Source organism: Aricia agestis, chromosome 3 (genome assembly GCF_905147365.1).
Source record: "Aricia agestis chromosome 3, ilAriAges1.1, whole genome shotgun sequence".
NCBI classification, from domain to species: Eukaryota; Metazoa; Arthropoda; class Insecta; order Lepidoptera; family Lycaenidae; genus Aricia; species Aricia agestis.
In genome coordinates, this window is record NC_056408.1 from 7,269,974 (window position 1) to 7,414,152 (window position 144,179).

A 144,179-nucleotide genomic window follows, 5' to 3' on the forward strand; every position below is an offset into this window, starting at 1 on the left:
ACCCATCGCTTTTTAACCGACTTCCAAAAAGGAGGAAGTTTCTCAATTCGACCGTATAACATTATATTATGTTCTTTTTTTATTGTGCATAAAGGTCAGATCACACTACGCGGTTTGACCATGATGCTGTATCCACACATTATACCGGCGGCACGGTCGGCGGCCCTGCCATGCAGCCGGCTAATCACACATGCCGCCGGCTTCGGTGGCAAGGCAGTCTGAAAGCCGGCGACAAACCCGGCGGTATAAGCCGGCGGCATGTGTGGATGCGCCATGACGTGACTTACTCGCGTCGCAAGCTACTTTCTGTATGAAATCGTATACGCGGGGCGGAACTACGCAACACGGTACCACAGTACTATTGAATATGAAGTTTCGCGTAGCGGAAGCAGCTCATAATATCTTACAATTAAAATTTAAAAGTACACATTCCAACACACAAAAATTCTAAGGCAATTCAGACATAAGTACACAAATATAAAATCTTACTCGAATACTCCAGTACCCTAAATCCTTGGGTTTTCACAAACAATGAGCGGATTTCGCTCGATTTCGAAAGCCATTTTTCATAGTTTAGTTACACGGTAAATTGGTTTTTACTAACAGTATAAGAAATATGATATTATTATGTATTGAGCTCTGTATCGGAGCTCGGTTGGCCATTCGGGGAAGCTGCCGCTGACAGGTAATCGATGTGGTTTCTAGTTTATTTGGCTATCAGTTGTGAGCCCAACATGAGTACGTGCACCGGAGATACTCAAACGAGATTGTAAACGTTCAAAAATGCTCTTTCCGTAGATATTTTAGTATGTAATTTTTATTTTAAAAAGACGAAAAAATTGGAGGAGGTTCTTTATTTAAATTGGTGGGCCGATTTTAAGGTAAAAGCACTAATGGCAGACGCTTTAAGGAAACATGGAACATTTGAATGTTGTAAAATATATGTTTATTAAAATAAAGGATTGATAACTTCTTCCATGTCTTCAGTAACTCTTACAAAATAAAACTATTATGATTATTCACTGACAAATCAATTAAAAAATAAATTATTGGTCTTTTTGTAAACTTAGTCATAACAACTAATAGATGACATCACAGTAAACGAACATCACTAATAGTAGACACCAATATGAACTAATAGTTGACATAGAACATTACATTACATTTAACATTTTTATTAGGTCTTTTTTTGCCGTTTTTTCAAAAGATTTCATTTACTTCATCATAGTAACTACATGCATATGAAATATTATCCACGTTGTCTCTCTTCTTCCATGCTAAAACTATCTTTCCTTTTATTTTTATTTTTCATATATTTTTTCCTAGCAAATTTATTTTCAGTCTTTTTTTTTATGAAATAAGGGGGCAAACGAGCAAACGGGTCACCTGATGGAAAGCAACTTCCGTCGTCCATGGACACTCGCAGCATCAGAAGAGTTGCAAGTGTGTTGCCGGCCTTTTAAGAGGGAATAGGTAGGGGAGGGTAGGGAAGGGAAGGGAATAGGGGAGGGTAGGGAAGGGAATGGGGTAGGGGATTGGGCCTCCGGTAAACTCACTCACTCGGCGAAACACAGCGCAAGCGCTGTTTCACGCCGGTTTTTTGTGAGAACGTGGTATTTCTCCGGTTGAGCCGGCCCATTTGTGCCGAAGCATGGCTCTCCCACGTACGTCTTTAGTCTCCATGCTTCTCTTGCCTCTTCTTTTTTCTTCTTTCTTTTCTCAGCTCTCCTTTTTCTTCTTTTTACTGCTAAAAAACTAAAGCAATCGATTTTTAGATCAGACAAGGTCTAATATGTCAATTTTTAGGTACAGTACTTCTAATTTGTTAGCTTGTTAATAGAATTATATTTTCAGAGAATATTGATGATATTTGCAGTAGAATAAACTACAAAATAACTTTAGTATGTATTGCAAAATGATGATATGAGTTCCATGTCATCTATTAGGTTTTTTACATTTTCAAGAACTAATAGTAGACACCCTTTATATTGTTAGGGAAAATGGATAAAAAAATCATAAATAAACATTAATTGGTGTAAACAACATAACCTTAATCCAATGAAATCAATAGAAATTACAAAAAATCAAATAAATGTATTGAAAACTTACGTGCAAAATTTCGCCTTCCTTAACCTATTTGCTAAGAAATTGCCGAGCGCGTGTTGACGCGGTCACATTTTGTACGAAAACTGATCCCATTTAAAAATTTTGTTCCTGAAGGCGTCCCTAATATATTTTTTCACGTCAACAGATAGCTTGAGAAGCTTATAAAATTTATAGTGTTGAGAAAAAATTAGACTAATTCTTATTTTTATGGTATTTTTGTCGTAAGTGTCATCTATTAGTTCCGAGTCTACCATTAGTGCTTTTACCTTATATTTTTTTTTAACTAAATGACATGACGTCCTCAACTCTGTTGCTCCAAAATTCGTTTATCGCGTGGGAATCGTAAATTTTTCTGGCATAAAAAGCATCATAATATGTCCTTTCTTAGGACTTCAAGTGTCTTCATACCAAACTTCAGCGATATCGGTTTCGTGGGTTTGGGTGTGAAGAGGTAAACAGACATACCTACTGACAGACAGACTGATAGACAGACACACTTTCGCATTTTAATACTAGCCTAAAGCCTTTAAAAAGAGCATCCATAGATGGGATTGCTAATGGGATTCACAAAGCATCGAGGGATCTGCTCGAAATTTATAGGAGCGCCTAGGTAGGTATAGTAATTTTTACCTCAGTCAATAAAATATTAACGAAGGAGTGCCTAAAGAGGATACCTACTTCTTACTGGATCCACGTAGGACAAAACCTTTACACGGCATAGCTTTATTATTTTTACATACTACATAATATTTAAATCGTATCGCATTTCGCAATAATCTTAGCCGCACAAAAGCAACTTGGCCTTTATGAAGAAAGTTCTCTATACTTTTATTAAGAAGCCTATTCATTGCATTTCGTTTATGGCCAAAGGGAAGGCTTATCGCAGCTCGCGACAGAAAATTAAAAGTGCGCCGTCACGGCTGGGCTATCTTAGAAAATAGGGTGACTGGGCTGTTAAAAGCTTAATTAATTGACACGTCAACCAAAACGGAAGTCTTGGCCGCTGGCAATGTTGAGGTTTAAAAGTACTTGAAAAGTAATTGTTTTAAACTTACGCAGCCTTCGAAAGTTGCAAAAAAGCGTCGTAACAATGAGTATAATATAAAACTGCACTAAAATTAGTAGCTTTTGCGAGATCGGAATAAGTTTATCTTAGAAATATCAGCGCAAGTATTCTGAAACAGGCGATGTTTAAATGTTAAATGTTTTTTTTTTACTTCTGCCACCTTCTGCTCAGCGAATCACATACTAACTAATTGCAAGGGCGTCGCCAGCCGATGGCGCAGGGGCGGGCAAGTTGACTTTACCTACTACAATTCATACTTTTCTCATACTCTTGAGAAAACACACTACATTTCATGAGAAAAGTAGGTATGAATAATTGTAGGTAAAGTCGACAGCACATGAAGGTTTTCATTTGTACTACGAGCCTTACCCTTATCTACAGCGATTGTAAAAACAGTATCTTAGTACTATACAAATATATATTTTGTGACAGTACAGAGTCCAATGTGTAAAGCTACGAGCACGAGCTCTTGACATTGTATTTTTTTTAATTATCAGATTTTAATTTATATAGTGGTCGTTGTTTGCATTATATTTGGCAACTTTTTTAGAATCTCTAGGGGGGGGCAGCTGCCCCTCTTTGCCCCCCCCTTGGCGACGCCCTTGACTAATTGACTGAAAGTTTGCACAGACTACGTAAATATAATATTAGATAATAATAATCATACCTCAATATAGGTACAATTATGGCCAGTGTGGACCTAGTCAAGCGTGGACCTAGTTCTGGCCATCCGCCCAGTACTCGGACAGTGGCTGGATCGCAAAGAAGGACCTCTATGAGTCGCCTCACACAGGTGCACAGAGGTGCTGACGGCATCGAGTGCTTCGGTCAGGATATGTCAGTAGCGACACAGAAAGGAACACGGTCGGGTTTTAGTGGGTAGAGCTGCGGTCACTACCATCTCATCGGCACATACCCCGGTTGCCCTCCCCAGCGCTGCCGGAGATGTACTATAATGGCATTTCCCGACCAAAAAAAAATTGTATGTAGGAAAGATCCAAGTTAGGATACTTGGATCTTTCCATGAAGCTAATACAAAGGATCTTTCCTATAAGTACACAAAAATAAACTCAAAAACATTTAACCAACAAGCTCTAAACTCGCATGTTTTATGATAATATTATCACTTATTTATACTCAATCCACAGTGAATAGTCCGTGTATGATATAACAGTAAGTCCCGAACTTAATTTAGTCTCACTTCTCAGTTCTCTCTGGTTTTGCGGTCACCAGCGAAAAGTTTTCGCAAACTGTACTAATAAAATAACTAAAACTTTGTTAGAAATGTAGCAATCGTAGAGCGCTAGCATTTCGTGCAATTTCACTGTCAACACTATGGAGCGTATATTAGTTTTAATTCAAAAACTGTACCTACCTATCTATCTACGTTGATACTCGTTACTAACAGAGTAACAAGCACCGTAACAACGTACCTACCTATGTATTCGGTATTCCACAATAAAAAGGCTATGTTTAGGAGGAAAACATTTTGTAACATAATATTCTTTAGGTATCGGAATTGCTGACTGAAAACTGCTAAAAGTATAGAAAGATTACTCAATAAGATTAATAATGCAAAGTCTACGTTTAACTCTTAAGGGTGGGTTGCATCAACTTACTTTAGCTATAACTGTAACTTTGACTACTTATAACTTTAACTATAACTAGTAACTACAATGCAAAATGACAAATTTTTGGTTAAAGTCAAAAATGGACGCCATATTGATATTGATTTTTTTTTCTATGGACGCTTCACACCACGTCAGTCTGGCCCCGTGCTAAGTACCCAAAGGACTTGTGTTACAGGTACCAGACAACGGAAATATATTTAATACTTTTATACCATACATATATTTAAGATTTTTATTATATCATACACATATTTAATAGGTACACATCCAGACCCGGGAACATTGAAAACTTTTTGTTCCGTCGGCGGGATTCGAACCCGCGACCCTCGGCTTGAGCTACCAACGCGCTCACCACTGAGCCACAGAGGTCGTATATATTGATAACCATAATCTTAAACACATGATTATAGTTACAAAGAAAAGAAAATATGATGCTCCATCTATACAACTGGATAATATTAATATACCCACAACACCAACAGTACATTTGCTAGGGTTGACACTTGATCCGAAACTGAATTTCAAACAGCATCTTAAGAATAAAGCAAACAAAGTATTGAATATATACAAAATTATTGGCAAAGCTGCTAAAGCCACATGGGGCCTCAACCCGGAAATTCTCCGCATACTGTACATCTCAATAATAGAGCCAATCTTGCTCTATGCGGCCAACGTTTGGCAGCCTGTTGTCTGCAAAAAATATGCCAAAACCATACTCAACAAAATAACGAGGATATTTGCCCTAAAAATATGTAAAGCCCATAGAACTGTATCATTAAACTCCAGTATTCTACTCAGCGGGATTCTACCACTTACAATGAGAGCAAAAGAGGTAGCCGAAATATATAAAATAAAACATGGAAAATCCACAGACACATTTCCAGGGGAGGAAGTAGAACAGCTGACCAACTACTTCGCTCTACCACACCCAGCCGATAGAAAAGAAATTAAATTTGATTTAATTACAAACTCAGATGACCTGAAAGCGATACAAAATACATGGCCATGTGTGTACACAGATGGTAGCAAAATAGAGGGAAAAGTAAGAGCAGCCTTATCTTGGTGGGAAAGCGGCGAAGAGAAAGAAAATCGTATGATAAAATTAGGCGACAAATGTTCTCTTTTCCAAGCGGAACTTTGCGCAATATTAAATGCCCTACTAGCTTTGAAAGAAAAGTTACAAAACATACAAATAAACATCCTTTCAGATTTAAAATCCGCTCTCGAAGCCATCAAAGATCCAGATAATTTACATCCACTGGTATTTAACATAAGGAAAACGCTAAAAGAGGTGCAGGCCACGGCCGTAGCTACCAAACTTTTCTTTCCCAACATAAAAGAGGCCTATAAAAGTTTTAAAAAGATAAAGCTAGATAATACCTTTAGCCAAATAATGACTGGACACGGAGGCCTTGCCCACTACTTACATAGATTTAAGATCAAAAACAGTCCTAGCTGCAGATGTAACCCAGACACGGAAGAAACCATTATGCATGTTTTAAATGAATGTCCGCTATACGCCAAGGAAAGACTAGATCTAGAGATACTCTGCGGGGTAGCTGTTAAAGAATCAAATTTAAGACAGTTAATCAATTCAGAGAGAAACAGAAAGGACTTCTTAAATTACGCTAGAAATATATCTATTAAAAACTGTAAATAAATATAACAGCTAACAAGTGAATGGAGAATAGATTTGTAAATGATAATAATAATCAATGTAAAGATTCAAAGTTGTTGCAATCTTAATAGCAACAGTTGTTATTAGACGAAATAAAAAAAAAACCATAACCTTGAGATCGACAAGGCTTTGAATGCACGTGGCGTAAAATGGCGTTTTTGTATGATGATCATACAAAAACGCCATTTTTGACAGTTCTCCTTTAGCAGCAGCGCCCCGCCCACGTTCATTTCAAGCTTTGTCGGACCAGCTGTCATCTGTCAAATTCTGTGGTCAAAGTGGTTAAAGTTAAAGTTAGCCTTAACTATAACCATAACTTTGACCATAACTTTGACCAGAAAATAAATCGATTTGCCGAAGACCCTCGAAAATTACTTTTAAAATAGACAATGTATAAGTACTTACCTGGTTAAAGAAATTATATAAATAAAATCGGCCAAGTGCGCGCACGAAGGGTTCCGTACCGTTATAGAGAAAAAATCGGCCAAAAATTGTGTCTTTTGTATGGGACCCCCCCTTAGTTATTTATTTTATTTAAATATTATAATTAAGTATTAAAGTAAACATATTAGAGTTCGACAAGGCTGTTTATGAACGTGGCGAGAAAAGGAACTAACTGTTACGTAGTATATGACATTCTCTTTGGAACTAACGCTTCTATCACACAAAAACGTAATTTTTGACAGTTCTCCTTTACCAGCAGCGCACATTGACTGACATTGACACATTCAATTAAAACCTTGTCGAACATATTAAAGGCCTTGTTAAAATGTCAAGTGCCTACTTCTTATCATTATTGATTACGAGTAAAAAATGCCAAAAAAATCACGTTTGTTGTATGGGGCCGCCCTTAAATATTCATATTATTTTATTTTTAGTATTTCTTGAAAACGGGCCCTACCCCAGGCACAGAACCTGGGTACGCCCATGGATTTCCGATTCCCAAATTATAATATTTTGTTTATTTGATAACTTTATAGGTCAGAAAAATATCAGTATCCCGAGGAAAAAAATCTCAAAAACTTATTTAAGGTCATAAATTATTTTATGAGACGGTTAAACAACAAAATGATGAATAAAACCACAATAATGATATTAATTACTTAGGTAATATGTTTAAAAGATTATTTTGATGTACAAGAAACACCTAAGAGGTAAACTTACATGTATAAAATAAAAAACCGTATCGTGGAACGCCTAATATGGAAAAACCATGGAAAAACGCTTTAACAGCGCCATCTAGTTTAACAATAAAATGCTATAATGCCATCTATTATAGATTAAAGCTGTAAAAGTGTAAAAGTAACGAAAAAAGCGTACCCGTATGTATTCGGTACTTTAACCAGGGCCCGATCTAAGGGGGGGCGAGCCGGGCATTTGCCCAGAGCGGCAAAATTGAGGAGCGGCAAAATGACTCATTCCTACCTTCCAACCTAGCCATTACCCATCCATCTACCCAAGTTTGAAAATTATACCTTCCAATCTACTTTAGGATGGATAGTGGAAATATATTTTAAGTATTTTACAGTATACTTAAATATTCCCCCATTATCCCCCAACAAAACTAGCTTATGACTTGTATGGTTTTCTGTATGTAAGGGGCGGCAAAAATTATCTTTGTCCGGAGCGGATTGTTAGCTAGATCAGGCAGGATCAGCTAACTTTAACTGTTAGTACTCGTTACTATCGTATCGTTACTCGTTACTTGATACTTTACTCGATACCTCATAGACATAACAACCAAGTTTTGTTGGGGTAACTTATGAAATAATATGCAGACAGACTCCTTTGTTATGTCCTAGTAAGTAGGACATAACATTACACGCTTTTGTATCCAGGTTTGCTACATCTATAGATTGCCATTAAAATAAGTTGAAGAAGGAGGAAAGAAATAAAACGACGCGCCGCCTGCTTTGTCTGACATATAAAGATTTCTGATTCTATTGTAATTTGTAAAAACAATAAAAATTCATGTTGTATTTACCAAAAGTAAGTGAAATTTTGTGTATTTTTATAATAAAATTCGTTTTTATTTACCTGGTGAAATGATAGCGAAGTGTACATAAGTTTTTCAAACTAATTATCTGACATGAAGATTGTAAGAATAAATCTTTTATTGTTTATTTACTGCACAAATGCAGCACAAACCAAATATTTTTGTTAAATACACACATACAATTTTACTTAATATGATAAAGAATGGCTTTCTGAGTCAATAAACAAAATTATGAGTCCACTCCTTATGGCTCAATACAACTCGTTACATTACGAAACGGAGTGATTACTGCATTAGCTTCAATTGATGTTGTCGGTCTTATATTGATATATATTGATAGTATAATTTCGATAGACAAAATCGTATGAGTGTTAAACATACTTACATTTTGTTTCTAGATGGATATAAGTGATTAAAAATGGACCAACAGTTTTCACTATCTTGGAATAACTTTCATGGCAATTTGAGTAACGGATTCGCCGGCTTGCTGGGCAATGGTGAATTCGTAGATGTAACAATTGCAGTCGAGGGTCACCTTCTACAAGCGCACAAAGTTATACTTTCAATATGCTCACCATACTTCAAGAAAATGTTTCAATTGAATCCGTGTCAACATCCCATAGGTATTGTACTTTAATTTGTTGATTTATAGCAATAAGTTTTTGTTTACAAATAGCGGTTGTGATTTTATTAAGTTGAAAATAATTTTGCATCTTAAATTTCATGTATAAAAATTTGCCACAGCTACTAAGTTGCTGACATTGAAGTCTAGCTTTTAGGCCTGTTTTAATTTTTTAAATGTATTTGTTATGACTAAAGTGTATTTTGGAATTACAGTTGTACTAAGGGATGTAACACACAAGGCAATGAGAGATTTACTTCAGTTTATGTATCATGGTGAGGTTAGTGTGAAGAGAGAAGATCTCACTAGTTTCATTAGCACAGCTGAAGTATTGCAAATCAAAGGCTTAACAAATAAAGAGGTATAATAATTTTTACTCCCACTATTATTTGCTGGTTTTAATAAGTTTTTATCAAATGTAAAAAATTGTACATTTGGTACAAGGGATCAAATAATTTTGAGAGTGTTGAGGTATTATGTTTTTGTAGTTAAAAACGCTTATACTTACTATGTATTTAAAAATCCCCATATTATGCAGATTTTGTTACTAGTACTGTTGTTATAATTGCACAATGTTTTGCCCTGATACATTAGAAAAGTTGCTTATATATACATACTTATATTATAAAATATAAACCTAAGAGTTTGTTTGAACACTCTAATCTCAGAAACAAAAAAAATAGAGAGTTTTACAATTTTAACATGCTAATTTCATAAAGTACTTGCCACAGATATAGATATGCCACAGATATGTAGAATACGAGGAATTATATTTACGAAGGTAGAGCCGCACGGAACATCAAGTAAAAGTGCATTATTATAAGGCGTATTTTAATATAATTAACTAAATATATTGCTGTTTCAGACTGATGAAGAAAACTTTGAAGCTGAGAAGGAGGTGCCTAAGCAAAGCTTGGATGTACAAAGAAGTCCAGAGGCGGAAACAGGCTCAGATGTGTACAACACAAACAGTGAAGCTTCCGATCACTGTGAAACCGAATTATTGAAACAGAGAGAATTCATTGAGAAATTACAAAGAATCAGCAATTTAAAACGAAAATCTGATGAGTACCTTCAAAAAAAGTATTACACTGAAACACATAATTTAGAAAAGAGGCCTAAACCCACAGAGAAGTATGTGAAAATCAATCAAGCACACCAGAAAAATAATTTTGAAAATATTAAAAGTATTTTTGAAGACAATTCTTTGAATATCACAAAATCAATCAATACTAATATACTACAGAATAATACGGACAAGGAATGTAATGACAAAAATCACAGTGAAACTTCTGTGGAAAGCCCAATTGATTTAAAAATGGAATGTGATGACAATGATATTATTGTATCTGACCCAGCAGTTTGTACTACACCTAAGTCCTATGACTCCAGGGAGGTTAACAAAGTTACTACGCCAGTTGAATATCAGTCTCCACAAGACAGTAAGTATTTATCTTTACATTCTTCTGTTTTCAATACAAGAACATTAAGGGCCTGTTTCACCGCTTCCTGATAAAGTGCCTAATAGTGCCTATTCACAACTTTTTTGACAGATTCTCCATACTTGATCTGTCAAGTTAATTAGTGGATAGCCTTATCAGGAAGTGGTGAAACAGGCCCTTTAACTTTAAAATTAAGCGTAGGATTTAATTCACATACATATCACACTATGAAAAACTTATTATTTTTAATGCTTTGCTTTAGTTTTATCATAATTGAGTAATAGATTGTGTTGAAAATGCAATCATTTTCGTATTCTAAATTTACTGTGGTTTTCTGTTGCAATTTTTTTATGCTATGAAAACACGATGGCATTTTCAACATTTCTAGCTCTTTGTAACTTTTGTTTTGCATATTGTATTGAAAATGCCCATCGTGATTTCAGATTGTACCGGTTTGAGCGCATTGTTTATGGATCTTAAGAATTTAGTTAACGGTAAATTTACTAACACGTTCGGGACTAACGGCACCGAAGAGATGCCGAAACATATATCCGAACATCGTCTGGTGACCATACCGCAAAAGGAAGACGGGAAGAAGAAGTATCCTCAGCGTTCCTGTAGATTGTGCTGGAGAATCGGTAAACGTCGCGACACCAGGTTCATGTGCAGCTGCTGTGAACTTCCATTCTGTAAAGCGCCATGCTTTGAAATACACTTTCACGATGTGTTCAGGGTGTCTCAGTTACAAGGAGATTATTATGCTACTTAAATATTTTTATACCTAAATACTTACCTCTAAGAGGCAATATATATTTTTATACGACTAGTGAATAGTGATACACAATCTGAATCCAAGATTCGTTAAATTCGGGACCAAAATTATATATTCGTAAATTAACAGAGATGTATTGTGTCTTACTTGATAAATAGTATATTTGCATTTTGTATGTGTAAGCACAAAAATTACCTGTGATAAAAATAAGAATCTGCTCTCAAGTGCCAATAACATAATATTTAGAGTTCTGTGAGAAATATAAGCACTCTTAGAAATGTGCCATTTTGTCCTTCTGCCATATTTTAAAATCAAGACTTTTTATTGCTCATATTCTAGTCTATTTATTATGTTTAAGAATATTGTAAGCTTTTATATATGATGCTGTGTACCTATGTATTAACTTTGTGACAATATAAAAGGCAAAATGATGTATGCCCTAATACTTAAATATTATATTGAATATTTCTAACGCGAGTGAAAAAGCAATAAGATGTAATATGTATTTTTAGTTGATCATCACAAAGCAAAACATGAAAATATTTTTTTTCATTTTGATGTCAAGTTCGCCTTATTAGCATTTTGGCTTTGGCCCTAATAATAATAATTTTTTGGCCTTTGGCCTTATTGCTAGCTGCATTATGACTAAGAAGTTTGTTCTCTTCCTGATATTATAAGAAATATTTTTCGATAAATTTACAACCCAGTCTACACAACAAATCAACAATTCCAAATTAAAAGTCAAATAAATACCTATTGATAAAAAAATAACGCACAAAATATAATTTATTGTGCTAAGTATAGGTTATTTTGTCAACGTTTTATAGTTTAGTCCCTATAATTTGTAATTATCTAGTTCTTATCTATCATCGAGCATATTAACATAGAGGTGTAATGTGAACCATAATATTATTTTTTTATTAGACATGTCAGTGATGACTGATGTTTCACTGGTAAGGTAAAACCGTAAGGGACTTATCAGACAGACAGTGTTCACGCGGTCAAGCGTTGAAGAGGTCAGTTCTGGTTTCTTTATGTTGTCACTTGTCACACAGAAGGCATTCTGACGAGGTCAGAACGCCTCCTGTGTGAATAAATTTATGTAACGTAATAATATAACAAAAATAACGCAAAACTGACCGCGTGACGCTTTCTTGCGTTAGGTCCCTTAGGGACCTATTAGACAGAGTGGTCACGCGTTCAAGCATTCTGCGATCGCATTTTGCGTTCTAGCGGTCAGTCACACAGGTGGAATTTGGACGCGGTCAGAACGCCCCCTGTGTGAGTATCTCTACATATAACGTAATTCAACACAACGCAATACTGACCGCGTGACCATTCTGTCTGATAGGTCCCTTAGATGAGAAATTATGCTGAAACAGTTAGCGGCACACCGCACAACATTTTGACGATATTTAATTGGATACAAATACATAACAAAACATTACCTCTCTATTAGGTTATATGTATACTCGATGCTATATTTTTTACCAGATTGTCAGACAAGAGTGTACTATTAATATTGAATATGGTGTTATACCTACTTTAAGTACTCTTTGACAAAAAAATGCAACTGATCTCCTAAGAACATTGCGTATACCTATAATGAAATTATAATTTTACATTCCCTTATTATAAATGCTCGTATGTCGTGATTTATAAAATGTTGCATTTAAATATATAGTGATAAAAATATAAAGTTTTGTGTGATGAAAAAATTAAATGTATTTTATGTAAGTGTGATTTATAATAAAATTATGAAAATAAGACTAATTTTTTATATTCTAATAACTTTAAACTATTAAAAACATGATAACCAACCCTGCTTAGTTTTTACTGTAAAACAATACAATTTATAATAGCCAGTTTACATAATTCCAATCCAGATCTGGATTTATAATAATAATAATAATCGTTTATTTGCATAGAATGTTTTTAACAAAAGATCTTAAAGTATAGGTGTAGTAGCAAACATTTTGCTTTTGAAGCATGCAAAATATATTTTAGCTTATACAACTATTTTACATTTTAAGTTCACAAATTAATTGCATTATGCAAGACAACAATCTATATTTTGTTGAATAATCATATTTCCAGCAATGCTTTGAATAATGTAAACCTGCTATTACAGTCTGTCAAGAAAGTAAAGAAATTCATCCCTTTTTTCTAGATTGATTTGAAAGGGATGACACTACGATGTTGCCACTTTTTAATTTCTTCACTTTCTTGACAGACTACTTTTTATAAAGTCAGGCCACAAGATAGAGCGACATTTTGAAAAAGGCCTAACGCTACTTGCCTTGCGCACTAAAACATTGATGTCTCATTCTTTATGCAAACCTGTGGAAACAATTCGTGAGCGAGTGAAAGAGAAAATTAATGTTAGGCCATTTTCAAATTTCTGTCTCTCATCGCCTATTGTTAGATTTTTCATTGGCCATAAACATGTGAAAATTGTACACGATGTTTTAAGTAAATTACACGTCCAAATATTATGTATTTATAATAAAATAATTTAATAAACTCGAAAGTCTTAAAATACCGCCATCTAGTGACACAAAATGTTTTTTTTTTTCAGATGCTTTATCCCTGGTAATGAATGGAACATGCGACAGCCAGCTACCAGTACGTTATAAGTACATATACAGTAGAAAAGGCCACAAACAACTCGTGCACATGAACTTCGTATACACCAAACACTCCACGACGCACGGCAAGACTTCTTGGAGGTGTGTTCAGTACTTCTCACTAAACCGGTGTCCAGCAACTGTGGAGACGATAGATTCGATGATATACGCCGTCAACCACCAACATAATCATGAGGACTGCTACGAGAAATTGTCACGGAATAACATCTATGAGATGAATGTGTCTCCCGAATAATTTTAGGGTATTATGTCCAATTGCGAAAGCGAAAAGACTCACAAGTTATAGAGCGATAAATAAAGGGCAATGCTGGCAACGCTGAATGCACTTTCATCAAGCGATCCGTTTCCCTCCTGTAAGTGTTTAAACACACTAGGCAGAAAAAACGTGGCTGAAGTTCCGATGATTACGCCTGCAATGTATTTTAAATTATCGATGATACACAATGCCGAAATTACGTCGCGTAATGCTTAGTACTCACATGCGGTTTTGCTCGATAGTTTTACTCCAAATCGAGTAATAATTACTGTGTGGACCGCAAAACTGACAGCTCGAAGGCTCGCATCGAGTCACTCGAAGGCTCGGATCGAGCCGGCTTGATGAAATTAAATATTATATCGATTTAGAATAAAACTATCGAGCAATGCTGAATGTGTGGACGAAATCCCGAGCCGCGGGTTTTGCTCGACGTTATTGCTCGATCGAGCAAAACCGTATGTGAGTACTTAGCATTATATTAAATTGTATGCGTTTGACATTGCTGACGTAATCATGCCGAACTTCCGCCGCGGAACTTTGGCATGGTGTGTTTAGACACTAAGGCAGAAATTATAAAGATCTAATCTAGCGTTGAGAAGCCTTCTCGGTGAGATGATTCACAATTCCCGTTCTACTCTAATTCGGTAATTTCCTGCGCTGTTATTGGTCAACGCTAGGCGCGGCGACCTTTTATTGGCTGTTGCGAATGCGCAATTTGCAAATCGGAGCCGAATCTTGTATTGTGAATAAGACCCAGGAATATATTCCAAAATTGTCTATTTAGAATAATTAAAATAACGTAACACAAGCAATTGGACACGGCCATATAAAAATGTGTAAAGTTCCTATATCACATTCGATTTATATTTTTTTCTAAAGCTGTACAAATTAATTCCTCTAATATAACTTTATAGCTGTTAAGTGTAGACATTTTCATAGTATATCTATACAAAAATTATTTTTGTCTTTATTGAGTAGTATTCATCTAGTCACGGGAAACGGTATTGTAATTTTTAAGGAAAACATGTAAATGAATAGTGTAAGGCAAAGTATGATTATAGATATTCATTTAAATATATAATTTATATTAGTAAAGCCTTCTTTTATTGACTATTTCTTGTTTTAGCAAAAAGGTTCAGTAAGAAAAATATAATTTTAAACAAATAAATTTTATTATTAATATTAGGTAAAATTTTGTCTAATACAAATTTCAATTTAACAAGATTACGTCGAGCCATTGAATCTTCTGTCTTGCTGCTTGAAGTATTTTCTTTTGTCTGGGTTCCTATTAAAGTTATTCTTCTTTGGATGTTTACCACCCTTTTTCTGTCCCTTCTGTGGGCCTCCTAGTTCTACGTCTGGTGGTGAGGAAAATCCAAATGATTTGGCAGCTTTTGCTACATTCATTGTGTTGATATCAAAGATTGTTTTTAGACGATGTGCATCATAAGCTCTGAGATAGCTCTGGAAAGCTTCAGTAGCTGACTTTCTCAGATGAAAATTCCTTGCAATTAATTTCTCCAACTGTAAATAAAGATATTTAAAGAGTCTTTCAGAGTTCTGCATATTTTTTAACTGCATAATGGTAACAAAAAGGTTAAGGACCTGTTTCACCACTTCCTGATAAGGTACCGGATAGGCCATAAACAACTTTTATGACAGATTCTCCATGCATGTGGGAGAACCATGCTTCGGCACGAATGGGCCGGCTCGATCGGAGAAATACCACGTTCTCAAAGAAAACCGGCGTGAAACAGCGCCGGCGCTGTGTTTCGCCGAGTGAGTGAGTTTACCGGAGGCCCAATCCCCTACCCTATTCCCATCGCTACCCTCCCCTATTCCCTTCCCTTCCCATCCCTACCCTCCCCTATTACACTATTCCCTCTTAAAAGGCCGGCAACGCACCTGCAGCTCTCCCGATGCTGCGAGTGTCCATGGGCGACGGAAGTTGCTTTCCATCAGGTGACCCGTTTGCTCGTTTGCCCCCTTATTTCATAAATAAAAAAAAACTATCTGTCAGTAGGCTATCCACCATTTAACCTGACAGACAGAGTATGGAGAATCAGTAAAAAAAGTTCGGCACTTATCAGCAAGTGGTGAAACAGGCCCAAAATGTTTTATTTATGACAGAGAGACCATGCTATTATCGTCACCTTCAGCAATATTTAGCTCTTTGTGTTAGCATACTTAAGATTTGTCTTTAAATAAAATCACATAACTTTATGTTTTGGGTATAAAATTAAAAACAAAAAATTGTGTAGCTACCTCTTCTTGAATGTTCGCAATTTTAGTCCATGAACATTCATACTCATTCAACGTGACCTTAGCCTGCTGTAGTAAACCAAGAAAGCCTTTTTCTTCCGGCCGTAAGAATAAAACTGCATTTCCACTGGTACCCAAACCTCTTGCTGTCCTGCCGACGCGATGTATGTATTCCTAAAAATTAAAATTACTGGAATAAAGGCACCATCTACCAAATAGAATAATTAACTCCCTTCAAGACTTGAAGAAATATTACTAATCCCACAAAACTTATCTTTTTAATTTCAACAAGTAAAGTGTATTAACCGATTCAGTGCGGATGACACGGGAGCCGTGTCATACGCGTTTTTAACGTGTGGCGTATGACACGGGAGCCGTGTCATTTGAAAAACGATTATATCTCCCTCAAATTACACTTTAGAAGGTTCTACTCTGAACAAAATCATCTTAATTTTCCACGTAGAACATGCCTATAGGCTTCGCCTCTGAATATTCTGTGAATTGAAAAAAGTAGGTGCCGTCAACCTTTTTTAAAAGGTTCATTCATTGCGGATTATACGGCAGCCGCGTCTTACGGGTTTTTAACGTGTGGCGTATGACACGTGAGCCGTGTCATTTAAAAAACGATTGTATGTCCCTCAAATTACACTTTAGAAAGTTCTACTCCGAACAAAACCGTCTAAATTTTCTACGTAAAACAAGCTTATTATTTAGGCTTCCTCTCTGAATATTCTGTGAATAGAAAAAAAAAGGTGCTGTCTCCTTTTTTAGCCCACCGTACATTACCTATCCGAAATTTCTGATCACCAAAATTTCGACGCCCGCCGGAACGTAGGTACAGCTCTGTTCATACATTTTGTTGTGGACCCCGCATATTATCAGAATTCTAACGTGTCAAAATGTATGAGCGTCCGAACTTTTCTGATCATAAATTCGGATAATGTGCGGCTGGGCTTTTTAGTAGTAAACTTTTATTTAAGACTTTCAAGTTCAAAATAACCATATGTTCCCATTTGATTTTCAAGAAGTCCCCTGGATTCCTCATGGTTCCCATCATCAGATCACAACTTTTGTGAACATGTTACCAACTCGGAACCAGATCAATCGGAACAAATACCCTATACAACAAAAGAAAAATTTTGAAAATCGGTTCCGTCAACAACAATGGTTTGGGCTCAACTAAATAAATCAAGTGTTTTTATATATATATACTTAGTAGAATAGACTATAATTTATTATACATATAATAAATAAATATATATTTATTGTTTTATAAATTACATAATAATAATATTAATTTTTATTATGTAATTTAATAATATTAGTTTTGAACGGTGAGGTCCTAGTCGGCGTGGCGGCCAGTAGGCCAAGCGTAAAAACCAAAAAAAACCATAAAGCTTTTTGAACGTGGCAGATGACACGGTAGCCGTATCATCTACTTCAATGGCGTATGACACGGCTCACGTGTCACGGGAAAATTGTATACCGCCACGACTGAAAGTCTTCAAAAAGGTGCGCCGCATTGAATCGGTTAAATATCTATCTCTAAATAATATTAATAAAAAGTAACTTACAATATCAGACCATAAAAATGTGTGATTTTTTTTATTACAAAAAAGGAAAGAGTAGAGAAGTGTCTTAATGTTTCTTAATGTGATTATATTTTAATACCAGTGCATCAGCTGGCATCAGTGCAATATACGAAATGCTTTTGCATACCTACTCGCTTAGCGCTTACACGAACGGCACTTGTCGGCAGCACGCGTCGACAGCAGCTGTCAACAGACAACAGCTGCCGTCGACAAGTGCCGTTCGTCTGTAAGAAGCCTTACAATATTAATAAAATAGTCTTCTATAGTCTACAAATAGAATTTATTAAGTACCTTAGGATCATCGGGTGGGTCATACTGTACTATCCAGTCCACCGCGGGTATGTCTAGACCGCGCGCCGCCACGTCCGTACACAGAAGTATACCACTCTTGGCATTACCAAAATGAAAGAAAGTAGTTGTACGGTCCTTTTGCTCTTGTTTACCCTGCAAGTTAAATTAATCATTTTAATAAAATGTATGAACTGCTCGTATTGTCTGTTGCAGACGTAATAAAGACTTCTGTGTCTACTAGTGTTGCTAAAAATAGCATTAGCAATAATTATTAATTGTTAAATGCCCATTAGCAATAATTAAATTAATCGTACTTGCTAAAAATGCTATTCCTAATATTATCGTGCGTAGCAATAGTCTGCGATCATGATAATAATTCACGTCTGCGCTGTTAGGGGGATATTAGATTATCATATATATTGGATCAGAGATCATTGAGTCAATGATATTGGATAATGTAATATAGACATATGATTCATTTCTTCCTTGATCATAGATTTTTGACATTTGCTGAGAGATTGGATCCAATACGGTCATAGAAATAGGTGTTGCCAGTTATTTAATATAAAAAAAGAGTTTTTAATTTCTTGTTCGTTAATATGTTTCAAATAATGTAATGTAATTATTTTTCTAATTATATACTTCGATAATCTTGCTGAAATAGCAAAAAACAAGCCATATTAAAAATGACGATGTCTTTTGACAAATCGAATTCTCTGAGATCTAGTAACCCTGACGTTAATACCTGTCAGCGTTAGCGCTCTCCATTGGCTATTGAAACCACATATGACGTAAAATAGGATCAATGAAATATGATAATGTAATAAGCAGATATGATCAAATGATCATATATATTGGATCCTATATATGATCATAGAAATGATCCAATATATATGATAATGTAATACCCCCCTTACGCACCGCAGCGCTAACTGTAAATGAATTGCTATTTTTCACTCGATGCAAAATAGTACTCAACGGGAGCGGTGCGATGCGAACTGATAATTCACGATGCCGAGTTTTTAGCAAATAGCAAATTAATGACACTTAGCATGCTGTGACATCAAAATTAGCATGTTAATGAAATAAATAGAAAATAGCATAAATTCCCAGTACTAGTGTCTACTGAATAAACTAGTTCTATATAATCCTACATTCCCGATGACTATTCAAATTAAAGCTGATCGCACATTTTTCAACGCACATTACACGAAATGCGGCGCGTACGGTGCGGACGAATGTGCCAGGTGGCGTTCTAAGTTGCCGCGCTTTTTGTTATTCCGTGAACTCCCGGTTTACCTAGTTTCAATATAATAACGAAGTGTTAAAAAATATGAGATATAAAGAACAATATTTAAAATACCTTAAACCATAAACATTTTAATAAAACGTAATACTTTGGCTGTAACTAATTTACAAACTCACCTCCGATAAAAATATATTTCATGGAAAGTATTAACTAGGATATAAGTATTATCTAGGATAATTATACATTTTATTTGAATAAATTGTAAGTAAATCTATATTAAAATGTCCTTAACCGAACAATTTTGTTTCTTAATGTTTATTTCCAAAGATATTTAAAAAAACATGAAAAATAGAGAAGATCCGCCCGAGTAACTACAGTTTTATGCTAAGCTAAAATGAATCTTATTGCGATGCGTATACGCTTGGTCTTTGGTTGTGTCAAGGTTATGGTTTTGGATTGAGATCACTGACCTCTATAATACACTGGACAGGCTATGCCGTACAAAATGACAGCTATTTCTTATGCCGATTTGAAGCGCCGCGGGGAGTGTACTGTGAACTAATTTATATAGAAAATGACAACCGCCATTTGCAAAATCGTAGTTCCAAGTACACTCACTACTGCTTTCACATAGCAATCAGCGCCAATATGGCGACTTTCAAATAGGCATATTTTATTGATAGCGATCGCCTGTCCAGTGTATTATAGAGGTCAGTGATTGAGATTAATCCCCGCCTTAATAGTACTTCCCGCATATAATGCGGCGCTCCCTACAACTCTAATTGGCTGATACTGTAGCGGCCGCGACAACGAAAACAAGGCTTGGGGTGATACAACACAGATCAGTTTCGGACTTATGAACCTTATTGTTCTCTTTTCAATAAGATGCTATAAAGCTACATATTTTAAACTAGGTACTTAGAACTTACATGTATCGACATAACAGGCAAGTCAATATAGTTGAAAAGCTCATGATGATATTTAACTGATTTACAAGTTGATAGGAACACCATCACTTTCTTATTTCTATTCTTTCGTAAAAATGAAAACAAGACCAACAAACGTTTATCTGATGGGCACAAGAAGAATCTGCAAAAAAAATTAAGAAATCTATACATCTATAAGTACATACATATAAATAAAATTGGAGTGTCTGTTTGTAATATTGAAAGAATCATTTTTTTTTAATTTTTGTCTGTATGTCTGTCTGTTTTTTTGTTCGCGCTAATCTCTGAAACGGCTGGAGTGTAACTTAGGCTACTTTTTAACCGACTTCCAAAAAGGAGAAATTATATTTTACTTTTATCTTATTTGCTAGCCGACTATCCATCTTTGTTATTATACTATGTTGACGAGGACGAAGTCGCGGGCAACAGCTAGTTAATAATATCGTGTGTACTTCATTATGCTAATGAAACCACTGCATTCATATTTAATTATTAGCTGTTTGACCGAGCTCAATATCCAATGAAAATGACATTTACTAGCTAGATCGATTTATCGCCTCTGAAACCCCCTATATACTAAATTTCATGAAAGGCCTTGGAGTAACATTAGGTTTAGTACATTTATTGCAGCAAAATGCATGGTTCCATTCTTACCCTTGCTCCAAACTCTCCACTGTAGCTTGTTCCTTATGATCATCAACACCAACATATATCGGCTCATGATCCATAGCCAAAGCTTTAAGTGCTTCTGTCTTTTCATTCTGAGTAGCACTGAAAAGAACTGTCTGACGATATTCTGAAAGAAAATAAATCACAACCTTTTGAAAGGGCCTTAGTTTTTGAAGCTATTGAAATGAGTTTTCTAAGTCAAAAAAGAGGCCAATAACATAATATTATCAACAGTAAACTACTTACTGGGTAGAAGTCTTATAATTTGTTTAACTTCTTCTTCAAAACCTATCTCTAATATTCTATCGCCTTCATCAATTATAAGGCAGTAACAGTTCTTGTAGACAAAATCTGGAGTATTTTGCATGTGATCCAACAATCTACCAGGTGTTGCCACTAATATATTTACTCCTGTAAAAAAATATCTTAAATTAAGAGGATACACCAGGGGCTAGAGAAATGAAAAAAAAGTACGTGTAATATCTATAGCTGTCTCTCTTACCTCAAGCCTATACCGCAGAATGCGATAGAGACAACTGCAGAAAATCAACAATTTGTTGTCCCCTGATTCCTTAACCGATTTAAGTACTTTTTTCATTCAAGATTAAAGAAAGGCTTGAGCTGTGTTCCTATGTTTTATTATTTTTTGTATAATCTAGCCAAATCTGTTTTCTGGATGTTTGAACACAGCGGAAAATCTGGCCATTTTTTGGGTTTTTGAACGTTCATATCTTATTAATTAATTAAATTATGAAAAAAAAAGAAAACATAGGGACATTGTATTGGTGGCCGTAGATATTCAGGAAGAAAATTATAGCTCTACTAGCATTATCCAGGGAGGAAACAGGGGACAATGTTTGTATGGCAAAAACACTGTGGACTCCTCTTAAGTATAACATTATCTTCAAAATAACAATAAAAACATAGCATAAATAGATCCTCATTCCACTTTTTTTCTACTCTTCTCGGTCTTTTGCAAGATTTGATAATAATTACATAGCATAATAACTTTACCTCTAGAAAGTTTACGAGCTTCATTATTTTTGTTGGCACCACCCATAACTAAGCCATATGTGTGGTTATGATATTTCATTAGTTCCATAAGGACACCAAATGTTTGCATTGATAATTCTCTGGTGGGTGACAAAATGATGACCCCAGTTCCTAGAAAAGTAAAAATCACCATGATACATACTTAACTATTTCAAAATATATAAGCTACTTTACAAGTTAGGCATCAGGCAGACTGCGGTCCGTTTGCGGACTGCAAAAGGTCGAATCTCGGACCCCCAAATATTGTAATGTATTTTATACCAATTATCAATTAATACATAGATAAGGTATATGTATACCTTTATTAATTAAAATAATATTTTTAAGCTACATCGGACAAGTGTTGTTTATGGACCTTGTTAAAAATTTCCCACAGTATCCGGACCCCACCTAAAATTACTTGCCGACCCCTGACCTAGAGCAACATTTTAAAACTTTTAAAAGATATTTTTTTCCAGGCTATGATTGGAATTTGTAAGACAATAAATAAGTTTTTGCTTTTGTTATTTATTATAGTATGATTATTACATACCATTTCTAGGTTTGAACTGCACTTTATAAATAAGTTCAATAGCAGGTATAAGGAAAGCCAGTGTCTTTCCGGAGCCTGTTTTAGCAGCACCAACAAGGTCTTTTCCGTCCAACAAATAAGGGATAGCTTTTGCCTGTATCTCAGTCATAGTTGTGAACCCCATTTCATTTATACTCTTCAATGTAGCCTCACAGATTTTCCCTTCGAATGATGCAAAAGTTTTGTCCGATAAGTGTCCTGGATTAAGGCTTGAACTTGCTAGAATAAAAAAAATACTTGTATTTTAAATCTGGATAGATTTGTTTAGCAATAATTGCTGTTAGAGGTAAAAAATTGATTTAGAAAATTTACTTACACTGCTTTGATTTAATTTCTAATTCCTTGTCTTCATCATCACTATCTGAAGTTTCAGTTTCATTTACAGATTTCTCTTCATCTTCTTCTAATTGAACATTTTCTTGCTTCTTTTTCTTTGCTAGAATTGTAAAGCAAAACTATGTTGATATATATGACATATAAATCTTAAAAAATAGAAGTTCTGACAAAAGAGACTTATGGTGAATTTACACCTGGATGAGATGAAATGTGATGCGGTAAAGCATCACAATAGCTCATGTCTATGAAACACCAATAAACATTGTGCCAGGTGACAACTGGCAGAAGTCACTTACATTTAGATAGTGTATCTTCAGTCCTCGCCTTTCTTTTTGTTGGAATAGGAGTACTATCTGAAAAAGTTTTAGGAAAGATTCATACAAATTTAGTACAAATTTAGCAGGCCTTTTCTATAGGAAAAGTTCTTTATTTTCAATTCCTACAAAATATCTAAATTTTTTATCACCTTCATTTTCCCTATTTGTCTTAGATTTGGCAGTCATCAGTTGAAGTTTCATTTTTTCTCGTTTCCTTATTTTTCTTAGAAGGATCTTCTCAGGAGTCAACATTTTGTTAAATTTATGTTCCTTTTAGCTTCTCAATAAATCTAATATGACACTGAAATTGAGTACAAATTATGCTCAATTTATAGTTGTTTTATAATTCATAATTGGTGTATCCACTAGACAATATTATACATATTAGAAAGTACTCCGTGATATTAAGTTTTATAAATAAAATTCTCATGATAGGTCACACCAAAATACAAAACAAAACAGCATGGTCTTCTTCTTCTTCTTCTTCTTTTGGCGTAAGCCTCTTTTTTTTTTTTTTTTTTTTTAATTTATTGGGAGCTGGAAACGAGTCCTTTGCTCCAAAAAAAATACAATAATAATACAAAATACAAAGACTCAAGGTCCCACCGAGATAGGCGTAAGCCTCCCCATTATGGAGTTGCCAGCGTCAGAGTTGAGGCGAAAAATGTGAACAGTTATAACCATAGACTTAATCATAGACATAATATGGTTATAACCACAAATTACTAGTACCGTATATATATTTTGTAGAGTTTTAACAGCATGGTCAAATGAATGAATGATGGTCAATGACAAATGACAATGACATTGGTGTAAAATGACATATATTTTTTTTACAGATTGCTCAAAAGGCGTAACACTTAAAAATTCCGTGCTACATCCAATTAAATTATGAAAGTACTAAATATGTAAAAAATTGGACACCCAGACACTTATTATTAATGATTTTTTATAAAAGATTTTTAAAGAACTATTCGATATTTAATTATTATTGAACAAAATTTTGTTGTAATTTGACTACCGCAAATGGCGGCCAAGAAAGCTCGGCAAAGCTTTAAATGCAGGTGACGAAAAAAGGAACTAACGCTGGCACATACAAAAACGATATATTTGACAGTTCTTCTTTACCAGCAGCGGCCCCGCCCAAGTTCATGTAAAGTTCTCAAAAAACATTACGTATGATAAATGGAAATTTTAAAATGAATTATTTCACGTAACTTGTCGGTAAGGTATTGATTTTTTGATATCAATCGATGCAGGATGTTTTATTCTACTATATATTTCGAATTTAGGTCAGAAGCTTTGAATTTATAAATGTTATATACATCCTTAAATAATACAAAATAGTTTTTAGGGTTCCATACCCAAAGGGTAAAAATGGGACCCTATTACTAAGACTTCGATGTCTGTCAGTCTGTCAGGCTAGACTTCTTAATCACAGATTGTGTATATCTGTTGCCGCTATAAAACAACAAATACTAAATTTTTTTTTCAATATATTCCTTGCTGATGTCAGTGTCAGCTTATATATTAAGTCTATGAACTAGCCCCTGCCCACTCACCACTGCACTGGGCACTCAGTATAGTAATATGTCATATCCCTATATTATATTGCTAATTGCTATACTGTGGTGACCAATGACCACTGACCAGTGATCACTGAGCTGGGTGTTTTGCCGGGAATGTGAAAGAGTGATGTTGTGTTTTTGTATTATTTTTCCTAAAATTGTGTTAGCTGTGTAATATTGGTAGATCATTAACCATTAGATATTAGTTGTCGTGCACAAGTGTAGGAAAGTGATGTTCCAGAAACGTGCTATTTTGTGTTTCCTCCAAAACTCCATCGAAAGTTTCAGTAAAGCGTCTACCACTCGACCGACTTGACTTCTTAAACTGTATTAACTTTTACACTAAACTTAGACTTTAGACCTGACAATATTAGAAAAACGATACTGGAATATTGTTTTCCCACCATGATAATATAATATATACTCAACACTGGCCATGGTTAAATAAGAAAAAAAAGCACTGAGCTGTCTTTTCATTTCTGTCAGTCAATCTGTCAAGTGTCAGTTGTCAAAAATATCCATATTCCATGCTGGTTTGTTGACAAATCTTGAATTTTCTTTATTTTCTTCTACACAAAAATAAAATAATAAACTTGACAAGAATCTAAATACCTTCAGCATGAAGAAAACGAAAAAAACTAAGTTAATAATGGAAGATACAAGCGACACAGGAAATAATTCCGGTATTTTTTATTATACAAACAGGCTTCAGTATTTTTTCTTTAATTACAATATTTTCAGTACGCTTTCTATAACTAATAACTAGGAACAATAACAACAGCCAATATTGTTCTATACAATGGTCCTAAACACCCCAAATTTTGCAGAAACTGCTATGAAAAGGCCACTCGAACACAAGGAGGAAAAAACAGAACCAAAGATTAAAAGTAAGTTTTTTTTAATAATGAAAATGTAAAATATGGTTATGTATATAAAAAGCACTAACAATATTATTTTCTTTTAGAAAAGAAAAAGAAACAAAAGGCTGAGAAGAACTCTGATTTGAATAAAGTGCAACAAAACAAAAATGCTAGTAATACTTCTGACAATACCAGTGCTGATGCCAATTTATGTAAGTTTAGTTTAATTTTATGTATTAAGTATTCAGTAATGTAAAATATTTAAGGTTACATGAGGCTTCTATGTATGGGACTATTACATATAGTTCTAAATTCTATACTTCACACTAGAATAGGCATGTAGGAGAAGTAGATAGGTAAAAGCCAGGCCACAACACTGCGTTGCGGCGTCGTATCGCAAAACAACATCTCACAGAAATGCGATGCGTTGTTACAATGCAAAAATTTCATCGGAAATTTTGCTGATGCATTGCAAAATTTCCATGATGCGTTCTGCGAAGTCGTAGATTTCTACAATGCGGAGCCGCAACTCGTTGTGGCCTGGCCCTTACAAAATAGAGTTCTACAGGAACTAAACATTTTACTAAAATAGTCTAATACTAATGCCTATTCAATGTAAAAAAAAAAGCATCTTTTCTCTATAATTATTGAAAATCTATGAAACAATTGAATTACTTTTGATGAATAAATTACTATACTATTTATATACAAAATATAGATTAAAATAATACAAAAATTATTTTACTTTGCAGTGCCTGGTTCCAGTGTGAGTCTAGGAATTTTGTCCAACAACAAGTTTTCATCATTAAAAGAAAAAGTCTGTGAAGCTACTCTCAAAAGTATCAATGAAATGGGTTTCACCACAATGACGGAGATACAAGCAAAGTCAATACCACACCTGCTTGAAGGGCGGGATCTAGTTGGCTCCGCTAGGACAGGGTCAGGAAAGACCTTAGCTTTTCTTATTCCAGCCATTGAATTAGTTTATAAAGCTAAACTAACACCAAGAAGTGGTAAGTGTCTTTAATGTAAAAATTGTCTCTTCCCTTCGGAAGGGGGAACAAGAGGTCCCATAATAGGGGCCGCAAAAAAAGTGTCTTTATGGTAACTTTTCCGATTACTTTTATAAAGATAGTCCCTGGTTACATGTTAAGTTATTACTTCCTTATTTTTAGTGCCCCTTTGGGTGCAGTGGGGCAAAAGACTTAAGTGACACTAATCATGCATAACAAGAACAGTCATTTAAGTGTTTTTTTTATAATATCAATAAACTTACCCTAACTCTTTAATTCATCATCAATTTCAGGCACTGGTGTTATTATTTTATCACCAACCAGAGAATTATCAATGCAGACTTTTGGTGTACTTGTTGATCTTATGAAATACCACAGCAATACCTATGGCTTAGTCATGGGTGGAGCAAACAGAAGCACTGAAGCTGAAAAACTTTCTGTCGGTAAGTAAAAAGTAAATATAGTGAATTTGTAAAAAAGGGCACACTAGATACCAGCATCTAAGAAATGTAAAACTAAGTATGGGATGTAATTTTTGATCAGCAGAGGGGTGTTCTTAGTTTGATATTTCTTTTTAATTTTGTTTATTGTATGGTTCTTAATAAACATATCGCTGGCCCCGGGCAACAAAGCGGTAAACGCCGGTTACGCCCTTTTTAATGTTATTTGATTTTTGGCGTCTCTGAGTATTAGTCTATCACCCCTATTTAATTCATATTTTTAAAATAATATTTGGGTATAATAAATGACAAAAACTTTATTGAATCGAAAATTCTCTTACGGCTAAAACTGTATTCTTGCATTACTCTATGAAACATAACTAAAAAAACCGGTGAAGATACGATACAACTAAGCTTTCGTTGTAAGATTCCCCAGAAGAACGGAGTAATCGGCTGGTACGCTCGAAATCTAAAGCGAAAAATACGTCGTATTATGTTCTTACAGCCGTAAATCTCAAGCGGTTTGGTGTTTCTATAAAGTCAATAAACAATGTTACAATTGAAACAATATCGCTTATTAGTTGTATTATACTTTTTTCAATTATTCAATAATTTTTTATACTATTACAATTATTTTGATATGGTTAAATAGGTAAAAATATTAACTTTCATATGAGAGATCACACATTTGTTTTGGACCACTGTACGCTGCACTATAAACAAAATAGCTTATTTTGTCACTCCTGAACAAAACGATTTTTGATATTACGCCTTTATTGCCCGGGGCCAGCGATATAATTTTTGTATTTGGTTGTGCTATTTAAAATTCTACCATTGTAGATATTGATAGTTTTATTAATTATTACAGGTATTAATATACTGGTGGCTACTCCAGGCAGACTTTTGGATCATCTGCAAAATACACCTTCATTTTTGTTTAAAAATCTGCAATGTTTGGTAATTGATGAAGTGGATAGAATATTGGAAATTGGTTTTGAAGAGGAGGTGAAACAAATAATCACACTTTTGCCCAGTAAGTTTGTTTGTCCTACCAGTACTTTGTCTGCACACAAATAACACCAACACCTGTCTGTGTTTATAAATTATATAATTACATAGCTGGGCATTAACTCGTTAATCCGTTAATCGTTAATTAACGAAGTTAACATTTTGATTAACGGATTAACTTTTAAGTTAACTTTTAAAAATATTAACGGACTTCCGTTAATATGCAGAAGTCCGTTAATCGTTAATCCAATGCCTACTATTTACTGCACGGAATCGCGGCGCGGCGCAAAAACAGGTTCAGACAGTATGAAACGACAAGTGCCTGGCGGGCGGGCAGCGCGGCGCCGCGGCACGGCAGCAGCGGGTGAAACAAAAACAATACTCGATATATTTTCGGGCGCGTGCGAGTGAAAAGAGATTTGTTTCGTTTTATTATTTCATTACTCAGCCCCGGTGCTTAAAGAGTGAAGAGTGATTTGTTTATAAATGTTAAAAATCATTTGCATGTTGATAAAGAGTAGTGTAATTTAATTAGGTAGAATACAATCATTATAAAAGTATTTTGTTTTGTCCCTAACCTGTTAACTTCCAGAACCTAAACCAACAGGTTTTGTATGTACACTAACACAATGATATAAGTTATAACAAGGCCATATTAACGGATTAACGATTGACGTTAACTTCGTTAATTCGTCCGAAATGTAACGCTTTAACGTTTAACGAAGCTAACTTTTTTTTAACGGATTAACGATTAACGAAGTTAACTATTTGATTAGCGGTGCCCGGCTATGTATAATTATTATGATGCCTTCTTTTTCTTCAGTCAAAGAACGAGTAAGATGGCATTATTATAATATTTTTAGCGGTTGAATAATTTATCAAACCTCTGTCTGTAGAACTGTCTCTGTTTTATTGACTAATTTTGGAAACTTGACTATGTTTGTCTAAACTGCTGAAACTGCTCACAAATCCTACATCATATTCTGTAATTTCCATAGAAAAAAATAGAAGAAAGTCAAAGTAAAGTGCGACAAGGCTTTATATGAACGCTGCTAGTAAAGGTAGCCTTTCGAAGCGAGCGTCTATATAGCGTCAGTGACGCCGCGACTATGAAAATTGTATAGTTTGGAGTCGAGCACAGCGACATTAACGCGTCTGTGACGTCAATTTACCACAAAATATTTAAACTTAAAAAAATATTTTAGTACTTATTTAAAATTTTGTAGTAAATTTACTTTTTATTTATATATTTTTTAGTGTTTAAATATTTAGTAGTAAATTTAAACACAAGAACCTAGGTAATTACTATTTTAAGCTGAAAAATAACTCAAACATGTTAAGTATTTTCGTATGAGAAAATGATTTTGGTATTACGTATGTATGAGAATTTCGATGGCACCTGGCCTCTTAAGGAGAACTGTCAAAAATGACGTTTTTGTATGATGGCAGCGTTAGTTCCTTTTTTCGCCACGTTCATTTAAAGCCTTGTCGAGCTGTATTCACACACTGAAATAATCGGCTAAGTGCGAGTTGGACTCGCGCACGCAAGGTTCCGTACCATTACATTGCAAAAATAGTAAAAAAAATGTAATTTTTGTATGGGAGCCCCCCTTAATTATTAATTTCATTTAAAATTTATTATTAATTATTAAAGTATTCTCAGCTGTACGAGTATTTTCCGAATATTTCAAGTGCCAATCTGTTGTCATCATTGATACCGAGCAAAAAATGTTTTAAAAATTTATCCCCCCTTATATATATATATTAATAGCCCCCCTTAAATATTTATTTTGTTTTTAGTTTTTGTTGTTATAGCAGCAACAGACATACTTACATAATCTGTGACAATTTCAACTTTCTAACCGTTCTTGAGTTACAGCCTGGAGACAGACAGACAAACAGATAGACATCGAAGCCTTAGTAATAGGGTCCCGTTTTTACCCTTTGAGTACGGAACTCTTGTTATTTTTTTTAGAAAAACGGCAAACGGTGCTATTCAGCGCGACTCAAACTAAAAAGATGGAGTCATTGAAAGCACTGGCGATAAAACAAGAGCCAATCTATGTCGGCGTCGACGATAATAAAGAACAAGCAACAGTCGAATCTTTGGAGCAAGGGTAAAACTTTTTAGCATTTCATATTTTTAGAATACATATTTTCAGTTTCATAAGGCAAACTGAACTTGTTTTCTTAACTTGTTGCTTTTAGACAGCATCCAATAATAAAATAAATCTCTCGTAAAAGAAACTTACTTTAAACTTTTCACAACTATTATACATTTCATAAAATAATGTGTAACCTTTTATCTCTTTTAGATACATAGTTTGTCCGTCTGAGTACCGATTGCTAGTTCTTTACACATTCCTGAAAAACAATAAAAACAAAAAGGTGATGGTGTTCTTCTCTACCTGCATGTCCGTGAAATATCACCATGAGCTGTTCAACTATATTGACCTGCCGGTTCTATGTATCCATGTAAGTAAAGGTATTTTTAGGCCCTTATCATACTTATTAGTTACTAGATGACGCCCGCAACTCCGTTGCACAAAAATTCGTTCATCGCGCGGGAACCGTACATTTTTCGGAGATAAAAAGTATCCCATCCCACTTTCCTGGCATCCAAAGTATGTCCATACTCCATACCAAGTTTTAGCAAAATCGGTTTGGGCGTGAAGAGGTAACAGACAGACAGACACACTTTCGCATTTATAATATTAGTATTGATTATTATTATATTAGTTATTACGCACCAAATACGTCGCCGACGTGCAACGAATTCGCTGCGCCTGCGTCGGCTACGCGCAGTCATATAGGAGCGCTCTGTGCTTTATATAATCACTGCAAAGACATGCAAAGTCGCGTTGAAAAGGTTGCGTATCCGCGACGTGAGGACGTCGCCAGCCGCGGCGTATTCGCTTCGTGCACACTTTAGCCGCTCGCAACTATTTACAAATGCTATAAAAATTTTAATTTAACTTTTCTGATGTTTTCTTATGTTGAACTTGCTGCAGTGAGAACTCAGAAACGAACATTACTGTTATGTATAATGTGGGTACTTGTAGTATTGTGGGTAATTGTGAATAATTAATAAATCAGTCTGCTCGGGATCTCGGCGTTTCATTGACGTAACATTGGCGCAGTCGGTATTTGCTATAAATTATAAGTGCAATTCGTGGTAATAATGCCTATCGGTAAAATTAAACCGTTTTCCGTGGAATCACAAAATTGGGACAGTTATGTGCGTCGCGTAAATCAGTTTATCTCGCTAAACAAAATCGATGACAGTCTCAAGGTGGCCACGTTGTTAACCTTAGTAGGTAGTGAGTGCTACAATCTATTGTGCGATTTGTGTTCCCCCGCTCATCCTGAAAATAAAACGTTCGATGAACTCGTTACTCTTCTCAAAGTTCATCTGGAGCCTGAGAAGTCTGAGATAGCCGAGAGACATATTCTTCGACAAAGAACGCAGCAGCAGGGAGAAAGCATTCGCTTGTACCTTCAAGGATTAAAGCATTTGGCTAAAACCTGTAACTTCGGGGCGAAGCTCGAAGAGAACCTTCGAGATCAGTTCGTTTCCGGATTATACAGCGAGGAAATGCGTTCGAGATTGTTCGCGGAGAAAAACATCGACTACAAGAGGGCCGTGGAACTGGCGAGCGCGCTCGAGGCGGCAGAGAGGCACGCGATCACGGCGAGCTCTTCGGCAAGCGGAGGAGGCGCGGGACACGACGCGCTGCACCGCGTCAGCGGCGGCGGCCAGGTGCGGGTGCGAGCGCCCGGGCGCGGCGGAGCGGGCGGCGGTGGTGGTGCGGCGCCGGGCGGCGGCCGCGCGGGTTCGAGTTCCGGCGGTGCGGGGCTGAGCGGTGCGCGGGCGCCGTGTGCACGCTGCGGGAAGGCTACTCACGCGCCGAATAAGTGTCGATATAAAAACTTTACGTGTGATTTGTGCGGTGTCAAAGGTCACTTAAAGGTGATGTGCCTGAACAGGAGTGATAACGATCGATCCTCCGGTATGTCGACTTCGAAAGGTCAGTACTTTATTAATAATGTTGACAGTGATAGCGAGGAGGAAGAAAACTACTTTTATAACTTAGTGTCGGGGGGCGACAGCGACGGGCCCTACTATATTAAATTAATCGTTAATGATAATTTTAAGTGTAAATTTGAAATCGATACGGGAAGTAGAATATCTGCTATATCGCAAAAGTTTTACGATAAATATTTTCGAAACATAAAATTGCATAAAAATGTTTTAATTTTAAAATCTTATACTGGAGATACTATCGAGACTCTCGGATATATTAATGTTAATGTGCGCTGCGGACGTAACTCGGCGGAGCTTCAGCTGTACGTCGTGGCGAACGGTGGCCCGCCTCTGATGGGTCGGACGTGGATTAAAAAATTTAAATTAAGTATCGTAGAATGTCACAACATTAATACGACCGATAGCGACTCGATAGCTTTGAAATTAAAACAAGAATTTCCTGAAGTCTTTGCGGAGGGATTAGGTACTTTTAAATCGCGTATTCGCTTACATTTAAAAGATAGCAAACCGGTTTTTATAAAAGCCCGGCCCCTGCCGTTGGCGCTGCGCGCGCGCGTTGAGAACGAGCTCGATCGGCTGCAGCGCGAGGACGTTATCTATAAGGTAGAACGCTCGGACTACGGGACTCCTATCGTACCTGTCGTTAAATCAAACGGGGGTATTCGTATTTGCGGCGATTATAAAATTACTATTAACCCGATTCTTAAAGATTTCCACTATCCGCTCCCGCGAATCGAGGAAATATTTTCTGCTTTAGGCGGCGGGGAGCAGTACACGAAGCTCGATTTGTCCAATGCTTTCCAGCAGTGTCTCCTCGATGAGGAGTCTCAGGCGATGACTGCCATCACTACGCACGTAGGAACGTTCGTATATCGTCGGGTACCTTTCGGCATAAAATGTATTCCCGAGTATTTTCAAAAAATCATGGAGGAGACGCTGAGTGGATTGTCGTCTACTGCCGTGTTCGCTGATGACATATGCGTCACAGGGAAAGACCGAGAAAGTCATCTTAAAAATTTAAGGGCGGTTCTACACCGACTCCGAGAAAACGGACTCCGTATTAATTTTGACAAATGTCAATTCTTTAAAGATAGCGTAACGTACCTAGGGTACAATATAGATAAGCACGGTCTGCACACTGACTTCAAAAAGATCAAAGCGATCGTTGAGGCGCCCCGGCCCGTCAGCGTCACGCAGTTGAAGAGCTTCATGGGTCTCGTCAATTTTTATGCGAAGTTTAGTGCAAATATGAGTGACATCTTAAAACCGTTGTATGACCTGCTTAAGAAAGACGCTGAGTGGTCGTGGACCGACGACTGCGAGACGGCTTTCAATAGGGTAAAACGGGTGCTGAGTAGCGCCCCGGTGCTAGCTCATTACGATCCGGCGTTGCCGCTGGTCCTCTCGGTGGATAGCAGCGCGTACGGTCTAGGCGCGGTGCTGGCGCAGCGCGGCGCGGACGGTCGCGAGCGACCCGTCAGCTGCGCCTCGCGGACGCTCAACGCGGCCGAGCGCAATTACTCCCAACTCGATAAGGAAGCTCTCGCTATCGTGTTCGGGGTGACGAAGCACCATCAATATTTATACGGGAGACATTTCATATTACGGAGCGATCATAAGCCGCTCAGTTATATCTTCGGTCAGAAGAAGGGCATTCCGACGACCGCAGCTAGTAGGCTTCAACGTTACTCAGTGATACTAGCCGCCTACAATTTCACTATAGAATTCGTGCGATCGGCTGATAACTGTCAGGCCGACGCGCTGTCATGTCTCCCCTTGAGTTCGTCGAGCGGTCGAAACGAGCGGGAGGCCGAGGCGGCTAGCTACTTAAATTTCGTCGAAGAAGATTTCCCGCTCAGTTTTAAGGATATTAAAATTGAGACGGCGAAAGACGACATACTGAGTAAGGTATGCGGCTATGCTATGTACGGCTGGCCCACGACGGTCGATAAAAAATTTCAATCTTTCTTTTTGCGAAAAGAAAATATCAGTATGGATCAGGGTTGCCTAGTTTGGGGCTACAGGGTGATAATACCTACAGTTTTGCAAGGTTCCGTTCTACAGGAGGTTCACGAAGGGCATCCTGGTATAGTAAAGATGAAACAGATAGCTCGTAATTACGTGTGGTGGAGTACGTTGGACGAGGACATCGAGCGTACGGCGCGGGAGTGCGCCGCGTGCCGCGCGGTCCGGCCCGCGCCGCCGCCCGCGCCGCTGCACTCGTGGTCCTGGCCGGCCGAGCCGTGGTCGCGTCTCAACGTCGATTATTTAGGACCGTTCAATAACAAGTACTATCTTATTATTATCGATGCGCATTCCAAGTGGATCGAGGCCGAGAGAGTCGGTAGCACGTCCGCGGCGATGCTCATTTCTAGTTTTAGAAAAATATTTGCTCGTTTCGGCCTTCCGAAAAGAGTCGTTAGCGACAACGGGCCTCCTTTTACTTCGGCGGAGTTGGCGGTTTATTTTAAAAGAAACGGAATCAGGCACACGCTTACCGCTCCGTACCACCCCGCCAGCAACGGCGCGGCCGAGAATGCCGTGCGGTCGGTAAAACGAGCGTTAAAAACGGCTATCGTCGATAACGTAGATGATGATACCGCTCTCAGTAGGTTTTTATTTACGTATAGGAATACTGTGCACAGCACGACCGGTCGCGAGCCGGCCGTGGCACTGCTGGGGCGGCGGTTGCGCGGGCGCCTCGACCTGCTGCGCCCCGACACGGAGGAGCTGGTCCGGGACCGGCAGCTCGTCAGCGAGCGGCGCCGCGACGCCCGCCCGCGGGGTGTCGCGCCCGGGGATGCCGTCCTGTTTAGAGATTACTCCCGCCGCAACCGGAAATGGTCCGAGGGCGTCGTGCTCGACCGAGAGAGCCCCGTGTCTTATGCGGTTAAGGCGAACGACGGCCAGGTGCATAAGAGGCACATCGACCAATTAGTGGCCAATAAAAGTCGTCCATCGCGTTTTTCTTTGACCAAAATTAAAACACCCGATGGGCCGGAAGTGAACGTCGAGGGGGAGGATAGTGGAGATGAATACGAGGAGGCGTCTGCGACCGGTGTTCGGTCCCCGCCGGTGTCCAACTTGGCGAGGGATGACCTAGATGAGGTCCCGTCACCTCCGGGAGAATCTAGGGGTCGCATCCGACGGCAGGCGGCTATGCAATGCTTGCAAAAAATAAATAAAAATATAACATAAGTTAATAAACAGTACTCTAATATCTTTGCAATGACAACAGTATTAAAAAATATTTACTTAGATAGAATAGATAAAGTTAGGTAAATAAGTATAAAATAAAATTGTTATTTGTAAAAGTTGTAAAGGTAATTAAAATAATATTATGCATAAGACATAAGTTTCATATAAGTATTGTACGTCTAATCTACCCTTTTTTTGGTACCTTCGTGCTGTTTAATAATTATATGTATTAACTTTTCGCTGGTAAATAACCTACATTAATAATTATAAACAGTTGTAATTCCTGTATTTGTTATCTTTTACTGTTATTTCACTTTATGATATTTTATTGAAAAACCTAGTGTTTATGAAACTGATATGGTTGTTAAACTTTATAACTTCTAACGTTAATCTTACAATTAGTTTTTATGTTTAAGTGTAGTGTATAATAAGAAGGGAGGTGTTATGTATAATGTGGGTACTTGTAGTATTGTGGGTAATTGTGAATAATTAATAAATCAGTCTGCTCGGGATCTCGGCGTTTCATTGACGTAACAATTACTTATTTAGTAAATTGAAGCTTAATCCTTCTGACTGCGGCCGTTACGACTCTAGAATAACAATAACACATTTCTAGGGCAAGCAACAACAGACAAAACGTACGACAAGGTTCTTTGAGTTCTGCAATGCTGAGAGTGGTATACTGCTGTGTACGGACGTGGCGGCGCGCGGTCTGGACATACCCGCGGTGGACTGGATAGTGCAGTACGACCCACCTGATGATCCTAAGGTACCTAACGTAGTTTGTGCGGCTGTCCGCCTACACATCTATCACAATAAACAGAATAAATTACAAATCAGTAGGTCGACTTGAAACAAGTTGAAAAATCGGCAAACGCTGTATAAGCATGCTATTAACGGCTGAGCAACGCAGTCTTAGCTCGCGCCGGCCTATAGGTATAACATACTAGATGTTCCGCGCGCATGGGCGTAGCCAGGCTTGGGCTCAGGGTGGGGCAGCAGTCAACCTATCAAAAATGTCGTTTTTGTATGATGGCAGCGTTAGTTCCTTTTTTCGCCACGTATATTTAAAACCTTGTCGAGCTATTATGATTGTAGTTAGTTGAAATATACGGATATTATGATTGTAGTTAGTTGAAAATTTTTTTTTGTTTAGTTAGGCACCTTATAAGTCAGAGCCAGGGTGAGGCAAGCGCCCCAGCTTGCCCCAGTGTGGCTACGCCCATGTCCGCGCGGCTTCGCCCGCGTAATTTAGGAATGTCATGGAAACCGTACACTTTCCGCACAAAAAGGCCTATAGCCTTTCTCGGATAAATGGGCTATCTAACACTGAAAGAATTTTTCTAATCGGACCAGTAGTTCCTGAGATTAGCGCGTTCAAATAAGTCCTTTCAAATAATTTCCCCCCTGTTTTTCCACATTTTCCTCTATTTCTTCTCTCCTATTATTATTAGCGTGATAAAATATAGCCTAACCTTCCTCGATAAATGGGCTATCTAATACTGAAAGATTTTTTTCAAATCGGACCGTTAGTTAGTATATATTATGTTTTAAATCATTATAATTTTAGCAAAAAAACTGACTTCAAACAGTATTTCGTTCATGGGACCAACTGTGAGGTAGGTATCCAATAAAAAATATCGAAATCAGTTCATAAACAGTTTTTACTTAGTTAACAACTTTTTAGAAGTTGGTTAAAAAACGATATCTAAAGTCTAAACTATTATGTCACCGTCTTTGTTTGTATCAACTCAGTTTGTATCGCGATTTGCAAGATACTTGTGCGAATGAGACATGAATTACTTATTACGATAACTTTTAAATATAACCTTCTTTTTATTTAAGGAATACATCCATCGTGTAGGCAGGACTGCTCGAGGCTTGGGGACATCGGGCAGCGCTCTCCTGTTTTTGAGGCCTGAGGAACTTGGCTTCCTGAGATTCCTGCAGCAGTCCAAAGTCGCCTTAAACGAGTACAAGATCTCTTGGAAGAAAATTTCCAATATCCAATTACAGGTAACCTAGTATATATGCTAATATTAAACACATGTAATAAATTATTACATATATTTGAAGTTTAGTATAGGCAAATAACAACTTTAAAGCGTCACCGTCTGGCCTACCAATAACGACACCCACACACGTGTACACGCGCTTCCGCCCCGCACACTCTTCGCCCAACCAAATAGACCTAAAAATCATACAGCGGGCCATCTTTTTCTATTTTTGCCTAGCGGCCAATGTATTATCTACTACCCTTTGGTTGATGATTTGTACTCTTGCATCATTTGTTTATTTTGAATTAACAGAAAAAACTAACTTCGTGTTAATTTGTTTCAGCTGGAGAAATTGATTTCTAAAAACTACTATCTAAAGAGCGCAGCAAAAGAAGCATTGAAGACATACCTAAAAGCGTATGACTCACATCATCTTAAAATTATATTTGATATTGACACGTTAGATTTGGCTAAAGTATCAAAATCGTTTGGATTCGCAGAACCACCCGATGTAGAGTTAAAAGTGAATAAGAAAGGAGCGCCAATCAAAAGTAAAGGGGGCAAGGGAAACTTTAAAAAATCAGACAATCATAAAAAAAAATATAGGCCAAGTTAGTGCTAAAATTGCTTAGTATTGTACAGTTATTTAATAAATAATGATGTTATACAAAAATATTTTGTTTCCTTAAATCTGTACTAATCAAAAAGAGTAAAAGTATGTTTGATTGCATTGAATAGGGTACGAAACTTCTGGGCCGATTTTAATGAAATTCGACAGATTTAAGAGCAAACCACTGGAATGGACGTAGGAAACTTTACGTGAAAATGTACGATTCTGTTTTAAACAGGTATGTGTTCATTACCTTTTTTTTTCGTTTAAGAGCCTGCTGTCAGAAATATCAAAGCACGCTAGCCCCCTAGCCCTTGCATGAATCGTGCCACCGAGCATTGAGCTGCAGCTAATATAGTGAACAATATCGCGTAAAAACGGTTTCCGCATTATAGCACAAAAGTAAAGGTCGTAAGTCGTAAAAATTGTACGTAATTGATGAAACTTGTAGTATTCCCTAAGTTGAACAATACCCAGTATTTATACAAATAAAAATAATTACTGAAATCGGACTTACAGTTCCGGAGATAGGTATATAACTAGGAGGTATGCGAACACAAACATAAAAACATACATACCTACATACATACACTTTTGAAATTTGGCACATTTGTTCAGACACTGAAATAGACTAACATATACAAAAACTGGGCAGTTTTGGAAATATTACATACATACGCGTGACGCGTCGAATTGATAACCTCCTTTCTTGTAGTCGGTTAAAATATAACTATCGAGTCAAAATAAGTGAATCGTGTTTACCGTTAGGCAAATATCAGATAAACATACAATGATTAAATAAATCTCAATTTCATTTAAGTCAATCGTCTTCCGGGATCGTAATACTTACATGGTGGTAGGCAACGTAGTTTCTTCGTTCGACTTTCAAAAAGTGTATCATGATACACTGTCTTTTGAATAAAAAGATATTTTATTTTATTTTATTTTAAGCATAAAATAAAAAATACAAATAAATAATCGACCAAGTGCGAGTCGGACTGGCGCACGAAGAGTTCCGTACCCCTGCAGTGATTTTTGTATGTGAGCCGTCCTTAATTTTTTATTTTATCATAATATTATTATTAATTATTAAAGTACACATATAATTAAGAACTTGGTGAAAATTTCAAGTGCCTACCTGTTGCCGTTGTTGAGACAGAGCAAAAAATCACGTTTATTGTATGGGGCCCGCGCGGCAGAATTGTGCTATGACGTCACAAGCGGTCGCGGGACTGTTAGCGGGAATTGATATTTTTCGAAACTTTGAATCCCTATGAAATCAAAACTACTAGGTATTTTTGACTGCAACAAAAACTAATGTATTTGTATACACACAGGCTTTACTGTGACAAAATTTCAAGCAATTTGGCATACCTAGTAACATTCTCCATTCTTCTATAGTCTTAAGTTTTCGAGACTTTTGTTGGAATATTTCCTTTCTCGTCCATCATTGCTAGCATTCTTTTTCTCGGCCTATGCTTCTTACTGAATCCTACTCCTGTAAATAAATTATTTTATGAATTCCTCATTGTTTCCAATTTCCACAAGCGTCCATAGATAAAATAGAAAAAATTAATCCCAAAAAAAAATGGGAACAAATATAATGACCACCAAAAAATGCACTGATACCCTAAACTTATTTACCAAAAAAATAAAGTCCAAAATTGCAATACTACCAGCTATTTTAGTCATGACAACACTTCAAATTGTAATCGAACACCAAATATAGTAAATGATCACCAAATATAGTAAATGATCACCAAATAAAGTATTTGATCACCAAATATAGTAAATGACCACCAAATATAGTAAATGATCACCAAATATAGTAAATGATCACCAAATCCTTGTGAGCAAATCAATGCGATATTTCCACGGAGCTAATACTAAGAGGAGGTGTTGTAATCAAGTTTCCTTATGAAACGACGCGTGACAATTTGCGGGGTGAGGGGGTGTCAAGCTCCGCCCACTTCTCAATATTTCATCTATCGGCTAAAAGCCAAACTACTAGCTTAGGTCGATGTTAATGTTACTACGTAGTTCAACTATCTTACACTAGATGTCATTTTGTCTTGAATATTATAGGACGTACTACGGCCCTGGATACTTTTTACGTTTCAAATAGTTATCTTAGGTGACGACAGATGGCGGTTTATAAGTAATATCATAATAAAAGCTATATAATCACGGTTTTAGCTATTAAATGTGTTTAAGACTAAGTGTATAACGGTTTTCAGTATTCAAGTATGATTATTGTTATAAAATTATGCAAAATTAAACGCATTTACGTCTGTATTATCTTTCAAAGGTTTGGCCACCTAGTGTCAAGTAGTATAATTAACGCTGAAAGCTGAAATTTTCTAGAACTTTTATATTTAAATTACATTTAAAATTATTTCCAAATGAAATGTGATGGTATTTATATTATCAGAACGTCTGTCTGAGTGTTTTCGACATTGTAAAACACAATACTTCATCCTTTCCTTGTTAAATACGCAGAAAACACCAATTTATTGGGAGTCTCGTTACGTGTGCACCTGACAAACGCTGAAAGTGTACTGACTTAAGCCCCGCCCACAATGATGACGTCAGGACCTAGTTGAAAATCACAGTGCACAGTTGCTTAGGTCAGCTCCTCTTTGTATGAGCTCCGTGGATATTTCTGTCCCAATAAATCACTACGATTGACAAAACATGTAAGCATATTTTTAACAAAATAGTCGGCCAAGTGTAAGTCGGACATGGAGGGTTTCGTACCGTTATAGAACAAAATTAGACCTAACATTGTGTTTTTATATGGGAGCACCTTTTTAAATAATTTTTTTTATTATTATTATTACCTAATTATTGAAGTTAACATAATACAATCAAGGCCTTTGCGAAAATATCAACGTGCCTACCGGTTGCCATTATTGATATCGAGCAAAAAAGGTAAAAAAAATAACGTTTGATGTATGGGAGCCCCCCTTAAATAATAATTTTATTTTGTTTTAGTACTTGTTGTTATAGCGGCAACAGATATACACAATCTGTGAAATTTTTAGAAGTCTAGCTAGAGCGGTTCTTGAGATACAGCTTAGGCCCTAGAGAAAGACAGACAGACGGACAGACATCGAAGTCTCAGTAATAGAGTCCCGTTGTTAGGGTTCCGTACCCAAAGGGTACAAACGGGACTCTTTTACTAAGACTTCGATGTCTGTCTGTCCGTCTATATGTCTTCTTCTCTTTAATAGGATATTTGCTCAATAAAAATATATTTGGTTATAATTTTACATTAAAATGCTAATGTATAATGTTGGTGATCATTTACTACTTTTGGTTTAAGTAACAATGATTTATTTGGACTCATTTTGCATAAATAGGATAGCGAGATAATACATCTTTGGTGATCATTTTACATTAAAATGCTAGTATAATGTTGGTGATCATTTACTAATTTTGCTGATCATTTTACTTTAAAATGCCTGTATAATATTGGTGATCATTTACTAATTTTGGTGATCATTTACTATATTTGGTTTTAAGATGTTAAATCTTTGGTTATCATTTTACATTAAAATAGTAGTCTGTATTTTGGTGATCGTTTACTATTTTTGTCTGTGAAATGTTACTATTTCTGGTGATTATAAGCCAAAAAAAATCCGAATAGGCGTAACTTACGTATATCCACATCTGGTTTTTTCTTCAAACCAAAAGATCTTGCTACAGCATCTAAGTTCATGTTAAGCAAATTAAAAACGTGTTTCAACTTTTTCACTTCAAACGCCCTTATGTACCCTTCAAATGCTTCTACAGCCAGTTTTTCAAATTCCGTATCTTTCATTGCACTTTCTATCTGAAAATATTATCATCAATTATACACAAAGTGCTATTGACGTCACAAATCCAAAACATAATATTTAATAGACATGTGCATTGTGCGATGTGCATGCAGTCAAAGATAGTATGATTCAAATAATTTTCTTGCAAGCTTCGAGTTTGAGGCCGGTATAAATAGTCAGTACTTAAGATGTGACCCGGTCTCAAGAGGCGGTTCGGCTCTGTGATTGGTCCAAATTTTGACAGCCAACCAATCACAGAGCCTGAACCGTGTCTTGAGACCGAGATGCATCTTGAGTACTGACTATTTATACCGGCCTGAGTCTAGCAACTACTTGAAACTAGCAAGTACTTGCAAACAAAGCAACTGGCAAGTAGTTGCATACAAACTTGCAAGTTGCAACTAGTAAGGATCCATGCTAGACTCAAAGCTCAAGTAAATCTGGCTTCATTTTCACTTATTATGTAGCAATTTTATGTAATACCTTTGGTTGTAGATTGCTATACTTGTCCCATAATTCATATTTATCTAAGTATACCTTTGCTTCATTCAGGTAATCAATAAATTCTTTCTCTTCAGGCCTCAGTAGCAATACTGCTTTACCCTCGGCACCTAAACCTCTTGCAGTTCTACCCACCCTATGGATATATTCCTGTAAATAATGCATATTTATATCATACTTATAATGACACTCATATGTTAACCCTGGAACGAGCTGTCACCAGCAGTAAATCCGAACCAAAACGACCTGCAAAACTTCAAGGAGAGAGCGTATTTCCCCTCTTAAAAGGCCGGCAACGCACCTGCAGCTCTAACGTTGCGAGTGTCCATGGGCGACGGTAGTTTTCCATCAGGTGACCCGTTTGCTCGTTGGCCCCCTTATTTTATAAAAACAAGGTCGACTGCTTAGAAACAAATAAATATTTACTAACTTACGTTTGTATCAGAGGGAGGATCAAACTGGACTATCCAATCCACGGCTGGTATATCCAAACCTCTGGCTGCCAAATCTGTACAAAGTAGTGCCATTTTCTTTGCGCTGTAAAAAGTATTGATGGTTTCTGTTCTTTCAGATTGGCTCATTTTACCCTGGAAAATAAATTAGTGCTTTATTAGATATTGCATAAATATGTCGATTGCCACCTCCAGTTTTGTCAAGCAATCTTAAAATTGCGGCCTAAATATTGAATAGTTAGTACTTACATGAATACACAGAACAGCTGATAATCCACAATGTTTGTATAAAAACTCATAATGAAATACCACAGATTTACAACTTGAGAAAAACACCATAATCTTAGAGTTTTGTGTTTTCTTCAACAGTTTATGTAGCCAATACAATCTGTACTCTGTTTCGCATATAACATACCTAAAGAAATAAATATTTTAAAGATTGTATTGAAGGCTATGAAGGCATTAAAATAAAATTTGGTACTGATATAGTGATCACTGGGAAAGGCTACTAGATTTTAATTGAAGAGCTTGATTGTACATTTTGCCACAATCAATCCTTCCGTGGGATATCCTTTTGCACGAATAAAGTCAAAGGCAACATAAAACAAAACTACATACCCTTGCTTCAATCCTTCTACAGTGGCTCTGTCATTATCCTCTGTGGTACTTATTGAGTGCAAGTCATCTTTCATAGCTGACTTGATCAATGCTTCTGTTGCTTCTGATCTTGTTGCACTAAACAACATGGTTTGTCTTTCCTCTGCAAACATCAATGATATGATTTGAAATATAAAGATTTATAACTAAGTGATCTACTTAAAAAAGTAGTAAGTTATTATTATGTGACTTAATATTAATAGAAACATTTGCAGTGCAGTTCTTTAGCATTTTGTTACACTTACACTTGATGTGAGAAAAGAGTTTATTAAAGAAAATTACGCTAAGTTACCAAAATTCTGCGTTTTTAATTTGATAATATTATGATAACTTACTAGGAAGTCTGTTTATAATCTGTTTGATGTCCTCTTCAAATCCATACTGGAATATTTTATCTGCTTCATCTAGCACCAAGCAACTCACTTGGGAGTAGTCAAACTCTTTGGTCCTCATGTGATCAAAAAGACGGCCAGGTGTTGAAACAACAATATGAGCACCTGTGGAAAATAATAATATGCTTAAATATTTTCTAGTATTTTTTATGTAATGTAGATTTCTCAGTTGTTAGAAATTACTGCCTTGGCTTAAGTTGGCATCTGGTAGAACTAGTTGGGAAACGGTTTTCCAGTCCTTGGAATCTACAACTCCTGTTGTGTCCCAAACTATAAAGGTAATCCCATATGAATTATTATTCTTATTACATCTTGCTATTTCCAGGAACAATTTTTATGGATTTTGTTTGCTAAATTAGTCAAATGTGTTGGCCATTAATAATTTTAAGGCTTTTAATCCTGTATTTACAAGAATTAAATACACCTATACCTTGGTATAGAATATTACTCTGCATCTTTCTGCTTTCACCTCCAATTATAAGAGCTGTTCTTATAGATTCATTTTGTGATATCAAATCTTGTAGAACACTGTATGTCTGTGAGGCTAGTTCTCTAGTAGGCGATATTACTACACAGAATGTGCCTGAAATAAAAAAAAATTTAGAGAATTTTAATCTTCGTATAAGTTCTGGATCCGCATGTAATGTGATTTTTTTATAAATAGCAAGCGTTTTATTTGTACACTGCAGTATGAGCTACAGTACATTTCAAAAGGATTTTTGCTATAGCTCTTGTGCCAGATCGTGACTTGATTTTGATTGAACACAAATTTTCAACAATTTCAAAACCTTTTTTACTTCTGTCAGGACCTCTTTAGGGGTAATTCCGATACAATATCGTATTAAAACTGTACGAACTGTAAATGTTGAGTACCTTGTGATTGTCCATTTAGGTGTTTGTTTACCAATTCAACTATTGGAATTAAAAATGCTAATGTTTTGCCCGAGCCAGTTTTTGCAGTTGCCACTATATCAGATCCACTTAATGCTTTAGGTAAAACTTCAGCCTGAATATCCGTCAACTGTTTAAATCCCATTGTTTTTATTGCTCTTAATGTTGGTTTTGATATTTTCCCTCTAAATTCCTTAAACTTAGGGTTGTGGCCCTGTGATGCCATTTTAATGAAACTAAATCTTGCCTAATATAATGAAATATATAAATACAATAATAAGTAATTCAGGAACTAATTAAAATAAGATAATGACTATTGAACAGTCCAACATGTGAGCATGTTTACAAACTTTAAAATGTCATTTGTCAACTGTCATAACTCATAATAGAAAATGACACAAGTCTGACGTGACAACCATAGAGTTTTTTTCTTTAATTCGTCCCGGTCGAGAGTTGAGACAGGCAAAGGGAGACCTGCACAAATTTAGCACCCCATCGAAGGATTTTTGACATCAAAATGACCTTAATCGATAGGTCTACGTTAGGTCCTTATAGGTCCACCATAATTTTCGTTAGGTTCCTATAGTTTTTTAATAAATATTTTTTTAAATTTTGCAAAAAAAAAAAAGGTATCTTAGCACCTCATCTAAACCGAAACTGATTATTTTTTATATTTTTGCATTCTTTATCGTTAGGTCTGTATAGGTCCACAATAATTTTTGTAAGGTCCCCTATAGTTTTTTAATAAATATTTTTTTTAATTTTATAAAAAAAATTGCATCTTAGCATCTCATCTAAACCGAAACTGATTAATTTTTATATTTTTGCATTCTTTATCGTTAGGTCAGTATGGTTTTGCTTTTATATTATTCTCAACTTAATATTATACTCAACGCACCAAGTAAATTAATCTAGCAACCCAGTGATGTTTATACGATAAAGGGCCCATTCACGGGCCACGGCAGGACTGCACGGCAGTCCTGCATTGAATGGGCCTCACTGATTGGTTCACACTCGGTGTTGCCGGCCGGAAACACCGAGTGTGAAGCAATCAGTGAGGCCCATATCAATGCAGGACTGCCGTGCAGTCCTGCCGTGAATGGGCCCCTTTACTCACGCAGCTAAAAGCGCTTATTCCACTTGTCCTAGAAGTCCTAGCTAGGATCCTACATAGGAGACTAATTAGTTCGCTTCTTATTCCACTTGTCCTAATTTAGTGACTAAATCAGTTGTCATTTTGGTCAGACGTCTTCTTAATTGCTCCAGTTCTTTTTTTTTATGAAATAAGGGGGCAAACGAGCAAACGGGTCACCTGATGGAAAGCAACTTCCGTCGACCATGGACACTCGCAGCGTCAGAAGTGCTGCAGGTGCGTTGCCAGCCTTTTAAGAGGGAATAGGGTAATAGGGGAGGGTAGGGATGGGAAGGGAAGGGAATAGGGGAGGGTAGGGAAGGGATTAGGATAGGGGATTGGGCCTCCGGTAAACTCACTTACTCGGTGAAACACAGCGCAAGCGCTGTTTCACGCCGGTTTTCTGTGAGAACGTGGTATTTCTCCGGTCGAGCCGGCCCATTCGTGCCGAACCATGGCTTCTATCAAAGCAACAAAAAATTGGTCTTCTCATAGGCTTAGCTGTTGGCTCAATGAAAATAAAAATAAATGAAAGGCGAAAAAGATGGTTGAAAGAATTTTTGCTCCACGTAAAATTATGAATTATGAACTTTCTGAACTACTTGGTACCAGCAGACTTAAGAAATTACTACGAATGGATTCCAGATCTTATAACATAATATAAATTGACTTTCATACAGATTTAGAAGTTCCCACTACGGATAAAAGGTTGAAACCATCTGGCAACACTGATTTAGTCATTCAGGAGCCACATTTTTTTCCGATTTAGGATCCTAGCAAGGATCCTTGCTTTCTAAATGTTATTCCACTTGACTAAATTATTCAGGTTCCTAGCTAGGACTTCCTAAATAGGACAAGTGGAAAAGTGCTTTAGGTAAATAAAAAGTGAAAATGTTTTCGGAAAAATGACCTTTTTGACTACTTTTAACAACTTAAATCTATTGGTTTTTTCTTGGCACCATATTATTCTGTTAATTTTATCTTATACGAGCTTTTGTCCGCGGCTTCGCTCGCGTTAAGAAGTATTATTATATACAAACTTTCATCCCCTATTTCAATCCCTTGGGGTTGGAATTTCTCTAAATCCTTTCTTAGCGGATGCCTACGTCATAACATCTACCCGCATGCCAAATTTCAGCCCGATCCGTCCAGTGGTTTGGGCTGTGCGTTTATAGATCACCATGTCAGTCAGTCACCTTCGAATTTTATATATATAGATTGAAAGTTATTTCGTTAAAAGCTACAAAGTTTAACACTTTGTAGCTTTTAACTTATAACAATTTTAAAATTATTATTTTTGTTGCATGTAGGTATATAGGTAGTTGCTCACTGCTCTGTCGCGTCATGTCAGGACCTAGTTGAAAATCACAGTGCACAGTTGCTTAGGCCAGCTCCTCTCTGTATTAGCTTCATGGTCACGAGACTCGACTGTCGAGTCGACAGTTGACACTTGACATTCGAGTTTCGACAAATATATACTAGATAATCTGTGGTTTCGACGTTCAGACCTGTGATGGCTTACGCCAAAAGAAGAAGAAGAAGAAGAAGATTCAGACGGTCTGTCACCTCCTTGTGAGTATAGTATTCGTTGTCTGTCACTGTCAGAATAACGAAAGACCACGCTGGTTTGTTATTAAAAATCTTGTGGTCTGTTTATAATAAATAAGGGTAATTTTGTGACAGAATTTATTAAAATGTCGATGTCTGAAAATCAAGTTAAAAAGAAAAATAAGAAGCGTAATAAAAAGAAGACACAATTATTAGACTCGCAAAAATCCGCCGAAGAAGGTAAAGTAACCTCAAAAGCTCATGTTTTCTTAGTAAAATTATTAGCAAGGGTAATTTCTGGTGCTATAAATAACCTTTGTTTTCTTTTAGCTGTACAAATTACGACCACCATAAAGAGATCTGCAGAAGAGTCTGCAAATAACCATGAAAACCAACCTAAAAGTAAGTATCTTTAGTCTTCGTTTCTTTATTATAACTTAGCTGGATTTAGCTAAACCTTAATACCTCCTTATTATCTATGTCAGAAACAAGTTTTAGATTAAATTTTTGCTGGATTTGAAAACCTTTTACTATGTAAGTAACAATTATTATACATACTTTGTTTTCAGAAAAGAAAAAGAAACAAAAAGATGTTAAGGTAGAAAAAATAGAAGTAAAAGAAGAAGTCGTGGAAAGTGAAGAAAATTACTCTGCTGCGGATGATACTGAAAATAAACCATGTATGTTATGATTATGTTTTTTGATATAATGATAATGTTCAAAAACATTACATCATAAAATCTCTTTATTCAGGTACAACTTTATGTTCGGGCATATTATCGGACCAAAAATTCTCTTCATTGGAGGGAAAAGTATGTGAACCAACATTGATGGGCATCAAAGACATGGGATTCACCACTATGACAGAAATACAAGCTAAGGCCATTCCACACCTTCTAGAAGGGAAAGACTTAGTTGGTTCAGCTAGGACAGGCTCTGGAAAAACTTTGGCATTTTTAATACCAGCCATTGAGCTGATTTACAAGCTTCAATTTAAGCCAAGAAATGGTAAGAAATCAGAATTCTTTTTTTATTATTTAAACATATCTTTACTCATTTCTTATATTTAATGATGACAAAAGGCGAATGTGAAAATTGTGCTCCATACTGTTTAGATTCAGGATATGATATCCAGTTTACTGTTGAGGCTTATCCTAGGTCTATACATAAGTATGTGCAGCGCAGAGTTTTTTAATGAACACAGAATGGATATCTGAAATATTGTACTTACCATATTATTTAATTACTTTTATCTTGCCAGGAAATACATTTTTAAATTTATTCTACAGGCACAGGGGTCATCATACTATCTCCAACTCGAGAGTTGTCTATGCAAACCTTTGGTGTTCTCATGGAGTTGATGAAATACCACCACCATACTTATGCCTTGGTGATGGGAGGTTCAAATAGAGGTACTGAAGCACAAAAACTTTCAAAGGGTAAGTGTTCAACATGGTTTACAATATTGTCTAATTTGTGAATGTAGTGTAACTTTTTCTAAATCTTTAACAATACAATCTTTTGTTACATATTTGTAAAGTTTTATCCCTACAAATGTGCATTATTGATTATAGAATGTTATTTATTTCTTTGAGTTCTAGTTCAAGGCTAAATATCTTTTGACAGTTGGTCCTTCAAATAATAGAAAACATCTTAATAATAATGTTACAGGTATTAATATACTAGTGGCAACACCTGGTAGACTTCTGGATCATCTGCAGAATACACCTGACTTTTTATACAAAAACCTGCAATGTCTTATCATTGATGAGGGAGATAGGATGTTGGAAATTGGTTTTGAGGAGGAAGTTAAACAAATCATCAAGCTTTTGCCCAGTAAGTTATAACCCATTTTAAAAATACAACTAACCTAAAAATTGTATAAAAATGTACTAGCCAAACATAAAGTTAATATACCTAGCGGAATAGAGAAACAAATACATAAAATAAAATAAATAAAATAAAATATCTTTTTATTCAAAATGGGTATCATGATACACTTTTTGAAAGTCGAACGAAGAAACTACGTTGCCTACCACCGGTTCGGGAACTACCCCGCCGAGAAGAACCGGCGTAAGAAACTCGCACGGGGCCATCTTTTGCAAAAAAAAATGGAAAATTACAATGTTATGGCTTACAGCTATGTAACAAAATTAAAAGAAAAGTAACCTGCATGGAGCCACCCTATTCCCAAGGTGTGCTGTCCTCGAAGAAATCATTGACTTTATAATACGCTTTAGCACACAAACGTTCTTTAACTGCTTTTTTAAATTTGTTTAAAGGTAGATTTTGAACATTTTCTGGGATTTTATTGTATAGGCGTATACATTGGCCTTTAAAGGATTTGCTTATTTTGGCTAGTCTGAACATTGGTATTGCTAACTTGTTCTTATTTCTAGTATTTACATTATGATTATCACTTTTCTTTTTGAAAATATTTATGTTCTTTCTAACATATAAGAGATTTTCCAAAATGTATTGAGATGTGACGGTCAGAATTCTTATTTCTTTAAATTTTTCTCTTAGAGATTCCAAAGACGACATCTTATAAATAGAACGAATAGCTCGCTTCTGCAGCACAAATATTGTATTAATGTCCGCCGCGTTTCCCCACAAGAGGATGCCGTAAGACATTATGCTATGAAAGTAGCTAAAGTAAACTAATCGCGCGGTCTCTACATCAGTGATTTCACGAATTTTTTTTAACAGCATATGCTGCAGAACTAAGCTTATCTGCCATGACATGACAGCAGCACTCTTTTTTTGACGTCCAGTTAGCATGTGCCGCACATTGACAATTTAATCTCATAGAATTCATATTCAATCACGCTTGTGTAAGTGTATGTACGTACACATATTTTTCACACAGATGGAAACCAATTTTGGTTTCGTTTGACAGCTCGAGATTGTTGCTCTATTCCTTTAGGTATATTAACTTTATGAAGCCAAACAAAATTAAATGATTCATTCTTAATTGCTTGGTTTTATGAGTACCTCTATTTTTTTGACCTAGTATTAAATTTAGTATACTCAGAAACAATTCGGAAAAATTGGGTACCTCGAAACAACACAAAAAGAAAACGAGGTAGACCAAGGAAAAGATGGTCTGATGACTTCAGAAGAGTTGCAGGCCACCTCTGGCAAAGACTTACCCAGGATAGGGAGAAGTGGAAGCATCTAGGGGAGACCTATGTGTCATCAGGATACGCTGATACCTAAAACATACAAAAGTGCAGTGATAATAAGCACAAGAATGTCATAACTACCTAACTATTGTATCAGCAAGTGGGTTAATAAATAAATAAAAAAGTATTAAATTTAAATTTTATTACAGAAAAACGACAGACAATGCTCTTCAGTGCTACACAAACTAAAAAAGTGGATGCTTTGAAAGCTCTGGCAGTGAAAAAAGATCCCATCTATGTTGGAGTAGACGACCACAGGGAACAGGCTACTGTAGAATCTTTGGAGCAAGGGTAAAAATCTTAATTTAATCCACACTTCCACACTAGTGTTATAAATGCGAAAGTCTGTCTGTCTGTTACCTCTTCACGCCCAAATCGGTTAACCAATTTTGCTGAAATTTTGTATGGAGATAATTTAATTTTAAGTGTATGAGTATCCAAAAATACTTTCTGTCTTTGTATTCAATTTTAAAACTTCACAGCAATCTTTATCACCACCATAAAAATGATTAACATGAAAATGTACCCATTTAATGACACTGATAAATGGAATCTGCAATTTTATCCCTATGAACTTATCAGTATTTCTATCCTTATGTAACCAAATATAATATTTTTATCTATAACTAGATGCACCGTGCGGCTTCGCCCGCGTAATTTAGGAATGTCATGGAAACCGTACATTTTTCTGCAAAAAAAGAAACCTATGTCCTTACACGTGGTCTATTCTTCATGTGTGCTAAATAACTTAAAAGTTGCTCCAGTACGTATCGCAGTCAAATAAGCCCTTTCAAATAATTTCCCCCGTTTTTTACACACTTTCCTCTATTTCTTCGCTCCTATTAGTCTTAGCATGATAAAATATAGCCTCTAGCCTTTCTCAATAAGTAGGCTATCTAACACTGAAATAATTTTTCAAATCGGACCAGTAGTTCCAGAGGATTAGCAACAAATAAACAAACTCTTCCCAATTAAAATATTAGTATAGATATGTAACAGCAGCAGCTGCAGTGGTTATATTATGTCTAATAATAATAACATTTTTCTTTTTCAGATACATAGTGTGTCCATCTGAAAAACGAATGATGGTTCTATTTACCTTCTTGAAAAAGAACAGAAAGAAGAAGGTGATGGTTTTCCTCTCAACATGCATGTCGGTGAAGTTCCACCATGAACTTTTCAACTATATAGATCTCCCCGTCATGTCTATACATGTAAGTAAAGATGTTTGCTTCTTCTCGTGCGTATGGACGATAAAAGTGTATTACACCAGAATTTTGATAATGGACTAACATACATAAAATAAACGTGTGGCACTCGAGTACTGCCGCGGTAAGCTATTGCAGAGCATTTTTCGTTAACTTATCCTACTTCCTACTAACATTATAAAGGCGAAAGTTTGTTTGGATGTATGGATGTATGGATGTGTGGATGTATGGATGTTTGTTACTCTTTCAAGCAAAAACTACTGAACGGATTTTAATGAAACTTTACAATAATATAGCTTATACATCAGAATAACACATAGGCTACAATTTTAACGGATTTTCAAAATTTTTCTTTTGGTATACAGGGTGTAACAAAAATAAGTGATAATACTTTAGGGTGTGTACATGTTCCCTGTAGAGAGTTCACTGTGAAGCACTGTGAAGAAGTTTCAGCAGCGCTGAAAGACCAAAAATTTTTTTCACTTTTGTATGGGGAAACTCGTGACGCTCGGGCCCTTGCCCATACAAAAGTTAAAAAAAAATTCGTCTTTCTGAGCTGCTACTTTCACAGTAAACTCTCCACAAGGAACACGTACACACCCTAAAGTATTATCACTTATTTTTGTTACACACTGTATAGGGTATCATCCCAATTTGGTATTATATTCACAAAAGTGGTGATCTGATGAAGGATCTATAAGTAATCGAGGGAACTCCTCAAAACTTATAGGGAAACATGTGGTGACTTTGGTTTCGTGAGAAGTATTCTAAGCATATGCTACCAACAAGTAAGATTTTGCACGGAGATATACCTGGTATACCGTGGTTCGGAAGGTGCTGAGAGAACTCCTGATTCTTTATAGATACAAGTTTGGGAGTTTCGGCGTTGTTTTAAGAACAGAAAGCATATTATGCTACTATGCAAATTACATTCATCATCATCACTATCATATTATACCATTTCATAGTCTTTTAGATCGAGACTCGAGTTTGTCAAGCGATAATTAAAAAAAATCTATACCTACCTAATATTAACCTACTGTACCGTAATTCAAAGCCAAATAATGAGAGTGGCAACACTATTTTTCGTATGTGTGGCGGAAATAGTACCTAAACGACTTCTATATCCTCCTACGTCACCCGCTTTCTGCCTCCCTATTAGTTGACGTTTAGTTCTAAGTTTTTCCACCAGGTGGCAGAGTTGAGCTTTTAGCAGCACAACGGATTTGGAACCATTGGCGGTTATTTTTCGTGCTGTGCGGACGTATATTAGATTACGCGTAATTTAAATTTGTGCACGTGGCACATCAATTTTACTTTTCGGTTTACCGAACGACTTCTTAATAATTCTTATAATTAGAAATAATGGGTTCGGATAAAAATATTAGCTCGAGTTCCGAATCCGACTCTCCTGCGCGAAACAAAAGGAAGGCCGAAACGTCGAGGAGCAGAGACCAACGTAAGCGTCGCCGGACATCCGACATTGAGTTAAGTAAACTCGCTGAGCAGGTGAGTCAAATTCAAAGTTTTTTGGCTCAATCGTATTTTCAATCGACAGGCTATAATAATTACTTTCCAGCTTGGCAGCCGCTCAAAAATATACACTCGCATAATAATTCCGATGACAACCGGTGTTTAGATGTTAGCGGCGAATTATTTTCCGATAATGATAATGAAAATTTAGCATCGAGCTCCAAACAAGTTAAAAACTGTGTAAATTTTTCGATTAATGCAATATTAAAAGAGTCCTCGTTGCCGAGGTCATTGCAAGATCATTTAGATTTGCTAATATCGGCGCAACACTTCGACACTCCCGAATGGAGTGACGTGCGCTATTCCGATGTTAAATTATAATGTTCTACGCCCGGATTTCTCGAAGTCGAATGTAACGACGAAATAAAACCTTTCGAGAAATAGGTACCCTAATTTGTGTATTGCCGAACGCAGCTATGCGACTATTTCGCAGGCAGTACAAAAACAAAAAGATGCCGCGCAGGCAGGTTTTGAATCGTTTTTAAATTGGGTCGTGGAAAATTCCGTCGAATTGACTGTGTCTTCTATAAAAGATAAAAGTAATGAGATTTTTGTGGAAGGTATGTACGCAATAAAATTTCTTGCGATATGTTTCAACTCGCTTGCGGGCTCAGGGCAGATATGATAGGACAAAGAAGGGATGCTATTTTAAGATCTGTTAAAGATAAGTTTTTACGAGCGAGTTTACGCAAAATAGCTCCGTCTTGCCATAATTTGTTCAAAAAAGAACAGTTTGTGATTGGCTGTTGAAAAACCGGGCGGTAGTAGTAAAATTTTTTGGCCGATACGACCTACAATGCAAAGAACGGCCGCGCAGGCTAGCTCGAGCTCAGATTATAAAACACCCGCGCAGGGTGCTCGCTTTCACCCACCGTGGGGTTCATACGACAGATTAACATCTGTTTTTGCACAAAATGCACACCCGTATCAATATCAACCGAAATTCAAACTACCCACAACATGGGTACACACAAAATAAAAGGTTCGCGCAGAACCAAAATAAGTCGAGGGCCGATGCGAACGGATCTCGCCAGAAATCTAATTTTGACAATGCTAAAGGGTCAATCTAAGACCACACAAAATAAAAATAGTTTCAAATCGAAACGTAGTTTTTGACACGGACGAACGTGTTGCATGTCGCTTGCATGTTGCATTTTGTTCACGCTTGGCAAATTTTGTTCATCTCGGTGCTCCAAAAACTGTACTAAAAATTATCCAGGGATACAGGATTCCTCTAAAGAAAAAGCCACCGCTGTGGGTACCTTCTTCGACTTGTCAAAGATTTCACACTCGAAATTCAACTCAAATGTCGCTCGCTATAAGTAAAAACTTTACTAGAAAACAGTGCCTTGGAGAGAGTACGCAACTCCCCGAGCTTTGTCTCCCCGATTTGTTTTTGACATCCAAGAACGACGGCAACCTGATATTCAATCTGCGATTTTTAAACAAATTTTTAAACAAAGTTCAAATTAATAAACATGCAAAAAGTGCCCAATTTCTTACAACCATACGATTACCTTGTCCCCGTTGCGGCCTCTCACAGGAGGTTCCTGAGGGTGATTTACGAGCAAAAATTGTATCAAATGACCTGCCTCCCTTTCGGTTTGGCGACGGCGCCTCATGTTTTTGCGATGTTGAGCAATTGGGTCGCGCAGACCTTGCGAAACCGGGGAATAAGAACAATATCTTATTTGGACGATTATCTAATAGCCAATCAAGACAAGACCGTACTTTCGAGTCAAATTCATTATACAGTAAATTTACTGAAAAGCTTAGAATGGCAAATCAATTTCAAAAAATCTGTTTTAACTCCTCAAAAGGCCCTGGAATTTCTCGGGATCTGTTGGGATCCATGGCTCGGCCTCAAATGGCTTCCTGTAAAAAAGACGCAAACTATTATCGACAAGTGTCGACCTATAATACAGCGAAAAACTGCGCATTTACAAGAAATCCAAAGCCTAGTCGGTCTAATAAATTTTGCCAGCTTCACGGTCCCTCGAGGCCGCTTGAATTTTCGGGAGCTTCTGCGATTTTGCAATTACCTTTTAAAACTTCGCTCCTGTCGTCGCTATGCAGTAGTACCAGGCCTCCGTCACTCCATGTACTTGCGCGCTATAATTACCTACCGCCCGACCGAGCGGTCTCGGGCCACCGGAGGCCCAAGCTCAGTGCGGTTGTCGCGAGCGAAGCGCACGGGTGTTTTTACATTTTAATTCGTTCGTACGCGCCTTACGATGCCTTCTGGTACTTTATGTGCTGTAGATGGGTGCAAATCAAGTAAAAGAAGGGATAAACACCTATCATTTTTCTATTTACCTGGCAATGACGAAAGCTAAGTGATAAATTATATTATTATATTTGTCGTAATAAGCATTAGCTTGCCTTTCAGACACATGTTTACATATTTTCGTTACATAGAAACGTTATACCTATCTTAAACACTATTTTAACGTTTTAACTACTTTTATTAGAATAAAATTGTAATAATATTTGATAAGCAGTCGCTCAAATCAATACCTACATACGAAACTTCCAACACAAATCGCGCGGCGGCCGGACTTGTCTCAACTTGTCGTGCTGTTAATGTAAACAAACAAAATTTGATACTTACTATCGGGTGATTCGATTTTAATGCGATTTGTAAACAATATACGTGTTAATGATAAGCGTAAAACCTCAGACACTCCAACTTATATATATTTTAAACCAATTTTGTAAATTATTAAATTTAATTTTCTAGGATTATTTACGAAGATAAGCCTTTTTAGGGTTCCTTACCTAAAACTAAAAGGTAAAAAAACGGGACCCTATTCCTATGACTTCGCTGTCCATCTGTCCGTCTATCTGTCTGTCACCAGGCTGTATCTCATGAACCGTGATAGCTAGAGAGTCGAAATTTTCACAAATTGTATTATTTATATTGCCGCTGTAACAAAAAATACTAAAACCTAAATAAAACAAATGTTCAAGGGGGCTCCCATAAAACAAATATGTTTTTTTGCACTTTTCGTATAAAGACAGATATCGATACAGGGTAAACTAAAAGTAAGACCTGTCCTATTTTATAATTCTTATTTTTTTTTCAGGCGTAAAACATGGGCTGAATTGATTGGTAGGCCCGATTTAGCAAGACCAAATATCAAGCCAAAAAGTCATTTTGTGTGTTGTCTACATTTTGAAAAGTCGGCGATTATTCATAAACCCCAATTTTTGCTACACTCAAATTTAATAATAGAGAATTTAGAAAGGGTAAGAAATTTATAAAAAATTATATTAAAATAAAACATATGTAACTTTAATTTTTTTATTTTATTTTACCTACACACTGACGTCTATAATAATTATGTTCTATCTAGATTGCACAGTACAGCACTAATTTAGGACTGCCACATATAAGTCAGAACATATTCACAGTTCTCAATAACATCGACACAAAAAGTTATGTTAATTTAATTTTATCAAAGAGGCAGCCCTGCGATTGCTACGTGATCGCGCGGTGCGAAGCAATCACAGCTATACGCTTGAGCATTAAGGCACAGTTTAGCATGCAGTGGTGGCTGACGCGACGGAGTAGGCTATTATAGCAGTAGGTATTGGAAATTTTCTATTGAGTGAAGTATCTGGTACTATTTAGTAATCTGTGGTAGTACTCCGCGATCTAGAATGGTGGATAATGAATTGCAATGTTCAATCTCGCCTGCATTACCCCGCGGCCGAGCATTTTCTCTCGACGGACGCTTCTGAAATAGCATGGGGCGCCCGAATAGACAATCACGAAGTTTGCGGTCCCTGGACATCTCACGAGATGATCTTGCACTCCAACCAGAAGGAGATGCTCGCAGTGCTTTACACATCAAAAGATCATTGTCTTTACCTAGCCACCAGGCGATATCAGACAGCTCTCATTATTTGGCTTTGAATTACGGTACAGTAAGTTAATAACAGCGTTTTACCCTGCAATAAAACGCTTATTAACTATACTTACCTAATTCAAAGCCAACTTTAAATTCTGCCTGGAATTTTCAACGCAATGGTTCCAAATCCGTTGTGCTGCTAAAAGCTCAACTCTGCAACCTGGTGGAAAAACTTAGAACTAAACGTCAACCAATAGGCAGGCAGAAAGCGGGTGACGTAGGAGGATATAGAAGTCGTTTAGGTACTATTTCCGCCACACATATGAAAAATAGTGTTGCCACTCTCATTATTTGGCTTTGAATTAGGTAAGTATAGTTAATAAGCGTTTTATTGCAGGGTAAAACGCTGTTATTATAAACTTGAAGAGTATGTTTGCTTGAACGCGTCAATCTCAGGAACTACAGGTCCGATTTAAAAACTTATCTCAGTATTAGATAGATCATTTATCGAGTAAGGCTATAGGCTATATTATATTATCACGCTAAGACTAATACGACCGAAGAAACTCAGGAAAATGTGGGAAAAACGGGGGAAATATTTTTTATGAGAAAATGTACGGTTTCTATAAAATTCCTAATCTACGAAACTTCACTGAACAGGGAAAAATCAAATGGAAAGAAGACTATTTTGATTTTGTGTTTACTAGAATTGATAATATCAAAATGCATATAGTACGTACGGATATTTTTCCGTCTGTGTGCGACTGGGTTTAGATCAGCCTTTCCCAAAGTGGGCGATAACGCCCCCTTGAAGGTCTGAATGGGGGTGGTGTGGGACCCAGAAAAAATGGAGGCCTTGTGTAGAGGCTTGGGGAGTGATTTATTTCATCAGGATGCATTACAAATTGAAACAATGGGGGCGCTAAAATATAATTTGTTCTTAAAGTGGGTGGTAGACAAAATAAGTTTGGGAACCTCTGTTTTAGATGTTAGAAAAACTAAGCAGTTATTGAAAGTGAAGTCAAATAGTCATATTAGCAACAAAGTCTAATGTAAAATATTTCATTTTAGGGTAAACAACAACAAACTAAGCGTACTGCAACATTCTTCCAATTCTGTAATGCTGAGAGTGGTATACTGCTGTGTACGGACGTGGCGGCGCGCGGTCTGGACATACCCGCGGTGGACTGGATAGTGCAGTACGACCCACCTGATGATCCTAAGGTATGAATCGTAATTACTAACTTACAAGCCACAAGGCCATGTCTAAAACCGGCCAAGTGCGAGTCGGACTCGCGCACGAAGGGTTCCGTACCGTTATAGAGCAAACTTAAATACAGTGTAAACTCCATGTAACTTCACTCTATTTAACGACAAACTCTAAAATGTCGAAATCTTTGGTTGGTTTAGCTTGTCTACCATACAATGGTACACTCTACATAGCATCACACCAACTCTCAACAACATCAGCATTACAACAATTGAACAATAAAAAGTACAGGCTTTTAAATTACTAAAATAAGTAGTACTAAAACTGCGCAGCTGTGTACGTTTTCTTGTCGCATTGTTATTCTAGCTCATGCATACAAAACGTTCTAAGATTTTAGTCCTTTTGTTTACAAATTGAGATTAATTGCACATGTAGGCTGTTTTAGACCCTAGTCCCTAACTAATAATAAGGAGTCATAGATTATTAATATCTATTCGTTATCATATTCTCAGTTAAGCTTATATAGCATAAGCTTTCAAACTGTAAATACGGTTACTAAAAGAAAATCACTGTATATTGACGAAAAAGTATTAATTTTTCTTCTCTCCATTTAACGACAACTCTATATAACGTCATAAAATGCACGGTCCCTTCAGTGTCGTTATATAGAGTTTACACTGTATAAATTTTATTTTTAGTATTTGTTGTTATAACAGCAACAGAAATACACAATCTGCAAAAATGTTAGAACTAGACTTCTAACATTTTTCAGATTGTGTATACTATAGCGGTTCTTGAGATACAGCCTGGAGATAGACAGACAATGAAGTCTTAGTAATAGGGACCCGTTTTTACCCTATATGAATGTTATAAAATTAAATATAATACTGAATTTTGACTAAAACTAGTTTTTACATATTTCTTTCGTATTTTACAGGAGTACATTCACAGAGTAGGCAGAACGGCCCGCGGTTTGGGCACAAGCGGCAACGCGTTATTATTTTTGCGCCCTGAAGAGCTTGGATTCCTCAGATACTTGCAGCAATCGAAAGTCACTCTCAATGAGTATGATTGTTCTTGGAATAAAGTTGCTAATATTCAGTTACAGGTGAGATATTTATAAATTACTAGATGACGCCCGCAACTCCGTTGCGCCAAAATTTGTTTATCGTGACGGAATCGTACATTTTTTCGGGATGAAAACTATCCCATGTCCTTTCCCGGGGCTCAAGGCATCTCCGTGACAAATTTCAGCAAAATCGTTACAGCGGTTTAGGCGTTAAGAGGTAACAGGCAGACAGACGGACATACAGACAGACATACTTTCGCATTCATAATATTAGTATGGATATAAAGTAAATTGTCACAAATCTCTTGAAATTAAAGGTACAATTCCATGCATCGCGATCGATCGCGGCCTACGACTGTCGTCGGCCGCTCGCGACAATAGTCAGAGTATGACAATGTTGAATTTGGCGTCAGTTCCCTCTAGATAAGTGTGTGTGACGTGTGTCTACCGAAGTCAAAATCATGGTCGAAATGCTGATTGACATTTTTGAAGAAGAGGAGGATGACGAGTTGTTGTTGCTATATTATGAAAACTAGACGTTCCGCGCGGCTTCGCCCGCGTAAATTAAATATTTCAGACAAATTAGTCCACAAAAATAGCTCATGATCCTTCACGTGGTCTACTTCTTATCTGTGCCAAATGACAGAAAAATTGTCCCAGTAGTTCGTGAGATGAGCTCTTTCAAATAATTTCAACCGTTTTTTTCACATTTTCCTCTATTTATTCGCTCCTAATAGTCTAAGCGTGATAAAATATAGCCTATAGCCTTCCTCGATAAATGAGCTGTCTAACACTAAAATAATTTTTCAAATCGGACCAGTAGTTCCTGAGATTAGCCGCGTTCAAATTTTTCCCCCCCCGTTTTTTTCACATTCCTCTATTTCTTCGCTGTTATTAGTCTTAGCGTGATAAAATATAGCTTATAGCCTTCCTCGATACATGGGCTATCTAACACTGAAATAGTTTTTTAAATCGGACCAGTAGTTCCTGAGATTAGCGCGTTCAAACAAACAGTTTATCTCTTCCACTTTAAAATATTTATAATATTAGTATAGACTACCCTATCTTTCAAAGCAGAAACGTAGAAGGATACTACCAAAATATATTGATTCAAAATCATTTGTATTGTGATGAAAAAATGTTTCGGAAGTTTTGTCGACTAAACAAAAAGCAATTTAATTTTATGTTATCGTTAATTATGGAAGAAATGAAGCCAAAAATTTAATATAGACCATTACTTTGACTTCGGCAGACACACGTCTACACTCTACAGGGAACAACGAACAACACCGATTAACTTCAAGGCGGCCGCGCGCGGCTCACGACATGCGTCGGCCGCGCGCGTCTGTCGCGCGCCTCGGAAGCGGTGCCATACATTGTCAAACACTGACTATTGTCGCGAGCGGCCGACGACAGTCGTAGGCCGCGATCGATCACGATGCACGGAATTGTACCTTTAACATAATATTGGGTACTTCATATTTCATAACTACTGGTACAATGTTACTATTATAAACATCGAGTGAGGGAGGCTATTTTTAAGGATTTTTGTTATGTGCTCAGAGATTGACGCCAAATTAATTGTCTTAATCAACGAATAAACAACATTAAACTTGGTGCTAAATACTAGAGTTCTAAGTCATTATTTTGTATTTCAGCTGGAGAAATTAATATCGAAGAATTACTATCTCCACCAATCGGCCAAAGAAGCGTTCAAAAGCTACCTTAGAGCGTATGACTCGCATCATCTAAAAACAATATTCGATATTGACACAATAGATTTGGCTCTGGTATCGAAATCATTCGGTTTCACTGTGCCACCAGCTGTTGAACTAAAAGTGACACACAAAGGACCAACTCAGAAGAGAAAAGGTGGTGGTGGTTTTGGATATTTCAAAACCTTGAATAAAAATAATAACAAGAACACAGAAAAGACGAAAATATTTAGACAAAAAGGCAAAAACAAGAGGCCAATGAGCTGAAAGGCTGAAAGGATTCAAATAAGAAACTTAAAACCTTAAATAAAATTATTAGCATTTTTGCTATAATAGGTACTTTAAAATGTCACATTGTACTTTCAGTTATCAATAACATTTATTTATCATTTAATAAATTTTATTTTAAGGAAGCATATTTTTATTTTACTGGGTAAATTTTGGTAAAATCAATTAAAAATATACTTTGTTTGAAAAAGTCCTTTTAAATAAGTTTTTTTACTAAAAAATGGGTAGATTAAAAAACGGAATTGTAAAAATCAACTATTTATTCCTGAACTTAACATGATTGCTCCTTTTTCGTTTTCTGATGTTTTGTAGTTTTAACTGAGTAGTGTATTAAGAAAAATATTCTGCTTAATCTATAGCTAATTAATTGTCATGCCATTTTTGCTCTTAATAAGCTAAATCATAAGCTCATAATAAGCTAAATAAAATGGCAAAATATCGCGTTTGTTGTATAGTAGCTAAAATCAATCTTACTTTTAAAAGGATACGAAAATCGACGTGTGGTTGTTCCAGAAAACCAAAACCTTTGGCAGCCAATTTTAAGTCCATATTTTTAATATTGAATATTTTACATAAAGGATGTTTTTTATAACATCTAAGATATGACAAGTAAGCTTTCCTTGCCAATACTTTCAATGTTCCATCTCTGCTTATAAGATTTTCTAACTGAAAAAAAAACATAGTTGTGTATTCAGATTCAGACAATCAGCTTGAAATGACTAAAGTCGAGTCACAAGTCTAAGAAAGTTTTGTAGTTTAGTCGCATTGTTATAAAAAAAAAATACTCTGTGTATATGTTTTATCCACATTTTATACTTTAGAAAACAATGTAACTAAAGTCTCTTAAGAATATACAGCATGGATCTTTGAATTAAGTAGAATATTAGTCTATGGTGATAATGTCTGTGGGGAGCCAATGTTTTAAAAAGCAAACAACAAAAATATGGAATTACCATATCCTGTACTTCTCCTGAGGGTTCATCAAAGTTATATTTATCGAGATAAACTTTCTCCCTCTTTAAATAATCTATGAATACTTCTTCCTCTGGCCTCAACAGTATCACAGCATTTCCAACACTACTTAGACCTCTGGCTGTTCTTCCAACTCTATGTATGTAATCCTGAAAGTTGAAAGTGATAAAATATTATAGTATTTGTTTGTTTTTTTTTAATAAGGCAACAGGACTCAGACCCATATTTAAAGTTATTATTATGGGTGCTTGGCAAAAACGCTATCAGATGATGGCAATTATTGCATGAACGCGCCAAGTGTCCTCTTTGGTTTCGCCGAGCGATTATATAAAGCTTTGTACTGCTCATAGCTTAGTATTACATGGTATTGCGTATTTGTTTGTAATAATAATAGTTACAGTTTTCGATATGAGGTTAAAGTTTCAATTCTAAGACAACCAACACACTCTGTTGGTTGTCTAATGCCATAATAATGGCCGTGTTCGTCGGCGTATTTTTGGACAAACCTTTTATTGCGCATGTCCAAAAGATGTCATGGCAACGCCATAACAAGTTGCTGGTCAAGTCGTAAACAACGTCTTAATTGTTTATACATGATTAAAATAATAAAAGCTAAACATAAATACATAAGCCTAAATTGTCTAACAGCCGCACAAATAATTTATTTAACACTATGATAGTGTTTGATTATTTTATTTTGGAAAATATGGATATGGAAGACTTGGAAATATTTAAAAATTTAATTGTTTTTTTATGAAATAAGAGGGCAAACGAGCAAACGGGTCACCTGATGGAAAGCAACTTCCGTCACCCATGGACACTCGTAGCATCAGAAGAGTTGCAGGTGCGTTCCCGGCCTTTTAAGAGGGAATAGGGTAACAGGGGAGGGTAGGGATGGGAAGGGAAGGGAATAGGGGAAGGTAGAGAAGGGAATAGGGTAGAGGATTGGGCCTCCGGTAAACTCACTCACTCGGTGAAACACAGCGCAAGCGCTGTTTCACGCCGGTTTTCTGTGAGAGCGTGGTATTTCTCCGGTCGAGCCGGCCCATTCGTGCCGAAGCATGGCTCTCCCACTGGTTTGTTCATTGCAACGCCACCAACAAATTGCAATTGGGTTAAATGTCAAGTCGTAAACAGTTGTCGTTGCCATGGCATGATATGATTTGGACATGCGCAATAACTAGGTTTTGCAGCGAATGCGCTAAAAATTACGCCGACGAACACGGCCAATATTATGTTCAAAATACAAACTTTAATATCAGTTGGGGGATCAAACTGTATAATCCAATTGACTGCTGGTATATCTAGTCCTCTTGCTGCAACGTCTGTACAAAATAATACACCTTTTTCTGCATCCACAAAATTCTGATATGTTTCCTTTCGCCTTGGTTGACTTTGTTTACCCTGAAACAGACAATATGTAATTAAAATGAAAAATTCAAATAATAATCATAAAAGATAAACAATAAAAAATATACAAACATGAATACTTAGCACCGGAGCCTTGCAATGAACCTTAAAAAATTCATAATGATAGTCAACTGACTTACATGAAGAAAAGAACACCATTACTTTGAATTTTTTACACTTCTTTAACATTTTGTATAGCCAGCATATTCTTTTTTCTATGGGACAGAGAAAGTATCTGAAACAAAAATAAAGATAATTGTTATGTTGTGTTGAGTTGTTGTTTTAGGCAAATTAAAAAATGCTTGATACATATTATCTAAACGAAACAATGATTAATTTACTATTATTTCATGACAAAATCATTGATTTATGTTATTTATATCAACTTCTTAGTAACTGATAGCAATATTGTTGCAACTTGCACTTATCTAATAGGGACAAAACTGTTATCGCTGAACATAAATAATTATTATTATTGGACCTGCAAATTCATGTCTTGTTACAATCTAGAAGTTTATAATATTTTATTTAAGGTAATGTACTATATTTAGATATAAATATAGAAAACTTTAACTTATCTATTTAAAGAAAATAATATACTAGATATTTCTTGCAACTCTGTTGAACTTCATTGCACCAAAATTTTTATATCAGCATGAATTTTACCCTTGTTGTAATCTTGTTGCTGTTGGTTGCTTATCATTCTTTACAGAAACAATTGTTGCATCAGGTTTCAATGCCACTCTAGCAAGGTTCTGCACTTTCTCATCTATTGTTGCACTGAATAATGCTGTTTGTCTCTTTTCTGAAAAAATCCCATACATTGAAATATAATAGCATTATAATGAATTTAACTTATTAATTTTAATGACAAGATTCCAAGGTAATAAACGCAAATAATAAGCATTTAAGCTATGGGTAATATGTCACTACTCTGGAAGAAAATGTTTATTTTCGTTTTAAAAATTGAAACATTACAGCGTTCTTATAATTTATATTATAGCTATAATTTATCATCGGCTTAGGGATTTTAAAATTTATTAATTTTATGCTTTAGGATCAACAAGTATACCGTTGATCCTGTCTAAATTATAGCCTAGATTGTACTTAGTTAAAGCTATGCAGGGCCCCCGCTACCATATGTGCAATGTGTGCAATGCACACGGGCGCCATCCTCTATGGGCGCCAAATCGCCATCTTTAGGGGCGCCAAAACCAAGTCCCCAAAAAATTTGCCTAAAGGGGCGCCAAAATCCTTTTTTTGCACACAAGCGCCAGTAGCCCTTATGGGGGCCCTGAAGCTATGTAATATGTATACATATAATGTATATTGATACTTACTTGGTAACTTTTTAAGAATGCCAGTTAAATGTTTCTCAAATCCTGACTCAAGTAATTTATCAGCTTCATCCAATATCAAATGTTTTAAATTGCCACAAAACAGTGTTGTATTTTGTATATGGTCAAGCAACCTTCCAGGAGTTCCTACTACTATATTGACACCTGCAAATGTAATGTTTAAAATTGTGTGATAAAAAGTCTACAAATTGTATATGGTCGCTGTAATAACATAACTGCATTCATAACTCAATACATATTTTTTTTTGGGATGTCTAGCTGACTAGCCCGGCAAACATTGTTTTACTATGTAAATTATTTCTAGTATCAATATAAAAAGTAGATAAAAACCTATTCTCAAGCCTAACAAATTTACATACAAAATTTTATTAAAATTGGTTGAGCCGTTTTGGAGGAGTTCACACATAAACACTGTCACATGAGAATTTTATATATTAGAAGAATTTAGATGATTCACAAATGCTTTAATAATATTAATTCTATTTTAAGACTTTGCAAAATAAATACAGTCTTGAATATCCAGGTTTTTTCTCAACTCCGGGCGGAAAACATCAACTTTCTTCCCACTGCGCTTACCGATGTTGACGTTTTCCACCTTGGTCAATGAGAAAAATAGTATATGCACCATGGGCAGTAAATAAGAAAGCCACTGATCACATGTTTGTTGACCTCGGTTACATGAGATCTGAGACATTTCTTATTTTCCTGCCCTAGGTGCGTAATGTACTATTCATCCTTTATTTTCAGTCTCAATTACCTCTCAATTTCTTTTGTAACCAGAAATTACTGAGTTGTATAAAATAAATACCTTTCTTTAAGCATGCCACTTCTTTCAATTTTTTTTCTCCACCAACAAGTAGTATGTGAGACAAATCGATGTGTGTCAATAACTTCTTTAACACCTCATAAATCTGTAGAGACAACTCTCTTGCGGGTGAAATAATTAAGCAACCCATACCTAGAAAAATAAATCTATTATTTTCAATCAAGTCGTTCAGACGTTTCATAAGTAACATAAATTCAGCCACATGTCTTTTAAATTCATTATAAACTTATCTACAGTAACAACTAACAACATTCTAATAACTTGTGTTAAACCATTTAGAATGTTTGGAGCATTACCATCTTTTCTTTTCATCCCACATTTAAGCAAGTTTTCAATGGTTGGAATCAGGAACGCCAATGTCTTTCCGCTTCCTGTTTCTGCAGCACCTATTAGATCACGTCCTAGGAGCATATGTGGAAGAACTTGAAATTGTATTCTGGTTGGTCTTTCGAACCCATGTTCTAGTAAGGATTCCAAAAGTCTATCATCTATTTTGCCTTTTAGTTTGGCAAAGCTAGTTTCAGTTATGAGATCTTCGATACTCATTCTGATAATATTAGGGAAATAAAATCAAACTAAATTATTCTTGGAGGTTAGTTTTAAACCTTCGTTTTTTTAGTTTTTGCCGTAATATTTATACTTCATGAAAACTTTCCACTAATGTTTGGTTTATAATGTTTATATTATTTATTTAGTACATATCAGCATGTTTAATTTTTTAAATTGTGATAAAAAATAAAAATAATACTCAATTCAAATTAAAATGATTGAAAGTTGAAATTGTAACCTATTAAAGATGTGTTCCTGAACTCTAAGCAGTACCAGCCAGTACCATTTGACGTCTTAGTAGCCAATCAAAACTCGTCAAATCACCCAGACCAATAAACTGATAGGAAGAGGAACACGCCTGCTTTGACAATCTTTTTTTTACAAATAGCTGAAATAGAATATTCAAATGCGTAGTGGTCTGAAATATGAAATATTAGATAAAATATCAGCCAAACAGAGTAAAATCTGTGAGAAATGGGAAAGGAAATATAAATTATTTTTTTATTTAGAAAAATATTTAGTATTTCTCTATAAATTATGTATTTTATCTCATAAACTTGCAACATTTTTGATCCCAAATGCAAGTATTCAGATTTTTGACGTCACTGAAATTGATGTCATTTGACATTTCATGATCCGTCAATCATTGCTCGTCTGTCGTCAGCGATCGGTAGGTATCTGTAAACTGGCTGTCATTCTACAAATATATACTAGTAATCTGTGCTGTCATTTTTCGAGTGTATCTTATCAATTTGCTATCTAAATGCTTATTATTTTATTAGGTTTGCTCTAAATTAGAAGTATCTTCATCATGATTCATTTGTCGTGTATTAAACAAATCCAAGGGTTCCTATTAATCATTTTAACATTTGTGATTTCGGCTTCGTCTGATGTGCCGAGACCGCGCGGTGTTTCTCTAACGAAAGCATCATTGTATTCGCCGACTAAAGACTTTACTTGTTTTGATGGAACAAGTACAATTCCATTTAGTTACGTGAACGACGATTATTGTGATTGTTTCGACGGCAGTGACGAACCGGGCACCTCAGCTTGTCTGAACGGAGTTTTTCATTGCACAAATGCGGGTCACCAATCTCTGAACATTCCCAGTTCCCGTGTCAACGATGGTGTTTGCGACTGCTGCGATGGCACAGACGAGTACACCGTACCAGACGCGTGTCCTAATATCTGCGAGCAGCTAGGAAAGGAAGCCAGAATCAAGGCGCAACAATTGGCAGAGTTGCACAAAGCTGGTAGCGTCGTAAGGATGGAGTTAATTGAAAAGGGTAATAAGAAACGAAGTGAGATGGCGGATCAGCTTACACAACTTGAAAAGGATAAACAGGAAGCCCTTCAGATCAAACAGGAAAAGGAGAGGCTAAAATCAGAAGTGGAAGCTAAAGAAAATGCAGCTCTTCAAGTGTATAGAGATGCAGAAGAGAAGGAGAGACAGAGGAAAGCGGAAATAGAAAAGCAGCAACTTGAAAAAGAGGGTAGGGATCTATTTGCAAAATATGACTCAAACCAAGATGGCAAGTTAAGTGTTGATGAGATCAAAGTTGTTAATGTATTTGATAAAAATAAGGATGGAGAGGTTGACACGGAGGAACTGCAATATTTCTTAGGAGAGGGCGAGAGTGTTGAAGTGGAAGAGTTCCTATCTAAGACATGGCCTCTAGTGAAACCTCTAATAATGCTAGAACAGGGAATGTTTAAGGCATCTGAGCCAGAGGAAGCAAGTGAACATGAGGAAGAAGAGGAGCATTTCCAGCATGAAGAAGTTGATGACATGGGTGCTGAAGAAGAGAATGTTGATGAGGAGCAACCAGATGTTGAAGAAATTGAGCTCGAAAAAGATGAAGATAATTCAAAGACCTATGATGAAGAAACGCAAAGAATCATAGATGAAGCGACTGAAGCACGCAAACAATTCACTGATGCGGAGCGGGCAGTTCGAGAAATTGAATCAAATATAAGAACTTACCAGGAAAGTCTCGAAAAGGATTATGGTCTGCAGCAGGAGTATGCAACTCTTGATGGACAATGCTTAGAGTATGAAGACAAGGAATATATTTACAAACTTTGCTTATTCCAGAAAGTGACCCAGAAATCTAAAAATGGTGGTATGGAAGTTGGTCTTGGTAACTGGGGTGAATGGGCTGGAGAGGAAGGCAATAAATACTCTGTAATGAAATATACAAACGGTATAGCCTGCTGGAACGGGCCAAACCGAATGACTACAGTAGAAATAAGCTGTGGAATGGAAACAAAGTTGATGTCGGTCACAGAACCTTTCCGTTGCGAATACAGAATAGAACTTATGACACCTGCCGCTTGTGACGAGTCATATCAAGCGAGGCAGTCCTCACACGATGAGCTTTGAGAGGGTTAGAGAGGGAATGAAGATCAATGTGTGTAGTTAGTAGATCAAGCATTTTTGTCACATTTAAGCTAAAGTGGTGAGGTATGCAACTAGTGTTAATTTTAAATGCAAGATTGTGACGTGTAAATTTTTGATTTTATATGTAAAATTGTAGTGAATATTTATTTTCATGAATTGTTTTCGAAACAATCAGAGATAATTTTAAAATAAATTGTGTTTTGTCATACTATATCATTTTTCTTAAGTTTCACACTATTCCAGTACATGTACAAGCAAAGACTGAATTGCATATTTCTTTACACATTCCTCGTATTAAGGCTGTACTTTCATACAACAATTTCAAGAAATAAAGAAGTGAACAAAACATTGTATGTAATTAATAAATATTGTTTTTGATTCCTTGTTTTAATGTATTTTTATATTTAAATAGAATGTATGATTGAAGAAAATAACTTTTATTCCTAGTAGTGAGTACTGTGTAATAAATTATAAATGCAAGTTTAAAGGAGTGAGCACACTGAGACGGGCCGTGCCGGGGCTCATCGCAAAAATCCGCCTCCATACAATTTGTATGGAAGCGGAAATCCGCTGCGCCCCGACACAGTGTGCGATACGCGCATGCGCTTCCATACAAATTGTATAGAGGCCGATTTTTGCGATGGGGCCCCGGCACGGCCCGTCTCAGTGTGCTCACTCTTTTAGCCGGAGAGACTTTTTAGTTGAAATGCAATTAGGATTTAGGAGGCGTGAAAACTTTTCGCTGGGCGAAAAGTGAATCCATACTAATATTATAAATGCGAAAGTATCTCTGTCTGTCTGTCTGTCTGTCTGTCTGTCTGTCTGTCTGTCTTGCTTTCACGCCAAAACTACTGAACCGATTGCAATGAAATTTTGTATACAGTTATTCTAGAGTCTGAGAAAGGACATAGGCTACATTTTGATGTGGGAAAATATCTTATTTCCATGAAAATATCGATGAAAATGAATTCGCATTGCGCGTGGCCAGCGCTCATCCCGGGGGTCCTGGGTTCGAGTCCCGCAGGCGGAACAAAAAGTTTTCAATGTTCCTGGGTCTTGACTCTTGGATGTGTATTAAAATAAAATTTCAAAAATCTTAAACATATTTTATGTACTTATAATATTATAAAATCCATACTAATATTATAAATGCGAAAGTATCTCTGTCTGTCTGTCTTGCTTTCACGCCAAAACTACTGAACCGATTGCAATGAAATTTTGTATACAGTTATTCTAGAGTCTGAGAAAGGACATAGGCTACATTTTGATGTGGGAAAATATCTTATTTCCATGAAAATACCGATGAAAATGAATTCGCATTGCGTGTGGCCAGCGCTCATCCCGGGGGTCCTGGGTTCGAGTCCCGCAGGCGGAACAAAAAGTTTTCAATGTTCCTGGGTCTTGGATGTGTATTAAAATAAAATTTCAAAAATCTTAAACATATTTTATGTATACTTAATATTATAAAAAATCCAGAAATATATCGATGCAATGAACATTTTAGTTCTAATACGATTCAACAGATGGCGTTTTATTTTTTACTTTATTGTAACACTAGCTGTTGCCCGCGACTTCGTCCGCGTGGACTTTAGTTTATAGCGCGCGGTGTCAACAAAATGTGTGTCAAATTTAAAAACTTTTTAAAACCCTGGTAAGTGGTACCCCTCTTAGGGCCGCGCTACACCGGAATGGCAGCGCTGAAAGTGCTCGCCTCGCCGCTGCCATTCCGGTGTAGCGCGGCCCTTAATTAATCAAAATACCCAAAAACAGCTGTGCAGTGTGCACATAATCTATACTAACATTGTAAATGCGAAAGTATCTCTGTCTGTCTGTCTGTCTGTCTGTCTGTCTGTCAGTCTCGCTTTCACGCCAAACGCCAAAAGCATCTCTGTATGTCTGTCTGTCTGTCTGTCAGTCTCGCTTTCACGCCAAACGCCAAAACTACCGAACCGATTGTAATGAAATTTTGTATACAGATAGTCTAAAGCCTGAGAAAGGACATAGGCTACTTTTTTACTGGAAAAAAGGGTTGTAAGGGGGTGAAAATGCGTAAATTTGTTCAAATTAAGTTAGTTCCAACAGTTCATAATAGATGGCGCCGTGCGTCTTCTACATCGCGCTGACGCTTGCTCAAAAGTCTTTCTATAAGACGTGGTATCATCTTACATTTAAGTTTCGATTTTTTTCGATTGTTATATCTATTCTACGGTATTAAATAAGTCAGTACTTTATCTGTGCAGTGACGTAACCTTAAATCTATCAATGATAAATAGTTTATGGGTAAAGTTGTGAAATTGGAGGGCTAAATAAGCTTTAAAATTTGGCATAAAATATAAAGTTTAATATAAAAAAATGAAATACTTATTGTGTGCACACTGCACAGCTGTATTGATTTAAGGGGTACCAGGATTTTTTTATAAAAGCTTTTGACACCAATTTTGTTGACATCGCGCGCTACGAGTATAAACTGAAGTCCACGCGGACGAAGTCGCGGGCAACAGCTAGTAATATATAATGCTAAAACCAACACTTATATTCGCTAAACCTTAGTAGACCTGCACAAATTTAGCACCCCATCGAAGGATTTTTGAAATCAAAATGACCTTAATCGATAGGTCTACGTTAGGTCATCTAAATATCTGTATTATCTATGCGTTAGGTCCGTATAGATCCACCACATAGACTTAATATATTTATGGTCCACCATAATTTTCGCTAGGTCCCCTATAGTTTTTTAATAAATATTTTTTTAAATTTTATAATAAAAAAATAATTGCATCTTAGCATCTCATTTAAACCGAAACTGATTAATTTTTATATTTTTGCATTCTTTATCGTTAGGTCTGTATAGGTCCACACACAGATTACTAGTATTTATGGGTCCCATTGACTTTTATAAGTGGACTCGGCCTAATGGTCTTCTACCAAATCAAAATACTGTGGCCGGTCCGCCATTTTATGTTCCGGTTCTCCGAGGTACATAAACTGTCAAAGTGTCGTATTATAGGGATGTCGAAATTGAAAGAAAATATCGATATATCGATACATCGATATTCGAAAAAATATCAATATCGGTCTCGATATATCGCGAAAAAAATAGGCACTTGAAATGTTCACAAAATACTCAGTTGTGTACATACTTTAATAATAATAATAATTGATGGTAAAATTAAAATAAACTGTAAACACTTCGTGCGCGAGTACTACTAGTATTTGTCCCATTTTTTGGTAATTTTTGCCCGATATCAATAATGGCCACTTAAATAATAATTAATAAACTTAAAATAAATTAAATAGTTTTATTAAAATTAAGGAGGCTCCTATATCAAAAAAAAAAAACATATTTGCCTATTTAGTCTCTATGTACTATAATACATAGAGACAAAATAGGCAAAAATGATATTTTTTTATATAATATTATAAAAATCATTTTTGATATCAATATTATATATAATTTATCAGCGTAGCTAGCACGGGGTTTCCCAGTCGATTCTTCGGAAGAAAGTAATGGCAGTTTCTTTCCCGTGTCTACATATCTTATTCCCGAGCATGGCACCACCCATCGACTTGAGTTTCAGGGGACAAAGACAAGAAACTCTTTCCATAGCAACCAATAAAGCAACGGCAATTATTTTTTTTTGACATTTGGTTTCTTGGTTCTTTTTTTTTAATTATGGCACCTCGGCTATAAAACCATAGCCAGTGTCGAGTAAATGGCGGCAAATTAAAAAAATCGACGTGTAGCAACCTTGTCTATAGCCGGAATTATAGTTTTGATCTACGAAATACGAATAATAAAAACTAAGGAACTTTATTATTCGTAGTTTGTAGATCAAAACTATAATTCCAGCTATAGACAGGGTTGCTATTCATCGATTTTTTGAATTTGCCGCCATTTACTCGACACTGGCCATGGTTTTATAGCCAAGTGCCATAATAAAAATAAAAACAGAATCAAGAAACTAAATGTCAAAAGCGGATCGTCATGCTTGACATATAGATTTTCAAAAGCGAAAGTTATCGAGATACGAAAGAAACTTTTACTCCAATGTTTTTCCGGTAAAACTGTCAAAATTTAGTTTCTTTCGTTTGTCTACGTGCTTGTGCTAGCTATGCTAGACGCTCACTTATAACATGTTAGTTTATCGATGTCTTCTTCTTCTTCTTTTAAAATATGGCTCCTTGGTGAATCGCCAATGTCAGAGTGCGTTGACGAATACTCTGCCTAAAGAGAGGTTTTGTGGAAAAACAAGGGTACGGTAATTATGAAACGCGTACGGTGTCTGTTGACAATTCCTTAACCTAAAACAAACACAAACATGAAGAGTTAGTACCACACCTTATAATTTAATTTGGTTAGTATGTATATATTATGTACACAAAGTTTTTACGAAGGGAGTATTTACAAAGGATAAGACGGTTTTTAAATTGCTAGGGCGAGGGATGTTCAATAATGGCCACTTAAATAATAATTAATAAACTTAAAATAAATTAAATAGTTTTATTAAAATTAAGGAGGCTCCTATATAAAAAAAAAAACATATTTGCCTATTTAGTCTCTATGTACTATAATACATAGAGACAAAATAGGCAGAAATTATATTTTTTTTATATAATAAAAAATATATATTTTTGATATCAATATAATATATATTATAACAGGACGCTCACTTATAACATGTTAGTTTATCGATGTCCTCGACAAATATCAACCGAGTGTCCCATCACTATAGACCGCCATGTTTAGTTCTTGGCAATATGGCGCCGGCCACACTTTTTTGTAGTTATTTTTTTTTTTTATTTAAAACACTTTATGCAAATATTTACATAGGCGGGCTTAATGCCGTGTGGCATTCTCTACCAGCCAACCTTAGGGTGATGATGAAAGTGTAGAATAGGCGCATTCTAAGACTGAATTGGTTTAGACATTAAATAAATAGTTATATAATTATTTTATACATATTTTATCATAATAGACCTACATAAACCGTAATTTTTTGCAAAATTTAAAAAAATATTAATTAAAAAACTATATAATAGGCGACCTAACAAAAATTATTGTGGACCTATACAGACCTAACGATATAGAATGCAAAAATATAAAAAATAATAAGTTTCGGTTTAGATGAGATGTTAAGATTTCATCTATCAAAGATTGCCACCTAATACAGGAGGATTTGAATAGGTTTAGTCATTATTGCAAAATAAATAAACTCATGCTTCATGATGACGTTTTCTCGCAATGCAAATTTAATTAAGTTCTCATATACTATTAATAATACCAATCTTGAGCCCACTGATAAAATGAGAGACCTAGGTGTTATTATGGATTCAAAGTTAATTTTCGACAAACATATTAATCATATAAGTAGTAAATAAATCTTCGAAGGCACTTGGTTTCGTCATAAGGATGAGCAAAGCATTCACAGGAATTAAGGTTATTAAAATTCTGTTTTGCTCTCTTGTGCGCAGTGTACTCGAATATTGCTCGGAGGTATGGAACCCCGTATGACATATATATAAATAGGATTGAGTCTGTTCAAAAGCGTTTTCTACGATACCTGCAGTTTAGAAGTAATTATTATTTATCCAATTATGAAGAAAGATGTAGACATTTCCACTTTTTACCATTGAAACTTAGACGAAATATAACTGATCTTTCCTACTTAGTTAAAATTATCAATATTAACATTGACAACACATATTTGTTAGAGAAATTAAATTTTAGTATCCCCACCAAGTATTTTAGAAATTTCGTTCCATTTTTACTAAGGGCTAGTTCTCAACTTAATGAGTTTTTAAAAATAAATCCTTCCTTTGACATATTTTCTACTAAGCCTTATAAGATTAGACAGTCGGTAACTAGCTCGTTTTTCAAAGCTGATAATTTGTCACTAAACTAGAATCTAGATACTAATCCATTTTAGTTTTTAACTAGTGATAAGTGTAGACTACTAATTAATAGTAACTATAAGCCATTTAAAAGTTTTCGCAAATAGTTCAAAAATGTAAGTGCACAAAAAGTAACAGAGAAAAAACATAAAAATTATTTTATATATATATATATATATATACATATATAAGAATGTGAAAGAGTGATGTTGTGTTTTTATATCATTTTCCTAAAATTGTGTTATCTGGGTTTTTAATGTGTAATATTGGTAGGATTTTAGCCATTAAATATTCGTTATCGTGCACAAGTGCAGGAAAGTGATGTAATAACCAGAAACGTGCTCTTTTGTGTTCCGTCCAAAACTCCATCAAAATTTTCAGTAAAGCGTCCTACCACTTTACTGAATCGACCGACTTGACTTCTTGACTGTATTGACTTTATACTTAGACTTTGACTAGACTTTAGACCTGACTGACCTGACGATAATATAGAAAAAATTGTATAAAGAATATTGTTTTCCCGCCATAATATTATACTCGACACTACCCATGGTTATAGCCGAAGTGCCATTATATGAAAAAAAAAAAAAGAAGAAGAAGAAGTCAATTCTTGATAGAGCAGCGTTCTTGTTGTACCTATGTACCTATTGTAGTTGTTTTTCTTTTGGGTTATTACTTATTCATCGTGTTTATTGCAATAAAAACTTAATTAACTCAAAGTAATTAAGGTTCAAGCACAAGTAGTAAGATGGAGACGATTTTGGAACAGCAAAGAAGTTATCATGAAGAGAGAGAACGGACCATGGATGCTATGGTGAAGGAGATTCTTCATAAGAAAACAGGGGTTAGTACATTATATTGTATCAGCGTCTTATTTGATTTTAAAAGCAAATAAGACGCATTTATTTGTCATAATATTATTTTACAATTCATCGTCACAATAATGATAAGTCCAAATCCTAAAATCATAATTTCATCAACTCAATCTTAGTAATAGCACAATAGTAATAGCCATACACTCATACAGTGACTTTTTATTCGGTCTGAGCATATAGCATACTCATTTATAAATTTCTTTTTTTTACAGCATCGAGAGACTATCAACGCCGATCATCGACTTAAAAACTTACATGATGTAAGTTAATAAATTAATATACACACAAAATATATATATATATTTTTTTCTCCCCTTGGACATCTGCAATCGGCTAATTATAACCATAATCAGATATTATCTATTATTGGGTTTTATTTGTCCAAACTCCATTAAGTAAGTCCAAGTTTGCTGTATTGGCCATTTTCGCCCTATCTTTTGTCAATATCCAGTATATTCCACAAACACAAAATATATTTGTCAAAAAAAAATATTATGTGTATACAGAAAATATACTATTTAAATTTGAGATTTTTAAAGTTAAAGATGCACGTTTGTATGATTCCAGAGATACATTGAATCAACGATCAGATTGAAAGAGTTGTATGAAGACAAGGATGGACTAAGAAAAGAGGAAATTGCTGCATTGTCCGGTCCAAATGAGTTTCAGGAGTTTTATATTAGGCTCAAGCAAATAAAAGAATTTCATCGGAAACATCCTCATGAGGTAATAACTTACTCTGTTATTTATCTAAGTCTTACCCTAGATTACGTAAGATGTTATATAGATGGTTTATGTCTGGGCACTACTAGTTGTTACTCTGAATGAACTTTTTTGTATTTCCATATGGGAAACAGCATTTTATATTGTTTTAAATAAGTGTTCTTATAATAAAGTTTATTGCAGATTTGTGTTCCAATGTCAGTTGAGTTTGAAGCATTAGCCAAAGTTCGGGAAAACCCTGGAGAAGATACGTCAAGTAAGTACTTGTGCTGTTCTGGAGAATTCTAAGTGAGAGAATAAGAGCAACGTAAATGTCACTATTATGGAGTTAAGTAAATGATCATGCTCTGGTCTCCCACACTAACTTTTCATTTACCTTAATTTTGCTATTTATTTTGACTACCAAATATTACATTTTTCAGCTTTAGTTGAATTTACTGATGAAGAAGGATATGGAAAGTATTTGGATTTGCATGAATGCTATGAAAAGTATATAAACTTAAAGGGAATTGAGGTAAGAATATTATATGATTATCATTTTACACAGAATAAACTTACAATATTATTTTGGTTTGTCTCCGTCTAGAACAAAATGTGAAAATTATGGGGAATTATAGGTTCATAATAATATGTCTATTTCATGTCACTATTTTTATTAGTACTCATTCTAATGTAATACTGGGAAGTTAATAAAAAGAGAGTCAATGTTGCTATTGAGATACTAAAAAAACTTGCCAGTACATTTAATAATCAAAACCTTTTATTTTTCAGAAAATAGATTACATCACTTATTTGAGCATATTTGATCATTTATTTGATATACCAAGGGAAAGGAAGAACAGCGAATACAGAAACTACATCAGGGCATTACTTACTTATCTGAAAGACTTTGTGAGCCGAGTCAAGCCCCTGCAGGACCAAGCTCAAGAGATGGCTTTGGCTCATCAGGAGTTCTTAAAACAATGGGAGGCAGGCACTTTCCCTGGATGGCCGGTATGTATTATCGGAATGCCTATGAATCATTATAGCCACATGACCTGCGTAATTTGGTTCATCATCATCATATCAGCCTATAGTCGTCCACTGCTGGACATAGGCCTCTCTCAATGAACGCCAAGATGACCGATCTCCTGCATAATTTGGTTGCCTTATGTTAAACCCACGGAATATATAACACTAAAGGAAGGGCCATAGCAAGTAAGTTTCATTGAAACTGCTGTCGCCAAACTCACACAGTAACATTTTACGCACACAAAAGAAATAACCAATCACAAAGAGATTTCTCTTTTAATTACAATGTCGAAGAAACAACCCTAACCCTTTTGAAATAAAGAAGAATTTAAATTTAGCAATACCGGCTCTGACTACCGAGTTCAGTTATTCAACGCGGCGCAACAACAAATAGATGGCGCTTGACAGCTAAATATGATAAGACTTGAAGTTGTACGCAATTTTACAACTTACGTCAACTAACGTAAGGTTTAAATCCGTACTCACGAATTTCCTTTTGCGTGCGAGTTAAGTTATGTCCAGCAGGACATAACTTATAACTTTCCTGTAGTGTTATATATTCCGTGGCTAAACCTATCAGGGAGATCACTCAGATGAATTGTCATAATCAAACGAAATGGCGTAGGGAATAGGTAAGGAGGTGTTGACGAAGTAGTGAAAACATGACATATATTTGTTATTGATTCACTCAGAATTTACTTAAAGAACTGTCTAAAGGACTTTTTGTTTCATATTATCTTAGAGTATGTTAGATTATGCTTTGTATGAATAATAACAAACAACCTAAGAAATGTGGATTGAGCAGGCAAGACTGAATGTATGTATGATTTACCTACCACCTGATCTTACCTCTCAAAAAGTTTTCATGCCACGCGTTCCATTTAGCGTTAAAAACGATCAAAACGCTCAAAATAGGAGGCATTTTAAGAGCCAATGGATAGCATGTGTGATGTTTTGAAATTGGTGTTTTGAAATCTGTTCCGTTTCAAGTTACTTTTGATTCGTAATTTTTGTAAAAAAAACAATATTTTATAAAATATTAACCTTGCATTGGCCCTTCTTTTATATTTCTTAACATTTTAATAGCAAAATTTTCATAAATATTACATTTGCATGTTCCCTATTGTTTTGCTTTCATTCTTACAGTATCATTAATCAAATGTTCATTATTGATTTTAGAAAGAAACTGGTGGTGCATTGACCAATATTGGTGCACATTTGGATCTGTCAGCCTTTTCATCATGGGAGGAGTTGGCGTCTTTGGGTCTGGACAGACTTAAGTCTGCTCTGATGGCTTTGGGGTTGAAATGCGGTGGGACTTTGGAAGAGAGAGCACAAAGGTATATAATTATGACCTTTTTTTTTATTTGCATAGTTCAAATATTAAAATTGTAAATACTAAATATAATATATGTTTTTTTAATTTAACATAAACAACTCTAAAATATTAAACTATTGCTAAATTTATTACAGATTGTTCAGTACCAAAGGACAAACGGCTCTTGATAAATCATTGGTCGCTAAAAAGGGTGGCAACAAAGCAAAGGCCTCCACTCAACAGCGTCATAAAGATATTGCTGCAATAGAAGCACAAGTGTACAGGTATAAAAATATTCTATTTTACATATTTAGGTGTCTTTGGGTCCTGACTCCAGCCCCTTAATTTTATTACTTTGATGAACATGAAGTTCATGGCCAATGGTCACAATTTTGACCGCATTTTATCATATATTATAAAGTAGCTTTCTCTAGTTTAGTGGTGAACTCTAAGGGGGATATTACATTATCATTTATATTGGATCATTTCTATGATCATATATAGGATCCAATATATATGATTATTTGATCATATCTACATATTACATTATCATATTTAATTGATCCTATTTTACGTCATATGTGGTTTCAATAGCCAATGGAGAGCGCTAACGCTGACAGGTATTGACGTCAGGGTTACTAGATCTCAGAGAATTCGATTTGTCAAAAGACATCGTCATTTTTAATATGGCTTGTTTTTTGTTATTTAAGCAAGATTATCCAAGTATATATTTAGAAAAATAATTACATTACATTATTTGAAACATATTAACGAACAAGAAATTAAAAACTCTTTTTTATATTAAATAACTGGCAACACCTATTTCTATGATCATATTGGATCCAATCTCTCAGCAAATGTCAAAAATCTATGATCAAGGAAGAAATGAATCATATGTCTATATTACATTATCCAATATCATTGACTCAATGATCTCGGATCCAATATATATGATAATCTAATATCCCCCTAAGTGCCTAAAATTCGTATAAATCGCCTCATTCGTTTCTTCTTCTTCTTTTTTTTTCTTATAATGGCACTTCAGCTATAACTGGAGGATTTTTAAATGTGTTAGTCGCGCTAAAACTCGAAAACGGCTGAACGGATTGGGCTGATTTTAGTCTTAAAATATTCGTAGAAGTCCAGGGAAGGTTTTAAAGTGACACGAAGTTCACCGGGACAGCTAGTATAATATAAATCTCATTCGTTTCGCATGTTTTTGATGCAAAAATATAAAAATAGATTGGCTATTTTTTTAATAAGCTGGATGCTGTTGACAGATTCGCCAATATAGTGAGTAGTACACGGTCAGCGACCATAGAGAACGTGACGCGACGGGCAGCCCGCGCGGCCGGCGAGCGACGCGACGAAAGCGAAGATGAGAGTGACGCGTCTGTTGGTGCTGATGTCGACTCTGATGATGATGAGGTGCCATACAATCCCAAAAACCTACCACTTGGATGGGATGGAAAGGTAACATTTAAACTTAATCTTTGCCTACCTTGACAATTGATATTAGATGTAAGGCAAAGTCATCTTTGCAGTTGTTGTTAGGTGAATTATAATCTTTTACTTTGTTAAGAGCCTAAGCACTAGCAGTAACCAGTAACGGCTTTGGCGATGGTTATAGAATTCAATTTTTTTTTCAAAAGCAGTTCTTATTATAGTTGATATTTTTGTTGTAGCCCATACCCTACTGGCTGTACAAACTTCACGGCTTGAACATCAGTTACTCCTGCGAGATTTGCGGTAACTACACGTATAAGGGACCAAAGGCCTTCCAACGCCACTTTGCAGAGTGGCGCCACGCCCACGGCATGAGGTGTCTGGGAATACCGAATACCGCTCATTTTGCCAATGTCACTCAAATCGAAGATGCCCTTGCCTGTAAGTAAAAACTATTTTTGGCTTATCCTTTGAAATTTGAATATATTTTTTTAATAACTATTTATAAGTTGCTGTACTTTGTTGATTAAAAGAAGAAAACGTTGTTTCAGTGTGGGAAAAAATTAAGAACCAGAAGGAAAACGAAAGGTTTGTTGCGGAAAATGATGAAGAATTTGAGGATTCACAAGGAAACGTTGTCAATAGAAAGACTTATGAGGACTTGAAACGACAAGGTCTTTTGTAATTATTTATGTGTATAAAATTTAAGACATTCGAAATAAATAAAATTCCTTAGTACTCATATTGAGATTATTTATTTTTTCCTGTTAAAATAATAATAAGTGTGAAAAAATATTTCTTGTTTTGGTAAATTTGCTTTGCATCTGTTTTGTTCATTTTAGCTTGGTTTTAGCCATTGACATTATAAGAAACTAGGTCCTTGGTTTTCCGTTTTAATTTGTTGCTTACTTTGCCAGATTGATTAAAAAAAAATTAATGTCAAACATAGGTTGTCATTTGTCAATATGACACTGACATCTCCTGTCACATAAACAAAAAGTTCAAATGGACGTAGTTATGCAAAAATGTTCCAATCCACAACTAGTTGAAACCAAGATAAATACATTTTTGTGTTTTGACTCGGCATTTTTTTGTTTGAACTAGGATAATTCAATACTGTAGGTTTTATTCAAGTATTTCAATAATACTGTTCTATCCTAATAGTATTATTTTAAAATTGCTTTTTGAAATGTAGGTATTTTGGAAATATCGTTTTGGAACGTTTTTGAAAAAATATTTTTTGTATGAAGTAGCACTCAGTATATTTTGTAAAAATGTTCAACATTTTTTAATTTTAAATAAATACGACTTATTAGGAAATAAGAAAGTTTATTGTGAAAAACTTAAGACTAACAAAAAATCGGTCGAAATAAAAAATCTAAATCATCAACTTTTGCAATGAACGAAGCTTTAACAATGAAATGAAACAAAAATATTTTAGAAAATAACTTGAAATAATTCAAATAAAACTTCAGTTTTATATATAATTTCAATTTATTGTAGATGGGAAATGAAATGGCCAAAACTTTTCTCCAAAAGTTTTCAACATTACAAATGAGTTCTAATTTCCTATTTAATTATTTTATAATTTTGGGCACTTTTAGACTCGTACATTTAGCACATAAAAAAATTTCAATAAAGAAAGAATAAAATACAAAAAATATGACGTCACACTATGGCGGACAGTGTTGTGGACAGTGTTTTCGGCACCATTTAAAAGGCATATTTTTCAATCAAGATTTTTATGGGTTTCTGTGAAAATTGATGATTAAGAAGCGATCAGCATGAAGAAAAGAAATAGCAGAAATAGTAAATACACTTTGATTATTAGACAAATTGAGTGCTCAAATGCATGCTCATAATTGATTTGTTTGAATACATATTACATATTATTATAAAATTTTTGATATATGAATATGACGACCTCTGTGGCTCAGTGGTGAGCGCGTTGGTAGCTCAAGCCGGGGATCGCGGGTTCGAGTCCCGCCCGACGGAACAAAAAGTTTTCAAAGTTCCTGGGTCATGGATGTGTATTAAATATGTGTATCATATAATAAAACTCTTAAATATATGTATAGTATAAAAGTATTAAATATATTTCCGTTGTCTGGTACCTGTAACACAAGTCCTTCAGGTACTTACCACAGGGCCAGACTGACGTGGTGTGAAGCGTCCATAGATATTATATTATATTATTATAAAACAAAGTCGTTTTTTTCCCTCATGCCCCTCTGTTCCCTTTAATCTTTAAAACTACACAACGGATTTTGATGATTCTTTCAGTGTTAGATAGCCCATTTATTGAGGAAGGCTATGTTTTTTTACGCTTAGGGCCTGTTTCACCACTTCCTGATAAGGCTATCCACCAATTAACTTGACAGATCAAGTATGGAGAATCTGTCAAAAAAGTTGTGAATAGCCTATTAGGCACTTTATCAGAAAATGGTGAAACAGGCCCTAAGACTAGTAGGAGAATGTGGAAAAAACGGGGGAATTTATTTGAAAGAGCTTATCTAACATTAAAATGTTTCTTGCGGATTAATACATTTTTTATGACTTGCATATTGCATTAATCTGACAAAGTGTGGATTGGAACATAATGTCAAAATAAAATACCTAAAACTGTCACTTGAGGACTGAAACAGATTAATGAAACAAGTAGTAGATGTAAAAATACGCAGATCTGTATATTGAACTCATTTTAGCATGACATGTGGATTGGAACAAATATATACTAGTAATCGTAATCTGTGTAGTAATCTGTGATTGGAACATTTCTGCATAACTACGTCCAAATGGTTCATGTGATGTTGTTATTATTTTACAAGTCTAAAAAAGAACCGTATTTATGCACTTAAATAAATTCAATGTTTCTTTAAATTTGAAAAGATTTAAGAACTAAGGCAAAAATGCCCGAAGAAAAATCATGTAGTAGAGTTTTTGCCGGTGCAAGAGTTTTAGGTTATGTTAGTACACATGTGCCATTTGTGTCGCGTTATATCAAAAGGAGAGGCGAAACCTTGCTATGTACAAGCGTGGGGAAGTGGTTTCATACGTACGGATGCGACAAATTCCGTTTGCTCAGCGTCAGCGGCGAGCATCCCGGTCCGATCACTTGCATGAGCGGCGACAACTTCCACGTCTATACGGCCAGCGAAAACAACATCTACGCTTGGAGAAGAGGCAGTGAGTTGAAGCACGTATACAAAGGTCACGAAGCTCCAGTCCATAAAATCCTCCCGTTCGCAGTTCACTTAATTTCGATAGACGAAAACAATGTGTTGAAAGTGTTCGATATAAAGGAGGAAACTGAATTTCTGGAGTTAAATTTCGATGCGAAGAGCTTCCAGATTACTACGATATGTCATCCACCCACTTACCTGAATAAAATATTGCTTGGAAGCAATCAGGGTGAACTACAACTATGGAACATTCGGACATCAAAGCTAGTGTACACATTCAAAGGTTGGGGATCAAACGTGGTCGTCACGGAGCCTGCCCCGGCGGTAGACGTCGTTGCCATCGCTCTACAAAATGGAAAGATAATTTTACACAACCTCCGATATGATACCATAGTTATGGAATTTGTACATGACTGGGGAAAAGTGAGTTCCTTGTCATTTAGGATGGACGGTGTACCCATAATGGTCACAGGAAGCAACAAAGGACATTTAGTTATGTGGGATTTAGAAGAGAAAAGAGTGATGTCTCAAATCCAGTCTGCTCATTTTGGGAAAATAGCGGGATTACAATGTTTAATGTCTGAGCCTCTAATGGTAACTAATTCAGAGGACAACTCACTTAAGATGTGGATTTTTGATATGCCTGATGGAGGTGCCAGGCTTTTGAAAAAGAGGTGATAGCCTATAATTTTTAAATTTTGTATTCTTATAATGATTCATATTTTGCTGTGTTTTTGGCTGAATACCAATGTAAGTTAAATAAAGAGATCTACAAGTAATTTGTAATCTTTTCAGGCAAGGTCATGCTCTGCCACCACATTTAATAAGATACTGTGAGCCGACCGGGGAGAACATTCTGGCTGCTGGTAATGACAGCAGCTTGCACATCATGAACACAGTCACGGAGACATTCAACAAAAGTATGGGCAAAGCTTCCCATAATAGAGAGGCTTCCAAGAAGAAAAGTAAGTTATTCTCACATTTAAAAATATTTAATTTGTAATGGCAGTAATAGTAATTGTTGATTGTTGGCAATAATAATAATTGTTGATTGTTGGCAATAATAATTGTTGAATCATTTTTTTATTTTTATGAGACTTTATTTTTAAAATAAGTTCCATTCTGTTTTATGGGCTAGAAAACCTTACATTATTAAACTAAATTAGTAATTTAATACTATTGTATACTCATATTAATACCTCGATCATGGCAATCACAGACACAATAGTTATACAATTGTTATGCGGCCGCCGGTGGCCGCTTGGGGCTTGATGGCTAGAAAAGAAATTATTATCTTCTTAAATTTCCAGAGAGACTGCAGTATGACAAGCATATATTACCTCCAATATCAAATCTTAGCTCCTGCATGCAGAGAGATAAACAGTGGGATAGCATAGCATCACTGCACCGAGGGATGTATGTGGCTACCACATGGTCTTACAATAGAATAGCAATGGGCAAACACAAGTTGAAACCACCAGAGATGGATAAGGGAGTGTCAGCAACATGCCTCACTGTCACCCACTGTGGAAACTTTGTTGTTATTGGTAAGTCTTAGGTCGGTATAAATAGTCAGTACTCAAGATGCATCTCGGTCTCAAGACACGGTTCAGGCTCTGTGATTGGTTGGCTGTCAAAATTTGGACCAATCACAGAGCCGAACCGCATCTTGAGACCGGGTCGCATCTTGAGTACTGACTTTTTATACGGGCCTTTAGGTATAGGCCATATAAATTATAATACATTAGGGTTGTTGAGGAAGTGATTATGAGGAAGAGGAGGAGGAAGAGGAATTGTCACGCGCAAATTTAGAGGATGCGGATGAGGAAGAGGATATTTTTTGAGGAAGAGGATGCGGATGAGGAATGGGATGATAGGAAATTATAAATACTAGCTGACCCAAACAAAAAGCCTTTGTCCAGTCTGTACATAAAACTAGGTACATACATTACACAAAAAATAATGAAAAGGGCATTTTCCAGTGGGTCAAACTATGAATCTAAACCATTCTCAAAACACACACAATAAAGAATCATCAAAATCGGTCCAGCAGTTAAGCAGGAGCTCAGTCACATAGTACACAACACACGCACACAAAAATAATCGGCCAAGTGCGAGTCGGACTCGCGCACGAAGGGTTCCGTACCGTTATAGAGAAAAAATTGGCCAAAAATTGTGTTTTTTGTATGGGATTTAATTTTTAATTTTTTTATTTTTTTTTAAATATTATTATTAATCATTAAAGTACACATACAATTAAGGACTTTGTGAAAATTTCAAGTGCGTACCTGTTGCCATTATTATATTAAAAATTGGCCAAAAAAATTAAGTTTGTTGTATGGGAGCCCCCCTTAAATATTAATTTAATTTTGTTTTTAGTATTTTTTGTTATAGCGGCAGCAAAAATACACAATCTGTGAAAATTTCAGAAGGCTAGCTATAGCCGTTCTTGAGATACAGTCTGGAGACAGACAGACAGACGGACATTGGGTCCCGTTTTTACCCTTTGGGTACGGAACCTTAAAAAGATGAGTGAATGATACAATTCTCGTGCTCTGGCGTGTGCGTTGCCATGATTGGATACGCGACGCGCATGCGCAGTGAAATTCCTCATAAATTCCTCTTAAATTTTGAGGAAGCCATAGCGGAAGAGGATTTTTTTATTTTTATTTATGAGGATGCGGTAACGGTTGAGGAACCCAAAATATTGCGGAACTTCCTCATTATGAGGAAGCGGAAGAGGAATCCTCAGCAACCCTATAATACATACTCAAGAAGGTTATACAATAAATTTTGTACTATGTTATATTTCTATAAAAGTTCTTAATTTAGTTTTTTCTTGTTATTATAATCATTTTACTTACATTAATGCTTTTTTTTCTTTTTTTTAGGTTATAGTAATGGCCAAGTTCACAAGTTTAATATGCAGTCTGGTATATACAGAGGGCATTATGGAAAGGAGAAGAAACTTGCACACAAGGGAGCTATCAGGGGTGTGGAGACTGACTTGTGCAATCAAAGAGTAATCACTGTTGGGGCTGATGATAAATTAAAGTTCTGGTACTTCAAAACAGGTATTTACTTTGCACAAAAGATTTCATACCATGCACTATTCAATAATAAATCATGTCCAATAATGATAATGATAATGCCAATAATATAACTATGATATCTTTCCAATTTGTAATATTAGTTATGCTACAGTAATTTATGATGAATGTGTAGGTTTATCTTATGTCTGTATTAGGTATATTTATTAGAAATCACTGAAATTTCTAACTACAGTATTGCTTGATAATATAATACTGACATATTCGTTTGTTCCTTTTAACATTTCCTTTCAGCTACACATCCATACCATGTATTGAGGTTGGAAGAGTCAGTAAGCAGTACAAAATGCCACAGAGACAGTGGCCTCCTAGCCTTAGCCAATGAAGACTTCTCAATAACCCTTGTTGATATAGACACAATGAATATTGTGAGGAAATTTGAAGGCCACGTAGGGAAAATAAATGACATAGATTTTGATTATCAAAGCAGGTAATTTCTTGCATTTACCTAAGAAGCAGTATTTTAGTAAATTCTATTTAAGACTTTTTAGAGCTATAATTACAACATACTGCTTCTTGCTCTGTATAAATACGTAAATATTTCATATTCTTTGTCATGTCGTCATATTTTATACGTGGGAGAGCCATGCTTCGGCACGAATGGGCCGGCTCGACTGGAGACATACCACGTTCTCACAGAAAACCGGCGTGAAACAGCGCTTGCGCTGTGTTTTGCCGAGTGAGTGAGTTTACCGGAGGCCCAATCCCCTACCCTATTCCCTTCCCTACCTTCCCCTATTCCCTTCCCTTTCCTTCCATACTCTCCCCTATTACCCTGTTCCCTCTTAAAAGGCCGGCAACGCACTTGCAGCTCTTCTGATGCTGCGAGTGTCCATGGGAGACGGAAGTTGCTTTCCATCAGGTGACCCGTTTGCTCGTATGCCCCCTTTATTTCATTAAAAAACAATGTCACATTGTAAGGTTTTGTTTGTACTTTGTAGCATTGTATGTGTGATTTCCTTACTAGATACTAATAAACCTTGTTTTTCTAGATGGCTTGTCACCTCTTCAATGGACTGCACAATTTGTACATGGGACATACCAAGTGCACAGCTGGTGGACATATTTTCTGTGAGTTGTTTTGGCATAATGATGTAATTTAGAGTAAACAGAATATTCCTTAGCCGGTTTCAGTAATATACATTCAGAACGAATGTGAGTGTTTGAGATTCAATTAGGTATGTTTTCTATATTTTAGGTGGAGCAACCCTGTACTTCTTTAAGTATGTCTCCAACCGGAGATTACTTGGCAACCACACATGTTGGGGAGCTTGGTGTGTTCCTATGGGCTAACAGACTGCTTTACGAAAAAATATACCTTAAACCCATAGACAGAAATGCTGTTAATATACCACAGTTGAGTGAGTATCCCTTTTGGTAAATTTTAATTTATTATTTGGTTTCAAAATTCCGTAGTATTTGCAAGGATTCCTAATATTATCTCTCTGTCCATTCGTCTTCCCGTTCTGCTGATTACTTTGGTATTACCTTTTCGGAACTTAAAATGTTCATCTAAATTGGTTCAGCAGTTTAACCGTAAATAGGTAATAGAAAAAAAACGCACTTTAGCATTTCATTCAAATAGGTTTAGACATTAAAGTCCAAATTGGTAACACAAACAGAAACACTTTCACGTCTATGTAAGTATGGATGGATGATAAATTATATATTTTTTTTCAGAATTACCAACAACGGCAGCAGAGAAGCCTGATATAGAAGACATTGGCATAATAGATCTAGGCGAGGAGCCAGAATACAAGTCACCGGAACAGATCAGCGAAGAACTCATCACATTGTCTGGACAGTCCACATCCAGATGGCTCAATCTCCTCAACCTAGACATTATAAAGAAGAGAAACAAGCCCAAAACACCTCTCACTGTGCCAAAATCAGCACCATTCTTTTTACCAACCATCCCAAGCTTAGAACTAGAGTTTGATTTAGAAAAGGAGAAACAAGGATCAGAAAAGCTCTTGATACCGAGTTCCTTATCTACCTTGACACCATTCTGTAAACGATTAGACAGCTGTGCAAGTGATGATGATTATATGAAGTGTGTAGACAAGTTAAAGACTTTGTCGCCTTCGGGTATAGAAGCAGAGATGACGAGTATGGGCTTAGACGCAGGCGGATCTATAAGTGTTATGAAACAGTTTATTAAGTTACTAGAAGTTATGTTAAGGAGTAATAAAGATTTTGAACTAGTGCAGTCGTATTTGGGACTGTTCCTAAAGTTGCATACGAAAGAAATAGCTCAGAGCGAAGAATTGAAAGAGGAATTGGACAGTGTCGAGAAAATTGTCAACAACTCCTGGACTAGGTTACAGAACCAACTCATGTACAATATATGTGTTGTTAAAGCATTAAAAGATATGTGAGACTCGCTTTGTTTTAAACATGTTTTTATTATTTGTTTTATAATCTATACTAGGGTCCATTTACGTTAATGGTAACCGTTAAAATCTATACTTATAATAAAATCGTAGAAGTAAAATTTTTGTACATTGAAAATAAACTTGAAAAAACGAGTCAGGGGCATGTTAGAAGAGTAATAGAACACATTTTAACTGTTTTTGACATTTTTGTTTCTCTGTCTGTTTGTCTGTTTGTACAGGCTAATCTCTGAATCCGCTGGACCGATTTTAATGAAATTGGGCATGATAATACCTTACATCCCTGGTCAACATCTTAGATACTTTTTTTAACCGACTTTCAAAAAAGGAGGAGTTAATGTTTACTTTGCTGTTTGTGGTCAGATTTTCAAAATTAGTTTTTTGTTGTATAGATTGCAAGAATTTGATACCATTTTTTTTTTTACAATAAAATCGGCCAAGTGCGAGTCGGACTCGCGCACGAAGGGTTCCGTACCGCTATAGAGAAAAAATAGGCCAAAAGTTGTGTTTTTGTATGGGAGCCCCCCTTAAACTTTAATTATATTCTAATTATATTATTAATTGTTAAAGTACACATATAATTAAGGATTCTGTGAAAATTTCAACTGCCTGCCTGTTGTCATTACTGATATCGAGCAAAAAAGGCCAAAAAAATCATGTTTGTTTTATGGGAGCCCTCCTTAAATATTGATTTTATTTTGTTTTCAGTATATTTTGTTGTTATAGCGGCAACAGATATACACAATCTGTAAAAATTTCAGAACCCTAGCTATAAAGGTTCTTGAGATGCAGCCTGGAGAAGACAGACGGACAGACAACGAAGTCTTAGTAATAGGGTCCCATTTTTACCCTTTGGGTACAGAACCCTAAAAACGGTAACTTGATAAGTAATGGAATTGAAGGAACTCCTCGAAATTTACAACGACAACCGAAGTAATTACCAATTCTAGCAAAGGTCGATCTTTAAAACTTTTCCTAATATTTGTAAACGATTATCCAAACCATGGATGGATATTGACCATTGTGTATCTCAATTCGTTACCGGCCATGGAAATTTTAAAGTCAAACTTTACGGATCTAAGTTACTAGCATCGTTCGAGCACATAGGTAGAAATGGTAGAATATGTACGACCGAAGGCAGTATGTTTGAATAAACATCTCAACATGTTCTCTGGGAGAGTTTTTTCTGCCAAGACGAAAGAACTACAATGCTAGAAAACCTACAGTGTAAATCTGATGTCGCATACTACGGTGATATCGTGGACAGCGCTATAGGAACCATACTCGTAGGAACTTAATCGGTGCCTTCAAGCGTTTTTGTCATTATTGGCAACAGTCTAACACAGCAAATTCCAATTTGTTTACCTTCGAAGAAAGGATTTTTCAAGACGATAGTATCTGAGGTGAATTAAATTAAACATTTCGTGTGTAATATAGATCCAAATAAAAGAGTCGTAGATGGGTGTTAAATTTTCTAAATCTCGATTTTAATAACATACATTCACGCGGACGAAGTTGCGGGCAACAGCTAGTATATCATATTGCTATTCCTGTCGTTTCACGTATTTATGAAAGAAAAAGTATTATATTTTAATTTTTAACACAGGGTTAACTTCAACTGAAATGGTGCAAGCGGCCCAGAGGACTACAATAAATATTTGACTTAGACTGGGTTGCACCAGAGGCGTGGGTAAAGTTAAAGTTAAAGTTATAGTTTTTTTTCTTCCGAGTATTATCTGCGATCAATCCACGGATTATAAGCAGATGTGGTGAGCTGATATTGGCGGTTCAGAGATTCCTACCCAGTGACAGGAACTCTACATTATTTTATTTTCCTTTTTTCTCTGAATCTCTTATCAAGGTCTAGAATGTTATGACGTTTCAGTCTATTGTGACATCTTTTATTGAGAAGATTCTGAGCAAGATCGTTGGGATGGATATCCAGGCGAAGCTTGTATTTCGTGCAAGACTTTGTTATTTCCTCTTTGATGGATGGAATTTTTAAAACTTGGTGAATTTCGCTGTTACGTATAAACCAGATGCTTTGGAGATTGTTCTCAAAATAATGTTTTGGTGTCTTTGTAATATTTGTATGTTGGAGTCGGAAGCACTACCCCATAGTTGAATTCCATAAGTCCAAACGGGTTTGAGGATTGATTCGTATACTAATAATTTGTTGTTTATATTTAGTTTAGATTTTTGTCCAAGAAGCCACTTGAGATCTTTGTATTTGATGTTTAATTTATCTCTTTTAGATTTTATGTGTTGTTTCCATGTCAAGCGACGATCTAGATGAATACCTAAATATTTGACAGAGTCAGCCTGTGGGAGTGGTTCGCCGGCTAAGGTTATGGGGGGGGCAATTGTCCTTTCTTAAGGTGAAGGTCACGTGTGTAGACTTGGTTGCACTTGCTTTTATCCGCCACTTGCTTAACCATTTAGTCATTTCATCTAGTGCAGTCTGGAGCATAGTTGAAGCCATGTTATGGTTTGTGTGGTTAGCCAAGATAGCAGTGTCGTCTGCGTAGGTAGCCACTTTAATATGGCCTGGTGTCGGGATATCTGAGGTGAAGATAGAGTAGAGATAGGAGCCGAGGACTGATCCCTACGGTACACCTGCTTTGATTTCATGGAAGCCAGACCTTGAGTCAGATTCTTTGACTTGAAATACTCTGTCTTTTAAGTAAGACTTGAGAAGAAGGAAGTAATTATGAGGAAGAAGCCTCTTTATTTTATATAGAAGGCCTTTGTGCCACACTTTGTCAAAAGCCTGCTGGACATCTAAGAATGCTGCCGAGCAATATTCTTTATTTTCTAAGGCAGATGATATACTGTCACAAATCCTGTGTACTTCTTCGACTGTTCCATGACCATGTAGCTGCCTATTGCTTCTCTACCGACTACGATGTCCTTATCAACAGACAGACAGAGACGCACTGATACTTGTCGTCCGTCCCGCTCGCACGCACTAACCTTAAGTATTGTAATCTAAATATAGCTCAGCTCTGTAATGTAAATAAATATACATTCCTATTCCGACCATTGGTGTTTTAATACGTCTCTACCTCCGAATGTACATCACTATAATAAGTAGCACTACACATCGCTACAACCACGTCGGAAGCCAAATTGATGTTTGGGGATGATGTTACCGGCTGATAAGCGTTTAAGAAGGAGTTTCTCAAAAATCTTTGATAAGATGGGTAATAGACTAATGGGTCTATAGGACGTAACATCATTTTTCGGTTTTCCAGGTTTGTGTACCATGATGATTTCAGCGACTTTCCATTGTTTAGGAAAGTGAGAAGTTCTTAGGATTCCATTAAACAGCGACGTTAGAAAAACTATTCCCTTGCGTGGTAGCTCTTTTAATACAGTAGGAGTAATAAGGTCAAAACCAGGAGCTGACTTTTTTTGAAATTGCTGATTACATTTTTCAATTCTTTGGGCGTAATAGGCTTAATTAAGCCTATTGTTTGCAAACTAACAAAAATGGAATTGCCAATTGGCAATTCCATTTGAAATGGTTGGGAAAGAGTTTCATCAATTGATGATTCATCTACATGTGGGCACGCATCGTTAGGTTGAAAGACCTCTGCTAGATGGTTTGCAAACAATTCTGCCTTATCTTTGTTCGATCTAGCCCAGCCGGAGTTCTTATTTTTCAAAGGGGGCTTAAAGTGAGTAGGCTGGTTAAAGCTTTTAGTAGCTCTCCAAAGAGAGTAGCCGGATTTCTTGTCAGGATGTAAGGATTCTACAAAGTGCTCAAATGCGTCGTTTTGTTCTTTTTCGATCAGAATCTTTAAATCAGAGCAAGCTTTATTTAATGCCCTCTTGTCTGAAGGGTGTCTACTTGTATGCCAGACTCTTCTTAGACGCCGCTTTTCTTTTACAAGTTCTTTGATTGTGGGGCTGATGTTTTTGCTATCCGATCTTGTACTGACAATTTCAGGAGTATTTTTCCATGCTGCTAGTTTAGTAAATTTAAATTTAACTTTAACTTTACCCTTAACTTTGCCCGGAGGAATTGACAGATGACAGCTGATCCAACAAGGTTATACATGCGCGTGGGCGGGGGCGCTGCTGGTAAAGGAGAACTGTCAATAATTGCGGTTTTTGTATGATGACAGCGTTAGTTCCTTTTTACGCCACATGCATTTAAAACCTTGTCGAGCTCTATGGTTATAGTTAAATATGGCGTCTTGATGGCGTCCATTTTTAACTTTACCCAAAGATTTGACATTTTGCACTGTAGTCAAAGTTAAAGTTACAGTTAAAGTTAAAGTTAGTTGGTGCAATCCAATGTTAGTGAGTTCCAATCATTGTCAAATTTTATCGGCCGCAAAAAAACTGTACAATATAATATCGTTTAACCCCTGTATTCCCGTAAGGCACATTTTAAAGCATTTTAAATTTGTTCATAGAAATCAAACAATAGATTTTTATTGGTTTCTCTTCGTTCGCCGTCTGTATCTTGTCTTTTGTACAATAAAAATTATATTTGTATAATAAATTCTCATCGAAACCGCGTTTGTTCGTCTATGGTTTCGTTTTTATAGCAAACGCGAAACCCTTTTATTTTATGATGAATATAACATTTTTTCATACAGATGGCGGAAAAATGGACTGATAAGTATAATTATTAATTAGAAAATTTCCTGACCGAGCTTTGCATCCAGTTTTTGTAGATCAAAATTGTAACAAAGATTATAAAAGTCCTCTGAATGGAATTCGAACCCCAAACCAGCTACGTAAAATATATAGGATGTGTAACAAAACAACTTTCACTTTCAGCACTGCTACTTTCACAGTGAACTCTATACAGGAGACTCATACACGCCGTAAAGCAGGGGTCACCAATTAGTTTCGCTCGGGGTCCATTTTAGAAATGAAATGACCTTCGCGGTCCACATAATAAAAAAAAATATTAACCAAGGTAATTACGAAAATTACAAAGGTTTATTAACATATCAATAAGAAAATTAATATTAACTCCTGGAGATGTTCATCACTAAGTCAAGACCGAAATTTATCTTTAAGGAAGTTCATCTTCGAAAATGCTTGGTCATGTGCACCGCGGTCCGCCATTTGGTGACCCCTGCCCTAAAGTATTATCAGTTTGTTTTATTACACCCTGTATAATGTACGTACATATACGTACGTAGTTAGGTCGAAGTTAATTGCTAAATTCTAAAAACGATTTGTAGTTTAGCTAGATAAATCGTTGCAGAAGCTGCCGAGAAAAAGCTTATTGAACTAACTTGAATAAAGCTTCTTACCAATTTTTTGACCTTGTTAAGCGAAACACTATAAACCTAAGCACAAAATATAGTACTTACCTAATTCCACCCTTATGTTATTTACATTCGATCCGATCGTTCTCGATAAGAATTGATAGATTTTATAATGCAAAGGAAGCACAATCAGATTTTCATTGCGGACGCCTCCGCTCCCGGCCCGTAGAAATGAATACTTATTGCGAAAATGAGGCTAGCGATTAATGAAGGCGTCAGTGGAGCGTTTAGATACGTCTTATTCCTTTTAAGAAATATTCAATAAACGCCTCAAAGATTCCGTAACGGATCTTCAACAAATAGACTGTGGGTGTATAAAATTTACAAACGGAATGGCTTCGTTACTCGCGATTTTCGAGTTTACGCCAACGTCTTCAATGATTTTAGGGATTTTTATGTATTTGTTTGAGGCCCTTTTTTCGCAGCCAATAGTATTTGGTGGTAGTTCAGGTAGGCACATCAACTACTGGCTACTGATTCGAAAGCTGCTGTGTACAGTGCATTGCTGTCAACAGATAGGTAAGCAAGTAATACGTAAACTGTACATAAAAGTACATAAAAGAGTATTTAATCTAAGTAATTGATTATTATTATACCTAGCTGCATTACGCAGCCGCGAATATCTGTTACCGCTACTTAAATAAGACGTATAACAGGATTCCAGAAGGCGCGATCAAGCAGGTCCTGACTTCCTGAGAAGATAAAAGTGCTGCTTTGAAATCTTCTGTCTCTTTTACAATCACCAGCCTTAAAATATAATCTAAAAATCAGGAACAGTCCACTTAACAAACAAAGTCCTTAGAAGGTAACTAAAGGAGCTATCTACCATATAGGTACCAATCACTGGTCTATTAAGATATGATTGGAATGCAGTAAATCTAACGTTATTTGAATAAGACTATTATTATCGATTCATTCCATGCCATTAAACTTTTTCATTTGAAATCGTCCATAAAACGGTGTAATAAGAGCGCGGCGAGACCACTTCGTGGTGTCCTAAGAGATTAACGCCCGATATAAACGCCAGGAAATGCTTATCTAGTAACAAGAAAGGTAAGTATAGGCCATTCTATAGTTACCAAGGTACAAATTGATAATTAAAGCAGTTCACACATGGCAGCTATAATGCGAAGATGTAGGTACTATCAGAGAAGTTGATTCCTAGGCAGATGGCGGACCTAAGTAATTTGGTCGAGTTATGTCAAACACAGCCCACAGATCACAATAATTAACATTGAATTGACATGATCCGACCAAATGACGTTGGTCTGTCAACTGCCTAGCAATCAATTTCCTCGATGGTACATAATTAATCGCATAAGCTTTAATTGCAATAACTACGTAATTATTATTAAATAAGTAACATTTTTTTCTTCACGCGAAAATATTGTACTTAGATATTTTTCTTTTCTTTTTTCTCGCAAAATTTCGCGAAAATGATACATCTAAGTACACAAAAGTATAGCAATTAGCAAGTAGCAATAGATTATAGACTGTCTTTTTTTCTGGACAAATAAATAATTTATAACTCCGTACTCCGTAGGTAGTTAATAATTTAAGTTAGTTTTTAGGGTTCCAAACCCAAAAAGTAAAAACGGGACCCTATTACTAAGACTTCATTGTCTGTCCGTCGGTCCGTCTGTCCGTCTGTATGTCTCCAGGATGTAACTCAAGAACGGTTATTACCGTTCTTGAGCTAGAGAGTTGAAATTTTCACAGATTGTGTATATCTGTTGCCGCTATAACAACAAATACTAAAAACCAAATAAAATTATTATGTAAGGGGGCTCTCATACAACAAACGTGATTTTTTTGGCTACTTTTACTCTATATCAATAAAAGCAACAGGAACTTGAATTTTTTACACAATCCTTAGTTTTATGTGTAGTTTAATATTTAATAATAATATTAACTTTAAATAAATAATTGAGAGGGGCTCCCATACAAAAAACATAAATTTTGGCCTAATTCTGCTCTATAATGCTACGGAACCCTTCGTGCGCGAGTCCGACTCGCACTTGGCTGATTTTTTTTACTAAATGTACTTGAATCTGATCTCTAAAAGCACTTCACATTTACCTGCACGTTTCGACTTACCTAACAAAGCAATATTTCATCAATACCGTATGGAGTGTTGCCCAAATATTGGAATTACATAGGAATTAAGCAGGTCCCGCTCAGTAAATGTATTTCTCTTGGGAGTTTGAATGCAATTCGCAAAACTCAATATCTTACGTCAAACTACAGTACCAGAATACGGTTGTGTATCTCGATATATTATGCAGAATAAGCTTGGAGCATTGGTCATCCGTAAGACAGTTTCTATTAAAACGGCTTGAGAAAACGAAGTTTGCAATTTGATCGTCAGCTATTTGCATTTAACGGTAATCACTTCTCAGAAAGAAACGTAAGAATAGTTGAAGGTTACTTACTTTTAAGAAGAAATAGTTACAATTCTTTGTAAAACTATTGAGCAGATTTAGACGAAATTTGGCATAATTATGTAAATATCGTATCAGCTACTATAACGACTAGGGTTATATATTTTATCCCTAATTATATACCTACAATTCCCTTTGAGTTGGTACTCTTGGTGGCTATTGACCAAATATTTTTAAACTAGCTAATGCAAGCTGATAATAATAATTTTTATTATCATGTAACTACTTATATTGTAAGCGGTAACTACTTCAACTTGATAAACGCCCTAACAACATGCGGTGAATATTGCATACATTAAAATTTAAATATTTCTCGATAGACTGATATAGGGTCAGCACTCAACATGCTAGCGACTAATAACTTTACCAAGGAGTAGGTACACGTATCATAAGGTTGGTTCCGTAGATATTAATTTGTGTGTACAAAATTTTGTTTACTTCATAAAAATTGAAGTTTTAATAAGGATGAGTGAATTGACAGAGCAGATAGTTACAATTTAGTAAGGGTTTCTTTTAATTACAACAAAACCCTAAAAAGTGTTCTAAGAACCTACTAACCAAATAATAATTTGAAAATGTTGAGTACATAGAGACGTGAAGAAATAAGCGGGCTTATCATGAAGAATTGCAACTTAGAACATAACATGAGTTTCAAAGAGTACGGTAGTTGAGGATTTTTTTACCATGTTAGTGCTACCGTAGCAACTCGTAGCACTGCTACGAAACCTCTACGTAATTTGTTATAAACATATAATCTAAATATACACACTGCTATTTAACTTATTAGAAATTTGCTTATTTAAAAACTTAATTGCGACAGCAAAAATTATACAGCCTAGGCAGCCTCGGGATATTATAACGAATCTACTGACACCTCATTCAATAAATCTAAACGCTGCATTAGGCGCTACGTTGGAACGTAAATAAGCTATTTGTGCAGTATCTACCCTACCTAGATCTATATTTAACGAGCTTTTGCCCGCGGCTTCGCTCGCGTTAAGAAGTATTATTATATACAAACTTTCATCCCCTATTTGAACCCCTTGGGGTTGGAATTTATCAAAATCCTTTCTTAGCGGATGCCTACGTTATAACATCTACCTGCAGGCCAAATTTCCGCCCGATCCGTCCAGTGGTTTGGGCTGTGCGTTGATAGATCACTATGTCAATCAGTCAGTCACCTTTGAGTTTTATATATATAGATTGAATGGAACAAAACTGTCCATACATTTTCTATAGCTGTATAATAATACTAGTTCAAAGTCAAAGTCAAATTCGTTTATTCAAAATAGGTTTTACAAAACTTTTTGACGTCAAAATACAATTTTTTACAGTTACATAGTTACAATTTTATATTTCACATAATATTTTATTACAATTATATTATTATATTTTTATTATTATTTAAACACAAGTAAATTATTAGATACCTTAACTATAAATTAATTACTTATGCTAATACATATGTCAATATTATGTCATTATGTTATGCTAATATATAATTATGTCAATATAACTATGTCATTTTGCTATTTCATTATCTATATTATATTATTATGTCAATATAAAAAGATTTCCAGAATGTGTCAAAGCATAGTGCAGATTTAAATAATTATTACACCCATACCTCTTTGTCATCAATATAATCTTGTATCTTATAATAAGCTTTTGATATAAGAGTCATTATAATTTGTTGCCTGAATTTAGTCTCCGTTAGGTCAGTTACGCTAGTCGGAATTTTATTATAAAATTTGACACAGTTTCCCATAAAAGATTTTTTAGTTTTACTAAGTCGATATGTTGGTACCTGGACCTTATTTTTATATCTAGTATTATGCTTGTAATAATGACACTTTCTATTAAATAAACCCATGTTCTTTCTAGTATATATAATTACTTCATATAAATATGTATAATGATGGCAGGGTTAGTATTTTAGCTTCTTTAAATTGTTCCCTTAGAGATTCATTCTCTTCATATTATATATTGCTCGTACTGCCCTTTTCTGTAGTATGAATATGGAATCGATGTCTGGGAGGCAATTCTCAGGATGTGAACTTTTTCCTTCGTAAAATTATCTCACGAACTATTCATGTCTACTGGCAAGTTCGAATGATACGTAAAACTCGTATTCTGGGGACCAATAGAGTATCGAGGGGTTTCTGCCATTGACATTATTTTGCGTTCTTTCGGCATTAAAAAAACGCTACGATAAATTTTGCAACTTGCGAAGATATTGAAGTGTATTCTAGTAAATATAGCTTACGAAATAATTGATTTTATTACACCACTAGCTATCCCGACAAGTTGTTTTGCGGTTATTTTGCCATATGATTACGTAGTACTTATAATATCTCAAATCTCAATGCATAATATAATATAATTATTTGTATTTAATAACTAAATCCTCGTAAAATCTTATTATTTATATTAAATGCTAACAAGTTAGCTATGTGTCTTAAATACCTTTTTGACAGATACGAAGTATCTGATGTCAGTGTAAAATTTCTAATAAACTTATTAGTATCAAAAAAAGTAAAAACATCACTATGATGCCATATTAATTTATTTATTAAATTATTAAAGTAATAGATTTTACTATTCTGTTTCTGAGATAGTGATACAGAATATGGTAAAGCACAGTAAATTATGTTTTTAGCAAGTACAGTTTTCAGCATATCAAAACCTTCAATTAATTCTTGTTTTGTCAATTTTAAGCTGTTACTTATAAATATTACAATAGTGGTTTGAGAATCAGTACTACTTTTCTTAACATTTTTAATTATGTCAATAAAAGAACATCCTGGAGAACAAAAGTTTACTACCTGACCCTTTACATAGCTATGTAATAATGTTCCAAGACCTTTTCCAATAGAGTCTGAAAAAACTATTGTTTTCGTTGACATAATATTGCTATTTTTGTGAGAGATACACAGCTTTTCCTCCAGCCTCTGCGAGGGCAAAGACTTTTCGTTAGGATGTATTATGTTACATGAGCATGATTGTTTTTGTTGTAGCGAATCAAAACGATCAGCATTATATCGACCTAAATCTATTAGTTCAGTCAATGAACCTATGTACCCTTTAATTTCATTTTGTGCTAGCTCATATTTTAGCGTTATATTTCTAAGCGATTCCTCTAGAGACAGGATGTTTGAGTAATCTGTAAAGTAATCTCTAAATAAGAGGCTGTTGTGTATCTCTCTCATACTCGCGCAAGCACTGGTTAATTTCATTTTCTAAATCTTTGGTCCGATTATTCAAACTAATATTAGTTTTGCGCAGTTGCAGTATTTAACCAGTGCTTCTTCTTTTTACAGATTTTGTTAGTTTTTAATATGAATTTATTAATTTTTATATATTTCTTAATTCTATTGCTTCCTTTGAGAGCCACAATAGGTTTGCCTTTGTTGTGTGTGTATGTGTCCTCAGGAGATGAGAAAATCGCCATGTCTTTGTAGTGAATAGTATCTATTTGTCGGTCTTTCAGGGAGTATAGGTGATTAAATTCATCAAATAATTTGATTGTGTCCTCTTTCTTTGAGATGATTTTTTCATGCTGAAGTTTATTTATTAGCTCGTAAGCTTCACGTAGTTCATCTTCTAGTGTTTTATTGCGGTTTAACACTTGTTCATATGAAGAACTACATTCGTCAAATGAATTTACAATCAATTGCAGTTTATCCCTTTGTTCCTGCGTATCGATTAGCTTAGTGTAAAGATCGCTAAGTTCACTTTTTAGTTGTGAGTTTTTATTTATAATTTTTTCAATTTCTACTTCCCCTTCTTGTCTTTCTTGAACTAGTTTATCGCATAGTTTCTTAGACTCTTTTAATTCAAGGAGAACTCGCTGCAACTTGTTTTCTTCCTCACGAGCGAGAGCCTTTCGTGTCATCATGACGTCTCAGTTTTTAATAACTTTGAATATTGTATCCTGACGTCGAAGTATCGCCGGACTCTTGTGTAGCAGACCTGTTGCAATCACACTATGCCAATAGTCTTATTCACTACTGGAGCGAATTTGTGCATCATATCAATTTTCCAGCGTGTTCAGTTGCGCCATCTCTTGGTGATGTGACCGACCTATCAGGTATGATCTATAGTCGTTAGTGTCCTTGCATCGGAGTTCTGTATTAATCCGTTCGATGGCAGCAGCGAGCAGTCTGTTATGATGACTTTCAGTTTTAATAAATTATTTTGATAATATTCACGACTTACACTGATACTCTTGTGATAGCAGTCAGACTTTTCACGAGATGAATATGGTACACGTATTGTTATTTTTGAATTTTTAATGAAACTTGAGATTTCACTTCTAAAAGGTCCAGATTTTTAGATGTTGTTAATTTAAATAATAACTAGTAGATGTTAAGGAAAACACTGTCACTTGTAATTCACTTGGTATGCAATATATTTTATAACTTTTTCACTGAATTTAACTTGTTTAACTATATTTAAAGTAGAAAAATTTACGGAGCTAATGTTTCTCGTTGGTAGTTACATCTACCCTCATCTATCGTTTATTTTGATACATAATTATGTAGTGGTTAATAATATTATTCTTCATTATTTATAGTGATAAAGCAGATTGCATCTAACAAACAATATGTGATGAAAAAAACTTTACTGTTAAGAATTAAATTCTATAGTCTACTAAGCCGCACTACAACTAGTACAACTATCGTTTTAGCGTCTACTTGTCGCTAATCATTTGCGCCAAAATGTCTTATGCTAAGTACTCACATACGGTTTTGCTCGATAGTTTTACTCCAAATCGAGCAATAACCACCGTGTGGACCGCAAAACTCACAGCTCTGGGTGGGTTGCACCAACTTACTTTAACTATAACTTTAATTATAACAAAATGTCAAATGAGTAAAAGTCCATAATGGACGCCATATTTGACGATAACCTTAACTATAACTACGCCTCTGGTGCAACCCACCCTAAGTCCTTCCTCTTGGGACTCAAAATATTAGCTCCATTCCAAATTCCAACAAAATCGGTTCAGCGGTTGGGCGTGAAGAGTGGTATTGATTCTATTTTTCTGTAAAACAGGCGTACCTAATAGAAAATGAAATTGAAGCTCACTGGTTTGTTTTATTAAGATAAGATTTATTTGAAATATCGCGAGCGCAAGTAAGTCGCGAAAATTCACAATCGTGCGATCAGATTACCTTTTATCCTTCTTTTATTACGTTATTATTTTTGACGCACAACAAAGACGTAGGCTTTTATTGCCTGGGTACATACATAGGAGTATATATTTAGAAAGAATCATGTCAAGGCAAAAAGTGTCTATATAGTTAGACATCAAAAGTAACCTACTTTTGACTCGTTTAGGATTTTGTTATGAAATGAAAATATTTATTTCTAAATAGGTTAACAAACTTAACACTCTTAGAACGTCGCGTCTACAATATGAGGCCTACCACCGGTTCGGGAACTATGTATTATTTTATTTGGGCCTAGACATACGTTTGTAATTTCACATTACATAAAATCATATAACAACATAGGTACTATGTGTTATTATATCCAAATGCCTTTAGAATACGACCTTCATGAATTTAGCCAACGTTATAATTCTATGAATTTAGACGTTAGCAACATAGCTAAGCTGTCGGTAAAACTGGTGGCGTGTTAATTCCTAATAAAAACACCGTCTAAAAAGTCGCGTCCAAATAGTATTTTAATCTACAAATATAAAAGTCTGTATTATTATGCTACAAAATGATAACAATATTATGATAAAAAATGATTTCTTTTTTAGGGTTCCGCACCCAAAGGGTAAAAACGGGACCCTATTACTAAGACTTCGATGTCTGTCCGTCTGTCCGTCTGTATGTCTCCAGGCTGGAACTCAAGAACTGCTATAGCTAGACTTCTGAAATTTTCATAGATTGTGTACATCTGTTGCCGCTATAACAACGAATACTAAAAACAAATAAATTAAATATTTAAGGGGGCTCCCATACAACAGTTATTTTTGCTATTTTTTGCTCGATATAATGGCAACACATAGGCACTTGAAATGTTCACAAAATACTCAGTTGTATAAATTGTACTTTAATAATTATTAATTAATAATAAAATTTAAATAAATTGAAAATACAAAAAACACAATTTTTAGCCTGTTTTTGCTCTGTAGTACGGAACCCTTCGTGCGCGAGTACAACTCGCACTTGGCTGATTTTTATTTCTCGCTTACTCCACGCCCCACCAAAGAAACTTGAAAATTCCCCTTCCAGTTTTGACTACAGAACTTGAGGCAGATTTACATTGAGTCAGAAACTGACATCAATCCACTGACGTGTCAGTGCTGACCTGGCACTGCCATAGTGTAAAGGCAGATTTACATTGAGTCAGTGACTGTCGATAGTTAGTTACTGTGCTGACTTTAAATCAATTTAGACTATAGCAGTGCCAGTGCACTGGCATGACATGACATATTATGTCAGTGACAGTGACACGGCAGTGCCTTTAGGATATAGGAGGCCTTTAGGATAGGATGATACGTGTACGTTATAGCTTATCCATAGTTTTGAAAACATTGAACATCACGTCACTCGTGTGCTCACCGCTCTCAGTTTCGTATGACGAAGCCTTCAAGATAATTTTTTATATCTATTTGTATTGTTTTCATTTCAAAAATGCAAGAAAAACAAATAAGTGATTTTAGATCAACGAGAATAATATTCCTTGATCGGATCTGTGCAGCGATATTTTATCTAGTAACTTTATTTTATTCTTGCAACATCAGAGTATTTCAGGCTGTGATTCCAGGTAAAATGCTTACCTACTAGGTAAGCATTTTACCTGTAACTTGTAAGTAACTGTTACATGGCTTATTAGTGGCACGGTACCGAACTGTGTATAATTGTTATTTAAATTTAGATAAATCTAGCATAGTGTTTTGAAAGGTTTTGAAGCATTCTATGTATTATAAGAATGTGATAAGTGATAACCCTACTATACTGAGTGCAATTATTGCACATCGTCTTCGAAACAAACGCAGATTAGGGCAGGCAGTATTAAAAATTGTTAAAAAACTGCAGTTACTACCAGTATTTAATAAGTTAACGTCTTGTCATAAAAAAACTGCTCATCATCGCCACGCTATTAAGCAGTTTTGTAAGGACAAGTTCATTTTCTGGAATTCGTGCCTTCTATCCATCCACTCTTTTTAATCCCAATATAATTTTATCCAGTAGATTTGATACATATTTAACCTAAAAGCGTCCAAACTTTATTCTGTTACCAGAAAATGATGTAAATTCTTAGCAGTACCTAAAGGCTATGGACCGGCTTAAATGGATGAGCAGGCTGTATCGTGTCCGCGCGACGCTCCGGACAAAGTAAATTCCCAAATATTTGCTTTCAATTAACCCACGGTCAACAGCCGGCCGGCAGCCTCCATACACTTTTCATGAAACAATTCTACTGCACTTAATGTACTTCTTGTTTGCGAATGTACGATAAATTGTCCGTTAATTTGCATTTCACAGATTTTATCGGCTAATTAGGTTTTTGTAATGCGATATTCTGTTATCTAATATTGCGTTTGCGGTCGGGGTATTCGGTGAAACGCGCTCAAATGATTTTACGGGTAACTAGATATTCGTTACGCATTTTTATGTATGTAATTCAGACTAGTAAACCGGTGTATTTGTATCGAATTCATGGTTTATGTGATTGAGTTTTTGCGGACGATTTTATAGTTTGGATGGAAAAATGAATTGATCACTCGCAGCTTTGTCCACACTGTGCCTTTTTCTGTTCGTCAAGAGTATGCGTTATGGCGCAGTCAACAGCGAACGTGAGGTATGCCCGCGACGCATGCCCTCTGACCGTATCCAAAAAACAAAAATGACAATGTTGGCGTTGCGTTCGTTGACGCATTCAATTATTGAATGCGCCAAAACGAAAGTTGAATAAAAGAAGATGACGAAAATTGAAGACGAAAGCGCATAGTGTGAACGTACGTGGCTCATTATGTCGATCATCCGCCCTACGAGGCTACAAGAGTAAAATAAAGAGTACCTTAAAAAAACTGCACATATTATGGCACTAATCAAGGGCGTCGCCAGCTTATGAATTAGGGGGGGGGGGGGGGCAATATTATGGAGGATAAAAAATTTGAACGCCTAGTACAGTCGAGATCATGAAGCGTTACACCTTGGATGCATTTGCCTCGATGACGATTGTAGTAAGAACGGATCTACTAGTTCTACTACTACTAATTCTGGCCATCGTCACTGAAACTGGGCAGCAATTTTAAATATGCAAGTTTTCCATAAATTTAAATAAAAATTAAGCCAGTAGGTACTACCAAACGAAAAACAACGAATCATTATAAAATATTTTTGATCAAAGCCATCAGATAAATTTTCACGTAACGTAAACCCAGGAATTGGATTTCGTTTTTTAATTTGAAAAAGCCTTCGTTTCCTTGTGAACTAAAGTTTGAATCAAGACCATGTTGCAATTTTCTTTATTACTAAAGTTTCATGCAAGTAAAACACATGACACATACAAAGTCGCTAGAACGTAGAATGTTGTAAAATGTAATCACAAAGTGTACTAAATTTTGACTGCTTGTGAGAAATGTATTTTATGTTACTGGTAATTAAGAATGGAATATCCATAAAGTTAATATACCTAGGTCCTAGCGGAATAGAGCAACAATCTCAAGCTGTCAAACGAAACCGAAATTGGTGTAAAAATATGTGCATTTACACAAGCGTGATTGAATATGATTTCTATGAAATTAAATTGTCAACGTGTGGCACGTGCCGACTGGACGTCAAAAAAAGAGTGCTGCTGTCATGTATCCCACGTCTCTTTTTACCACGCAGTATTACTGATAGTGATATCTCTCTTGCTCAGGCCTTTGTTTCTCTATTCCGCTAGGTATATTAACTTTATGGGAATATCTATGTCTCTAACTTCCGCACTCAGAAACGAATATTAATTGACATAAGCCATATACATAGTCTGTCAAATTCATTGTTAAATTAAAGTTTAAATGTCATTCAATGTCTCTGAGCGCGGCAGTAAATAAATAATTAGAAATTATTTACGATTTCAAGTAACTGCAGCTCAACTATCTTGACTGTTGATTTTAAATACAGCAGTAAACAAATATCACTTACGATAAGACAAGGTCTATGGTTAAATTGTGCTGATACAAAAAAATTGTGTACCCATATATTAAAGGGTACCAAAACATTCCTCATTTCCTCACTGTCGAAAGAAAAGCAGAATAACATGAATTTGTCGAAAGAAATAAAGGTAGAATGGCGTGATAGCACGCTGATAGCGCTGTCAAACGGGAATTATACGTAGTGATTATAAATGGAGATCCGAGGTACAAACACAAGGGGTGACTCCACAATGCCGCTTCAATATTCATGTCGGCTGCTTGGAAGAATGGTCAGTTACGTTTATTGGATTACACGGGGATTCGTTACGTGTTACTTGATAGATAGTATCTGCTTAATAACAAGTTAAAAAATACTATCTTAAACATTAAATAAGGGAATATGATGATGATTTAACTTCTTATGTATTTAGATAGATAAAAACTAGGCCCTACATCCGTTGTGGATGATTTATAAAGTATTTTTCAGAGCGAAGTAACCACTCCTCAAATACTGTTGTGCCTGGGACAAGATTTTTAAATGTCTGTATGGTTGAGATAGATATATAGATAGGTAAATAACTCTTTATTGCTCACAAATTGGTACTATCACTAGCATGTTTACAGTAAAATGTGGGCAAGGGCGGCCTTATCGCTTTAAGCGATCTCTTCCAGGCAACCCTGCGGCTATGGAGATATTGCATAATTAAATAAGAAGGGTAATACAAAAGCCTACAAACAGTTGAAACTATTAGATGCATGAGAAAAACTTAATATCTAATATATTTACATGCTACAGATTATTTAACGAGCGACTCTGTTCAAAAGATGGTTATGCAGCTTTGATTTGAAAATAGCTAGTGAACTTGAATTTAGAATGTCACATGGTAAATCGTTCCACAAGTGTGCAGCTCTCACATTGAAATAACCCCACAAACATTTATTAAGTTACTTGATATAACATTAGTTACTTTGTACTTATATCCATACTAGATGACGCCTGCAACTCCGTTGCGCCTAAATTAGTTTATCTCGCGGAAAGTACTTTCCCGGGACCCAAAGTATCTACATACCAAATTTCAGCAAAATCGGTTTAGCAACATGATGCTTGTCAAAAACACCAACTGAGTCGGACCGCGGACAACGAAGAAATTCGGCTATTAACCTATCGCTACTGTCTATCTCTTTCCGCTAGATATTTTATGCCTGCGAAGAAGAGACAAAACAGTTCTTGTCTCTTCTTCGCATTCTGATAGGTAGACAAATTTTCACCATTTTCGCGACAGACTATAGTATTAAATGTAAGCGGATATATAAGAATTTAAACGGTAAATTATTCGTCCTTTTAGCTGAATAACAGAGATATAGCTCTGTTATGTCATTTAACTCTTCAACTACTGAATTATTTTAAGTACGGCTACCTTATATTATGCTTGCGAGGCTCATCCTAGCAATTAGTATCGAATGTCCGTTTTGATCCTTTAGTAAATTGGCTATAAACAACTAGTACCTCCTGCCGGTAATAAATAACGACAGTTAGAATGTCCAACTTACCTACGTACATACTGTAAATGTACTGTAAATAATACTTAGATTTTGCTGTACCTACAATAATATGGATCTGTTTTATTGCTTTTACTTTTATTACAAAAATGCGTCTTTAGAAACTATTTTATTTAACAACTAGATGACGCCCGAAACTCCGTTGCGTCAAAATTGACAACTGTACATTTTTCCGGGATAAAAAGTATCATATCTCCTTTCCCGGGACTCAAAGTATCTTCATACCTAATTTCAGCAAAATCTGTTCAGCGGTTTGGACGTGAAGAGGTAATGGACAGACACACTTTCGTATTTATAATATTAGTATAGATTTACAATTAGTATTGTACAATTTATTCGTTGAATAGGTTCTGTAACTTAGTGAAAACACAGTTGCATTGTAGAGTTTCGTTTACAATCATACCCTATGCAATGACATATTGCCGAGTAAAATGTCACGCAAAGGGTTTAAATGAATAGTGACACGCTCTTTACTACCATTATCCTTTATCATGTTTTGCTGTAGTATAATTAGTTTAGATTTAAAAGCATTGAATTTTAAATAGCTTTAGGGACCCAGGATATGTGTAACTATTAGTGCTGGGGCAAGGATTACACCCTGGGTAACCCCGATCGCTGGTCGTACCTGAAGTGACCCTTGCGCTTCCATAGCTGGCATGAGCAAGCGTTACCAGTAGCTAGTGTTCGAGAGCCTTAGATAATACGGCGGCATATCACACAGGAGATCTTGTGCTAAGGATCCTATGAGCATAGTGAACTCTATATATTTAAATAATAATATGTATTTAGTTTCCCGGAGAGAATGTTCCTATAACTTAGTTTACTACAGCAAACACATAAAATTTTCAGTTTACGAAAGTCAAAAGAAAAAAGTGCGCACAAGAAGCTCATGAATCAGATAGGTGTCGCCTCCTACTCGAAGCTGGTCTCGGTAAATAAGCTTTCAGTCTTCAGAGCTTTCAGCTGATTGATATGTGGGAATTCATATCCTGTAATGCAAAGCCCGAGGTTAATCATCAAATTGAAAGCTCCGGACCATTCTAACCTAAGCACAAGGAATGAAAGGGCTATTTTTAATTACTCAAAAGCCACACACAAGCTCCACCAACGTTTCTATCATTGCTGAAACCACATTTACTGAATCCCGTATTAATCCACTGTACACTGTAGAATACTTTAATCAAGAGAACACTTTTCATCTTTTGCTCGGTATGAAATAAAAGAAAATCTACAAGTCCGTAATCGACAAATTTTTATCGATTTAATTAGTCGGTAAACTACAAATTTGGGACAAAATTTAATCGAAATTAGTGCTAGGAATTTTTCGACTTCGACATGTTCGATGGAAAACTTTTTCTCGATTTATACCTATTCAGAAAAGTAGACACGGAGGCTGCATGTTTTTTTTTAATGTCGAATGAAAGCAATACGGACCTCGTAGTTTGTTCATTAATTAATGAGATTTGCTGTTGGAATCCTAGTCGATAAAGAGCTAAACGTATGTATGCGGAAAAGCTAGTTTATCTTTAGCACCCGGTTTCGTCCGCGTAAACTTCTTGCTGGAATACTGCCCCGAGCGAGTTTCTCACACCGGTTCTTCTCGCCGGGGTTGTTCCCGGTGGAAGGCAATACGTTCCGTCCTGAAAATATTTTATTTAAATTCGTTCAGAAATAAAACAATTTTTATTTTTTATTCTACATGTTCTTTAAGTAGTTTTCGAGTTCTGAAAATTTTAGCTTTAAAATAAAAAACTAAAAATCATTATTATTTATTTCAACAAAGAGAAAAAAGGCTGCCTGTAAGTATAGACATTGTATGTTATTATATTTTATTACTGTTAGATAGTCAAAGTATAGAGTACATATTTTGTCGAGAGCCATTATTATTGTATAATACGAGTATATTATTCAATAATAATGGCTCTAAATAATAATCGTATTTATATATTTTTATAGCAACATGGTTATCCCAATTAGAGATGGTGACTGTGATGGATGAGTTGAAGAACTGAATTTGTAAATAACGTCTTTATTTATTTATTCAACCGTATGATTTAAAAAAGGAAATCAGGCTCGTGTAACCTTAAAAGTCGTTATTTTGTGTCTTTTGGAAGTAAGGCAGTAAGGGTCAGTTTGTTTTTCAACGTGACGAGGCGATGCGATACAATGTATTTTGATATGCCATTCAAAACTGAACTTTATTGACTTGCTGCCCGAAAACGGAAAACCTAAATTCATATCGTGGTCATATCCGATATCTGCATGACATAATATTATGACCAGATATAGTCTTTCATGTTTCAACTAAGTACATTATAATTCTTAATATTCATATTTTTTTCAAGCAATAAATTCTATTACCAGTATCGTCAATATTAAAGTTAAAAATATGTAGTATTATTTATTTATAACTCAATAATTTCGTATTACAGTTGCACTCAGTAATGCAATAAAAACTGCACTCTCCTTGATGTAAAGCAGAGAGAGTAATATCGTAATGAGTTCCTAAACCGACGCCAAAATAGATGGAAAATGAGTGATATTAGATACGAATGCCAAAAAGATTTCTACATCTGATATTTGTAGATATTCTGATATTGGCATAAGTTTTTCGAGGTATAGGCTGCATAACTAATAAGTATAAGTAATAACTATATAGGTTGTTAGGGTTAACATCGTTATCCTTAAAACCATCAAATGAGCCCAGTGTTAACGGTGTTAACCCTAACACCCAGTATAAGATTACCCAACTAAATTGGAAAGAGCGGTCAGCGTACGTGTAATTTCGGTGACGGTGGCCGGTTTCATTGAAACCAGGCCAGGTACACAGGATTAGTTTTATAGTGCCCAAGTGTGTGCGCAGTACACAAGGGCACTCTGGATTCCTTTACTCTTATAACCCAGTGGGACGGACGACCAATACGACTGGCGAGAGATCAGGGGTAAGACCGACTTTTTACATGCCCATCCGACGCATGGATCATCTTACTTGTAAGACAATCAGGCGATTAGCCTGCATTGTTCTAACGAATCGGACCCACGACCTCCGAGTCAAGAGCCACGCTCTAAACCACTGGACCACCGAGGCGCACGTGAACTATATCCGAATATCGTGCAATAGCTGGTTAATGGTGGATTCGACCAAACTGGAGTTTTTACTCGTGTGTAAATGTTTCCTAATCTAAGAGTAAGCTGGTTTTGCGTTTTTCCAACTTCTAATCCAAGAATAAAGTAATTAAACAGGAGTAAATATTAACACGGGCGAATTTGATATAGTAAATAGAGAATAGATGCTTAAGAGGGTGTCAACTGTCACGGTTGACACCCTCTTAAGCATCTATTCGGCGAACGAACGTAGGTACTGCTACAGTGTCATTGTGAACTAAAATAAAAATAAAATAAATAAAATAAAATGTATTAGCTGACAATTTCTTTCATATACTCTTCAAATAACTTGGTAAAATGCAAACGAAGATATTCTAGAGTAATTTGAAGGAGTGAAATTATTCTCAGTATAGTTACACTCGTGTAACTTCAAGTTTGGTCGAATCGGGCCTTAGTAGTAATAACTTGTGATTGTCTGATCTTGATCTGCCAATAATAACGTATCTCCGAGCCTCGCTCGACCAAAGCGCTCTAAAAATATTTAACACTAGGCACCTTTCAGTCTGCGAGATGCGGACAACCACTGGTAGAGTTGCAGTGGGTTGATGGTGCCTGAAACTATGCCGTAGATCCTACAGGGAGCCCCACATACCCCGGCCAATGTCCTCAATCCACCGAGGATGCGGAAAGCATTTCTCCATTTAAAAAAAGGCATGCGCCACCTTTCGTTTTTCCATGGTTTTTCCCTATAGTGATCTACATTTGTGAGCGACCTATACTTATTTTCATAATAAGGCCGGCAACGCACCTGCAGCTCTTCTGATGTTGCGAGTGTCATTGGGTGACGGTAGTTGCTTACCATTCAGGTGACCCGCTTTCTCATTTGCCCCCTTATTTAAGAGGATACACCAGGGGCTAGAGAAATGAAAAAAAAAGTACGTGTAATATAGCTGTCTCCCTTACCTCAAGAATATACCGCAGAACGCGATAGAGACAACTGCAGAAAATCCAGAAAATCAACGATTCGTTGTTCCCTGATTCCTTCTCCAAAACTTAACCGATTTAAGTAGTTTTTTCATTAAAGATTAAAAAAAGGATTGAGCTGTGTTCCTATGTTTTGCTTTTTTTGTATAATCTAGCCAAATCTGTTTTCTGGACGTTTGAACACAGCGGAAAATCTGGCCATTTTTTTGGGTTTTTGAACGTTCATATCTTATTTAATAATTAAATTATGAAAAAAAAGAAAACATAGGGACATTGTATTAGTGGCCGTAGATATTCAGGAAAAAAATTATAACTCTACTAGCATTATCCAGGGAGGAAACAGGGGACAACGTTTGTATGGAAAAAAGGGCGGTGTGGACTCCTCTTAATAAAAAAAAAAAGATAAATAGTATTTATGTCTTTAACGGCCGTTCCCAATATTTGATCTATCTCTTGTTTTGCCCTACTAGAGATAGGAATAACTCAATTACGGCCATTCCCAATATTTGATCTATCTCTGGTTTTGAAAGACCACGCTATATTGCAATATACTCTACGAATAATAAAAATAGGTTTATGATAAAAACCATAGACTTAATATATACTGTCATAAAAACTAAAGAAAAGTAACTCCGTCAAAAACATGCTCCACAATACTTGTCAAAAATGTGTACCTTAGGTACACATTTCAATACATTTGCAATATTTAGGTGACCCTGAGCGGTACTAGGCTGACGGTACATGACAGATCAAAAGGAACCAAATTTAAAACGGTAATAGTATGGGAGATACGATTCCTTAGTTTTTATTATTCGTAGAATATACTACTTAATAAAAGAAAAAATATTCAAACTCATCCTAAGTATGGAAATAAAAACTGTAATTTTATGGGGTGTAACGTAGAGATAAGATATACGTGCTTTTATGCTTTACTGAAGTGAATATCAAAGGAATTCTAATAATAGGACTTGTAAAGCAGACTTCGTATAAAAACGACAGGCTAAAGACAAGGTTCATGCACCTTCATAATATTAAACTTGTGCTTTGATGAGATAACTTAAGGGTCGGTTCACACGAAACGATGGAAACACACACTGGACGAGACGAAGCGCGACGCAACGGTGCAATGTAATTTTTTATATTGTGCGTTAAATCACGTATCATTTTGTTTCGTTTTGGTTAGAACTGACTGCGTACCGCAGATTAACTGAATCGATTATTTCAGAAACTCCACATGTCCATGAGACCCTATTTTACAGGAGGAATAAAAAACATAATTCTAAAAAAATATTTATGAACGTTATTAAGTTGAATTAACTAAAGTGTTACTAGGACCATTCTACATCTAAGTAACATAACACAAGATTCAAAATCATACATCTTCTACAAAAAAAAAAAGGATTTAAGTCAATGGACAAATACATAAATAAAACTATTATTTATTTTAGCTATGAATAATGTTATATTTTATATTATTAAAGGAAATGTACTTTATTTAATGCAGAATTCAACCTCCATAATGTTCTTCACATTCCCTATCCGTAAATGGCCATTTAAAAAAGGTTTCATAGAATTTTTGAACTCTTCTTGTTTCTGGCAGGTATGTCTTCAATTTTTGAAGATCCATCATCTTCTTCTAGTTTATTGGTCGCTTTTGCATGCTTACAGGTTCTGTAGGAAAAATTCTCAACTAAATGTAAAATTTGAACGGCTATAAATCGTACGTAGAAAGCAGGACTTGTGTGGTTTTTCCGTGACCTGTGTATTTACCCCTACTGAGTTAATTGCCATACTTAACTCAATTTTGCCAAAATTGGGACTTGTGGGGTTTCCCAAATAATCGATTCAACTAGAATATTATGTTTAAGTATTTTGCTATATACGTATTTCATACATTTATCTTGAAAAACTTCAAGATAAATGTATTAAATACGTATCCGATAAGTAACTGTAGAAAAATTTGTCAGTTGGCTATTGAACCGATACTTAACTAGATTTATTCTAGATTAAGTAATTATTGTTTATCAGCTTGTAGTTCGTAGGCAAAATTTAATTAATTCACAAGACCTAACTTCAACTCAATGGATATATAAATTGTTTGATATAAGTACACTTAATTAGGTGATATTAAACGCCAATTATCCAATTTTGGGCAAATATTGTAAAACAAGCCGAGGTTTTCTCATTAGGGCCGTGAAAATATTAAACAAAATATGTGCTCTGTGAACTCTGCGTTCCGATAGGGTTTTCATCAAAATTAAACCACGAAACAAATTAACAACAATGTAAGTTTAAGGGTAAGCTGAAAGTTCTGCAATGTACTCGTATCATTGAAGATATTAATTCATCGGCAGTTGACGGACCTACGCTGTATGGTCTGATTATGTCAATTCAATAATAGTCGTCATAAGTTGGCTTGGTTTCACATAACGCAACCAAATTACGTAGGTCCGTGATCTGCCTATGAATCAACTTTTCTGATAGTATATAGGCATGAATATTATTTAAGGCTCTTCTTAAGGAATATTATTTAAGGAAAGTCATTATTGCAATCGCGCAGCTATAGAGAATGCTGTCGACGATGACGAATATGCTCACATGATGGACAATACGAAGAGGTAAGTACATTGTGTTCGTACTACTCTTAACAATATTCTATTGAATAACAAGTTATACCTTACTCAATAACTTTTAGGTAAATCCACTAATTTTATCACCTGATAAAATTAGTGGATTCACCTAAAAGTTCCCAACTCATTGTAGCACAGACAATAAATCGAGAGAGGACATCTCACTATAACAATTAATGGACCTTATTTGTGGGGCTTTACAAAAGTTTGTGCCCGACCTAATAATATTCGTGAGCGGTAAACAAGGAAATACAATTGAACAAAAAATTATACGGCGCAATGAGTAGAGCTGCTCTTTGTTCTTCTAATCCGGACTTTCCTTTCAGATAGCGTTCAGTCAGCTCTTAAATTAAGAATTTATTTCAGAACTTCATACTTTTCTGCTCGCTTTTGTGTTGCATCACAATGAAAATTATTATCAATTGGAAAAGTTTCCTCTCCCGCAACTTCTAAAAGCATTCTTTTATACGGCTATCCTAGTGTTTCGAGACGTTTATATGATCTGACTCACCTGTAATGGAACTAAAGTGGAGCTGGGTGTTTTCGACGAAAAAACTTTTACAAAGGATCATTCGGACGGATTTTATAGGATTTCCCGGCGTTGTTTGCACAAGAAAATAGTCGTTTATCACGTTGCGGTCATTGTTCACTTTGACTAGTTAAATTTAAGTCTTCGACGAACTTTGCAGGTGGAGAAATATTATGTAGTTTAAGGGTCAGTCTAAAAGAATGAGACGTTAAGAAAACGAGTCAATTTTATTTACTGCGAAAGAAGAATGTTTTATTGCAAGACCGCGCTCTGTTCCAAGTTAAAACTCTACAGTCTACATGAAGCTTATGCCGCAACGCATCTCGTCTCATCATATTAGCAGGTGATCAATATATCAATGGGTTTAACGTATGGGAGTCAACCAACCAACTATTATGCCATTTTTTTTTCATAGTACGAACTACAACTTTTTTATTAAATAAGGGGGCAAACGAGCAAACGGGTCACCTGATGGAAAGCAACTTAGGTCGCCCATAGACATTCGCAGCACCAGAAGAGTTGCAGGTGCGTTGCCGGCCTTTTAAGAGGGAATAGGGGAGGGTAGGGAAGGGAAAGGGTAGGGGATTGGGCCTCCGGTAAACTCACTCACTCGGCGAAACACAGGTATTCGTGCAAGCAAGGCTCTCCCACGTCAAATCGTTGCCGTTCGTATAGCCGTTGCATTTTACTTACTACGTAGAAAATACTACATCATATTTTATGTAATTAAAAGTTTGAAGTGCTACTTAGTAGTTCGTGGTGAACGAAAATAGCTAAGAAATACTTATGTGTGATAAAGTCTTTGACGTCGAGAAATAGAATTTCTTGTAAGTAAAATGTAATACAAGATTTTATTTATTTTTCTACATTTTAAAAACATTTTTCTTCAGTAATTTGAAACTAAGTAGTTTCACTTTTACACATGATTTAAAATAACTTGAGGATTTGGAAACTAATAGGTTCATAATAATAATATAGACATTGAGTAAATCCAGGTCCCTATTTTGAGAATTCTAAAATCTACAGGCCTAATCTATTTGTCTTTCTGTCTGTTCATATTCTGTTAGTCACCATTCACGCGATTTTATGGGCGGTTCCGAATCGTACTTGGCCGGTATATTTAATTTAGGATCAAGCGCAAAGTGTTGTAAGGGCTAAAATTCAATTCAGGTGCAAACACATACATGTGTTTAATATAAGCAGCACATTTTATACCGCAACCCGGTTACCCACGATATTAATAATTCTGAATAATTTTTAAAGTGGTTCCACAAAGTAAGTACCACCTAAAAGGATTCCGAATGAAATATTCATAGCACCTACGACATTAGGCGCGTTGTTTTGGTACGGCGTGTGCGGACATAGGTGTACGATTTAGAGCTTATGCTAATAGGAATTAACAAATCATTTTCATAACAATGTCTATTTGCATTTGCACCATCAAGGAAATTGATTTCTGGGCAGTTGACAGACCAAAGTCATTTGGCCGGATCATGTCAACATGTGAAGTGTTGTGAACTATCGGCTGGGTTTGACGTAACACGACTAAACTACGTAGGTCCCCCATCTGCCGAGGAATTAACAGCACAAAAAAGTTCGCTCGTTTTCGTTCGTACTGGATTTTTTTCGTAACTTTATTTATTTTAAAAACTTAAATATACAGGGTGTAACTAAAGAAAGTGATAATACTTTAGGGTGTGTATGTGTCCCTTATACAGGGTGTAACAAAACTAAGTGATAATACTTTAGGGTATGTACGTGTTCCTTGTAGTGAAAGTAGCAGCGCTGAAAGACCAAATTTTTTTCACTTTTATATGGGCAAGCGCCCCAGTGCAGCGTCACGAGTTTCCCCATTCAAAAGTGAAAAAAATTGGACTTTCAGCGCTGCTAATTTCACAGTGAACTCTCTACAAGGAACACGTACACACCCTAAAATATTATCACTTAGTTTTGTTACACACTGTATAGCATTCACTGTGAAGGTAGCAATGCTGAAAGAGCGCTTTTGAATAAGCAATAAATTCGACCAACATTACGTTTCGAACTTTTGGTAAGCTTCTCGTATCAGCTTTCACATAATGAGAACTTGCATTTGACGAACCAGCCATTATAAATAAGAAAGGAAATTTAAAACAGTGCAGAGGTATTGGCCGCCGATGATGACGTCAGAGCGAAACTTTAAAAATTTATTGAGAAAAAACTAGACACTTTTTTATTAGTACCTGCATGGTAGGGGCAGAGGGCGTTGATAGTATTCCTGTGCGTCAACTAGATGACGTTTTTTAAATATTTTTTTTGAGTGTATGATATGTATACAGGTTTTTGAACATAAGAAATAACTTCGTTTCATTCGGGTGTCCCTTGACACCTCTCAAGTTTTTTTTGGAAATGAAGAGATATTTTTGACGGACCTAAAAAAAAATGTTTTGTCTTTGAATGCATTGTCTCCATGCTGGTGTCTGATATGACATTCCTAAAAACAGTGTTTGTGTCGCTCGCGGAGCCCCTGTCTCCACGGAGCTCACTTTGGGAATGGCTGAGCTAGACCTTACTGCTAGCAGATCTGAAAAAGAATGTAGTTGTAAGAAAAATAGCCTAAGAATTACTTTGCTTTGGTGGTATCAGGTTACTTATTATATAGTAAGCCTATTTTACAAAACTAATCAAGAAGAGCTAAGGAACGGCGGGCTTAAAAATATCAAATAAGTAATCTCACTTAGGTACCTCTAGGATTAGAGTCCCCGATACTGGAGGCAGTTAAAGTAATTAAACTATTTAATGGTTTCTTTAATATTATTATTATCATTTATATTTGGAATACATACCTTTCAGTAGTTTATGATAACTATTAACCTACTACGAGAAACCTAATAACAAAAACAGTAGGGGTTTTGTATTTTTTTTTTCATTTGTCGTATATTGTAGTTTGAAGTCAAAATAGCTAAGCTGATATAATTTAGCATCGCTTAGTGAAAAAATATGTTTTTAAAATGTAGAATCATATACTTTTGTTTCAAACTTCGACAGTAGAATTAACAAAGTATCTTAAGGGAAACAAGAGGTCCCATATAAGAGGCCATTAAATAAAATAAAAAAATGTATCTTAGCTAAATAATATTTAAGTTGTATAGGGTTTACAATAATGTTCTTCACTTAAAAATGAGGTTTGATGCAAACAAAACAGTCGAGAGTTAATCGATTTTTCATCTGACAAACTATTATATAAAATATATACAATGAACATTATAATATTACTACTTAGAATAATCTAGAATAGTGTCACGGCATATAGGTACATCTCTCGTGTCGCTATTCTATTAAATCTATTATAATGTGGCACAATGCAGACGCGATAGCAAACATTGAATTGTTAATACGTTGTGGTTTTAAACAAAGCAAATGTCAGGCTCTGACAGGCTGCAGTTTCAATACAATAAATATCTAATCGATGGCTCTACTCGCGTGGGGTGGCGTGGTATGTTATGTCAATACTCATCACACGGGTGACTTGTGGCTTATTTGATGATGGGCACCGAAATTAGGCCTGCTTTTGTATTAATATTAGAAATGGGCTTCAGTTGAATCTCAGGGGATGGACTATAATAAGACTGGAAGGTTAATTGTAGACGTAATCAGGCCAGGGAAAATTAGCAGAGCTGAAACAATAAAAGTTTGACTATTGATATTAAAGTACCTAAAGGTACTTGATACAAATGTGGACCCACCACATTTGTATCAAGTAGTCGTATCCGTATCAGGCGTATCGTATCAAGTAAGCCTCGAGATGGATCGCGGCGTACCACGTATCAAAATATGACATAGCGGTATCATGACACCGTATAAAAATGCGTCCACACTTGACACTATCATTCTGCCGATCATGACGATATACGTATCAGATACGCGGTTTAATAATACGAATAATGATACGAAGTGTATCATAATCGCGATCATTTAGCGTCCACACTAGCAAAATGATCAAGTGTTTTTTAACCTTTAACTGATTTTTCATGATATGATGCTGTTTTTGAGATTTCAAATATTTCAATCTTTTAGCTTACTCGACTGATAACTTGCATTTGATAATAACAGCTAATAATTAATTAATGCGATAGCGCTTGCGATGTTTTAAAATGGCATGATTTCTAATTTCGCTATATTATTATAAAATAAATCCTGACTTGCCCGACGTTGACTAACTGCGACACTCAGAGTGGAACATTAATTAGTTAAATGTAATTAATTCAAAATTTTGACATACATTATCAGTCAAACTCTTGATTAAATCGAAGGTTAATCGTAATTAAATGTCTCTGAGTACGGCGGTTAGAGCCTATTGTAAAAAAATCGAATATCTGCGAAAACTGATTCAAAGAAATTATTAGATATCAAAGTGAAGCCGGAAAAAGATTATTTTACGGATATTTGGTAAGAATCATCGTATTTTCTGTGTTTACCTTGCCAATTTCCGGTTAGTAACTGTTTTGAATGTAAAAAGATGAGTTTGATTACAGTTATTAGATGAATTTATTATATTTTATTCATTTCTAATCTCTGTTTTATGTCGCTGCGTTCAATAATTTCACGTAAAGGTTTTGATCATTAAAAATAAGTAATAAAAATTGTTTTACAACATAATTTTCGTCTTTTTTAAGCAATTTCCCCAAGTTTAACTCTCAAAGCAAATCACTAGGTGTCAAAGGTGTTGATTATTAAAATAAATACTAACAAATGACGATAATAGATACAAGAAAGTTCTCTTCCCTCAAAGTACTGAAGCACTATTCCTCGGTGTAACATAATTAGAGTCGAGGGACCGGTAGTTTTTCACTATCTAGTATCTAGAACAATTGACTGATGAACCAGTTATTTAATACAGATATTATAGTGAAATAGATGACGCCCGCAACTCCGTTGCGCCAAAATTCGTTTATCGCGCAGGAACCGTACTTTTTTCCGGGATAAAAAGTATCCTATGTCCTTTCTCGGGACTGGATGATAGAGATGGTTTGATGCTTTGCAGATGCTCTGCAGATGTTTTGCATTTTTATACCAAATTTCAGCAAAATCGGTTCAGCGGTTTGGGTGTGAAGGGAGGACATACATACTCACTTTCACATTTATAATATTATTAGTATGGATGTTAAATTATAACTGAAGCCCAATTTGACTATTTTGGTACCTTGTTCGATCCATTCAAGCATCAACTCTGCAAATGAAGCCTTAATGATCATTAAAGACACTTCTACTTTTTCTTTGTACTGACATGGCTTACCAATAATACTTGTTCCCAAAAGAACAAGCTAATAAGGTTATTTCCTATTAAAAATGTAGATACTGTTATTTGAAATTAAACTACCTAGCAGAGCTAAAAGTCATGCATTATTCAAACACAAAAAGCCTCCATTGTACATGATAGGAATATATCGAAGAGAAACTTTTCAAATAGTCCATTTTGTTTGTTTAAAATAGAAAAAGTATCGCAGTCCAATATGAACTACTAGTTTTTTAATTAGGGTAGTGGAAATCGCTGGAACATCGATGGCTCGAACTTCGAAGCAGGGTTGCCAACCGTATTTTTGTAGAGTTGTAGAGACGACGCGACGCGGGGAATCCCCGTAAATGCGAAGGATGTTTAAATTGAGAATACGTGCACACTGCACACATACACGGAACTTTTAAGAGATGTACCTGGTTTGACGTGTGCGTGATTTCCACAGGCGAGACACACATACAACATAAGGCTTGTTTTTTCATATTTTTTCTATCGACGCTTAAATGACATAATATTATTATGTTGTTTGGTACCCCTGATTCGAAGTGAGGTGTTTATTATTTATGAAATGTAGGTCGGCTGGCGATGGCGTTGTTGCAGGCTGCGGCCGGATATATCACATATTAACATACATATACATCATACGAGCTGAGAACGACGCGAATATGTTGCAACTTATACAATTTTATCATATTCTCTATAAGTTATTGCGATAGAAATTTTATTATAGTTGCCGGTGTATGGATATGTTTGTAAATGTTACACGGTAAAATAAACGTGAATATTGTATACTACAAATTTTATACTAACTTTTAAGTAATAATTAAGATAATATGTGCAAAATACTACAGTTTTTTTTCTGTAACTCAATAGGTATACTTTTTTAAAAAATGTTCGTATTAAACCGGAACCAGAATATAATATAATTAAACTTTTAGTATAAATAGAAACTAAGCCTGTTCCAGTAATTACTTCCTTCCATCTGTGATTCAAAAAGTTTTATTCAAGTACCGAGCGAGTTGTAAAGTATAAGTGGAAACACATTAGAGGCGCACCCTGTAGTGTGGCTATATAAAAACACCCCAGCCATTGCAGTTATCATTTAGTATACTTGCTTGTCTGTTATAATTTATGACTTTCAGGAAATTGTGCTTACGTGTTAGCGAGGTTCCCTTGATTGTTCTTGCTGGCTATGTTTTATAATATTTAAATTACTTTTAAATTAATTATGATCGTGTATAATATATTATGCGATCATAATTTTACTTTCTATTACCAAATTAACATATTATTATTATTTCGACTGAAGATTTCGCTGTATACTGTATGCACGTAAAAATGTATCAATTGTGAAAACTGTATTTTGCTGGTTTTAAATTTTAGGTCAACTTATGTCGTGCCTCTAAAAATGTAAGTTATTTTAAAAATTAAAATCAATTTTAAAGTTTATGATCGATAACTTAAGAGTATTCTATTATTTACATTTTGGCGGTGGTTAATTATATTTTATTATGTATGTACACAAAAGTAAGTGATAATATTTTGAGGTGTATATGGGTACCCTGAGTTCGCCGTGAAAGTAGCAGCGCTGAAAGAGTAAGATTTCTTAAAAACAAATATCTTTGATACAATTTTTCAAGATATTGTCATTTTAATCATAATCATCATGATGGACGTCATCGCAGGCGACCACCCACGTTGACGTCGACAGATGCGCCACATTGCATTTTTTTTTATCGACAGCTGAGGCCTGAGGGGATATCAACATTATTTTGACCTAAGACCGTACATACAGATCATAGGTCCAAATATGTTGATTTGGTAATGGAAAGGTACTTGCTAATTACGTTACCTATTAATCTAATAGCGCCCGTACTAATCTATTGTGACATAACTAAGTTAAAATCGATCTACATACCAGGCATATGCGTCGGATGGGTATGTAAAAAGTTGATCCTGTTGCCTGTATCTGATCTCTCGCCAGTCTTGTCTGAAATCCTTCTCAGTGGGTTATTCGAGTACGAGAAAAGTGACTGACTGCCCAGATCCTTAAGTACTGTAAAAACGAGCATCTGGCGTATTTTTGAATAAGTTTTAAATTTTAATAAAACACGCTACCGTTACCAAAATCGTTATGGTGGGCATTATCATATATTTAATTGATTGTACTGTAGGTTCTTGGTGAAAATTCATGCTAAACACTCAAAAAATACAATTCACGTGCATTTTTTTCACTTCATTCAGTATTGTTTATAAATTTTAACGAAATACACGACCGGATGTTGATTAAAGCATCGAAACCGGTCGTGTACGTTGTTAAAATTCATAAAAAGAACTGAAAATAATGGAAGAATCATAAAAAGAAGTAAAAGTACACGTTACCTGTATTTTATTAGTGTTTAGCTACGTGTTTAGGCTAATGCCTAAACACGTAGCAGCTCTCCGATCTGTCAATGTTTTTCCGAAGAAAAAATATATAGGGAGGAATTTTCAGTGTTAATTACATTCAAAGGACTTTGATGGAATGTGATAGAGCGTTCGCTAGCTTGTGGTTTTTTCACTTGTGGCGACAGTGTAGTAAAAAGTATCGAGTTTTTTCGTTTACAGGGATGAGCAATTTCATTAACGCTTAATTAGTTCTAACTACACGTTAGTAACGAAGGCTGGTTATGTAGGCAAGTCTGTATAATAGGTAAGAAATCGGATCGGTCTGTTTTTATTAAAAGGTAAGGTATACTTTTAGAAATAGTGTTTTAGAAGTTTACCATTAACCATGCGTTGGGATGCCTTGGGATGCCACTGCTACATAAAGAAGTTGGTATGTGCGGTTAAATTTTTAAACAGTTAGTGAGCTGACGATGATTTATTATGGCAAATAAAAAACCACATCAAAATAGGTCCACCCCTTTCGATGCTATAATGCCATGGAAAGACACATCCACACAGACAGACTGACAAATAGATACTTTAAACTCTTAAATCACGGAACTAAGAGGGTATTTTTGTTGGTAGTTAAAAAGTAAAACATCAAATTAAATGATTTTTATTCGCACAGTCGCAACTGTAAGAGACACTCAAATCTCAATACCTTTTGAACGGTATCGCACAATATTTATTTCGATATAAGTGGATAACAGGGAAAGCCGTTAGAAATATTTGTTTAGAGAACAGAGCCCCTAGCCAACACGTTTTCTTTATCGCTTAGTTATGAAATTGCCGTTTGAAAATGTATGGAATTGACTTAAGCGTTCGATTAAGTGAAGTCGACGTTCAACTCATGGCATGTCAATTCCGTACATTGATCGGCGATTCTATAAGGAAGCGATAGAGAAAACGTTGGCTAGGTGCTCTGTACGGGGATACGGCTAAAAGCAAAACGGTGCATAACGTTGAATTTATATCGAAAATTTTCGTGACATTTTTTAGATCTGTTACCCAACTTGCGCGGGGCGAGTTTAGTGCACGAATTTCTGAACAAAGACCAACTTCCTTCACACTGTTATTGTTGGTTCTGTGAATACCAAAAATAATGGTGAAAAATACTGCTGCTTTTGTTTATTTCGAAGTGATTTCTTTTTAGTTTTTTTTGGCCCAAGCAACGTTTTAATTGCGTTATTTTTTTTAAGTATCGGAAATAAGGACGCTTCACGTCACTTCGGTCTGACCCCGTGCTAACCACCTCAATGACTTGTGTTACGGGTACCAGACAACGGAAATATATTTAATACTTTTATACTATACATATATTTAAGATTTTTATTATATGTTACATATATTTAATATACATCCATGAGCCAACAACATTAAAAACTTCTTTTTGTTTCGTCGGAAATAAGGAAAACGTGAAATGACGCTGTTAAAGCAGGACGCAGTATTCTCTTTCGATTGTTTGAGTCTCAAAACAGTTTCGTGGTACGGCCCCAGATCATGTGGGACAATTAACTAGTTTCTTTGAACTATGCGATTAAGTAATCCAATATTACAATAGCTGAACGTACCTCAAAACTTGAAACACAAATTCGTTATAGCGTAAATGCTTTGAGTAACTCTAGAGCTCATTGAGATGTGTTTACGGAAGTAAATACACAGTGGTTTATCATGTAACAACAATTCTGTTTATTAGTATTTTTCGGGTTCCGTAGTAACATCAAGGAACCCTTACCTCTATCCGTCTGTCCGTCCGTTCGACAGTCCGTCCAAACTTTTATAATAATAATTACTAGATGACGCCCGTAACTCCGTTGCGCTAAAATTAGCTTATCGCCTGGAAACCGTACTTTTTACCAAGACAAAAATATGCTATGACCTTTCTTAACTTTCGGGACTCAAAGTATACAGATTCAGCGGTTTGGGCATGAAGAGGTAACAGCCAGACAAAAAGACACAGGTACATTTTCGCATATATAATATTAAAGCTCGTCACAGACAGAGCAGGTAATGTATATTAATGTACATTACATCCCGGGATATATATCTTTACATTATATTAATGTATCACACACACAACAGGTAATGTCATGTATCTTTTCCTACATTAAAATGGTAGCCGCCTCGCTTGACGCACATTTCAGCTGCTAAAGTGTTATACAAGCTGTTCTTATTTTTAATGTTGTAATACTATGGCCTTTCGAGTTACTTGCTTTTAGATTCACTAGATAGTTCATCAGAAGATGATTCGCATTGTAATTTTGATGCGCGTATTGTTACGTATTGTGCCAAAAACAGAACGATGTGGATTGAAGATATTTGATTGAAAAACCTGCTGTGAAGTGCTGTGCTAAGGTGGCAAGTGGCAACACTATGTGTATCTGTCTATCATACACATATAATATAATCACAGAAATTTTTGAACACCCTATGAAGAGAAGAGATGTATCGTAATATACAGAAATATATTGAGATGTATTTAGATGTATCAAAATATAAATGTATATTTTCACATAGCTCGGTATCTTAAGATACGAAGATGTAAAAATATACATTATAGCTGCTGTGTGTGGTCTCCTGACGATTTCTATAGAAAGATGTATTGAGATGTATCGAGATGTATCGTGCTATAATATACATCTTTACATTACCTGATCTGTGTGTGACAAGCTTAAGACGTATGGATGTTTTAAATTACTAGAGATCGCCCAGTGGTCGAAATTCGACCTTAATTTCAACGACATTAGGACTACTACCTACCTATAATTTGTAAAGAACATTGACTTTATACATTTTTTTTCAACTCTTGTCTCTGGGACTTAGTTTATCTCAGACTGGCCGTGTAAGCATTGTCTAATAGTATCTAAGATTAAATAAAAAAACTATAATTTATTTTTAATTTGTCAACTTGTTATCAACAGACTTCAACCATAAATAAAAAGAGTATAATTCGTATGTATAGGCTTGTCACTCAAAAATCTGTCATTTCTCATGTGTGTGTGTTGTAGTGTGTGTAATGTTTTATTTGTTAAAAAAATGTATGATAAAAGCATAATTTCAAAATAATATTAGTTCGATGCACTCCTTCACCATATAAACTATAACTGTGCAAAATTTTATGCACCTACGTTTCCCCGTTTTTCGTAAAAAGGGTTACAAAGTTTTTCGTTCGCGTATTTTAAATTAAAGTCATCATCATTAACAATACGAGACACGTTGTCTTGCATACATTTTTTCGCCATAAAATGTATCCTATCTTCTAACCTGCGCTCTACAGAATCGGTTCAGTAGTAATGAATGAACAAACAACTTCATAATATTATTTTAAAGTATAAATATAGACAAGTATAGCTATAGAAGTAAAAGAATAAATTAAACTGGCATAAATTTAATAATCACAACAGAGGGAATCAAAGTGAATTTATTAACAACACTTTTCAAGTGCAACCTTAAAAGTATTACCGGGACCTTAACAAAGATCTATTTGATTCGAAGACACAATACAGGCCTGACAAAGAGGCCCCTAATGACCTCGAATTTATCCTTAACTTTCCACTAATACTGTCATTAAACAACCCTTTGTCTCGGGCTTTGATAAAAACGTCGCGAAGCACCTTCGAGTTCCTAATTTTTATCTTTCACGGCCCGGAACAAAAGTAAATATCTTCCAACAAAGACTCCCGCTCTCTATTTGCAAAGATCAACAATTCTGATTAAGATATTTAACTGATTTTGTGCCTCAAAGGTTGAAGGTGAACCTTGATAAATATTATTGTCCTACAGGTAGTCAAGCTGTAAAATATCTATTAGGTCTGTGAACCACTGCCTTTTTAACCGACGTAAAATCGAGTTTCTCAGTCAACGTCTATATTTTTTTGATTACGACAGTAGCTTGAGGTCTCTATTATTCCATTCATCTATTTAATTTACCTATAATTAAAGACTATGGTTTCCAGGGCCGGACCGTGAGCTAACAAGGCCCTGGGCTGAAACTACTTTGAGCCATGACAGCCCACAACATATTTTTATCTGTCACTTCGTAGTACCAACACCTAAATTGTATAATAAACCTTGATCGTAGGATTCTCAGGGATACTAACAAAAATTTAAGAAGATTATGAATTCTTTCGCATTGTCGTCTATTTTGGACTTGACTTAGCTGGGGGCGGAGGCCCTTGAACTCATGGGGCCCTGGTCTCAAGCCCAAATAGCCATATGGTAGATCCGGCACTGATGGTTTCCCTCTAAATGAGAAGCAGATGTAGATACTGGCAGGAAGGCACATAGCGGCATCATTATATTTTTGTAATAAAATTGAAATGTCAATATTGCAGTTTTAGATTTTTATGCAATTTTTAAAACTTTAAATACAACTATACAATAATAATGTAATCAAATTACATTAGATAACAATTGAAAGTTTTGTACGGCCAATATGACACAAAAATAAGAGATGATAGTGATATTAAACGGATGCAAACAGATACGGATACAAATCCTTTATTACACAACACGGATTGTAAACTACTAATAAGTTCCTCAAATATTCCTCTAAAGGATATGTCAAGACCGTCCGTCCGACTCCCAGCGGTCAAAAGTTTCTGGTTCTTCGAACTGAGCTTAACTGAGTTGTAAACTCATTTCACTATTGTTGTGTATAAAATGTTTTCAACCAAAATATTGTCTGTCTGTGCTCGGATTTTGACCGCCTTTTCGTTTATTGTCGGGAATAATTGCAACTGCTATGTTATAAAATACTAGGTTCGTTGCTTATTAAGAGACTATCATACATGATACCTAGAATCCCTTCATAGAAAGACCTTCACCTAGCTGGTTAATGGATGAAAAGTATTTTATATTCAATTACGTATGTCAACAAATTAATTGTAAGTGGGTTGCCTAAAAAAATTCAGTCCAGAATAAAAAATAAAAAAAAAACAAAATTATAAGAGGCCATACATAATTATAAAAATTTGTACAGATATTTTAGAAAAAAATCCAACCAAAATATTGTCTGTTTGTGCTCTGATTTTGACCGCCTTTTCGTTTACTGTCGGGAATAATTGCAACCGCTATGAAATACTAGGTCCGTTGCATATAGAAAGATCCAAATAATCATCATCATAATATTAATACGCGAACGAAAAACTTTGTAACCCTTTTTACGAAAAATGGGGAAACGTAGGTGCATGAAATTTTGCACAGTTATAGTTTATAAGGCGTAGGAGTGCATCATTTTGAAATTATGCTTTTATCATACATTTTTTTAACAAATAAAACCATACACAATTACACACACTACAACACACACACACATGAGAAATGACAGATTTTTGAGTGACTAGCCTATAGGTATCTATAGGCTAGTCACTCAAAAATCTGTCATTATAGAGTATAATTCGTATGAATTATACTCTTTTATTTATGGTTGAAGTCTGTTGACAACAATTTGACAAATTGAAAATGGATTATAGTTTTTTTTATTAAATCTAAGATGCTATTAGACAATGCTTACACGGCCAGTCTGAGATAAACTAAGTCCCAGAGACAAGAGTTGAAAAAAAAAATAAAGTCAATATTTTTTTATAAAATATAGGTAGTAGTCCTATTTTCCTGTTCTGAAGTAGTAGTCTTAATGTCGTTGAAACTAAGGTCGAATTTCGACCATTGGGCGATCTCTAGTACACATAAAATCTATACAGAAGTTTTAATTGTAAAGTGTTTTCTCCTTGTCCAATACGTTAGAAAAGAGGCTTCACAATGATAAAAGTATTTATGACTAAAAGTCTGAAGTGCGACCACCATTTTTGCGTAATAAAAATTATATTAAGTCCCTCCCCGATACTTCAAAATATTTTCATAATAAATTCTATTAAAGTAAGAAGAGGACAGACAGACACACATAACACTAGATAAGTTTTTTGTAATAAGTTTTCAATAATGTTAAATATTATTTGGTCTTCAAAAATTTTTTTTAATTACACACTCTTTACAGTGCATTTTCAAAAGTTACTACATCAGATATCTCATAAATAATAACTATATTGATACGAGAAACTGAGCTCGCTGAAAGCAAAGTATATATTTACGGTAATGCTTCGAGATGGTAAATTACCGGGAATAATGAAAGTGCTGCATTTAAATGGAACTTTTAATTGAAGTATTGGCAAATGTGTGATGACTGTACTATACAGACTGAAAAAACGGTATAAGTAAAAAAAGTTGTATGCAAGAAATATTTTAATATATATTTTTTAAACTAGCTTCCACTCTAATTACATTACCAAAAACTACTTTTTTGGATGAAAGGCGCATATTACGTGTTAACCTGATAATCCCGAGCTTAAACTAAGGCCATGCCAGAAATTAAAATAAGTTCTGTAGTTTTTCGCGAGAGTAACAAACATACTCATAACCTTTGTCATTTCTTACAAAAAACCTCAACTGAGTTTTGCTCTTGAGTGTACAGCAGTAACTAGATTTAGGCAGGTGCTTAATTCCTAGAAGCCCTGTATTGCCTTTATCTACAAAAGCAATTGAATATGTTGTTAACGGTAAAGCAATCTCGTAACTTAATGCGTTGAGCACGGTAACTTTATATTAATTACTGTTTAGCTCTGTATTGGTTTCACAGTGGCGAGAGCAATTATATTGCATTGATGTAACGTAAAAATGTTTCATATATAACACCGTCCATGTTCACACCATCTATTCTAAAGGTGCTCCCACCCCGCGAGCATTCACTTGTAATGTAACATTATAGTTTTTGAGCATTCCATAGCTACTTGATGTTACAAGTTGTATCAAGATTCAAGATATTACACACTATATCATTACAAGATGCGCATTGTAAACTGTAATGCTCGACTCTGTAACGTTACATTACAAGTGAATACTCCCAGTGAGGGAGCACCTGAACCTTAAGGATTTATATGCGTCCGCCAGAACGCGCGGCTTGGCGGCTATACCGTGAGGTCACAAGCAATTGTATGTCAATGATAGCGCGACCGCGCCGCTATTTTAATTAATAGTTACATGGGTACTATTGCGTGCGATCTCTATCAAGCCTAAATTCAATCCAAATCGGTCTGGTTGTCTCTAAAATTGTTGAGTTTTCAATATACACGAATTTATGCAGGCAGGTATATGCCGATTTCCGGGCCTAGGCTTAAAAAAATGGCATTATAATTCTGGGGTCCAACTTTCAAACCTTTTTTTACACCTAGAGCATCGGATATAGAGAATTGAGCCTGTTAGTGCCAGTTTTCATAGACAGGAAAATAGTTAAGAAAAAAATAGGGCTTCGTCACTCTCTTAAGGGGACCTACTAACACATTGTTTCGGCCTATTAGATTACATATCGAAGTGAACCTTCATCTGTCTTTTCCCTTTGTTCGACCTTTACACACGATTTCAGTAACACAAGCGCAGATAATACCCACGGATGAGATTTTGTAAAGCAAACATGTTTACTTAGGTATAAGCACAAAGGCCTGACAGGAATTGTTCGTACTTTGTTACAGTTTGAGAACGGCGAAAATACTCGCTTGTAATAGGATTACTCTGATAATTCGTGAAGACTGTTTTACGAGGTGTAATTATTTTAGCCTCATTATAAAGAGTTTGTATTAGATATTCAAATGGTTCAGAAATATTTTGATGATTAATTACGAGTTGTTAAAGTTAAGCGGTGCTGTCAAATTATATTAGCTTACTTGTTTTTCGTACATTGTATTACTTGTACTACAAGAAATTTACCGTTTATTGGCATTATTTAGCGTTTCAAAAATAAACATTCGGTAATGATTATAAATAATAGGATGACTGCCAGCGAGCCCCGTGTAGTTTGTTTTGAATAAGAACCAATAATTGCCTTTTTACCCACCCACCCACATTTCATACCCACATTTCATTGAGATAATATAATCGGCTAACAGACTAACAGTGGGTGATGAAATATGCAAAGACCGATACGAAATTAAAGTCACAATTTGAAATTCATGACATTCGGAAGTGGATGGGGCGCGCGGCCTCCCGACCACAAATCAGGGCCAAATCAGATTCCGAACGTCCAGGCCGTGATTGCAGAAACGAATTGGTGTGGCCTGTTCTGTGCCCACCGCCGCCACCTGCCGCTAACTAACTCTGTAAACAAATAACGTTTCTTTAGTGTGAAGTTTCTAGATAATATAATAGATTAGGTATGTTTAAAATAATATAGGTGTATACTGTGGAGCCTTGTGGTACGTGTGTTTGTAAGACGTATGCGTGGGAGAGCCATGCTTCGGCACGAATGGGCCGGTTCGACCGGAGAAATACCACGTTCTCACAGAAAACCGGCGTGAAACAGCGCTTGCGCTGTCTGTGTTTCGCCGAGTGAGTGAGTTTACCGGAGGCCCAATACCCTACCCTATACCCTTCCCTACCCTCCCCTATTCCCTTCCCTTCCCTACCCTCCCCTATTCCCTTCCCTTCCCTACCCTCGCCTTATTACCCTATTCCCTCTTAAAAGGCCGGCAACGCACTTGCAGCTCTTCTGATGCTGCGAGTGTCCATGGGCGACGGAAGTTGCTTTCCATCAGGTGAACCGTTTGCTCTTTTGCCCCCTTATTTCATAAAAATACTATTTAGTGATATCTGCTAAAACTACTTATCCACTTCTTGGCGAAAATAGTTGGTCTGAAACTTAAAAACTAAGCAAAACGATTTTTAAAATGTATTAAGCCATACTTATATTAAAAACTGAATGTGTTGGTCTGTGTTTCCTCGATCCGATTTTGATGAAATTTGGTCTCAGCAAAGACTTATAGTTAATGTTTTTGCGGGGGAGAAATGAACAATTCCGTATGACAAACAGATTTCTGCCAACGAAATTGCGAACAGCTTCTTTTTGAATAATAGCATATAACAACTACAGTACGCCATATGTGATAATTTAAATCATAACCCTCCACCTGCAGTAGGGTGAAATTAACCAGGGGCTGACGCTGAGTAGTGACGGTTCAGCCGACGTGTTGCTAATTAAAATTCCACTTTGCATATCAATAACGAACAATCCGCCATCATTTCCGACATACGCATCTATGTACTGCGTATAATTTAATATTATGTAAGGCGTAAAGCCTTCGCCAATTTTGTTATGTTCGAGTAATACGTTTTACGAGTACGAGTTCGAGATCTTTAATCTCATAACATAACTCGTTATATTTGTTTAAAAATTCCGAAATTCCTTTATACAATCGAATAAATTGATTCTTAGGCACGGACCTACGTTATTCGGTCGGATTATGTCAATTAAATGATAGTTTCGATTTGTTGGATCATCGGATGGGTTTAAAACATAATGTAACCAAATTACCTAGGTCCGCCATTTGCCCATCCATACTTCCATACTAATATTATAAATGCGAAAGTATGTCTGTCTGTCTGTCTGTTACCTCTTCACGCTCAAACCGCTGAACCGATTTTGCTGAAATTTGGCATGGAGATACTTTGAGACCCGAGAAAGGACATAGGATACGTTTTATCTTGTAAAAATTTACGGTTCCCGCGCGATAAACGAATTTCGGCGCAACGGAGTTGCGGACATCATCTAGTCTATATATCTATATATTAATATAAAAAACTCAAAGGTGACTGACTGATTGACATAGTGATCTATCAACGCACAGCCCAAACCACTGGACGGATCGGGCTGAAATTTGGCATGCGGGTAGATGTTATGACGTGGGCATCCGCTAAGAAAGGATTTTTATAAATTCCAACCCCAAGGGGTTCGAATAGGGGATGAAAGTTTTTATATAATAATACTTCTTAACGCGAGCGAAGCCGCGGGCAAAAGCTCGTTATGAATAAATTTCAAATCTCTGATAGTACTAATTGTCGAAGATGATAATTTGAGAAGCATCAAATATTGTATAAATTACCATCAAAAATATTATATTGATTCTATAGCAGCTGACGGACCTATGTTATTTGGTTGGATTATGTCAAGTCGCTGAGCTGAACATGACCTGACCAAATTACGTAGGTCTGCCATCTTCTTAATCAATTTCTCTCATAAAACAACAAATACCTATTTCGCTTAGTTTTTTCAATAAATGGGGACAAACTCATATAAAAGCTGATATAAGGTAACTTTAGTTCCCTTCTACACGCGGCAAAGTAAGCTTATATTAATGTACTCTATTACAAGTCTTCTCTGTTGTAGCTTCATCATTTTTCACGTTTATTCATACTCGTATATTCTAATATGTTAAATCTTAATATAAGCGACACTTCCAATATGAATATTTTTCAACGGTCTATTATATTTAAGGTTAAATCATATTCGTGTTATATTAATGAAATATACGACAGTGCGTATGCCTTTACGCTTACCACTAAACCGATTCTGATGAAATTTTGTATGGAGTAATTTTGGGTACCAGGAAAGGACATATTATGTTAGTTTTTATGCCGAACAAAATCTACCGTATCCTTTGAGATAAAATTTCAGGGCATGTATTTGAGGGCAGTATCTATTTAAATCGTTTATGCAAAATACACGGCTGCGCTTAAATGCTACTTGATTTTTGACGAGCTTACTGATTTTTTTTTGTTTGAAAAATAAAAAACAAGAGATTTTGAACCAATGCGTAGTAGAATCGAGGAGAGCAGATATAATATTACTAGATGTTGCACACAGCTTCGCCCGCGTAAATTATGAATTTCACGAAAACCGTACATTTTTCCACAAAAAAAATAGACTATGTCCCCTGCACCCTTTCGAGTGCCAACCAACGATCTTCACACTACGCCAAATAACATAAAAATTGCTCCAGTAGTTCGTAAGAGCAGTTTCAAATAACGTTTCCTGTTTTTTCCACATTTTCCTCAGTTTCTTCGGCACCATTAGACTTTACCACGGCTGTTAAACTTAATGCTCGATTTAGTAGCACGTTAACTCTTTCGTTTTTCATATGAATGAAAGAAAAGACAAGACTTTTTAACAAGCTGTTAACACTAACAGAGGTTGGTGAAATTGGGCCTTAGTCTTAGTGTGATAAAATATAGTGTGATAAAATATACTCTAGATCACCTCTAGATACATACTTTAAATAGCTCATTTATCGAGGAAGGCTATAGAGCCTTCCTCGATAAATGAGCTATCTAAAACTGAAATAATTTCTCAAATCGGACCAGCTCCTGTGATAAGCGCGTTCAAACAAACAAACTATTCAGCTTTATAATATTATAAGTATAGAATATGATAATAATTAATGATAGTATTGACAAAGTTGGTATTGACATGACGAAGAGAAAAGTCTTTTTGTCTTGTCTTGATACTAACATTCACAAATTATAATTTGTATCACAATTATATACCACAGCCCCTAGCCAACACGTTTACTATTCTTTATAGAATCGCTGTTCAAAAACTTACAAATTAGACATAGGTAAGCATTCGTAATCATTAATGCCTATTCTATTCATTCTGATCAGCGATTCCATAAAGAAACCGTGATGGCTACGAGTTCTGATCTTTCCAAATGAAAAAAGATTCGCATGCGAAAATCAGGTATTTTAATTAGCCAATAATAATTGATGTGTCAATACAGTACTAATTTCTACGTTCCACCTGTCAGAACCCTGCTATTCCAAAACCAACTGTGACAAAACTATTAAACAATCTCATTTATATCCGACCAAACTTCGCAAATAGTAATTGTATTCAAACTGCACATAGAGAATTGAACTTTAAAATGGATTTAAAAGAATTTGTCCGGCAACGGTCTAAGTTACTTGTAGCAGATTTGCATCGCAGTATTTACTTGAGGATTGTTTGCATTTCATTAAGTTCGGTCAACAAGAGATCTAATTTATCTTGCAGTTCCACTGTTGTATTACGTTCAGCAGTATCGCATTTTTAAAATGAACGTAAATAAATAGCTTGATTGTAACGTCTCGCAAATAATATGATGGTGTTCGATTTTTTTTTTGGGCTTTCTGGATTTGGACATAAGTATAGTTTCTTATATACTCTTTATATGAACGTTTCAAATACCTAAGTAAATAAGTAGTAAAACAGTGAAATAGTTTTTGTAAGTTTAGGTACAGTTTTCAGTACCTAAACAAACTATAATTAAGTTTAGGCACTGAAAACTACGAACAATAATTAATTACTATTATATAACTTACATAAAAGTTTATGTAGTAAAAAGTTTATGTAAGAAACTCTGCAGATACCTAAAAAAAGTGGCTGTGACACACTGGCGGTCAGACAGACAGACAGACATGACGAATCTATAAGGGTTCCGTTTTTTGCCATTTGGCTACGGAACCCTAAAAAGAAATTGTATGATATTAACTCTGCAGATACCTAAAAAAGAAATTATATTATGACTTTAATATGGAAACCCACTTAACTCCATTACTTCCAGCTTTATTTTCTTGATTAGTTTTTTGCTGAATAAAGCAACTTTATACAACAAGATGTAAATAAAACGTAGCTTTGATGTCGAAGGAAGAAATGAGATCAAATACAATTAGAAAATGTGTTTCAAAAGGAGTTCATTTAATTAAATTATTACACAATTGTAATTATTTTTAATGACATCAGTAGTCATATTTCAAATGATAAAATATTTTTCTGAATGTTTTCCCTACATGTTTAAGCATAACCTTGTAAATTAATTTGATAAAGGGGCTGGCATGCCACGTTTGGCAAAAGCCCTTTATTTAAACAAAGATTAAAAAAAATATACTCTGATCAAGGAGATGAATGGATATTTAAATTGCCTTTCAGAATATAAGCGAATTTAGGCGTCCATATATTTTAATTGAAACATGATAAAGCCTCAGTAGTAAATCGAACCTGATTCATGTAATTTAAAGGCCGATAAGAATTTAGCCATACTAATATCCATACTTACTAATATTATTTATAAATTACTTATAAATATATTTTAATATTATTATTCAATATTAAAGTGCACATATAACAAAAGAATTTGTGAATAATTCAAGTGTCATTATTGATATAGAGCGAAAAAGGCCGAAAAAATCACGTTTGTTGTATGGAAGCTCCCCTTAAATATTAATTTTATTCTGTTTTCAGTATGTGTTATTATAGCGGCAACAGATATACACAATCTGTGAAAATTTCAGAAGTCTAGCTATAGCGGTTCTTGAGACAGACGGGCAGACAACGAAGTCTTAGTAATAGGGTCCCGTTTTTACCCTATGGGTACGGAACCCTAATAAAAACTAAGGAAACGTTACTGCCATACTATTAACGTTTTGAAGGTTCCTTTCGAACTGTCATGTAACGTCAGCCTGATACTGCTGAAGGCCATCTAAATATTGCAAATGTATTGAAAATGTGACTTTATGGTATATATTATTGTTTTTTGACGGAGTTACTTTTCCTTAGTTAACTTAGTTTTTATTATTCGTAGACCATAAACAATAAGTTTTAATAACGTTAAAACATCTTCTTTTTGTAATTGCCAACAAAAAGATAATTTATAGATAATTTAACCGGTGGTAGGCAACGTAGTTTCTTCGTTCGACTTTCAAAAGTGTATCATGATACCCATTTTGAATAAAAAGATATTTTATTTATTTTTTATTTATTGTATTGCTAATATTTATCTATCTTTTGTTTTCCAAGTCTTTGAAGAAACGAGAAGGAGCAGTACTAAGGTAAGTGCTAACCGTTTACGCCGCAGTAATCAAAGAAGCGCAGCGCCATTCCTGTAGGTGTTAAGAAGTAAGAGTAAAAGTAAAATTGTTAACACATAACCCTTTAACGATGCAAAATTAAACGGAACACTTATTGCGTGCTACAGTTTACAAAATTAAATTTTATCATATAGTTAAACCAATAATTACTTTTCATGAATAGAAATACTAATAACATTCTTGAATAGAAATACAAATTCAAATAATAAAATATATATTGTTACTAGATGGCAATTGCAACCCCGTTTCGCCAAAATTCATTAATAACGCGGAAACTGTACATTTTCCCGGGATAAAATGTATCCAATGTTCTTACCTGGGGCCCAAAGTACCTTTATACCAAATAGCAAAATTCGGTTTAGTGGTTTAGGCCTGAAGAGGTAACAGACACAGACGCACTTTCGCATTTACAATTTTATCAATTAATATGAAGCCTAATAAATAGGTATAGGTTACTCTATGATATGAAGTATAGATAATAAGAATTTAAAGGTCATGTCTCTCTCTTGTTCAAATTTTCAGTAGTTTGAGTTTTAAGACAAACATGCACACTTTAACATATAACTAGCTATTTGACCGAGCTTTGCTCGGTATTCGATAAAACACGAATGAAATGACATTTTCTAAAAATGTTTCCTAGCTAGATCGATTTATCGCCCCCGAAACCCCCTATATACTAAATTTCATGAAAATCGTTGGAGCTGATTCCGAGATTCCAATAATATAATATATTATAAAATATAATATTATATTCAAGAATTGCTCGTTTAAAGATATAAGATATACTAATAACTAATAGATTAAAACGGATATTATTAAATGTTTATTAGCAGAAGAAACAATAAATTTTAAAATAATATAAAATGTATATACAAGCAATATTTAAAACAATATTGTGTACAAAGTATTCGGTAGGCGTTAATAATTCACGTACTTCACAAACTCAAATATTCCTGTTAAATTTTACATCAACAATGTATTATAAAGTCTGAATAATAATTATTGTTATTTCGAGGTGTAGGAAATTTCTCAGTAGTTGAAAGTTTAATTTAAAAAATGTTTATAACACACCAAAATATATATTACGTTTTCCACATTGTACATTTCTATAACATGTTTTAATAAAAGGTCGGGTAAAAGTCTTTTTGCATATTATCATAGTTTTTTTTTAATGAAATAAGGGGGCAAACGAGCAAACGGGTCACCTGATGGAAAGCAACTTCCATCGCCCATGGACACTCGCAGCATCAGAAGAGCTGCAAGTGCGTTGCCGGCCTTTTAAGAGGGAATAGGGTAATACGGGAGAATAGGGAAGGGAATAGTTGAGGGTAGGGAATGGAATAGGGTAGGGGTTAGGGGATTGCGCCTTCGGTAACTCACTCACTCGGCGAAACACAGCGCAAGCGCTGTTTCACGCCGGTTTTCTGTGAGAACGTGGTATTTATCCGGTCGAGCCGGCCCATTCGTGCCTAAGCATGGCTCTCCCACGTGTAGTATGTATGACCTTGTAATAAAATCTTTTTAGCTCTACTATTTGAAACTGATCGTCTTAAACTATTTGAAAATGAGATTAAAGCAAAAATTTGAGAGAAAACGGCTGAAATTTTTGTTTGGCTGGGAGGTGTAGGTAATTAATGCAGCATCGTCCTGACTCCTGACCTTGTTGAAGGTACAAGTTTTTAGGATTCCGTAGCCAAATGGCAAAAAACGGAACTCTTATAGATTCGTCATGTCCGTCTGTCTGTCTGTCGGTCCGTATGTCACAGCCACTTTTCTCCGAAACTGTATATTATAGATATAGAGCTATACTATTGAAACTTGGTAAGTAGATCTAGTCTGTAAACCACATTAAGATTTTGATACAGAAGTGGAAAAATTATTAAAAAATTCACTTCCCAGATTATTATGTACAACTGAAACAAAAATAATATTTTTTCATCTAGCCTATGCGTGTGGGATATCTATGGATAGGTCTTCAAAAATCATATTGAAGTTTCTAATATCATTTTTTTAAAACCTGAATAGTTTGCGAGAGAGACTCTTCCAAAGTGGTAAAATGTGTGTCCACCCACCTCTTAATTCTGAAGTAAGTCTAAAAAAATATATGATGTACACTACTATAAAAACTACCAACGAAAATTGATTTGAACGAGATCTAGTAGTTTTTTTTATACGTCGTCATAAATCGACGGTCCCTACTAACAAGTAGTTTTTTTATACGTCGTCATAAAATATGGTAAACCTTAATTTAAATTTCATTAAATCAACTGAAATTTAAAAATAAATCTAAAACCTTTTAATTTCATAAAAATAAACCTTATTGCACAGCTGCTGCGGAACCCTTCATGGGCGAGTCCAATTCGCACTTGGCTGATTTTTTTCATCTGTTTCGGTCTCAGTAGATTTCCTTGTCAGGCTAACATCACGAGAGAACTGCCAAAACTACTTGTCGCAGTTTTTTGATTGGAAGGCCTTACATTACATTTTTATAGTAATGGGATCACGTCCCTACCTACAAAATGGCAAAAAGTTATCCAACGAAGTGGCACCTACATAATTTAATCTAATGTAAATAAACATTATTTTATCTATTTATTTATTTAAATGCACAAAACACATAATAGTTCCAACTAAACACGAATATAATATTCGTGTAAATAATATCCAGATTCAATAAATCTTTTTAATTTTAATATAAAATGCGAAGAAACTGTTTTCCCAACCTAATATTTTACACAGCGATATCTATGAGATTTCAATAAAAATAGTTATGACGGTGAAAACATGTTGTGCGTTTTTTATTTTGTATTCGTTTGTATTCGTTTCGCCTTCATATTTTTTCACGGCTAAAACATAAATGGTGCAAATATTTTTATAATTACTTAGCAATAAATAAAATTAATGAAGTATTTGTGTTGCAGTCATAGACAAAAGTGATAGAATTATTTTGTCGCTTTGACGTAAATGCTACGAAACTCGTAGAGCGTCTACGAAGGCCTTTAAAAGTAGCTTATTCCCCGTAATAATAAGGGGAATTTATTTTCCAAAAAAACTAATACTATAGTTTCAATTTTTATCATAATGGAGCCCACAACCTTTTTTATCACCCTATAGTTTTCGATTACCTACCTAGGCATACTATGCCTTTTTTAACTTTACGTCTTTTCGTAACTTAAAATATAAAATATGTTACTAACAAAAGTAAACGAAAAGGCTGTAATTAAAACTACATACATTATACAGTATGCAATATTAAGTGGATACACCAGGGGCGAGAGAAATTGAAAATAGGTATTTGAAAATCTATTGCTGTCTCACCAATATCAAGTCTCCCACCGCAGAGCGCGATAGAGACAACACGACAAAAGTTCCAATAAAAGAACAGAAAATCTTCGATTTGTTGTCCGCTGATTCCTTCTCCAAAACTTAACCAATTTAAGTACTTTTTTCGTTAAGAATGAAAGCAAGGCTTGAGCTGTGTTCCTATGTTTTTTTTTGTATATTTTAGCCAGTTTTGTTTTCTGGGTGTTTGAACACAAAGGAAAATCTGGCCATTTTTTTGGGTTTTTGGACGTTTTTATCTTTTTTAATAATAAAATTATGAAAAGAAAACAAAATTCTATTTCTATGCTAATAGAATATATATTCAGGAAAAAAAAACATTACTCTACCGGCATTATCCAGGGAGGAAACAGGGACAACGTTTGTATGGAAAAACGGCGGTGTGGACTCCTCTTAACATTCGCAGTCAACCGTCAAACTTTCTATAAGTTAGTCTTTAATTATCCGGTCCTCATTGAGAGTTATCAATATTCTCTGAGAATTCGTTCAAGCTGTATCACATACTCAAAGTGAAAGATATAATATTCTTTTTTCATTCTCGTGTCTGTCTCTTATTACTGGAAAACTGTATAATATATTATGTCACATGCTGCTAAGTACGAAAATATTATAAATTACCTTTTATCTCTGTGTTCCGTGAATCACTCTCAATCAGCATAATTGACAGCATATAGTATATTTAACTGCTATAGTATGTTAAATACAAAAGACATGCTTTCATATTCACGCTGCCAAAGAAATAGTTTTTCGGATATTATCAAAGGATTTTCTTAAAGTCGTAAATTCTGATACCCCGCAAACTGTAAAATTAAATGTACTGTGAGAAGATAGGTCATAAAAGTTTCTCTGATTTAAACCTAGACTTTAAAGACTCCTAAACGACTATATTAAAAGTAAAAGATATCTACTGATGAAGATAAAATATTATATGACTTAATATGGACTATTGTTGTATTTGTAAAATAAATAAAAAATACAAGCTATAGCGGGTTTATTTTGATATCTATATATTAATACGTAATTAATAAGAAAAATGGGGAAACGTAGGAGAATGAAATTTCGCACAGTTATAGTTTATATATGGTGAAGGAGTGCATCGAGCTAATATTATTTTAAAATTATGCTTTTATCATATATATTTTTAACAAATAAAACGTTACACACACTACGACACTACTACTAGGAAAAATAACAGATTTTTGAGTGACAGGCCTATACATACGAATTATACTCTTTTATTTATGGTTGAAGTCTGTTGACAACAAGTTGACAAATTGAAAATGGATTATTGTTTTTTTTTTTATTTAATTTTAGATACTATTAGACAATGCTTAAACGGCCAGTCTGAGATCAGCTGAGTCCCAGAGACAAGAATTGAAAAAAATAAATTTCCGATAGGTAATATTAACTTTATGTGATGAAGTCAATATTTTTTACAAAATATAGGTAGCAGTCCTAATGTCGTTGCAAGGTCGAATTTCGACCATTGGGCGATCTCTAGTTTATTTAGTTGCTCATAAAATAAATAGATTAACGTGGGGTTCCCGGTTCAAAGTGACTTATTTAACATTTAAAATATTTATATACCCCATAATTATTAACTCTAAGATCCGGTAAAATATTTTAACATCCAATTAATTTAACAAGGATGAATAATTTAAGTAAGAATCCTGATGTTGTGTATTGAACAATTCGAATAGTTTGATATTTGGAGGGCAAATAGGTTATGAGAACCCTTTATTGGCCTGCCTTGGGACTTTAATATAGTACATTAAATATTTGAGGCTACCTGCACTATGGACCCAATAAATGTAGTACAATTTACAATAAAGTTATAATATTTTAATCAATAAACTCTATTCGTTCATAAAGTTCATATATCTTGCATTAAAAACTTCAGACAGTAAGGAATATAAATTTACCTCTATAGTGTGGCTATCAAGATGAGTTAAAGTATGTTATAATTGTTTAAATTTTTTTCCAGTTCATTACTCTACTAAGAAATAGATTGTTGAGCGCAATTCATAATATAAAGAGATTCAAGAATTTGCAGGTTACCTTTGCATGTTTTTTTAACAATCTTTTTGGCGCAAAACTTATTTCGGTGCGGTTAAAATGAAATTTGCATCACGATAATATCATTATGGCAGACCATGACGATTTTGAATTCTTAATGATAGACAGAATCCACCACATTAAGTACTTATGAACTCATAAATAAAAAAAACTTGAGAGGTGTTCAGGGACACCCGTATGGAACGAAGTTATTCATTTATGTTCAAAAAACCTGTATACATAATATACACTCAAAAAAAATAATTAAAAAAACGTCATCTCATGACGTCCAGGAATACTAACAACGCGTCGCTGTTGACGCACAGGAATACTTACTATCAGCGCCATCTGAACCTAACATGCTGGTACTAATAAAAAAGTGTCGAGGTCAAATCAAGGTCAAATATCGTTATGTCTAGCCTTCAGATTTACGCCGAACGTGGGAAAAGGAACTGGACTCCAACGATTCTTTCCACTTTAAAACTTAATATTTCACAAACGAATCCCTAAATCGGAAAATGATCTATGAATACTCATAATATTTTTAAAAAACCTATCCAACGACACCCCACACGATGGGGTGGACGCGAAAAAAAATCCATCCCCGCTTGATGTGTAGGGAAGGTACCATAAAAAATATTTTTGTAAGATTTCATATACCATTTTGTCGGCATTATTAATATGTGCATTCATGTTTCATTCATTCCTATAGTCTCTGAGCAAAACCGCGGACAGACAGACAGACAGATGGACTGACGGACCGACAGACCGAAACTATAAGGGTTACTTGTTGACTACGGAACTTTAAAAAATAATATCAATGACTAGCTATTTATACCAGTCCAAATCCGCGTGTACATGACACATCTTCGTACTAGAAAATCCAGTCGCCAAACTAAGGGTTCGACACAACAAAGCCATTACATCTGCAGCCCAATCTTATTCTCCGAGTTTGGGATGGCCAAGTTTTGGTCACGAACAATAATTATATCTTAAAATACATTGTATGCATTTAATATTTTCTACACCCTACGGTACCTACATAGTATATACCTACATATAATTAAAGGTAGTCCCTTTTTTTTTTGATGCGCAGGGGAAACCCATCATGGGTGCCCCGGGTTGGGGATGTCAAGTCCCTAAATTATATTATGCTGATGGTGTGTTAGGAGGTTAGGTTAGGTTAAAATAACTTATGTACAGAGATTTGATAAATAGTTTTCGTTTAACATGATCAGTAATGTTAAAAGGAGGGAAGAAAGAATTTTTAATGGAAAAGTCCAACGCAGGAAAAAACAGCCTTAAAAATACTATTTTTAGTGACAAGTGATTTTAATATTAGTATAATAATTATTCCATTAAATAAATAAATAGTGATTTCCAAAGTGCGCTTTAAAGTAAAAACAGCTTGATGACAAAACCAGTGCTGTATGTAAAAAGATGTAAACCGCATTAAAAAAGTGTACCAATGTCCTATCCATTAAACAAGACACAAAAAAATAAGATAAAGGAGCGAAAACTTAATATTGATAAGTGATAGAGAGCGGGTGTCGCATTTATCGCGAGATATTGGCTCTATGCAGATGCGCTTTACTATATTAGGTAATATATTTTCGGACTGTTTCCGTGCATTTTTCATATACAAATGGATTTTAGAAAACTTTAAGTATCACTAGAATTTATTACTTACTATTCTACTCCTTATTCTATTCCCATAAACCGTACGCTATATATGTGCCCGCAACTCCGTTGCACCGAATTTCGTTTATCGTGTGGGAATCGTGCATTTTCCGGGATAAAAAGCATACGTCCTTTCTCGGGACTCAAAGTATCTCGATATTAAACATCCGAAACGATACCAATTAACGCCTCTGTGGTCCAGTGGTTTAGAGCGTGGCTCTTGACTCGGAGATCGTGGGTTCGATTCCCGCGTTGGAAACATATTTTTTCCAAGTTTGGTTAGGACAATGTAGGCTGATTACCTGATTGTCTGACAAGGAAGATGCTCCTTGCGTCGGATGGGCATGTAAAAAGTTGGTCCTGCGCCATCCGTTGGATCTCTCGCCAGTCGTGTCGGTCATCCGTCCCACTGGTCACACACAAATCTTGTAATATGATTGCGTCGATTTACATCGAGCAGAGACGTGGCACTGCATTTAATACCTCGATTTTGGGAATCACATACACAATAGATATTCAATTGTTATGCGCCACCCGAGTTCCGCTTGTTAGTTGATGGGTTATAAAGCGATATAAATTGAACTTTATAAACTACAAAATAAGGTTTTAGGTTCATCACAGGGAAATTGATCCCGCGAGATAATTCGGCGAGAAAATGCAGCATCTAGTTATTCCTCCAAGTCAAGTGTGATGAACACAAAGGTGTTTCTGATCGAGTGCATTATCAGATCGGAGCGCTAATGTTGGAGAATTTAATCAGTAGCAGGCGTGGGGGCGGAAACGGCACGTTCCTACCGATTTATGAGCGAAAAAGCTTCCGCC

At 35.5% G+C, this 144,179-nt stretch overlaps 8 protein-coding genes across 10 annotated transcripts; 5 read left to right on the forward strand and 3 right to left on the reverse strand.

Annotated features, from left to right (window-relative positions):
• The first annotated feature begins 8,404 nt into the window (after positions 1-8,404).
• Positions 8,405-14,202, forward strand: LOC121725378 (transcription regulator protein BACH1-like). 3 transcript variants are annotated; one of them, XM_042112274.1, is made up of 5 exons: positions 8,405-8,470; positions 8,876-9,100; positions 9,315-9,460; positions 9,965-10,541; positions 13,892-14,202. In XM_042112274.1, exons 2-5 carry the CDS (start codon positions 8,896-8,898, stop codon positions 14,194-14,196), a joined length of 1,233 nt encoding a protein of 410 aa, XP_041968208.1. In that variant the 5' UTR covers positions 8,405-8,470; positions 8,876-8,895; the 3' UTR covers positions 14,197-14,202. The 3 variants fall into 3 exon arrangements, with proteins under 3 accessions (XP_041968208.1, XP_041968206.1, XP_041968207.1); XM_042112272.1 differs by lacking the exon at positions 13,892-14,202 and adding an exon at positions 10,985-12,543; XM_042112273.1 differs by lacking the exons at positions 8,405-8,470; positions 13,892-14,202 and adding exons at positions 8,563-8,579; positions 10,985-12,543.
• A 1,197-nt stretch (positions 14,203-15,399) lies between these two features.
• Positions 15,400-23,886, reverse strand: LOC121740325 (probable ATP-dependent RNA helicase pitchoune). Its single transcript, XM_042132994.1, has 11 exons — positions 23,654-23,886; positions 23,484-23,540; positions 23,168-23,287; positions 22,813-23,070; positions 22,242-22,391; positions 21,474-21,638; positions 21,213-21,354; positions 20,541-20,700; positions 18,363-18,515; positions 16,483-16,653; positions 15,400-15,741 (listed from the first exon to the last, which is right to left on the reverse strand). The coding sequence occupies exons 1-11, from the start codon at positions 23,754-23,756 to the stop codon at positions 15,442-15,444; spliced, it is 1,779 nt and encodes a 592-aa protein (XP_041988928.1). The 5' UTR covers positions 23,757-23,886; the 3' UTR covers positions 15,400-15,441.
• Positions 23,887-25,606: 1,720 nt separating this feature from the next.
• LOC121740418 (ATP-dependent RNA helicase DDX18-like) lies at positions 25,607-61,824 on the forward strand. The gene is made up of 22 exons (XM_042133105.1): positions 25,607-25,755; positions 25,900-25,959; positions 26,037-26,144; positions 26,685-26,945; positions 27,239-27,388; positions 28,254-28,418; positions 30,369-30,510; positions 30,709-30,868; positions 36,253-36,405; positions 37,482-37,652; positions 37,977-38,248; positions 47,744-47,877; positions 47,968-48,039; positions 48,207-48,317; positions 48,391-48,645; positions 48,927-49,076; positions 49,309-49,473; positions 50,972-51,113; positions 51,877-52,036; positions 58,489-58,641; positions 59,565-59,735; positions 61,355-61,824. Exons 1-22 carry the CDS (start codon positions 25,692-25,694, stop codon positions 61,676-61,678), a joined length of 3,543 nt encoding a protein of 1,180 aa, XP_041989039.1. The 5' UTR covers positions 25,607-25,691; the 3' UTR covers positions 61,679-61,824.
• Positions 39,603-45,250, reverse strand: LOC121740328 (probable ATP-dependent RNA helicase pitchoune). The gene is made up of 9 exons (XM_042132997.1): positions 44,940-45,250; positions 44,497-44,649; positions 44,010-44,171; positions 43,636-43,777; positions 43,267-43,432; positions 43,000-43,152; positions 42,548-42,715; positions 41,904-42,078; positions 39,603-39,741 (listed from the first exon to the last, which is right to left on the reverse strand). Exons 1-9 carry the CDS (start codon positions 45,181-45,183, stop codon positions 39,647-39,649), a joined length of 1,458 nt encoding a protein of 485 aa, XP_041988931.1. The 5' UTR covers positions 45,184-45,250; the 3' UTR covers positions 39,603-39,646.
• A 117-nt stretch (positions 61,825-61,941) lies between the features above and the next one.
• On the reverse strand, positions 61,942-66,913 carry LOC121740330 (ATP-dependent RNA helicase DDX18-like). The gene is made up of 9 exons (XM_042132998.1): positions 66,562-66,913; positions 66,248-66,397; positions 65,422-65,583; positions 64,748-64,886; positions 64,154-64,316; positions 63,923-64,075; positions 62,653-62,820; positions 62,188-62,365; positions 61,942-62,017 (listed from the first exon to the last, which is right to left on the reverse strand). Exons 1-9 carry the CDS (start codon positions 66,809-66,811, stop codon positions 61,971-61,973), a joined length of 1,410 nt encoding a protein of 469 aa, XP_041988932.1. The 5' UTR covers positions 66,812-66,913; the 3' UTR covers positions 61,942-61,970.
• A 620-nt stretch (positions 66,914-67,533) lies between these two features.
• Positions 67,534-69,593, forward strand: LOC121740326 (glucosidase 2 subunit beta). Its single transcript, XM_042132995.1, has one exon. It carries the CDS (start codon positions 67,626-67,628, stop codon positions 69,195-69,197), a length of 1,572 nt encoding a protein of 523 aa, XP_041988929.1. The 5' UTR covers positions 67,534-67,625; the 3' UTR covers positions 69,198-69,593.
• A 6,144-nt stretch (positions 69,594-75,737) lies between these two features.
• LOC121740327 (splicing factor 3A subunit 3) lies at positions 75,738-81,224 on the forward strand. Its single transcript, XM_042132996.1, has 11 exons — positions 75,738-75,951; positions 76,195-76,242; positions 76,550-76,708; positions 76,889-76,961; positions 77,128-77,219; positions 77,477-77,698; positions 78,896-79,056; positions 79,190-79,318; positions 80,315-80,507; positions 80,720-80,921; positions 81,032-81,224. The coding sequence occupies exons 1-11, from the start codon at positions 75,856-75,858 to the stop codon at positions 81,163-81,165; spliced, it is 1,509 nt and encodes a 502-aa protein (XP_041988930.1). The 5' UTR covers positions 75,738-75,855; the 3' UTR covers positions 81,166-81,224.
• A 1,944-nt stretch (positions 81,225-83,168) lies between these two features.
• On the forward strand, positions 83,169-89,168 carry LOC121740324 (WD repeat-containing protein 36). The gene is made up of 8 exons (XM_042132993.1): positions 83,169-84,336; positions 84,458-84,627; positions 84,973-85,209; positions 86,554-86,736; positions 87,007-87,202; positions 87,765-87,843; positions 87,971-88,133; positions 88,453-89,168. Exons 1-8 carry the CDS (start codon positions 83,390-83,392, stop codon positions 89,148-89,150), a joined length of 2,673 nt encoding a protein of 890 aa, XP_041988927.1. The 5' UTR covers positions 83,169-83,389; the 3' UTR covers positions 89,151-89,168.
• Positions 89,169-144,179: the final 55,011 nt, after the last annotated feature.

What these genes read in the sequence shown, in the direction of transcription:
- LOC121725378 (XM_042112272.1), top strand. Translation starts at nt 8,896, where the DNA reads ATGGACCAACAGTTTTCACTATCTTGGAATAACTTTCATGGCAATTTG. An exon ending in TCCGTGTCAACATCCCATAG is followed by an intron (nt 9,101 to 9,314) that starts GTATTGTACTTT and finishes TTGGAATTACAG; the next exon opens with TTGTACTAAGGGATGTAACA. An exon ending in ATATCAGTCTCCACAAGACA is followed by an intron (nt 10,542 to 10,984) that starts GTAAGTATTTAT and finishes TCGTGATTTCAG; the next exon opens with ATTGTACCGGTTTGAGCGCA.
- LOC121740328 (XM_042132997.1), bottom strand. Translation starts at nt 45,183, where the DNA reads ATGGCATCACAGGGCCACAACCCTAAGTTTAAGGAATTTAGAGGGAAA. An exon ending in CCTAAATGGACAATCACAAG is followed by an intron (nt 44,650 to 44,939) that starts GTACTCAACATT and finishes TTTTTATTTCAG; the next exon opens with GCACATTCTGTGTAGTAATA. An exon ending in CAGCTGTTCTGTGTATTCAT is followed by an intron (nt 43,153 to 43,266) that starts GTAAGTACTAAC and finishes TTTATTTTCCAG; the next exon opens with GGTAAAATGAGCCAATCTGA.
- LOC121740330 (XM_042132998.1), bottom strand. Translation starts at nt 66,811, where the DNA reads ATGAGTATCGAAGATCTCATAACTGAAACTAGCTTTGCCAAACTAAAA. An exon ending in TGGGATGAAAAGAAAAGATG is followed by an intron (nt 66,398 to 66,561) that starts GTAATGCTCCAA and finishes TTATTTTTCTAG; the next exon opens with GTATGGGTTGCTTAATTATT. An exon ending in CATTCTTAAAAAGTTACCAA is followed by an intron (nt 64,887 to 65,421) that starts GTAAGTATCAAT and finishes GGATTTTTTCAG; the next exon opens with AAAAGAGACAAACAGCATTA.
- LOC121740324 (XM_042132993.1), top strand. Translation starts at nt 83,390, where the DNA reads ATGCCCGAAGAAAAATCATGTAGTAGAGTTTTTGCCGGTGCAAGAGTT. An exon ending in GATTTTGATTATCAAAGCAG is followed by an intron (nt 87,203 to 87,764) that starts GTAATTTCTTGC and finishes TTGTTTTTCTAG; the next exon opens with ATGGCTTGTCACCTCTTCAA. An exon ending in TGTTAATATACCACAGTTGA is followed by an intron (nt 88,134 to 88,452) that starts GTGAGTATCCCT and finishes ATTTTTTTTCAG; the next exon opens with AATTACCAACAACGGCAGCA.
- LOC121740325 (XM_042132994.1), bottom strand. Translation starts at nt 23,756, where the DNA reads ATGTTGACTCCTGAGAAGATCCTTCTAAGAAAAATAAGGAAACGAGAA. An exon ending in GACAAATAGGGAAAATGAAG is followed by an intron (nt 23,541 to 23,653) that starts GTGATAAAAAAT and finishes AAACTTTTTCAG; the next exon opens with ATAGTACTCCTATTCCAACA. An exon ending in AGCTCGTAAACTTTCTAGAG is followed by an intron (nt 21,639 to 22,241) that starts GTAAAGTTATTA and finishes ATTTTTTTACAG; the next exon opens with GAGTAAATATATTAGTGGCA.
- LOC121740418 (XM_042133105.1), top strand. Translation starts at nt 25,692, where the DNA reads ATGAAGAAAACGAAAAAAACTAAGTTAATAATGGAAGATACAAGCGAC. An exon ending in CAGTGCTGATGCCAATTTAT is followed by an intron (nt 26,145 to 26,684) that starts GTAAGTTTAGTT and finishes TTTACTTTGCAG; the next exon opens with TGCCTGGTTCCAGTGTGAGT. An exon ending in TTGCTAATATTCAGTTACAG is followed by an intron (nt 59,736 to 61,354) that starts GTGAGATATTTA and finishes TTTGTATTTCAG; the next exon opens with CTGGAGAAATTAATATCGAA.
- LOC121740327 (XM_042132996.1), top strand. Translation starts at nt 75,856, where the DNA reads ATGGAGACGATTTTGGAACAGCAAAGAAGTTATCATGAAGAGAGAGAA. An exon ending in ATAGAAGCACAAGTGTACAG is followed by an intron (nt 79,319 to 80,314) that starts GTATAAAAATAT and finishes TGCTGTTGACAG; the next exon opens with ATTCGCCAATATAGTGAGTA. An exon ending in AATCGAAGATGCCCTTGCCT is followed by an intron (nt 80,922 to 81,031) that starts GTAAGTAAAAAC and finishes ACGTTGTTTCAG; the next exon opens with TGTGGGAAAAAATTAAGAAC.
- LOC121740326 (XM_042132995.1), top strand. Translation starts at nt 67,626, where the DNA reads ATGATTCATTTGTCGTGTATTAAACAAATCCAAGGGTTCCTATTAATC.